The sequence below is a fragment of the Rhamphochromis longiceps genome, linkage group LG3 (assembly GCF_057381845.1).
Source record: "Rhamphochromis longiceps isolate RC_006_pf linkage group LG3, R_longiceps_female_GT1.1, whole genome shotgun sequence".
NCBI lineage: Eukaryota > Metazoa > Chordata > Actinopteri > Cichliformes > Cichlidae > Rhamphochromis > Rhamphochromis longiceps.
Window position 1 is genome coordinate 38,544,805 of NC_140559.1, and position 144,179 is coordinate 38,688,983.

At 41.0% G+C, this 144,179-nt stretch overlaps 7 protein-coding genes and 1 pseudogene across 7 annotated transcripts in view; all 8 read right to left on the minus strand.

Annotated features, from left to right (window-relative positions):
- Nucleotides 1–18,117: 18,117 nt before the first annotated feature.
- On the minus strand, nt 18,118–40,053 carry znf219 (zinc finger protein 219). The gene is made up of 5 exons (XM_085396404.1): nt 39,877–40,053; nt 30,351–30,435; nt 27,797–30,119; nt 27,489–27,635; nt 18,118–24,529 (listed from the first exon to the last, which is right to left on the minus strand). The coding sequence occupies exons 2-5, from the start codon at nt 30,354–30,356 to the stop codon at nt 23,355–23,357; spliced, it is 3,651 nt and encodes a 1,216-aa protein (XP_085252530.1). The 5' UTR covers nt 30,357–30,435; nt 39,877–40,053; the 3' UTR covers nt 18,118–23,354.
- Nucleotides 40,054–51,313: 11,260 nt separating this feature from the next.
- arhgef40 (Rho guanine nucleotide exchange factor (GEF) 40) lies at nt 51,314–98,299 on the minus strand. The gene is made up of 27 exons (XM_085396835.1): nt 98,035–98,299; nt 85,977–86,066; nt 83,615–83,722; nt 80,474–80,759; nt 79,038–80,178; nt 78,591–78,829; nt 78,325–78,498; nt 76,869–76,983; nt 76,146–76,239; nt 75,943–76,029; nt 74,788–74,904; nt 73,090–73,188; nt 72,810–72,961; nt 71,333–71,471; nt 71,058–71,177; nt 68,686–68,877; nt 68,037–68,558; nt 67,529–67,911; nt 66,894–67,143; nt 66,583–66,672; nt 64,128–64,334; nt 60,931–61,110; nt 60,192–60,372; nt 58,216–58,326; nt 55,288–55,397; nt 52,761–52,804; nt 51,314–52,582 (listed from the first exon to the last, which is right to left on the minus strand). The coding sequence occupies exons 1-26, from the start codon at nt 98,035–98,037 to the stop codon at nt 52,778–52,780; spliced, it is 5,217 nt and encodes a 1,738-aa protein (XP_085252961.1). The 5' UTR covers nt 98,038–98,299; the 3' UTR covers nt 51,314–52,582; nt 52,761–52,777.
- A 1,286-nt stretch (nt 98,300–99,585) lies between these two features.
- Nucleotides 99,586–101,206, minus strand: LOC146674534 (E3 SUMO-protein ligase KIAA1586-like; annotated as a pseudogene).
- A 7,036-nt stretch (nt 101,207–108,242) lies between these two features.
- On the minus strand, nt 108,243–113,799 carry LOC146674535 (uncharacterized). The gene is made up of 9 exons (XM_085396839.1): nt 113,486–113,799; nt 113,245–113,381; nt 112,757–113,051; nt 110,397–110,548; nt 110,012–110,309; nt 109,747–109,892; nt 109,280–109,535; nt 108,466–108,644; nt 108,243–108,386 (listed from the first exon to the last, which is right to left on the minus strand). The coding sequence occupies exons 1-9, from the start codon at nt 113,797–113,799 to the stop codon at nt 108,295–108,297; spliced, it is 1,869 nt and encodes a 622-aa protein (XP_085252965.1). The 3' UTR covers nt 108,243–108,294.
- Nucleotides 113,800–119,167: 5,368 nt separating this feature from the next.
- LOC146674536 (uncharacterized) lies at nt 119,168–124,252 on the minus strand. The gene is made up of 9 exons (XM_085401079.1): nt 123,927–124,252; nt 123,688–123,824; nt 122,496–122,790; nt 122,144–122,295; nt 121,759–122,056; nt 121,462–121,607; nt 120,930–121,185; nt 119,326–119,504; nt 119,168–119,247 (listed from the first exon to the last, which is right to left on the minus strand). Exons 1-9 carry the CDS (start codon nt 124,250–124,252, stop codon nt 119,168–119,170), a joined length of 1,869 nt encoding a protein of 622 aa, XP_085257205.1.
- Nucleotides 124,253–128,943: 4,691 nt separating this feature from the next.
- On the minus strand, nt 128,944–130,147 carry LOC146674537 (type-2 ice-structuring protein-like). The gene is made up of 3 exons (XM_085396860.1): nt 130,020–130,147; nt 129,085–129,263; nt 128,944–129,005 (listed from the first exon to the last, which is right to left on the minus strand). Exons 1-3 carry the CDS (start codon nt 130,145–130,147, stop codon nt 128,944–128,946), a joined length of 369 nt encoding a protein of 122 aa, XP_085252986.1.
- A 3,108-nt stretch (nt 130,148–133,255) lies between these two features.
- On the minus strand, nt 133,256–140,097 carry LOC146674538 (uncharacterized). The gene is made up of 5 exons (XM_085401080.1): nt 140,085–140,097; nt 135,845–136,136; nt 135,606–135,742; nt 133,782–134,076; nt 133,256–133,433 (listed from the first exon to the last, which is right to left on the minus strand). Exons 1-5 carry the CDS (start codon nt 140,095–140,097, stop codon nt 133,256–133,258), a joined length of 915 nt encoding a protein of 304 aa, XP_085257206.1.
- A 3,800-nt stretch (nt 140,098–143,897) lies between these two features.
- LOC146674539 (uncharacterized) overlaps nt 143,898–144,179 on the minus strand; it is a 5,553-nt gene continuing 5,271 nt past the window's right edge. Inside the window, exon 7 of the mRNA XM_085396849.1 lies at nt 143,898–144,179. This exon is cut by the window's right edge and continues 659 nt beyond it. The gene's annotated coding sequence lies outside the window, so the exon portion shown is untranslated.

Sequence of the window (144,179 nt, forward strand, 5' to 3'; positions counted from 1 at the left end):
CCAGTGAAGCTTCTCTGTGACAACAGATTAGTGTTACTGAGCAGAGCAGCTTCCTGTAGGAAAGTAAGTGAATTAATATGAAGAAAAGCAACTTTTTTTTTTCATTTTTTGGCTTCTGTTTCAGCACTTTCCTCTACACCATCAAGCTTCTGTTCCTAAGAGTGTCACAAATGAACTTTCTGAATGGGCTGAAACCAAATTAAAAGCAACCTTCCGACCTCGATACCCTCAGATAGTAACTCTCATGTCATCTGCTCGTCCCTTTATCCCACCCTTCTCCTCCTTCTTCTTCTCTTGTCCTTGTCTCCTACTCTCTCTAGATCACAAAAGAGTCGCTGGCTTTAATTCCCCCTTGAGATATGTCCTTATCACCCCCTCCACTTTCTGCTTTTAGTCAGGGATTTCCCTCTTTTACATGTAGTAGTTAGCGTTGTGATTCATGAGCACCGAGCCTCGGAGAACAGCCTGAGAGACAGAGAGGAAGGGAAAAGAGGGAGGGAGGGTAAGGATGGAAGACAGAGACAGATTGCAGCATTTAACAGGCTGCCCTGGGGAGCCACTGAAGGTGATAGAGAGAGAGAAAGACACATATGGAAGGAGAGGGACGCAAGAGAAAGGGAGAAAGAGACACGCACTGTAGCAGGAGGGAGGCTAGAAAAAAACTTGAAAATAACGGGCTCCATGACAACAATTGGAACATACAGTGTCTATTCAGAAAGGATTCGGCCGGCCTAAACAGTGCAGATGGATGCACAGACTCATACTGTACACACATATACAGAAGCAAGACACACACACACATTCACATTCACATACCCTCCTCTCCCAGATCTCTTCCTCTCACACAGTGCGATGCACTTCATTTACGGCACAGTTTTCCTTTGGGGAATACACCTCTCCAAGCTGTTTTCCTCACACTCCTGTCACATTTCTTTATCCGTTCCCAGCTGGTCCTTCTCTACCCTCTCCTGTTCTCAAAGACTAGTCTTCGTGGAATAAACACGATAAATATTAAATTACTTATATAAGGTCCTCGAGAGCTGCCTGCAATTGTCAGAGATGATAATAATCAAAAGCAGCCCACTGTTCCCATCTTCGTTCCAAGTGTTGTTTAATTTTGGGGGGGAGATTTGGGGCTTTGTGATTGCCTGTGTGTGTACATAGGATTTAGGGTTGTATCTAACAGTTACTTTTGATTGTTCACCCAATTAGCTGATTAATCATTTGTTCCATACAGGACTAGGTATCCAAGTCGGCAATGGTTAAGCTTGTTTTGGTCAGTGAACAGTCCTGTATTCAAAGCTGTTCTGCTGCTTTCATTAGAAGAAAAAAAAATAAGAGAAGCTGGAGCCAATTAATTCTGGACATTCTGAGAAATTTATTATCAAATGATGTGTTGGTTCATTTTGTGTTGATAGATTAATAAACTAAAACCTTTGTAGACCAAATGTTTTTTTGTTGGCAGCACTGAACAAAAAAAAAAATCCATGATGAGATTTCATTGCCGCCTTCAAAGTGATCCGAGGAGGAAGTCGGCTCCTGCAATGAGACCTTACTCCCAGGGAAAAATCCTGGGAGAGTTGGGTCTGAGTCATGAGTGAAGTCAGGATTATTTATTCTTAGCCCATATAAACAACAACTATATGCCTGTGCTTGTACGGTCAGAGGGATGCTTATTTCAAGTTCTGGCAATTTTGTTCTTTTCCCCCTTTGTTCTCATAGACTGTATGGCAAAGATGGACAGAGCTTTCGGGTCTAAAAAGTCAAGGCCATTAGTGCCTTAGACCTGTGTTCTTTCTAATGGGCAGCAGGGGGAGACTTCTGTGGTTACAGATTTAAGGGGAAACAGGCCTAGTTTTATATTTTGTACATGGCCGAGGGTTTGCTTGGGTTCCAGTGAAATACATTTTATCATCGGACAGTGACTGCGAGGATCTGTGTGTACATCCACGTGCCTGACTGTGTTTTGTGACTGCGCTGACTCATCCGCAGAGAATTTACATTACAATGCACCAACTATCCATGTGCCCAGGGAGCGGACTTTGAAGAAGCATAACAGGAATAACCACTCGGCCGTCTAGTCTCCAGCTGGATCCGCAGTATAATCCAGGCTTTTTTCTCTGACCTCATTAAACACATTCCTGTCGAGAATATGATCTCAAGTATTAGTTTTAAGTAATGCTTAATATAACACAATATTTTGCAAATTATTTTTCATGTAAATAAAAAAAGTGTCATTTCCTAGCAAACAATAATGAAACAAGCCCAGGCATGTTTGGATGTTTGAGAGTAGCTGTCTGCTGTTCTTGCTGTGATGAGCTCCTTCAATTGCCTCCAACAAAGCACAGTACTTTGTAAAATATGCAGGAAACTGAAGGTGGAAACAAACTTGTTTCACCACTTGACATATAGTAGAACCAGGCTACGATGAAAGAGATGCTAGTAAAAACGAATAAAGGACTCAACCGAGTATTTCCGGAACATTCGATAGCTGCACTAGCTGACAGAAGAGCAAAATGATGGATGGAAATTACTGATGTTAACATGGTGGTTAAGAAGCTCGACCTAAGATACGAAGTATTATTATTTCAAATTTCCTTTAAATATCATGATAGAATTTTGGGGGTATATCAGTCACCACTGCTTCCCAGTTGATCAGCTCTTTAACAAATCACAACTGTGTTCACTGCCTTCATACTCGGGCTTCCTCCCACAGCCCAAAGACTTGCTTGTTATGCTATCTGGCGATTCCAGATCATCCATATACAGTGGGGCAAAAAAGTATTTAGTCAGCCACCGATTGTGCAAGTTCCCCCACTTAAAATGATGACAGAGGTCAGTAATTTGCACCAGAGGTACACTTCAACTGTGAGAGACAGAATGTGAAAAAAAAATCCATGAATCCACATGGTAGGATTTGTAAAGAATTTATTCGTAAATTAGGGTGTTGGTTCATACTTCAGTTTTTGACTGTTTTATTTTGTTTCTATGGATAAGATTAGTTTTGCGTTTTATAGTATTTTAGTTCACAACTTGTCTACTATGTATAGTAGTGTCTGTAGTAATTGCCTTGCCTGTGTTTCTGCCTGTGCTTGACTTTGGCATTCAGGCCATATTATTTCAGAAATTAAGCAGTATATCAGCTTCTTAGGCTCTTCTGTTCAATTGAGTCAGAAATTTGGGTGTCAGTTTAATGTTGCTTGAGCATCACTCCAAACAACTACTTGAACTGTTTTTATCATCTAAGGCAGGAGTGGGGAACTCCAGGTCTCATGGGCCGGTGTCCTGCAGGTTTTAAATGTGTCCTTGATCCAACACAGCTGACTTAAATGGCTACATTACCTTCTCAACATGTCTTGAAGTTCTCCAGAGGCCTGGTAATGAACTAGTCATTTGATTTAGGTGTGTTGACACGAGGTGACATCTAACACGTATAGGACACTACCCCTTGAGGCCTGCAGTTCCACACCCCTGATCTAAGGAATATTTCTAAACTCAGATTATTATCATCTCAAGTTTAGACAAAGGCTAAACTTGAGATGATCATTCATGGTTTCATCTCTTCCTGTTTGGATTACTGTAACAGTCTATTTACTTGTTTCAACAAATCAGCTTTGGATCGCCTTCAGACTATACAGAATTCTTGAGCAACACTTTTACCTGGCACTAACAGGGGATCGCACATTACTCGAGTTTTGGCTTTTCTTCATTGTTGCCAGTAAATGTTTGGTTTCACATTCAAAATTTACTTTTTACTTTTAGGGGCCTACATGGTCAAGCTCCCCAGTTTATCTCTGACCTGTTGAAACTACATGATTCCTTTGGTCTTCAGGTCAGGGGTCACTGCTGGCCCCATGTACTGTTTAGGACGTGGTACCAAGGCCGCTGTCTTTAAGTCATACGTTGACTTTTAAAAAGCAGCTGAGGGCAATTTTATACAGACAAGCATTTAATTAATTTGTTGTTTTATATATGTTATTTTATTGTTTTACATTGTTATGGTATGTTATATTTTTATTTTTTATTTTATTGTGTTTTATTTACTTACATTGAGAGCTAGATTTCTGTTGTGTCTATTTTTGGTTTGAATTCCTGTGTTTTTCCATCCTTTGTTTGCTCCTCCATGGTTGTTTTTACCCTGTTCCCTGTTAATTAGTCCTCTGAGTACATCTACCCTTGTGTTTCCCTCTTTTGTTTGCTAGCTTGTCTGTTCTACTACCTCCTTTGTGTTCCTGTGACTCACCTTTGCTATTCAGCCTGTTCTTTGACTTATGTACTTCATTTCCTTTGAACTCAGTTTGTCCAAGTGAAATATTTGCCGTCATGCCCAAGATTTGTGTCCTCTCCTTGCCACTACCCAAGGCTGTTTAGCTAAAACTCTATATATCGTTGAGCTTGACATTAGCACTCGGCAAAGGATCACAACTACCAATCTAGGCTTACCAACATCCAACCAATGTTATTGAATCCAATAAATCCAAAAGATTAATCCAGTAAACAAACACGGCTCCCACCAATACCAACCAACAGCACTGAGCAGAATTATCATCACACATAAAATGATGAGAAAATCAGATTCAACTCTGACTTTAAGTCGACTCAAGACGGCCATTTGATTAAACGATCCAATATTTCTTTAGACAGTAGCGAGGATTTTAATTGCTGGGAGGAATACCTTCATGATGAACAAAAGGCTCCGCTCTTGCTCTAACGAAACACCAGCAGGACAATAAAGAGGTTATGAAGTGGCTCAGCCTCGTGCTGGAGAACATATTGGTTCTATGTCGACATAATCATAAAATTAAAACATTGTTGGAAAACCAGCTGAAAGGATAAATGAGCCCCATAAAAGTGGTAACTAGTCCAGGAGGGATGCAATAATTATGCGTCAAAATACTGGATTCATTACTACTCGGTCCAGAGGGAGGGTGCATCATCGGTAAGAGGCGACATTGTTAGTGACTTTTATTTCTTAATTGTGCCAAGAAAAAAAAGAAATAAAAGCGAAGCTGCATTTAAGCTGGGGCTTTCTTTGTCCAACTATCCATCTTTCGTTTTCCTGCCTCTTTTTTTTTTCTTTCCCTCTCCTCTTACATAACACATGCCATTTGGTGGGCTGTTTTTATCCATCTTATAGTTCTCCCATATGCTTACTTTAGCCTGGGTGAACTCATGCTCTCGCCTCCCTCTTTTTATCTCCTCTTCTGTCCTCTCCTGCACTCTACCCTTCAATTTTTACGCCCACCCGTTTGTTGTCTCCATCTCCTCTACCCTGTTGCCCCCTCAGTGTACTCCTCCTCCTCGTCCTCTCTCCATCCCTTCGCTGAGAACACTCGTCTAATGACCCGTGTTTTGGCCGGCTGGCCAGATGTGCGTTGGTGCTGAGTGTGTGATACTGTGCGAGCTCAACATCTGCTCAAAGCTGCTCTTACTGTACATTAAGTGGACGAAGCTGCTCATATCCCCAGATGCTTCAGCCTGTTCAAACCACTGCTTATAATTGCTGATCTTAATGGACTCTGATGGGCTTCAGGTTCTAATGAACTTTAGGCTCTAATACAATTACAGCTGGAGCTGAGCTTGGAGCTGTAACTGACTCTGACTTACAAATAGAACAGAGGTTTAATGGGTGCAACGATCACAAGATTATGTTCTTATTGTGGATGTACTGTTTATTAAATGTACAGGCCAGACATCATCAAGCTTAAGAGCTTAACCTGTCTGGAGTACATGTGCTTATAGTATGTATATGTAATCCGTCTGACCTGAGAGTAAACACTGTGCATCCAAGTAAACATAAACACGATTGTCAGGCTAATAAATAGTAATGCAACGTAAGCAATAAGAACATTTTAGACTTTTGGTGCATAAAACCGCTTAAATGTATTCAACCCTTTCTGTTGACTTTGTGACCACTTTTATTTTTAAAACCAGAGCCCAATCCTCCATCCATTAAATACTGCAGCTCAGCCACCCTCGGCCTCTGTTCTCGAGTCATAACAATCTCATGCTGTAACACATTGTACCTGCCCACTAAAAATAGCACAATGCCAGTTAATGGCTTTATATAAGTCAGTGGGTGGGGGTCTGTGCGGTGAGCAAGAGATTCAGAAATAGTTGGGATTCCTGGAGGCAGATGGGGATAGCAAGTGTGTGAGAGGACATACTTGTATCCTCTCACATCCTGGTAACAATGAACCAGAGAAAAACAACACTGTGAAGATTAAGGTATGTATCTTTTACTGATACATAGTTTTATCTGGCTTTTTAAAATGAGTTGAAATATTGAATAATAAACATTTTTGTGCTTATAACTAAAGCTAATAATATTAATGAAAAAAGCAAATATCTTTAACAATCTGACAAAAGGTATGGAGACTATCTGTAGAGTGACTTCTACAAGAGAATAACCAATAATCCTGGACTGTTGGACAATATAAAATCTTGTATAGTAAAAGATTTATAGCATTAGCTGTCGGTATATTTCTAGAGGGAAAGTTGTTAGGGCTTATCCCCTGAGAACCATGAGTGTATGTATAAAACTGCACAGCAATCAATCCTCAAGTTGTCGACATATTTCAGTCTGCACTAAGGAGGTGAACTTATAAACCTTTAACCATTAAGTTTGTTTCAAATCCTTTAAATAACAAACAGAGCAGCGAAATCAGAACCATTACCATTACGGGCCTATCATGGCGACACCACAGGGAAACAGTGATGTCACCACAGTGCAGTAACCATTTACACCAGCACTGAGGGCGCAGGTACCCACTGCAGTATTCTCATAAATAATAGGTGTCGTCACTCAGGCAAAACCTCTGCATCCGCAGTGCTGGTACATACAAGAGGAGGAGAAGTTGAACCTCCTCCAGACAGCTCATCTTTCGAAATGGTTGCAGTTCTCCCTTTGTATTATTTGAGAATCTCTGAACATCTGCACTGCTGCAAAATTGAAGTGGCAGTATAAACTGACACTATTGTGCAGATGTGTCTTCAACCCAACCCATGGCCCCCCGTGAGAGGTTACAGAAAGTGACAGGTGTGGTGTGCACCCGGCCAAAATGACAGCAAAGCAAAACTCGAGCCAGCAGCTGTGACATCAGTGTTGGTGCAAGCTGCTGTTTGCAGGACAACCACTTAAATGTCCACCCTTACAGGTGGACATTTAAGTGCTCCATAACATTACAGTACAGTAAAATGCCATCAAAAAACACCGGATCATCCAGATTTGTTTAACAGATCATCACTGTGCTAGCAACTGATTTAGATGTTACTAGTTGAGTACATATCACCAACAGGAGATCTCTAAGCATGTGGTTCTGGCTGGTTCAATGGGCTCATTTCAGTTAGTGATAAATAAGACTAGCATTCATATCAACAGAGATGCACTAAACTACCAACCCTGACCAGTGACCAGCCAGTCAGCCTCACAAAGCATATTTCATGCATGCGCAACATGTACACAACTGCAGGCACTGACAGCCACATGCTAACATGTTTTTAGCATGGCGCTCCTCAGAGTGATTGTAGACAAAAAGTCTACCGAAGTAAATTGCGAGGAGAAATTGCGTTTTGTAACAATAAACCTAATAAGACACTTAAATCATCCTCACCCAGCTGAACACGAACATTTTAAAGAAGCTAGCTAAGGCAAAGAGGCTAAAGCTAGCAAGAGTGCAGAGCCAACCACAAGCTAGCAGCCTCGGTTTGAGCAAATAATAAAAGCAGTTAGAAGGAAAACTACGGAAATTGTTTATCTCTACATATAAATAAGTGCATACACTCTAAAAGAGTGCATTGTAGCCCCACTGAGTACTGTTAGTTTCTACACCTAACACTACACAAACACTCAAACTCATGTCACAGCTGAGAAGCAGAATAGGTTAAGCTTTAATTTGAATTTGATTTCTCCACCCCCTCCAGCCTCCAAATATGGATTTTTATTGTTTATTGTTGCTTTTCATTTGAAAACATATGGCTTGTTGCTTCTATTTTACAATAAGGGCTTTCCACGAGGCTGGTAGCACTCTAAATGGGTGGTAGTGGAACCTTTCTAGGATCTCTGTGCACAGTAACTCTGCACTGTACCTCCGCCCTGATGGTGACAGTTTATATTACCGAAGAGAGGCCGTGATATATCACTGAAGAAGGTCGACCCTTTCACCGCCACTCAAGTTTCAAATACAGCAGTGGCATATCATAATCGTAGTAAACTCCAAATCAAATGATGGCATCCCCGGGCGTGTTCTCAGAGCGTGTTCTGGGGAGCTTGCAGGAGTGCTGACAGACATATTCAACCTGTCCTTGGCCCACGCCGTGGTACCGGCCTGCTTCAAATCCACCTCCATCGTCCCGATACCCAAAAACTCCAACCCATCTTGCCTCAATGACTACCGCCCAGTAGCACTCACCCCCATCATCACTAAGTGCTTAGAGCAGCTGGTCCTAGCACACTTCAAATCCTGTCTCCCCCCCACCCTGGACCCCCACCAATTCGCATACCGCCAGAACAGGAGCACAGAGGATGCAGTCTCCATCGCACTGCACTCTGTCCTCTCACACCTGGACAACAACAACACCTACGCCAGAATGCTGTTTATAGACTTCAGTTCAGGGTTCAATACAATCCACCCCTCACAACTCATCAGGGAACTGACAGACCTGGGCATCAGTTCCCTCATCTGCAAATGGTTACTGGACTTCCTGACCAACCGCCCCCAACATGTCCGGCTGGATAACCACTGCTCATCTACCATCACAATGAACACCGGTGTACCACAAGGCTGTGTGATGAGCCCTTTCCTCTACTCCCTCTTCACCCACGACTGCAGACCTGCTGATGGTTCCAACACCATCATTAAGTTTGCAGATGACTGGCCTCATCAGTGACAACGATGAGGCCGCCTAGAGGGAGGAGGTGGATCGTCTGGCTGAGTGGTGCGACACAAACAACCTGCTGCTTAACACCGAGAAGACCAAGGAGCTCATCGTCGACTACAGGAGGAATGCTGACCCACATACACCCATCCACATTAAGGGGACGCCTGTGGAGCGTGTGAGCAGCTTCAAGTTCCTGGGAGTCCACATCTCTGAGGATCTCACCTGGACGACCAACTGCTCCAAGCTGGTCAAGAAGGCTCACCAGTGCCTCTTCTTCTTGAGGACTCTGAGGAAGAACCACCTGTCCTCAGACATCCTGGTGAACTTCTATCGTTGCACCATCGAGAGCATCCTGACCAACTGTATAACAGTCTGGTACGGGAACTGCTCTGCCTCGGACCGGAAGGCGTTGCAGAGGGTCGTGAAAACTGCCCAGCGCATCGCCGGAGCACCACTTCCTGCCATAAAAGACATCTACAGGAAGTGGTGTCTGAAAAGGGCTGGGAAAATCATCAGAGACCCCAGTCACCCATCACATGGACTCTTCACCCTCCTGCCCTCTGGGAGGCACTACAGGAGCCTCCAGACTAAGACCACCAGGTACCGGAACAGCTTCTTCCCCACAGCTGTCAGACTCCTGAACTCTGCCTCCTGACAACTAACCCACGTTAACACACGGACTGAACATACACACACCCACAATGGACAACTGTACCCTCAAACACACAATAATAACATGGACTGAACCACCACTCACAACCACTACCACTTTATATAGCCTCTGTAGAAATTATCCACATATCTCACTTATCTTAACTGCACTACTGTATAGCTCTGTATAAATAATCATTCTGTACATACGATAATTTTTAACCCTACAACTGTTTACAACTTGCATAGTTCCTATTTCTGTATAACTGTATATCTCAGATTTCTGTAAAGTTATTTATTTCATATTCTGTATAGTTTTTCATATTTATATCCTGTTCATAGCCTGTACATAGCTTGTACTCACTACAGCCTGTACATACCTATAGTTATAGAATATTCACAACATACTTCATACCGTGTACATTATAACATACCATAATAGACCCATTTCTGTAATATACTCACATATCTATATTATTGCTAATATATATTGTAATATATCTATATCACTAAAGCACTTCTGGATGGATGCAAACTGCATTGCGTTGCCCTGTACCTGTGCATGTGCAATGACAATAAAGTTGAATTCTATTCTATTCTATTCTATTCTATCACGCCAGACATACTGACAGTCTTACTGCTTTTTTATTTTTTTTTCAAACTACAAACATTAGAACAATACCTTAAACACATCTGCGTGGCTAAAAACACCTTTGGCTTCCCAGTTTTTTAAAAAGTGTGAGAGTTTACGGCTTTTCTCTTGCAAGACACATCCTTCACCTCTGTAGACAAGGGCTCAAGACAGTTCACGAAAGGTAGATATTCCACACTATTCAACTATCCACGCATTCAAAGTAATTTGCCATTGAGCGTACGTATTTGCATTTCATCATTTGAGCCCGAGTCCCAGGAGAAATGGAGAAAGATGATTGGACAAGAAGAAGAAGAAAAAAAGATGGCTAAAAAGAAGGTACAACAGCCCAGAGACAGATGGCACATTTTTAGGTTTCCTTTAATAGAAGGACACATCTCTTACTGGTCCCTTCTCTCAGCCTGCGCTTGTCTCTGCTCAACTCTCAACAGTGTCTCCTTTGAAAAAAAAAACATAGAGTACATTTCTTAAGCCATACACACTGATGGGGCTTAGTGCTGCACTCCCTGTCAGAGAGGAGGGAAGGAGGCAGTGGAAAGCCTCTAAAAGCTCAGCAGAAATGTATTTATAGACAAAAATAAAAGGATTATACCTCCATGAAGGAGTAGGGGAAAGCCAGTGATTTCCAAACATGCCAGATGCAGCACAATCTGAGTTGAGGCGGGAGGGGGTGGTGGGGGGGGGGGGGGGGGGGGGGCAGGAAGAAGTGGAAGTGAGGAAAAGGGACTGACAGATGGAGAGAGACACACTGACAAAGAGAAACAAAGATTGGCGCTTTCTCAGATTTACTTGACTAGCTTGAGATTGGCCTTGGAGCCGCATCAGACCCCGATAATTATCCCCTGCCAGCTTGCTAGGAAGAGGGTGGCTTTTAGGGAGGGGAGGCGAGGGAGGGTGAGTGGGTGTGCTGCGTGCTCAAGTGTTAATTATCAGCATAATGAGAAAGCTATACCTTCCTCTTGCGAGCGTGCGCGCATGCTCTGCTGAGCCCCTTTGGATTACGGGATTTTGTTTTCAAAGTATTAAAAAATAAAAATCTTGTTTTCTCCTCTTAATGCCGACCTGGTTTCAAGAGGGAGCGAGGATAAAAGGGAAAAGCCAGCAAACAGCTGTCAAAACTGGAAACGGAGCCAAACACGAATTGCGTAATGTCCCCGAACTCGTTCCAATGGCCGCGTTTCCCATTCATATTCCCGCAAAATTTAAAACTGTCTGCCCCTCTTCACCCCCCCACCCCCATTTCCCGCCTCTCTCCCCCGCCGCTTCTTCTCATTCTGACTCCTTCAGCGCCTCCTGCTGTGCAGATGTTGGCTCCCGGATGTGTGCGCGCAAGTGTTAATACCCTGCCTGAGTCCTCTTGCTGTTGCTAAGGAGAATACGGCGAAGCCTTTAACGAGGGGAGGAAAAGGCGAAGAGAGAGGGGGAGATGAATAGAAGCTCATAAAAAAAGAGACAGAGAGAAAGGGAAAGAGGAGGAAATGAGGCAGCGGGCGACAGGATTTCAGCTGCAGGAGACAGTTTGTCAAAGCAGTGAGAAGGTGCGCTACGATAGCTCATCAGCATTACTTCAGTGAGGCTGAGCGTAGCTCACACACATCAGGCTGAACTCGCTGTAGAGTTAGCACACACGCCCTCATCTTCTTCCGCTACATTTAAAAAAAGGGGAAGTGCACATTAAGATAACGTATGTTCTTGTAGTCATTAACCAGTTGTTAAATGTGTGTTATGCATGTGTTCCTTACTCACACTTTTTTGTTATCAAGCTCAGTGTTTTGACGCTCAAACGTCAGAGAGGAAGTTTAAAGCTGAAATTTTAAAAATTCAATTTAAAAACAGAAAAGAGAGAGAGAGCAAGAGAGAGAGAAATGCCTTTTTACACCCCACTTAGCGCCTCATCCTCTGGGATTGCGCCATGACTGCAGCCTAATGCACAGGATCACGGGTTCAACTTGTATCAGTCCAAATGGGGTTAGAGGTGGGACGGCCGCCAGAGGTTATAGGCCGGTTACAAATAACACTGTGTCGGCTCATTTCAGGCAGCTGCATTCATGTAGTGTGAGAAATGTAACATTTAAGGCCAAACGTGCTTCTGAGATGTCAGTTTTAACTTGAAGGACTAGAATATAAGCAGGAAAGTGAGCGGGTATCGGCTATAGTCGAGCATCAGCCTCTTAAATTAAAAACAAAAAGAGGAAGTGCTAAAAACTCAATCGCCACAGAGCCCTGTGTTCAAGAGAATCAAGGATCAAGGAAATCACGAAAATCAAGGAAAGCAGAGGCTTTGTCCATTGTGGAGTTCACCAGGAATGGGAGAAGCAAGACAAGTGATCAAAGCTCAAAAGTATGCACAGTACAAACAGTGGTTACAGTGGACACTTGCCACTGTTTCAGTTCAGCTCTTTGTATGTTAGAACTTTGCTCGTCACTGCGGCTTGGCTAGCTGACGGACTGCCTCCATCTGATGCTCTCTGCAGGTAGACGGACAGTCCGTACCTCCCTACAGTCTGCCAACGAAAAACATGGAGCACCTTAAGCTGAGTCCACACTGGAAGCGATTCGCTTATCGCACATCGCTTTGATTAGTCTCTGGGTGGCTAAATAACTCCAGTGTATTTACTATCAGCAGTGTCCTGCACTCTTATTGGTAATCACTTCAGTGACTCACCTGGAAGTTAAGTTCTCGCCCACTGCAGTTACTTCACCTTTAGTCACTGAAGCTCGCTGACTTTCTCTCTGGTTTCCACATCACTGTGAACTGCTTCCAGTGTGGACACTTTACACTCGCTAATTCCAGTTACTAAAACTGGAACCTTCACCTGCTTCCGTAGCAATGTTGGCTTTGGGACTATTTTAATACGTTTTATGGAAAACAATGCGGTTTGTGGTGCTATGAATATATTAGTACCATCTTTTGGGATGGTATTAGCGGACCATCCAACAAATAGCAACAGGTATGTGGGTCTGTTATGAATGCATCTTGTTAATTAGCTAGTCAGCGTTAGCTGATAGCTTAGCATTCAACCTTTTTGTCAAAACATGTTCACTTGTTGTTAAAGACAACAACAGATATAATAATTTCAACTCTTTAAAATAGGAAGTCTTTATACCCAGTCTGACGTCAAGCACCATTTTTATGCCCATCTTTTATATACAGTCTATTGTTGTAATGCAACTCTGTACATCTGTAATAAGACTATTAACTATATCAATAAAAGTTATTGTTTTTTGTTTTTCTTACATTTTCTCTTGATTGGGATCATGACTGAAGCCCAGGTTCATTATCAGCTCAGGCCTTTTAGGCACTGTCTGTCTGTGCAGACAGATGGAAAAAAAGTGCATTTTTTCCATCAGCAGATGCACTTTTTAAAATCTAAATGGCTTCACAAAGGCAAACCTCCAGTTCTTCTTTCCTTTTTTCCCCATTTATGACGCCACTAGCTTCAGCCCACAACTTTGCACACATGCAGGAGACAGGCTTCGGAAATCTAGTGATTTGCAGAGGTAACCGGCAGATGCTCTATCCTTCACTGTGTGTGTTTACATTTCAAATCCCCCCATGTGCAGCAGTGGCATCATCTGCTACGTATCAAAAGACAGTGACACGTCCCATCTGCCCCGGGCTGAAGAGTGAAATACATTACACATACAGAAGGAACAGTCCCACTGGACCATTGCTCCACTTCTGTGACAGAAGAGAGGAAATAATCGCTCCACAGGGAGGCTATTTTTATCTACGCTTGAAGTGATCGATTCAGCGACAAATCTCAGCACCTCCTGACATGACACTCCACTGTACAAGCTGGTAAGTTACGTAACATGGCTATCTTTTAATCTGCCTGATTATCATTTCCATTCCACCGCCTATGGAAAGGGAAGTCACGATGACTCCACCTCAGATGAATATCTTAGAGATTATGCACAAGTAATTAATATGAGGTCTAAGGAGGGTGACTGTTCAAGACCCCTACAAGAGTAATACATCATTCCTTTCTACTTCTAAGTCAACTTGCAGCTTAAAGCTTTAAGGATTATTTCCCAGAAATAATGAAGAACCCGCTCCGACCATGAAAAACCACTGGGAGAGTGATGCATTTCAGTAATAAAGCTGGTGAGCTTATACCTACAGACAAGGTATGCATACTTTTAATGCTTCCATGGATTCTCCCCCAACACCACCACACACATTTCCACACCAGAAAACCACTTCATTACACAAAGGAGAAAAAGCAGCTTGAGAATGAATCACTGAGTGGTTCTGCAGTAAATATGGAACTTTATGTACTGCATGAATCCTTAAGATAAAGCCTGAAAGCCCTAGCTTTGGAAAGAACTGTACTGCAGAGAGGTTCATTTCACTCGCTAAATGAGAAATCATTCACATGCTGGAATTTCATCATTTGGATGTTATGAAATCCCTCCCTCCCTGCCTTCCACAAGCCCCGACATCCCGGTTTTGGGAAAACCCTTCTGCTCCATCACCATGTCCATAGTGCCCACTGGCGATGTGAGCTGGTGCCACTGCTGCTGCTCTCATTGCAGCACTTCTGTCAGTCTCGGGATCAAAGCCAAGCAGGAGCAAAAAGCGCTGCGCTAAGACACGTTGTTCCGATTCTTAACCGCACCTCGCCGTAGCGGGATTTGGTGAGGGGTGGGGGGGTCTGGACAAACGACAAAAATACCAGCAGTTTGATCTGATCGGATGTGATGCACCCGTGCGTGCTCGCGGGGACGAGAGATAACACGGTTAATTCCACACAGGTGCAGATGCGGACACGCGTGGAGGAAATTACGGCTCAGCACGGAGGTAGAATGCGCGGACTGCAGCGCGTAATAAAACCAAGTCCAGGAACTGCACTTGTAGACCGTGCGCCGCTAAAAACAGAAGAAAGTGATCGAGTCCCAAACACCGAGCACGAGCTGTAGTTTGTAACATACTCACCTCACTCATGTTGGGAAGATGCGCGGAGGGAGTTCTGCAACTGAAGAAGAAGAAGTGGACTTGGGTCTTTCTTGCTCTCCGTGCTCAGTCCTTCAGCCAGAAGCGCGCGAGAGAGTGCTGCAGTGTGTGCTTCACAGACTCTGGGAAAAAATAAAAAATTAAAAGATGAAAGAGTGATGGAGGGGAGGGGGTGGTGGGCTGAGTGGACTGTGGAGGCTCCGAGACCGAGTGAAGCAGGTAGGCTGACAGAGTGAGGAGATGCTCAGCTCTCCGGTGCAGATGATGGGAGGAAGCTTTAGTGACAGCAACGCTGCGGTTTATGGGCAACAGGAGCGCTCTCTCTCTCTCCCTCCCTCTCTCTCTTTCTGTCTCGCCCACTCAGTCTCAACCAGTCACCAGGGAGCACACTATTGCCCTGGTACAGACATGTAGGCTAATAGGCAGGTAATAAGAAGTATAACCCTGGAGCATTTAGATACGCCTTTTACATAAGCGTGGTAATTGATGTGTTATAGTTATGATTTTTTTTTCAGCTTTGAAATGACCATGAGCTGAAAACACGTGTAGCCTGCAAACACACGAATATACTGCAGTGACATCCTGTTCTAAACTTTTTATGTGGGGTGGGGGAGGCTTCACAATACAAGGATGCTATTTTCCACATCCCACTCAGAATAAATATCCGATTTCCTGTCCAGAGTTTCAAAATAAACCACGTTTGCAAAAGCAGAAAGTGTAAATTGTGTTTTTGCAGCATACTGCAAATATTGGTATCGATCTGAGACCAAGTTAAATGCAGGAGCATTATTGCTGATACCAATGCCAATACTATTCACTTATAAAGGCCGTGTATACATGATAGAGCAGTCTGTCATTCATTTATAGATGAATCATCATGCATTTGCAATTCTGAACACATTTTAATGACCAGTGAATCACTGTGATGTTTATTTTCCCACAATAATTAATTCTGACAACAACACACACCTTTAAGCTCTTGGTGTGTTTTGAAACTGTGGGTTTTTTCCCTGTCTCTTAACCACTTTGGGTCAACTTCTGTTGTTTAAATGTGCTATCTATAGCCTATAGGCTAACACAATTCAGTGGGCTACACACTGAGAGAACAGAAACAAAGTATCAATCCAATACCAGTACCTTTTGTGTCAATACCATTGGTATTTCTGTCGATCTGCCTGGGGGTGGGTGGCGGGGGTTCTATTTAAACAATCTTAAACTTACAGTTGTATGTGTTTAAATGTTAATTTGATGTAATGTCATGTCTGATCATGGTCACTTAACTTTAAAAAGGGTGTTTAGAATTTCTGAATCTATTTTAAGAGCTACCTATTTTTTTTCTAAGGCTTGGAAGTAAGCAGACATAACTGGTTAGTGTCAGGGATAAGGGAAGAGGAAACACAGAAGGACAGAAAACAGATTCCCTTCTGCTCAACCCTGCCAAGTGTCTCCACTTGATGGTGCTGTTGTCATTATGTATCTCATTTGATCCTAGCCTGCACCTGGCCTGGGGATTTCATAGCTGCTGTAAATAATAGAACCCTTTCCATGTTCAAATAATACTATTAGAACACATTAGGTACTCAAAGACATTGACATAACTGCAGTGGTCGTTGTTGTCCACATCCTCCTTCTGGAGGAAAATGTCAGCACCAGTTATGACCCACATGTGCAGTTCAAATGTGGGCCACACTCATCCTTGACTGACAGCACTGACTCACGGTGACTGCGGCTGTGTACACAATGTAGCTTACCATCACCAGTGTGTGAATGTGTGCGTGAATGGGTGGATGACTGGATATGTAAAGCGCTTTGGGGTCCTTAGGGACTAGAAAAGCGCTATATAAATACAGGCCATTTACCATTTACCATTTTACACTCAGCCACAGGTCAACCCTTATTGGCCCAGATGTCAGGGGTGCCTTGACATTTGGGTCGCATGCAACCCACGCAACATTTAGAGTGCTGTAAGTAGGCCTTAAATGCCAAATGGAGCCCAAATTAGAGGCTAACATGAAATCAAGGAAATCACGCAGCACAAGCACAGATGACAGAATATGCATGATGCAAAAAAATCTACCATAAATGCCAAAAACATCACAGTTTTGTAAAAGCTTCTTTCTGCCACTGGAAAAAATGTAAGAAAACAAAACAAAACAAAAAACCCCAACATAAATCAAAATGTCGACTTGGTAAGTCAAACTTATGAGAAAATAACCTGAAATTTCGAGTTAAGAAGTAAATATTTTGAGATCATAATCCAGATTTTTTTTATTTATAGATGGCAAAAAATGTTTTGTTTTTTTCAATAAGGGAAAAAACTTCCATAAAGATAAGCTTAATGAATAAAAAAAAACCCCAAAAACGAACAGATCCTATATGTTCAGATTACTTTGTATTGCTGTCCTTTTGTGAATATACAGTAACATTTCTCATTTCCCAGCAGGACATGCCAGTACAGCGCTAACTGTGCAGCTTACAGGTTAAATAAATTTAAATCTTCTTAGTCGGGAAATAGGGAAAATTCAGTCTTAGCTGCCCTTGCTACTCAGTTTAAACAGGCAGAATTTGATTAGGAACCACTGCTGTAAAACACAAATGAAATCATAATTAATGGATATACATTTACAGATCTCTAATATTAGATTTGCTAAGTTATCAGTCTTTAAAGCAAACATCTCTGTGACCTGTAAGCAGAAATGAATATCAAGACTGAGGGAAGCCTGTTTAAATCCCCTCAATATCGGCCAGGAGGCCACAGGAGGGCTCCCTTTGCAACAAGCTCAAGCTTTCTGTATTTCACCCACTTCAACCAGATGCAGCATCTCAACATCTCAAATTCTGAAGTCACAAACACGTTCTTATAGAATGCAGATAAACATGCAAAATAAAGCTGTCTCACTGAGCGTTTTCACACTTTAAAGAACAACTGCATCCTAAATGAACAGGTATAAAAAAGAGAGAGACAGGATTTGTTTTGTGTTTATTTATTTCTAATGTGTTTTATTTATTATTTTTTTTTTTATCTGTCCACAAAGTTATATTAGTCACTACTATGTTAGGTCAGTTTTCCCTCACTGCAATGGCAGTAAACTACACAAGAGCCCAAACCCAGCGTGGTCCCCTCACCTCACAAAAGATTTGTCATATTACAAAAAAAAAGAACAATACCCTTTGAAATGACAAATGTATCCTTTCTGGAGAATTTTCTGATTTACAATCAGGATATAAGGTGCCGTTTTCACATCTATTTGTAAATTACAAGCGAGCAAATTGAAAATTGTGCAAAAAATTCGCTGATTTTTTAACAATTGTTTGGCAAAAAAATTAACTGAAGTCAGACAAACACAAGCAATCTTCTTGGAAACATTTGAATACTTTGTTAAATTGTCAGCTGATTTTGTCTCTATTTCTAATTGTGAATTATTCTAAAAATTGGGAATGCACCTTAAAAATCTGACAATACTCTTAATAGCTATTACAAAATTACAGTTTACAACTATTTAATTAAAAACAGAATTTGTAGTTGCTGCTGATACACAAAACATGATGTAATCTTATTTCTTCAGGGCAATAATCAACTTTGAGAACATTTTTTAAGCAACTAATGAATAAATACCAGACAAGGGTAAATACCACAAGAAAAGAGGGCAGACTCTACTCGGTAACAAGCAGTTTGAACTTAACAGTAAAGTTTAACCGTAACAATATAGACGAGCTAGCTAACACAGGATGTTATACACTCTTTTTGCTTCAATAATCTTTTGGCAAATAAACTGTTACATATTAAACATGTCAATCTGCTCTGATGTCTTAGTATCTCAAGACAAAGGTAGGCCTGTTTGTAGTCTCCTATTTGGCTAAATGTACTTTTAAATTTAGACTAAACAAGTTTAATAGAAGGAAAACCTGTAGCTACCATTAGCATTGCTAGCATGAGTAGTTTTCTTTCCTTGTGTTTACTATGTGTGGTTGTTCAGCACTCTGACAGTGATTATATAAATGACAGAGGACATATACAACCATATTTTTTATTTTCTAGATCAAAACACTGCCCAACAAGATGCCATTGTTGGTTTAAAATATCAAGGCATTACCCAGGGTCAGTTAGTGGATAACGTCTTCCTCAATGCATTAATTATAACTGATTTCACTGAACAGCAGTACTATTTTTTACACAAACTAGGCACATATCTAATGACACAATAGCAGCTTAGCTTTTAGAAGTCTTTTTTTCTCTTTTACACCATATATAGCTTATTTATGTTTTGCAGTCATGTCATTGCTAATAACATGATGGCTAACATGATGTTAACTTGTGTGCTATTTCGGATGTGTGACACTGCAGGGTGACTAAGGCTCCAGACACACAGGTCTAGAGATGAGGCTGTGATCATCTGCCAACCACCAGTTGCTAGCAAAAAATGTTTATTCACTGACTAGTTGGTGAAAGCCTTTATTCCTAGAAAACTGCTACAGTTGCCCACGGTTTACAAGGAACATGTTGACTTATCTGCACACACTTGCCAGCTACTCTCAGAGCAGTAGTAAAACTTTTGCCTTCAAAGCAAAAGCCACATCGTTTAAAATTACTTGGCTTTTACTTTGAAGGTGAACATTCTCTGTTTGTGTTGCAATTTTTTTTCAAGGTTTAATGCCACTGAGGAAGCAGTTTGCGAGTGTTTGCAAATAATTCACCAACTTGTGTAGAAACTACAGGCAACCACAACAGTTTGTTAGTGGCCAAAGCAAGAACAACAAAATCTTCCTTATACCACTCTCTTTGAGACCACTTTCAACTCGCAACCTCCAGCAACCACTTGCCAAACAGTCTGGGAACAGTAGCTACCAGTGGTTGTATCACGTCCTATATGCAGACAACTTTCATGCAATGTGTGTATGACGCCATGTAAAAAACTGCTACACCTCAATGAAACAGTAGGAAGGTGTTCAAAGTATGAAAAAATAGAAATTGCTAAACATGTTAGGTACACCAATTGTGCATCCTTGGAATGTAATTGTGCATTCATCAGTTTTCAGGTAAGCACATCCTGGTTTCCCTGTTTTCAAGTCACTACAAAGCCGTGCGTGTGTTTGTCTTACTCCTACTAAACTACACCTTCAAAAGAGTAAAATGATTAGCTTAGGTACAAAGATGATTTTTGTTTCTTTGCAATCAATTTGGAAATAATGAGGCCTTGGCTTCATTTTTACATTCAAATCTTTTGTTTCTTTTGAAAACATGCCACAGCTCTGGGACTTTTTGTCATTAGACTTTTATGATGATTGGCAGTCCATTTTATTCCCATCTGCCAGCGGGAGGAGTTGGAGGGACCATTGCTCGGGTTTGTGCTCTCCTTAAAAAAACACAACATCTCTAATGCTATCTGTACAACATTCAACAACACATTTCTCTTGATTTTTTTTTAACCATAATGCTAAAACAATAATACTTATCATTATAAGAGCATTTTTCCATCTCAACGGCATTGAACAAACACCACACAAACTGAAATAAAAATCTAATAAAGGCCTCAATACCAGATAGTACACGTCACCTTCAAGTGGTGCTAGAGATAGACTGTTTACAGATGAGAGCAGGACATGGAGGGAGAGCAAGCATGACGAGGGGAAAAAGAGAGAGTAAAAGGAAAACGGTGAATTATTTTGTTTCCTCTAGTGTATTTGATTTAGTGTCACATCAGACATGTTTTGGCACCTCATGAGATTAAACACAACGTATATGTGTCTTAGACTTGGGCTTTGGTTTACCAAGGGTTAGTATTATGACCCGAAGTTCTCTAACCCTACTTCTACAACAATTTTTACTTGTCTAAGGGTAGGTAGTTCATTCTTTTAAGAGTCTAGCCATGCTAGAACATAAGGCCTAGTGACCTTGTTTAAGGCCCAATGGGCCTGAAAAAATGGCAAATAATAAAAACAAAAACACAAGAATAGAGGGATCAGGAGGTGAACACAGGAGAAGATGATCAAGAGAATGGGCTGATGTGTTGAAGGGGAATAGGAAAGAGGAAAGAGAGTGTGTCGATATAGGCTAAGTGCTTTTGGTGAGTTTTACAAAATATACCAGGAAGTGCTTGAAACAGAAGGCACGGTGGCATTGACAGTAGTTGTTAAAGGAGACACCACTAAGGGACTTTCACTACAAAACTCATAAGGTGCTCTAAAAAGGGAACTTAATCACAATAATGCACATTAAAGAGTGGTCACAATCATAAATTACCCCATCAATTTGAGTCTTAGCAGATAAATAGAGGCTGTTAACCAGTGTAAGAGAATATTAATGCCTCACATTCATAAATATACCTTCAAACTAGGATAAAGAAATGATTACTGGATGTTTCCACATAAAAAACAAAATGCACTTCATTTTTTTCCTAACCACCAGTTCAGTGGTCGAATATCTGATACACTGACAACCTAGCTGACTGATTTTGCTAATCGATGGGGTAAATCTACTGAAACCACACATTTACACACTTAAAAATGACAACCGAAAGTGACAACTGCCATTGAAAAAACGTTTGGTCTATTGATAAAGTCAAAATGAAAACAACTACTTTGGGAACTCAAAAAAAAACTTGCACAGTGCTCTGTATAGACATTCCAACTAGTCTTAGCTCACAAACATTATAATCAATATCACCTATATTGATAACCTTTTTCTGTAAGCATCTTGAAAGGAAAATAAACAAAAGTCTGCTTTTTTTTTTTTTCGTCTTTACAAAAGCTACACATATTCTACTGGGATGCCTATGCGTTTGTTAGTGTTTTAATAATTACTCCTACCATTGTCTTTTCTTTTCTTATTAAAACAAAAAAAAGAAGAAGAAGAGAGGGAAACTACTCATCTAAAACACACCGTAACCCAAGAGTACAGTTTGTTTCTTAGATTTAGTCTTGTCTGGCAGCTAGACTGCTTTCTTTGTCGTTCTCTACCTTGTAAAAAGTTAAAATTTTCCTTTTTTTTGACACAGTCGTAGTCTCTTCAAAACAATGTGTCAGTTGATTGTATTCAGGAGCTCAAGCGTCGCCCCTTCAGCCCTCACACAGACTCTCGCTCTGTGTTCAGTTGGTGCCTTTGCATCCCCAACCAACAACCGCTACCATTGTAAACACTGAATGTTGAACTCTGACCTCCTTTTTAAGCGCTCAGCTTTTGACCTTTCCTCACATTATATGACATACTTTTTTTTGTTCTTTTCAAGCTGAGCCACAAACAGCTACAGTCTGTGTCAAGGACATTACACTATGATGTAGCATTTCTTTTACAACTGAACTATTCACAACACCCTAGAACCACTTTTAACAAATATATTGTACTTAAATCGTTTAAACTGTATATTCAGATAAAATGAACGATCTATCAGAGCCTCGATGGGCAAGGATACCAGAGACTCTCTCGACGACATACATGAACAGGCACTAACTGAAAACAAATGAACAAAAATATTACAAACTTTCTGTTTTTCTTTAGCACAGTCATCAAGAAACACTTTTCTGACAAACAAGGCAGTGATACATACTTGAAGGAAAGCACATGGCCTGTAACGGTTGCCTCATGCCTTAAATTAATAAAGAATAGCTTAGCCGAGGTTTGCAGCTTGAAACTTTTAGACTAAACTTTCCTCCATGTCTGTTTGTTGTAGTTTGAGGAGGAACCTGAAGCTGTTCAGTGGTCAGTCCGTCAGGAGAGCATCTAGTCGCAGCTGGCTCCAGCATGGTCAGTGTTGTAGTCTGGGATTTACCAGTCCATTATAAGTGTGGGATAAACGCACGACTCTAGAATGATGCAGGACTTTGCCCTAGATCTTTCGATTATCAAATTGGAGATCATCGTAAAAATCACCCATCTTTCGGTGAAGTCTGAAAAACAAATAGAAAATGTGGCCGACAAAATCCTGAAAAGATGCGTCCATGCGCTTTCTTTTTACAGGAATTTTACCGTATTTTGTGGTGGACCACAAAGCCAAGGAGACAAATAATGACAGAGGAAATACCATAGCTTTGGCTCTCCTCTTTGTCAAGACTCCTCAGGACTGCCCAGAAATGAAGGTATGACAGGGCAAAACCATAAACAACTTCTCTCTATGTAATACTTTCTGCCCTTTCTTCAATTCTTTGTCAAAATTTGTTGGAAAACAATAAACCCAACATTCCAATTTAAGCGGTGTCATTGAAAACATTTTAATCTCCTCAGACTCTATCCTCCTCCCCTCCAACGTGGTTAGAGCTCAGGGCTGGTGAAAGAGCGAGGGACATCCTCAGGTCTTGGTCTTGTGAATCCTCCAGACTGCTATTCTCCAAATTCTCTTCAAATTCTTCATCTTGTTCATCTCTCTCTTCATCAATTTTGCCCTTGAGTTCAGGAACATCTGTTACATTCTTTGACACTGAGGACATGGAGTTTGGGTGTTCAAGAGCATTACCCAGATGTTCTGCTGTGTGCTCAGAGAGACCATTAAGAGTTTGGGACTGAGTTAAGGACCATTCTCCCATGGAGGCCTGGGACTCGGCCTCACTTACGTGCCTCCATATTGTCAGAGGGTCGAGGTCAGAGGGATCCATCCTTGGCCTTGTGGTCTTTGAGGTTCCATCATCATCCAAGATCACTGAAGAGCTTCTTTTGCGCCTGGACTTACTGGTGTGGTTGACCTGGAGATGCATGGCCATCAGCTCTGCTGATGATGTTCGAAAAGGACAAAACAAACACTCGCTCAGTTTGACCCCTGTTGAACTATCCTCTACGGCATCCTCACCACCTTCCCTTACACTCATGCCTCCATCCTCCTCCATCCCTCCAAGACCAGGAGAAGTGCGACGGGACAGATCCAGTGGTTCAAAACCACCCTCCTGAGTTGATGGCACGGGTACTTCCTTGTCACTTGATGCTTGAACCATTCGGCTTGTAGTAAGGGGCTTACGTCGTGACACCTTAGGTGCCTTTGGTGGAGGAGACTCCCTGATCCAGCTTCCTTCCATTCCACCTTGGTAAAGAGCGCCCATTACTCCAGACAGGTACCTGTACTGGGTCTCTAGGTCAACATCCCTTAGAGCTGCTAAGGCCTTTCGATGCTCCCGCTGGTCTGGAAGTCCCAGGAGCCAGGACTGCTGGCTGGGTCGAGAGGCGGGGTTGTCTGTTGGAGCCCGGTTGACCGGGCAGTGGTTGGGTTGAGATCGGCGCTGCTTGACCAATCCAGAGGTTCCAGAGGTCAGACTGTTGATAGTGGAGGTGAGACCAGAGGAGGAGGAATTTGAGGCAGCTGATAAGGCATTGCGTTGCTCCCTGTGGTGCCGCTGGAGATGGTACTTCAGAGAGCCAGATTGAGTACCCGCATAGTCACAGTGGGGGCATTTGTAGGGTCTCTCACCTAGAGAAAACACAATGAAGAAAGTTTATTTATAGAACAGTAAAAATAAAGCTAGAAAAATCTTTTAAAAAACAGTGGGACTCATTAGATGCTCCAAAATGAATGCCCCAAAATGGGTGTTCACTGGGTAAGAAGGAAAAAAAATATTCTGGTGATTTTAAGTATTTTTATATTACAGTTAGTGAAATACCTTTGTGTTAGTATTAATGATATCATATACCAGCTATTTTATGGCATACACAATGTTGATTTCACATACAGGATGTTTTTTTTTTCTTCAGTAGAAACCTGATGGTACTCACCTTTGACCCTGAAAAACAGTTGCCTCTTATACACACATATACAGTCATGCAAAAAAGAAAGCTTTCACAGGTCCTTGAAGCCACATGATAAACTATGAATACTCTTGAGACTTCCATTGGAATTAAATACTTAAGTAGTACCCAGGTGCTGCTAATCAAATATGCTTGATTAAATGATCATCAGCAAGTCTGAGCATTTCTATGAAAGCAGAATTTTTAGAAGTTTTCTGGTCTGGCAGGTTCAGGAGTGTGTTAATAAAAGGACACAATCTTCCCAGGAGTGGACGTCTCTGCAAAGTCCCCCCAATTCGACACTGTCCAACAAACCGCAAAGGACCTAAGAGCTGCATCTCTGACTCTACAGGCCTTAGTTAGCATGTTAAATATTAAAGTTCATGACAGTACAATTACAAAAAGATTGAACAAATATGGCTTATTTGGAAGAGTTACCAGGAGCAAGCCTCTTATTGCTAAGAAACACAAGCATACAAACTGTTGAGCACAGTTGTGAAACAGTGATCATTTGGGCTTGTTTTGCAATCACAGAACCTGGGCGCCTTACAGTCATTGTGTCGACCATTAACTCCTCTGTATACCAAAGTAATCTAGAGTCAAATGTGAGACCATCTGTTTAATAGTCAAAGCTTGTTTCAAACTGGGCCATGCAACATGAGAAAGATCCCAAGCACAGCAGCAAATCTACAACAGAATTGCTGAAAATAAAAATTCAAGGTGCTGCAGTGGCCTAATCAAAGTAAAGATCTCAACCTGACTGAAATGTTGTGGTGGGACCTTAAAAGAGCGGTTCATAAGCCAATAAACGAATCATGTTTTTTCACAGGAAAGCCAGTTTTGCAAATAAAACAAGGTCAGATTGATTTTTTCCAATATCAATATATACTTGTACTTTTTTTATGGCAGCTAAAATTAAATTTCCCTGCAAATAATTCTTATTTTTTTAATCAGTTTTACTCCTATTTACTGAGGACTATCTCATGGGTACACTCTGTGTGAAATGCAGACCTGAGGACAAATTTCAGCAGTCTAAATCGTTTCATGTGTAAAAGATACACAAAAAATGCAATCATTTTTAAAATAGGTTAAAAGTACTTTCACTATGCCACAGCACTTATTGCAAAATCGTAACATTGCAAATAAGTATGGCAAGCAAGTATTTTGCAAAATTGCAGCAAGTATAAGCTGCTCAAAGGTCATTTGAGCAATTCTGAGTAGGAGGTGCAGTTACATGTTTTAAAGAAAGATGGCAGTATTCCATTACTCATTAAAAATTACACAGCTGGGAAAGATAAAGGGGATGATGTTGAACATTAACATCAGGAAACGTTAAACATATGAAAAACGTAAATGATCTTATTCCCAAGAGTCAAAAAAGAAAAAACTGGTCACATAGGAGGAACGCAGGTGCACGTACAGATGCAGGGACAACTTGATTGTGTTGGTGAAACAAACACTAAAGACGGGATAAAACTCTCGATGGGAAACGAGATTCTGAAGAGAGCATTATCATAATTTGATGCATTTGCTTTAATTACTGACCATGTGATAATCACTTGATGGAACAGAGGCAGTAGTGTATGAGAAAATGAGCAGTGCATGATTGGGAAAAATATAAACGCATTGAGATAAGTCCTTTCAGCTATAAAATGAGTAATGATAATGGCAACTCTTAAAAAGACTTCACACTGTGCATTTTTTGGCTGCTGTCTTTATGGGAGGTTCTCCAGTTAGTAGTGATAGGTGGCATCGCAAAAAATGAGAGATGGGTTTTAATTTTGATCAAATACATCACCTGAAGGCAAATAATGAAAAGTGACGATGACTCATGCTGATAAAGGCTTATGAATATGGAACATTAATTAATAGTATGAGTGTGAGTGGTGTTTGAGATTCTAACTTTCATTAAAGTCCAACTAGTTGGTTGTCAGAAATCCTGTACTCAGTTTTTCCTCTTTTTTTTCTTTTTGTCCTAAAAAAGTTTATTAAAATGTTTTTTCTCTTTACAGTATTTAAGATGGATGTTAAAGATTTTTGTTACAGATTCTTGTTTCAAAGACAGCGAATTCTCTGCAATTTTTCATGCATTTAATATGTGCATTATTTAAGATAAGATAAGAAGATTTAGTATTTTTATGTAATTGACAAGAAATAAATGTGTCTATAAAAATAAATAGGTTATTAAAAAAAAACATCAAACCACACCAGTTTCATTTAGCTAAATTTTGCATTATACAAATCGAAATAGAGACATGAGGATTACTGTTTAATTAGTGGAGAAGACATGAAAAGGTTTTCTTTTGTACCGTTTACTGGTAGCGATGTTAGAGGCCAGTAAGAGAAGTGAGCAATTTCCCTTTTTAATCCCTGGAGTGGCTTGATTTTTTCCCCCCAGAAACTACTGTTAATATACGCTCAACCAAGGCACTTAAGCTGGAGTTGCTCCGGTGGAGCAGCTCAGTTGCCTGCAGTAGAGGGCTATGATTAGTGCTGGCCAGGCCTCTGGGGTAAAATCTTTTAAAAAAAGAAAAAGAAAAAAACTGTAGTTCTAGAAAAGCAACGATGCTCAATGCAACCTTTCCAGGGATTTATAAAGGTTAAAAAAGTAAACATGGTTTGTTAAACTCACAGCAGTATCTCACCTGTGTGAACTCTGAGGTGCACTTTGAGATGGTGTGAAGAGCGAAAGGCTTTGCCACAGTAGGGGCAGTCTTTTATCCCTCTGCCACGCACTCGCTCCCTGGTGGGAACTGAAGGTATGGAGGAGACTGTCGTCAGCCCATTTTCTCCTGCAAGTAGGGAAGAAGGGAAAAAAGTGGAAAATGTAAAGATAGCAGCTAAGATTCTAATGACAATAGAAAGTTGAAAGTTGAAGTTGAAAAACAATGTATTCTTATATGATAGCAAACAAACACAAACCAAAGAACTAGAAAAAACACTCATGTCACACCTTTGAAGCTTGAGATGACAGAGTGAAACCCTGCAGCCCCTCCAGCTTGTTGTGATCCACCACCCATCAATTTTGATTCCTGTCTCAGTTCTGCCATTTGTTGGGATCCACCGCTGTGTAGCTGGGATTCTTGTCTCACTTCACTGCTGCCTCCTCTTCCCAGCCCCACTCCTCTATGATGACTGCTCCCTTCCTCTTCGCTGCCACCTCCTTTCTGGGGCCTCTGAGTGTGAACTCGAGCATGAACTACCACCTGCTGTAGACTGCGGAACAGCTTTCCACAATCTGGGCATTCCCATGGCCCTCCTGGTCCTCCGGTCTCTTCTCTAGGATCCAGGCCTCCAAGGTAGGCTCTGACTTGGTCGACCTCTGTAATCACTGAACTCCGCCCCGGGCCTCGTTGCCCTTGCTGCTGGCCTCGCTGATGAGGCCTTTGTTGCTGAGCTACCGCCAAGCTGCGAGCCACCAGCTGCCACCAAGTTGCCTGATCTCCTCCTTCTGAAACTGCTGCTGGAGTTTCCCCGGTTCCCCCTGCTCTAGTCGTTCCCCCTCCTCTTCCCGAGTCTGCTCCCCCTGCAGTACCACTGCCACCACCGTTTCCCATCTCTGCTACTTGAGCCACTGCTTGAAGTCTCTCCATGCAGCTAGCCCCACTGCCATCACTAGGCAAACCGAGATAGCCCAGGATGGCTGACTTACTCAAACCCATCCCAATTCTGCCTCCAGTTTCTCTCTCTGGTCTTCCCTGACCTCCTCTGGCACCACCTCCTCGCTGAGTCAGAAGGAGACTGGAGTAGAGGGCGTTGAGGGAGCTTTTAGACTGCTGCTCAGCACTTCCTGGTCCCCCAGGGTTTCCCAGTCCAGCCTTGAGGCCAAGTTTGTTGAGATGAACTTTCATGTGATTTTTTAGGAACCAAGGCTCCTTGAAGCCACGGCCACATACCTGACACTTATGGTCCAATGAGTCCTTGTGCTTTCGCATGTGTCCCTTCAGAAACCATGACTGCGTAAATCGCTGTCCACAAGTGTCACAGCGAAATGCTGGCAGTGGAGAGGACCCGCCCACTGCAGCAACTGATGTCAGCTGTGGGTTGCTCGGGGTTGGGGCTGGCGTGTGGGTTGGCGTGGGTACTGGGGTGTCGGGGGTTGCGATGATGGGCCTCGAACTGTAAGCTGGTGGAAGAGCAGGTACATCGGGAGAAGGGTGGCACTCCTGTAAGTGGGACGCCAGGCTTTCTTCTTGGCTGGCAGAATAGGGACAAAGAGTGCATTTGTATGGATTGTGGAGAATGCGTACATGCCGCGCCAACTCTGAAGCTGTTCGGAATTTTCCTTTGCAGGCATGGCAGCGAAATGTAGGCGTGATGGAAGCAGATACGCCCTCCCCGGTGGCTGAAGAATAGGGAGAGGTCACGGACACAGGGTCCTCTGTCAGCGGAGGGGTCAAGGGTGTGCTGTCATCCAGTAAAAAACTGGGGTTCTGGTCTGTCTGTAGTCCATCATCAAGACCTTTGACCTCACCATTGACTTCATCGTCTTCTGTGAGATGCTGGATGAGAGCCCCAGGCAGTAAACGCTGGTTTGGGTGACTTCTGTGATTCGGAATTAGGTCTTTGTGGTTCTGCTGGATTTTGAGGTGCTGCTTTAGTGGAGCTGAAGGGAGCCCAGTCCTATACAGAGCTGAAGCTCGCCGGTCTCTGTCCAGACTGTGAGCTCGTGCATGAAGAGACAAAATACTTTGGAATCTGAATCTCTTTCCACATACATGACAGGGATACCTGAGTGCAGGCCCCGAGGAGGCCCCTCCAACTCCAGGTGTGGCCCTGGTAACAGTATCCTTCTGGAACAGCTGGAGGTCTAGTTCATCACTACAGTTCCCACTCTGTCCTGAAGACAGGGCCAGCTCCAGGGCACCACACCCGAGTAATGGTGCTGATGGTGTATCTGGCGGAGAGGAGTCCAAACAGGGGCTGCATCCAGCTTCTTGTCCCCCTCCTCCTGGGAACAAAGCCACTGCCGGCGTTGGGGATGGAGGTACTCCATCCAGCCCTTCCTCATCATCTTCTTCATCAACATCATGGTGATTGCTGTTATTACCCTCGTGGAGGGGGAACGGAGAGAGGGGGAAATAAGGCGCAGTGTCCGGGCTCTGGGGGGAAGGTTCGGAGCTGTGAATGGGCAAGACAACAGGGCTATCGGGGAGAGAGAGCTGAGTGTGAGGAGAGGAGGTCTGGGGGCTGTGGTCTAGAGACGGCAGCGTTGGGGGCGACTGGGTCTGCTCACAAGAAAGAGACAACACACACTCCGGTGGAGAATCCATCCTCTATCAGAAAAAACACAAAGAGAGGGAGAGAGACAGATAATGAGCGGCAACCAGCGACTTAAGAAGGAGTTAAAAGTTAAAAACCTCAAGAAAAGGTTAAATTTGCATGTTGTGCATAATTAGCTTTTATAGCACAACCTTGGCCAGATTTTAAAAACTGCACAAACTTCGAGGGTATGAGTCTTTATATGTTGATGCATGCGCATATAAGAAAATAGAAAAAAGTCCTACCAGCATTGTGTGTGATGTTATGCCATTCTTTAGTGTCTCTGCTGAGGGGGGACACAGTCCTGTGGCAGTCTCCTCTTGTAATTGTCTGAGGACAAAAACAAGCATAGAAAGCTCAGAAAATTATTTGCAACCAAAAATCTAACAATTACTGCACTTGAAGTTGTTCCCACCCTTTTTTTTAAAAGCATGTTAAGACAATTATCTAACTAAAGACTTTAGGTAAATTAGGAATAATAGTATCAGTGTAATGCTTTTGAAATATCCAGCGATGAACTGCAGGTAGCAGAGTTTTGCCGAACAGGATTAAAAGCTATTTACACTAAGACCCTTTGAACAGATTTCACCCTAAATTCTGATTGCAAAGCACCAAATGCACACTCAACAATACATTTTAATGCACGTGCATGTTTACTACGAAGAAAATCTGTATTTGATCGTCACTTGCTCCTCAGCCTGCGTTGGTGTGCGCATTGAATGTGTAACAGGTGTGCACCTGTTCTGCCTCCTGCATGTGTTCAGCGTACATGCTGGCATACTGTTAGCACATATGGGATGATTATCTGAAGTGTGAACGTGCATTGGTGTGTGTGTGTGTTTAGGAGTTAAGGGCACCACCACAGGACACGGACTGTCCCAAACAGGATGGGCGCGCAATGTTTTGACTTCCCCACACACCCTTCCTGAACAGTCATACAGTAGCAGCTTTTTTTGCTTAAATCAGGCCCGGACGCACTCACACTCACAAACAAACACACACACTCACATATGGTATGCATGCACCTAGCCAGAACAATAAATCTGCTGTTTGGGTGTGGTGGCATTCACCCATACATTGCTTAGTCATGCTTAATTGTTGAAGTCATTTATATATGTGAGCTTATTCTGCTGCTGCCGCCGCTGCTGCTGTTGTCTCGACTGTACTGCGACTGTCACCCCAGATAACAGAGTCAGCTGAAACGTGAAGTGTGATACTGCGCATTGAACACGCACAAGCATTTTGGCAGGGCACGCTCACACGCCCAAATATTTTGAGAGCGCAGCACTTCGCCTCACTTCCACCGAATTTGTGTGCGCCGTGGCTGGTTTTTGTCCATCATTTTTGCAGGAGTTGAGCACCCACAACACAACAAAAAGGTCATAAATCACTGTGGCAAAAACAATGGAACATCTGTGCTCGCAGGTGTGTCACCCACATTTTTGTTCACATGGCGGTATGGTCACATATGTGTTTATATGGATTTGAGTATTTGTGTGTGTGTGTGTGTGAGTTACTGAGGCTTGTAGCCAGTTGACATTTTAGCTCAGCTATGACTCACAGGGATATCACACCATATCAATCACATTAACACACACACTTACACACACACACTCTCTTACACAGACACAGACAGTCCTTTCTTAATCCACCATTATTGTTCTTTCTCTCACCATATTCCTCTCCCTTCTGTCTTTCTTTCTCTCCCTGATTCATACTTCTTCCCATCCCCCTCTCATTCTCTCGTTCCCTCCCTCCCTCCCTCCCTCCCTCCCTCCCTCCGTCTATTATTCACTAATTTTCTTTCATTCTCTCCCTCTCCCCTCTCTCTCTCTCCTCTCTTTTTTCTCTCCTGCAGTGTTGCCAGTTGGCAGAGTGCCAAGGAATGCTGATATCAGCTGGTAGATTGGGCCCTGCCAACATGGCGAAGAGCAAAGAAAAAAAAATGAGAAAGGAGGCAGACAGAGAGAAAGAAAGAGGGAGACACAGACAAATAGACAGAGCAGTTACAAACTGGGCAGCATTAAAAAAAAAAGAAACAGTCTCAGAAGCCATGTGAACGAAAATGATTTAATTTGATTGGCAACATGGTGTTGAGGGTAAAAGCAAAGAAACCAAAAAAAGAGAAAGCGACATGCTAGAACAGAGAATAGCAGAGAAATCAGAGTAGTGATAGTGGCAGGCTGGGGCATAACATGAAGAGAGAGCAACATTTAAAAACCATTTTGAAAGTCAACACGGAAATACACATGCAGACAGAGACGGGGGGGGGGGGTGCAGAAAGGGAGAAGGAATAAAAAGCAGGAAAAGGAGGGAGAGAGAGCGGCTATCTAAATGTATCTGCTGCAGTATTAAGTCTGATGGCATTATCATATGAATATCACCATCACAATGCATTGTTCCACCGTGACGGTGGCTGTCGCCAACCACCGGCCCTGTCATGCCAATAAAGAAAATTTGGATAGATTGAGAGAGGGAGATAAGGTGCAGCAGAGGATGCATGGGAAAAGGGGGCTGGGGGTGACTCGGGGAGAGGGTGGAGTGGGGAAGAAATCATGCTGGAATCAGGTGGGGGAGAAACACATAAAAAGCAGGTGTAAATTAAGCAAGAAGCGCACCGAAGACGACATTCTCACATCATCCACAAATGCTGCTCATTCCCAGTGTGTCCACACACACACACACACACACACGGCGAGCTATAAAATGGATTGGGGTAGGTACTCAAAGCAAGGGTGAGAGCAGCGTACAAAAATGTGACACCTACGTGTGTTTGTGGTGGGTGTTTTTAGTTTTGTGAGGGGAGGGGTAATAATCTGATTTTAAATGTGCGTCATGGCAATGAATATTTAATATTAGGTAATGTGATCCACGTAGGAGATTCACAATGATATTACAGACCAGCAAGTGGCCCACTTGCAAACCAGAAAATGGGGTCTCACCCAATCTTAAATCTTCACTCTTATCGTTATAGCAAGGCAGCCCAAAAGTCCAGTGACACTGTTTGCCTGCAATCCAAAGACAACACAACAATGGAGGTCGAGGCGATGGTACACCTGCTTCACACACTTTGGCTTTTTATCAGACTCAGGGTAAAAGAAAGAGCCAAGTAGGTGTGAGGCCATTGCCCAGCAGCCGTTGCCGGGTTTGAGTCTTGCGAAAGAGTTGCTCTCATGACTCCCTCAGTGACCTCATTTGTGGGCCAATCAGTGGCATGCGATCTTCTGACATCACTTTTTCAACTTGACTCAGGTCACTTGGAAAACAGTCAGAGTAAACGCTAATAAACTGCAGAGTACCCATAACTACCACCTAATGAAAAAACCCTAAAAACCAAGTTGAGTTTAGCTGAGCAGGTACTAGTGGAAAAGAGGCTTAATAGCCACTGTAGACATACATGCTAGCAGCTTGTCAATCACAGGATAGCCACACATTTAATCAGGCCCTGATTTATCGCCTAAATGTGATCACAATTTACAAAATAGACATCATGACATCATCATTAAAAAGCGAACCGCTGAGACCCTAAATTGCTCAGGAAAGCGTTTGCTGAGATCACAAATGGAGTGAAACGCAGGGTTTCTGAGCAACCTGGTTTCCTGTCGCAGCCACGGCCTGCGGGCCGTTACAAAGACTCCACGTAAAACGCACTTAAGCATTTGTTCCACTTCTCAGGCCCAGAGCTATAGTTGACTGCTGATATGCAACACATAATGGATTTTCCCATCCCTTTGATACAAACTGGATTTTCCTGCACTTTCACTGGCTTTTCCTGTTTTTTCCCTTTCTTTTTTCCCCTGATCCTGAAATTTGCAGTGCATGAGCAGGAGTGTAATGACACAGTAATTCGCAAGATGACACCAGCTTTAAAGCGTCCCAAAGTTGACATTCCAGCAATTGAAATGCAGCTTTGTGGGTCCTGAATTGCCTTGACTGGAAATGAGGTTTTTTTTATCATCAGGGTCACTATGTTTTGTTTTGTTTTTTTTAAACTGCACTGTTTAAATACTGATAACTACTCCTTGACTCAGATCACAAGGAGTGCATAACGATATGGCTGAATCATACGTTACATACCTGGTAAATACTAGCTGAGGGAAATTTGCACAATATGTTCAGACAAGTTTTTTGTTTTTTTTTCTTTTAGCTGGGGGTGGGGATCGGGGGTGTCACTGTGTAAATATCCACCGAAGTGGCAGAGTTTTATTGTGAAGGCAGTCAGTGCAGGTTTGCACATGCACATGAGAGATACATGTTGTAATTGTAAATATATATCAGGGTGTGAACACCTTTCACCTAGTGTTCATAATGGTAACCGTGTGTGTGGGATAGAAGTGTTATACAGCTTCATAATAAATAGTGTTAATGTATCATAGGTTGTATATAAGAAGGGTTTGTGTATTGTGATTTGTAGCCTCATGAAGCTAAACAGTACTTTGAATGCCTCGTCACAGTTTGTGTAATTAAGCCTGACTTACAATGATCCCTTCATTCATTTCCTATCAGTCTGTGGAGGTAAATGTCAAAAGATTTAGAATAAATCTGAGTGTATGCTCTGCTCTCCTTGACCCCTTGTGACCCCTTGGGGATCTCGCTCTCAGTTTGGGAACCAGTGATCTATAGCAACAGCGACCTTTGTGTTGTTTGAAAATTAAGTCCTCCTCCACGTACCTAAAAATAGGCATCTTCAAGGTCTCAGGCACCGGCCTTAAGGCATAAAGTAAGGACTGTGCTCGTAGTCTGTGTGTATTTCTGTGAATCCCTACAAGTGCATCTTTCTTCCCGCTGCATTACTTGCACTCTCATGTGATGAAGCCAGCGCGAGGTGAGGTGTCCTTTGGGGATAAGTGGGTGTATGAGAGACTGACCACAAGGAAGGGGGGAAAAAAACAAAGTGTGTGAAAAAGAGAAGATGAGAGCGAGAGGAAGTGAGGGGAGCCCGCTCCCTGTGCGGTACAGTATAATTTGGCCCTGTGGTTTTTATCGCGTGGTCACGTGGCGAACTTCCCCACAGCCGGTATTCATTTCCTTTACTTCACCTTTCCCTGAACCACCACTACCACCTCCTCCCTCCCCACCGCCGGCTTCGCTTCAACTTTGCCTGCCTCGCACTCTCGCTCTTCCCTCATCTTCAGCTTCAACAATGATAAGGGTGAACATCTCCCGCGCAGTCTCCGCCACCGACCGTTAAAGATGAGTGTTGCAGATTGCTTATACGGGGAAAAATGCTACTTCATGTGTATCGTTTTGATCGCAGAACGCAAGTGAAACGGCGATCTAATGGCTCGCATCTGTTACGCCGTTGACCTTATTCGAAAGGTACTTTAGCGGAGTTGAAGAAAAAGTTACATTAAAAGGAAGCGTCCCAACTTTTACCGTCTTTCATCTGCGCAAAGTCCAGCTTGAGCCAGCATTTCCTGCCTCACTGATGTGTTTTATGTTCCACTTCTCACAACCTTACTCCTTTTTGCTTCTTCCTGTCTAACCTCTCCTCCTCTAATGCACCATCCCCTCTCGAGCTCCTGCTTCTCCTCTTTTTGAATGAATTACTCCTCTAGCGAGAGAACACGAGCTGATGCTCGAACTTGGAGGCAACGCTGCAGTGCCAGACCCGAGCGGGCGAATCCCGAACACCGGAAAGCATCTCGGCAGAGAAAAAAAAGAGTCTCACTCCAACTCATACAGGCCGCGCCGTTCCTAAAACCAGTGAGTGGAGGGGGAAGGGGGGTGCTGAATGACTCGTCTGACTCGGGATTACGAGACTGATGCTTTAAAAGAAGAATTGGTTGGAGCATGTGTGTGGTTGTACGCATTCTTCCTAAAAGGCTTATGTGTGCACACCGAGGATCAGTTGCTAGGTTGGAGACAATCCTGCAGGTGAAACAAACATCCACCTGATCAATTTTCTCCCTACTGTCTGGGAAAAGGTTCAGAAACCTTTCTTCCATGAATGACGCCCCTTCCACTTTAGTGTCCTTAAGCAACACACTACTTTCGACCCCCTCAGGGATGCTCACCACTCACTGTGACCTCCCTGGGGTATTTATGTATATATATCAGATACCTAAAACAGCTTTAGTGTGGGGGGGAAAAGGGTAAGTGTATAATAGTAATGGCTTCATTCTTTCTTCACCCTGGGGAAATTTGCAGAGCATGTGTTCTCTTTCTTAGGAACATCTTGTTTGAAACACACTCTGTTGCACTATATTTTATAAAGACACATATAAATGGGAGGTGCCAGTACTTAAATCAACACATCCTGGTGTAATTCTGGGTGACTGATTGCACTCAAGGGCTCCCTGACTCTATGTATAGGCTGGAATGTAACATTTTATTTCTATTTTTTTTGCAGGGGATTTTGAGCTGAAGAGTGAGGATGCACTCCAACAATGACTTTATGTCTTCTTCCCCACAGTCGCCGAGTACTTGCTCACTGGGGACTGTGGGGTTCTCTCTCTATTGCACAGTCTTCAGGTTACAGTATAAAGTGCTTTGATGCGGTGTCCAGAATGTTTTCAGACTAAATTGAGGCCAAAATAGTTCACACTTTCAGTTTTTCATCTGGGAAGGCATCTGTTGTGCTGATCTCAGCAGGTCAAATGAAATGCAACCAAAAAACACAAAAAGAGTTGTATTGTAACTTTAAAAAAGATTTGAGGGAGAAATTCAAATACTGCTTGCTTTCATAACATCGCACACCTTGCTGAAAAGCGCAGTCACGGGACTGCCACTAATGGAAAGTTGGAAAAATGTTTTGCTTATCAAATTGTCGTGTTTGATTTTTTTGTTTTTTATTCAGACCGTCTACCTGTACGCCTCTGCTGCAAACGCTGATTTCAGAGCTGGTCTTCCAAACTAAATGCGAGCGACAAAAAGTGGCAGACTATTTAAGTAAGACCCTAATGCTCTAAATACACTCTAATCCCGAGCAGCCTAGCAGAACTCTCAACAGTCTCAAAATGTCACAATGCAGTAGATTCTCCCTAACTGAGGGCAAGCAGGTGCCTCTCCCGCAGCGCACTAATGACCCAATTATATCAATCAGAAGCCTTGATTGGTGCTACACTCCTTTCCCTTTTACTCTCTCTCCCTCTGTCTCATTCTCCCCTCACATACAATCTCTTTCCCAAGAGCCACCTGGATGGGGTGGATGTGCCCCTTCAAGTACAGTACAGTATGTACAAAGATGGGAAGTAGGCGGCATTGAGGGTGACAGAGGAGGTGGAGGAGGAGGTGGATACTATTTGAACACAACAAGCAGACAGAGGTTTGAATAAAGCAAAAACCATTAGAGCCTTTTTAACATGGGGCCAGTGTTTTATATTCATTAGTACAGCTGGTTGCAGATGAGTATCTGCCAAGGGTTTGACATGAAATCAACGCCTTATATCTAATGGCAAACAACCTGTAGAGAGGCAGGGGAGGCTTTTTTTTACTAACAGAGTAATAATTAAAAAAAACAATGCTTGCGTTATTAGTTTTTGATCAAGCCCGGATAAGGAAAAGTAGCGTCTTGTTGCCAAAAGTCACTCTTGCAGGCGATGATCCAAAGAAAAACAGGGATTTGGAGTGAAGTCATTTCTTTTCTAATTGTCTCAGCTTTCTTTTCTTTTTTTCTTTTTCGTAGAGGGATTATGAAAGTTAATGTGCATAAACCCGTCTTGAAAAATGCCAAACCCTCCAAAAACATGCCTCATTTTAGGACACGCAAGCAATGTCAACCTACTTCCACTGTGCACAGGCTCTCAAGAGTGTGACATTTTGGGTAGATATGAAAAAAAAAAAAAAATAGGGCATTTCAGGATCCCTAAACATATTCCATTGGATATAGAAAAAGGCGACGGGAGTGTCTTTGGTCAACCCAGATGACACGTCTGCGCCTTATCTCAAGAGGAATTTCCTCCTCGCCCCTGTGATGTGCGTCAATAACGTGCAACCATTTTCAGTACGCTCCTTTCCCCCCTCTCTCTTCTCTCTCGCGGCCATCTCAATTAGAGGCACATTAATGAAATAAATAACCATCAACAAACAATGCACTAATAAACACCCCCTCACACACACTAAAAATCAAATTAACCCTGCCCGCAGATGGTGTCCGCGCACAATCCCGCTTCCAAATAGAAACAAGAACAACAACCTAAAGAAAAAATGCGATTAAAAATCATGAACACGGGGGATGCAGGGTAGTCGGAGAAGTCGGAGGGTGGCGTGTGTGTGTCATGTCAGCCTATCTATCGCTCTCTCTCCCCTGCTCCATTTTGTTCCTAAATTTTCTATACAAAAGATTAAGGGAGGGGAAAAAGACGAGTGAGCGAGCAAGGAGAGGACGGGAGGGGGGAAAAGTGCCATCATGGATTTCATCTTGAATCCCTCTCTGCCAATCTACCACCGACATCAGTGCCCCCCTCACCCCCCTCAAAAAAAAGAGCCATCGTGTCCAAAAACGCACATTTTTGGACGAAAACCGGTAACTTATCTTTACTGAACACAATCTGGCAACACGCGTTTTGCACGCACACGGCCCCAACATTGCATGTATTGCCACACTTGCTATGCTACTTTCTGAGCGCTGAGGTAACGTTAGGACAACTAAACGGGTTGTAGTAAACATTGTAGTAAAAGGTGGCCGAAAGTATAAGGTTTATAAAGCACCGTTAAACAGTCTTTTCTCTTTTTTTGCGCGTATCCCACACGAAAAGTGGCGGTGCTTATCTCGGAAACAACGCACAACACAATGCCTAATGTGTGTCCAACAAAAGAATTAGTCAAGCTAATCGCATCTACCTACAAATTACGCTTTGTAAATCAACTTGCTAACATGCAAAAATCCACTTTTACGCTTGGACAATATGTCCGCGGCTTATCGAAATTCTCCGTTACGCACAGAGAACTTGGCTCTTCTTTAAAAAAAAAAATACACATATATAATAAATAATAAAAATATAACCTACTTAAAAAAGAAGAAGAAGAAGACGCCGTTCTTTTTCAGAGAGGTTAAAGAAGAGCTGCCAAATTACCAAACTGCTCGCGCGGATAAAAACAAAAATTAAGAGCTAGCTTGCACAACTACTTAGCTGAAGTTGTGTCCAATTTTTAAACAAAAATAAACCTCCGAGTGACTTTTCGTGCACTTGCGAGCATTTTTAAGTCGCATTTCATCTCGTGCTGACTGTTCGAGTCGACTTGGTTTAACTGTTACACCGAGTATTTCCTCAGTTATGAGGGAAAACAGTGCATTTCTCCGCTTTTTTTCTTTTCTTTTTTTTTTTGTCATGTCACGGCTTAGAAGCGGAGCTCCGACTGCTACATGCTTGTCGACCACGCGCGCACATACACCGGCTTACATACATGACACACACGTAAAGTGGTCCGGAGCGCGCGGTTACATGTATACATACATACATACATACATGCATGCCTCGTGCCAATCACTCACATGCGAGCACGCGCACACACACACACACAGCCAAAGCTGCCAATGAAATAAATAAATAAATAAATGTGAAAAAGCGGAGTGAAATAAAACACATCAACAACTATGTTGGCCATTATCCCGCGTGTTGCCCGTGACAGAAGAAGAAGAAGAAGAAGAGAGAAAAAAGAGGCAACAACAGTCGCAGTAAATTAAACAATTTTGGAAATGTTTCGTCGCCGGTGTTTCGTGCCAGCACGCATAAAAGTGCATATATGTAAACATAGTGGTAAATAAAATGTAAGAAGATAAATGAAGATATAGGATATATGTTGAAAGTAAAGACTCAGTGTACTTACGGGAGAGGCGGCGAGGAGATTAATGACACGACACGTCATGATTACGTTTCACTTGAATTAAATACATTACGAGTTGGGAAAAAAATGGAAATCAGGGTTGTATACAAGCATACGCCGTTTCCCCCTCCCTCCGTTTGGTCACCCTCTTCTCTCTCTCTCTCTCTCTCTCTCTCTCCCACACACACACACACACACACACACACACACACACACACACACACTATCTCTCTCCTCCTCCTTCTCCTCCTCCTCCTCCATCTCCCTTTTCTTTTCCTTCTCCCCTTCTCTCCTTTCTTCTTGCATTTTTGCCCATTTATTACACAGGAGTGAGTGAATGGGGGGGAGTGGTGGGGGGAGCATAGGAGAAGTGGGAGGGAGAGTGATGTAGGTTGGAAATGTTAATTATAATCTCAGCACGGGCACCATTTTACAACGCTGTCATCTCTTCACATTTGTATCCTAAATATGGCATCTGGGGTGGCGGGTAGCTGACAGTTAAGAGACATTTTTTTGGGGTGGCAGGAGAAGAAGGAGAAGAAGAAGAAAGTTTCACACCAACAGAAGTGAGATAAAAGTGATGACAGAGGCAAGAGGCAGCTAAAATGTTGTGGTGAGCCACCCCGGAAGCACATGGCCGCTATGAGGATGGGAAGAAACAAAGTGCACAAATTTCGATGTGTTGAGGAAGAGGAGGGGTTCCCAACATGAGGCTGGGTGACCAATAGGAGTCGCCCAGGGGTTTTCCAAAAGGTCCCAAACGAAAGTGTAGAGGTAAAGAGAAAGTGATGATAAAAGTACAGAATGAGTTTTAAAAAACTAAAAATGTTTCTGTCGAAACTGAACTTGAGGTCAGGCAGAGTTTCATTTCTAGAAAATGTAACAACAACATCAAAGGAAAAATAACAAGTCTGAGTCATTCTTTCTCTGTCTTTGAATGTTCTCCACATCTCCTAGCCAATGCACACTACTGTGTATTGCTGTACCCACTCTAATAGCTAAGCCGCAGCAGGTGCACCATGTCCACACCATGTACCAGCATCAATAGAGTTTGCATGAATAAGTCTCTGGAACACCCCATTTGTTTTGTCATAGACAGAAAGGAGTTTAGGAGTTTCTAATCATAGATCGCCTCTCCACCAAGTCACGCCAACTCCAGGCACGGTTTACATACACACATCAAAAGCACTGATGGCATGATAATTTGGGACCTTTAATGATTTATTTGAATTCTTTCCACTGTGAAATACGTGAACACATTTGAGTTCATTTCAGATTTTTTGGGATATAATCAAGATAGGCTCAAATAAATGTCTGTTAGCAATATACACCTTTTGGCATGAGTCTAGCTCAGCGGTCCCCAACCTCCGTGAGTCGTTTGGTACCGGGCCGCGAGAGTTGAGGCTCAGGTGTGAAATGTATGGTTTTCAGGGTTTTTATCGGTTTTCAGCGTTATTTTGTTATCGTTTTTATTGTTAACTCGGTTTTCCTTGGTCTTTTCACGTGTGTTATGAATAAATCTTCTTTTTTTCGGTACAGGTACTAGTTTTATTTTGTTGTATTTATCCGCGACACCTTAAAGGCCGGTCCGTGAAAATATTGTTGGGCATAAACCGGTCCGTGGTGCAAAAAAGGTTGGGGACCGCTGGTCTAGCTGACTTCTTTCATGGCAGAAATGGTAGATTTTAAAATGGTTTGTTTCCTGGGACGGACCCAGTCTTTAGGTTTTAGTCCACACATTTTCAGCAGGGTTGACATCTAAGCTTTGGGAAGGCCATTCCAGAAGCTTTAATGTGTATTTGCACACGATATCCAAGTTTCAGACATCTAGCTGTTGATTCGAGGTGAATTTGAATAATTTGAAGGTAGTCCTCCTTCTTCATCATTCCATGCAATGTACCAGAACAACTGGCAGCAAAACATCCCCCAAGCATGATGCCGCCACCACCATGCTTGGCAGCTGGTACAGCGTTTATAAGTTTTACAGTCTCACCTCTACTCCTCCATCCTTTCGTCATTGTAGCCAGTTAATGCAGTCTTTGTCTCGTTTGATCATAAAATGTTTCTCCAGAAGGCCAATTTAAGTTGAGTTTGAAGCTGTTGATTTTGGAGCAGGTGCTTCTTTCTTGGTCAGCACCCCGCTCCTTGGGTCTTCTTCTACACCTTGGCAACATGGTCACACATCAGAATAACTTGTACTTACAAACAGTCATTTGAACTGATAATCTTGGAATCTGCAGTTGTTAAGAAATGGCTCAAAGAGAGCTTCCAGACTCATGTAAATCTACAGTTCTTCTACCTAGATCTTCACTGGATTCCTTCGACTTTCCCATTATTCTAAGTATTGGTCAGTGCAAAGAATGCTATCAAACAAATCTGTTTTATCCTGCAAGGAGAAACTACCAGTTGAAGTAAATCATGATCACTAACAAGAAGTTAACATCCCTTGGCCTAGTCAGGTTAAAAGAGATTCTAGAGCATTCAGAACCCCTTAGTAAAAGATTTCAGTGAGTTTTCAGACTTTTGACCCTGTGTATATTACAGAAAATCCCAAATTAATACAAACTTGTGTACTCAGTTCTTTAGATTAAAGATATGTCCTGTATAATAATTCCCGGTGTTGTTGTCTGTGAGGTCTTAAGGGAACAGTGACATTGACACTGAGCTTATGGTAGCTACATTAGCAACAAGAGCATTTTGTGTGATTTTGACCTTGACTTTCATATCCGCCATCACACAAAATTTAAACACGATATCCTGAAAACAGTGGATTCCAGACTACTGACAAGCAAAAGCCTTTTTCATTAGTACCTAGTCAAATCGACTTGCCACAGTTTTGAGGGTTTTCCATTAGGCCATAGTACTCTGTACCAGGTACTAAAATAGTACCTGCTCGACCGTGGTTCCAAGTGATCCAAGCAGGTAGTAAAAAATGACGTCGTCAGACTCCATGCCACCGATTGCCTGGTCAGTGGCGTCACTCGATGAGCCATGCGAGCGCCCCATTCACGAAAATCAAAACTGTCATTTTTGAAACTAGACAACAAGGGAAATGGCTATAAAAATCAACCCCCTGGTCCCAGAGTCAACGAAAAGCCACAGATCAAGCAGCAGACATGCCTTCACTTTGACATTCACCTTTGTCACACGCTTGGCCGTGTTGCTATGACGATGACCAAGAACATTAGGTGGTACTCTATTGTAATGGAAAACCAGTCGATCCGAGTCGAGTTGTGGTGAATCGATCTTAGTAGGTACTAATGGAAAAGGGGCTAAACAGAACCGATTACATACTAGAATAAATAACTCAAGACAAAGAAGTGGTTAAACACAACAAAAGAAACTCACACAGATTTATTTAATTAGGTTTTTTATTTACTTCAGCCTACAACACTGACCTTTATGACTTTGTAGGAGTGTAGGGTCACCACTGGAGACACAGAAAGCTGTTTTGTGAGCTCTTTAAAGCTCAATTTCTATCATTTAATCATTAGTTATTATTAATCTCTGGCTCTCTTCCACAGCGTGTCTTTGTCCTGTTTTTGACCCCTCATCCCCAACCGGTTGCAGCAGATGGCTGCTCCACCCAGAGGCTGCTTCTGCCTGAGGTTTCTTCCTGTTAAAAGGAAGTTTTTCCTTCACACTGTCGCCAAAACGCTTGCTCAGTCATGTGGTTGCTGTAGTTTTCTCTGTATAATAGAATCTGGAGGCAACCGTTGCTGTGATTTGGTGCTATATAAATAAAATAGACTTGAATATCAAAAAGGTAATTGTTTGGATCCCTTTGAAACATTTAAAGAACGAGCACAACTATGCACAGCTTTTCATTTTGTCCAACAGAATCAAGGCTGATGATCTCTTGATGTACGCTGATACAGAGCAAGCGGGTTTTATTCAAGCTTCATTTAAACCCACAGTCCTCAAAGTGCAGCAGGCCAGCGGTGGCCTCTGTTAACAATTCATGCAGCCCCCTAACAACTCCAAAAGAATGCCCTTCTGTACATTTCATTCATCCGGTGCTGCTACATTATGTCACACTGCAAAGTAGTTGCACTGACTGTGACCAAAGGAGCTTTCTCTTTAGGTTTTAACTTTTCTCTGTCTTAAACCTACTTAACATTATCAAATAAAGCTGGGTTACTAAGCAGAAAAAATACAAACACTGAATATTTGCACACGTTTAAAAACCCCTGATTTAAAGCATGGTGCTGCCATTCCACTGAGACTGAAATAGTAAGTGCTGCTAGCTGGCACACAACCTCCAAAATAAGCCAGAAAGACAGGCATTTTTGGCATTCTGTTCCCTTATAAAGTTAGGTTGTACACATACAGCAGCTACACCTTCACAACCTACAACCAACCACCACGAACAACCACATGAATTTAAACCCTTGAGACTGTTTATTCATAACTTTGAAACCCTTGTGTTTCAGTCTTTGAATATAAAGAAACAGCAGTTAAAGATGATTTACAGCTCATCATCTGCTGAACAAAGCACGTCTCCTACTTCACAGGACGACATATGCAGTGTATCTTTACTGGAGGTTTCCGGTCTAAACATCACAGCACTGTAAGCTGCATTCGGTTTCCATTCTTGTGATGTCACCAAATCCTGTTTGTGTTGAACTGAACTGAAGCAAAGAGAAACTTTTTCCCCCTCAGCAGATAAATGTGTCATACTGTGCACAAAGCTCGACATCATTCCACACAGTCAAACATCAAAGGGAAGCAACAAAAAAGCGAGACATCATTTGGAATCGAGGGGACTTTAAAAGTAAGACAGCTTCTTTGTTTCTTGGTGGGTTTATCACAAATGGCCGGTTTTAAATTAGTTGCAGTCTCTGGAATCTATGCTTATATATATATATATATATATATATATATATATATATATATATATATATATATATATATATATATATATATATATATATATATTCATTACACTTTCAGCCACTGTATGCCATCAGTTTTAGAGCTATATCAACTTGCACTGAAAGTAAGATCCTATTATTGCTTGGCTGGAAATAAGAAGTTATTTGACAGGTCTTGATTTAGCTCAAATATTTTCAGGAGATCTTTGCCCTCAGCTTTATCTGCTCCGGCTGGGTCTGCATTTTAAGCTCCCAAATGCTGAGTTAAACACAGACTTTGTTTTTTTGTTTTCTTTCTGCAGTGTGCTCTCATGTTCACTTGCAAGCTGCACCGTGGCTTAGAGAGTGAACAGTTAAAGGGCAAATGACAACAACAACAACAACAACAACAAATAAGCCAGTCAAATCTACAGTATGTGGGCCAGGGTGCATGCGGAGTGACAAAGCCCACGCGCCTCATCCGCGAGCTCTCAAAGAGAGTTCCAGAGTGAAATTCAAAATATATGACATTAACAAAAAAGCCACTTTGGGAAGTATTTCTCTTTACATTTCAGGTGCGTTCATATTCTTTCTTTTCAGCAAACAAGAGCTGTAGTATAAAAAGCATTTAGGCGTAACCTCTGTTCCTACTTTTCCGCATGACGTGCAGAAGAAATCACAAGTGTGAATGTTTCTCAGCTCCAGTCCTTGGTTTTAACATTTTAAACGTGTTGTGCTCTGAAGGTAAATGTTGGCTGGGAAATTCAAATGTCTTTGCTGACGCAGAACATATCTCCTGGATCAGCCATTGTAAGCCCGCTATTGTGTATCTGAGAGTGACTGACTAAAGTCTGTGGCATATGTGCCGTGCATGCCTGCCTCAGTGTGTGCACATAGTAAATCACTTTGTGTATACGAGCGTGTGCATGAGCATGTTTTGCACGTCAGCAGGTTATATATGTGTATACAAGTGCATATAAGCTCCATCTGCTGATGTCCCCACAACTGTACTCCGTGCATTTTGGCCTTGCGCGTGCATGTATGCGTGTGTGTGTATGAGTGTGTGCTCGTCTCCCCCTTTTTTCTCTGTTTGTGTTTGTGTGTGTGTATGCACACTACATATGTGTATGTGTTTGCGGCTGCCACAATGGCATCATCACCCGCCCCTGACGCTTTGATTGTTTTCTCCGCCGCAGCAGAAATACACCAATTAATATGCAGAGAGTGAGTGAGACAGAGATGCACACACACACACACACACACACACACACACACACACACACACACACACACACACACACACACACACACACATACAAAAACAAAACAAAACCAAAAAAAAAGAGAAACAGCCGTAGGGAGGGAGATGAGGAGGGAGGTGCAATGGAAAGAAGAGTGAGGAGGGGAGGTGGGGGGTGGGCAGAAGAGATGGCACAGAGAAGGAGAGAGAGGTAAAGAATAGGGGAGATGAAATGAAAGATGAGGAAAGTATATGTGTGTGTGTGAGAGAGAGAGGGAAAGGGAGAGAAACAGAGAGCAAAAGGGGGAGAGAGATGGAGCGAGATAAGGTGGCGAGGGTGGAGGGGATGATGGGGAGGGGGCGCATAGATGGTGGGGATGAAATCTGATAGATGTTTGAGTAAAAACAAGAGAAGGAGAGAAAGAGAAAAGAGTGAGGGATGGGGCTGAGGTGATGGAGGAGGAGGGGATCAATATGTACATATTCAGTGAGATATGTTGGCAAATCAATTGAAAGGAGGGGAGGAGGAATTGATCTGGGGGCTGGTGGAGGAGGAGGAGGTAGAGGTGGGAGAAGGGTGGCGGGGGGGGGGGGGGGGGGGTCACAAGGAGGAAGGGAGGGAGGGAGAGAAGGAGGTGATGGAGGAGGAGTGCAGAGGTGGAGTGATATGTGGCTACGGCTGCTGTCCTTTTTGTCGCAGTGTCAGGGTATTGATACTGTAATACACCCCCCCACTTCACCCCAACACACACACACACCATCTCACCCCCCATCACAATGCTGCCGTGACAACGTCTGTCGCGGCGACGCCTACTGGCACAATGCAGCCACAATACTGAGGGCACTGAAGCATCTCTCACACACACACACACTCAGAGAGAGAGCAGAGCAGGCCACAGAGAAAGAGAAAAAAAGGAGGGAGGGAATAAAAAGAAAAAAGGGGGGGAGGGAGGGGTGAGATATAAGGAGGGAGAGGAGGAGATTAAGAGGGAGGAAGATGGATGGATAAAAAAGGAGAGAGAAAAGGATGGAGATGGAGAGGAAAAGGGGGTGGGGGTGTGGATTGATGGAGAGACAGGAGCGAAGGGAGGGACGGAAGGAATGAAGGAGGGAGGTGGAGGAGAGATATGGTGGGATAATATTACATGTGTAAAATGCCGGAGGGTGTGTGCCCATAGAAACATGTTTAATGGCTTTTATGATTGCGGGGAAGGTTGTGTGAGGTGTGTGTTTTTTTGGCAGAGTGATGTATGCGGCGTACGGGTGCGAACAACAAAGTGTTTTGTGACAAATGTGTGACGATGCCCACGTGTTTGCATGGACAGTGCACTGCGTACCTGTGTCTAGACGGCGTGGGTAAACACAACGCACAAAAGCCCGCACATGCATATGCGGTTGTTGTTTTAGGATTTTAGGGCAATTTGTATCAATTTTAGACCTCTTGCATCCTAAGTGCCTAAATGTTTCAGCAACATTTGAAAAAAGAAAAGAAAAAAGAAGCGTAATCTGTGAGACCAACTGGAAACATTTTCCAAAAAAACGGCACATTTGTCCTCTTTAGTTGGCACGAATGCAACATGTTGTTGACTGTCGTGACATGTTTTGCCCATTTTGGACATGGTTTTCTGAAGAAGTGAGGGTGAGAAAGGTTGAATTTCATGAGAAAATCCTAACAATAACAAAACCAAAACTGGCCGTTACACCTGAAATCATTTGTCAGGTTTTAAAGTTTCCTCCTCTGTGCTTGAAATCACTGGTGTCGAACTTCTACTCAGAGCAGAAAAATCAAAAGAAATAATTTATTTTTTAAAGAAAGAAAAAAAAACTGACTGCTTTGACCTCCCTTTGCCAAAATGTCTGCGCTGGCATATTACTGTATCTGCCCCCCCCCTCAACATGCACTCTCATTTACAAAAGAAACGCTTGGCTGGCTGCCTATAAGTCAGTTTATCCGCGTGAGATGACCAACGTCCTTTTTTTCCCCTTTTCCCCCCCTAACACTATCTCATACAGTGTGTGTGTGTGTGTATGATCTATAGTCCCCCCACCCTTCTCCTACTTCCATCACCCTCTCCCCTCCTCCCTCCTTCACCCTAACCCTTCTTAATATGATGTAAAAAGCTAATCGCATGCAAATGTCTGTTGTCCCGGTAACCGGGCCTGAAAAATCCCTTTGATGTTTCCCCCGACTCATTCTCTTCACGTTCTCTTTGTTCGCCACAGTCTCGCTGCTTTGTCAACATCCCCCCTTTTACCCCGCTCACTCTCTCTCCTTCATCCTTCCTGCAGCTCTCTCGGCCCTCGCTCTTGGTTCTCTACATTAGGAAAGAAAGAAGAAGAAGAAGGAGGAGGAGGAAAAAAGTTCTAACTCTACTTTGTGTCTCCCTCTTTCTATAAGCCCCCCTTTTCTATTCTTCCACTTCTTTTTTTCCCTCCCCCTGCCTGGTTACCCCCCCACCCACCCGCTCTCGTGCTCCTGCTCTCCCCTTGACTGTGCCTCTCTGTCTGTCTGCCCCTTCGCCCTCGCTCATTTCCCATCATTCCCACCTACTGTCTCCTGTCCTTCTCTTCTGTCGATCCCTTTCTCTCGCTCTCTCAGTTCTGCCCCTTCCTGTCCCCCCCTCCTGCTCCTCCTTCTTCTTTACCCAGCCTTTATCTCTCATTCCTCTCTCTGTGTCCCTCACATGCACAGATGGACACACACTCATGCTCTCAAAGTGCACTCCCCTCCTTTCGAGAATTTGATCCCTGGAACTATTTGATATGGCGCTGCACTGTAGTTATCTAATCATTCGGGGTTTTGTGAGGCAGCAGCACAGCTGGCTTCCACAGGAGACCCCGGCACTCATTACTGCAAGTTTTTTTGGTTTTTTTTGGAGGGGGGTTACAAGGTTACAGGCCTCATTTTGAGGTTTACACCCTGCTGCAAAAGGTTCAAGCGCAACAAACCACCCACCCACCCAGCTCTTCAGATCCCCCTCTGTTGAGGCTGGGAACTTTAATTCAGTTTTATTTAAAAAAAAAAAAAAAATCAAGTACGTACAACATGCATGTCAAACAATCCACATTGCTTCCAAAAAATGTAAACATCAGGCAAAGTGTTTCATACAAAAAAATAAAAAATAAAGAGAGAAGTTTCTATACATTAATACTGCCTTACAAAGTGCCATACAAAAGTGAGAGATTCTGCATATGACAATTTATGCTGCAGTAGGAATGAAAGATGGTGTTCATTACATTGCTTCCAATATAATGCAATGTACCAAACAGCTAAAGGCTATGAAGTTTACAGACTTCTCCGAGCCAACAAATTACATATTGATTCAGAAACGGCTCAATAGCCATTTGCAATTTGTGAATTTGGATGCAGATATGAAACGTGCTAAATCTGATAACAGCGAAAAACCGCTGCTGCTGCTGTCTGCAGACATGAGCTTGACCTCCTGTTGCTGCCGGCATTCGCTACCTGCCGGTCTCATATTGTACCTTAAGCATGGTATTGTCTGATACACATGCTACTCAATCAAAGCGGCGAGTGCATGTTTATTGGTTTTACTGCCTGAATGCTTGCCGTCATGAAATATGAATAACACAGTGAAATGCTGAAACCTTTCGGGGCCGTGTCATGAGATAAAATGGTATGTTTTGTGTATCTTGTGCATCTTTTTGCACATTTCCTTATAATTCATTTCAACTTCAGAGAATGAGGACATAACTTTTTGTGTATGGGCCCACCAACAACAAGTCTCCACAGAGTAGTACAGGAAGTGCAAGCTTGTCTAATCTTTTTCTTCTGTTAGTGTTGAGGTTTGATATCTCAAAGAAAAATGTGACATTCTAGAGAAAAAACAACAACTGTTTTGTTCATGGTATAAGTTAGATAAGAAAATTGACTTGAATCTCAATATTAAATATTAGGGATTTATGCAACTAGTCGACTAGACATAGCTGCCCTTTGACACTAACCTGATAGCTGAATCCTTCTGTGTCCAACTTTTAGGAAGCAAATGATCAATGTAAAATCACATTAAGATTTGATCCACTCTCTGTGACATCACAGAGGCCCGAGTAGTCAAAACTGTCTCAAACAGTGTTTATTGGCAGTCTGAAGCCTAAACCTTTGTGCCATGCATGTACTGTGACCCCATTATTTGGCCACTGGTATTTGAACGCCTGCCTGGAAAAAACAAGGCTACTGTTGCTAGCACCGCTTGGATTAGCTAAACTCTGCAAACTTATCTGACGTTGTGTGCGTTTGCAATATTATATACAGCGCACATTTCAGCAACATTTAAGACATGGTTTGATTAACGAGGAACATGATTAAGTATTTATTGTATCTCCTAAGATGTAAATGAAATATTTGTTTGGCTAATGTTTAGCATGAAACTTTAAAGTAAAGAGTTTTAAATTATTTCTGAGGTTTTCTGTCTTTTATGCTAGTCGACTAGTTTCTATTTTCTTTCATTTAAAGAACTTGTAAAGTAGTTGCCTGGAAGATTCCTACTGAATACAAACTAGCAGTAGGTTAGCGGACATTAGCCTAAGCCTGCTGACAAAACTATGCTAGCTACTTTGTTTCCAATCTTTATGCTAAAGTAATCACCTGACAGTCATTATCAGTAAGTGTTATAAGACAAAATCAAATAAAGCAATATTTTTTTATCATATTTTAACAGCATTAGCAAGAAAAAACACCATGTCTTCTTTAAAACTTCCACATTCCCCCTCAGAAGTATATGAAAACCATGATTTTGGAACTATGACTTCCAGATTTAAGAATTCTTTAGAAAAATGCATGAACGTATATTTAAAAAAAAAAAAAAAAAAAAAAAAGCTTTAGCTGCACTGTCAGCATTTTAGGTATCTGTATTGAGTCTAGCTTTCCTTCCATTTCTCATTTCTGTATACAGACAACATACCTTTAAAATTCAGGATAACGAAATCAGGGTCATACCATGTTCCCAGAGTCCTTTGTTCCCCAGCTTATAATAGGATCCCAAATTCGCTTAATATGATGTGGGTCTAACCCAAACACAACAGGAGGATTGATGTGCGTTAAAAGAGTATAGAATTGCCAAACATAGGACCCTGGGAACATAAATACAGTTCTGAGGAATCCCATGTCAACCAATCTGAACTAGACTTTCCAAACTGTAATTTTCTACCGGGGGGGGAGAAACATGAAAATAATAGTTTTGGGATATTTTAGGAAAATGTCTTCCTTTAAGCAAGAAGCTAAGAGATTAGATTTAATTAATTCTCTGAAAAGAATTAGATGTAGTTCATGTCTTCTAGCCACAAGAATAAAAGCAGTAAAACCACAAATTAGCACAACAAACAGACCCACCTTTCTCCATTTTATGGAGACAGCATTCCAATGAGGAATGCCCGTACTAAATGTACAGAAATCATCATTGCACAGTCACCCATTTTATACCTTTGGCATATAGAATATGGCATTTTACACAGCAATGTTCTTCAGTACTCCGAAGAACATTTTTAAGGCACCAATATGTTGCTGATGTAAGTTACACTTTAAAGAAGACTAAATACCATTTTGCCTTTAAATTGTGGCCACTGTTAATAAAGAAAAACAACACGTTAGCTTAAATGAAACACTCTAACACAATGTATAACAGTCTGATATGATGCTGTAAATCCTTCCTGGTCTTCATCAAGGCAAAGCTCACGGCATGCGTTTCAAATGTAACCTTGCCTGTCGTTGATGTGGTCACTGTACCAGGCTCGAAACTGGTCACAGTGAGTGTGCGGGCATGAGAATGTGAACAGTGCTCCACTGTCTTGTAACAATAAGAGTGACTGCATGTGTTGAGGGACATTGTGTGTTGTGTGTGTGAATGTGAGCGTGTGTATATGCTCACACCACCCTTGCTTAATTTACATAGATGCAATCGCACCTAGGCTATGCCACGCATTTTTACACAGGTAGGGAAAACGAAAAAAAGCGTACAGTACTCCATTCTGCGTTATGAAAATGATAAAGAACATAACACATTCTAAATCTGCAATCCAACGGTGGATTTACGCCCTGCATATTACTTCCCGTTTATTATCAGATGCTGGAGCATGTGATGCGTACAGTCAGCCAGCCGAGGCAGTCAGTGGTTCAGACCAAGTGGTTTGGCCTAGTGGGGAGTCGTGGGGCAGACAATGGCCGCACTGTGTGGCTGAAGTGCCTTTGGTGTCAATGACTCTGCCAGCAACTGAGACTGGCAGATCCAAAATGGCGGAGCGCAGAGAGTCCCGCTGGTGCTTGTCATGATTTAAACAGGACAGTTTTGATCCTTTTTGGATGCAGATTTTCTTTGGTGGGGGGTCATATCAGAGCTGGGAGGTTTTAAAAGTGGAGAAAAGCAGTGCTGCGCCGCTTAATCTGCTGGCACTTTATTTATTTTAAAGAGACGGACGGGGAAAGGGGAAGGAGAGAAAGCATGTGGGAGAAGTTCAAAAGGGTGATGGGGGGGGGGATGAGGAGGGCTCTCTCTCTCTCATTTTGTCTTCTTCCTCTTCAAAGTCCAGTTTGGCTCGCCCAGAGGTGGAACTGAGATGTTTAAAAACTTCAAAAAAAAAAAAAAAATCTGAGGTCCAGTTTCTGGTTGAAGCGACAGAAAGAGAAGAAAAATATTAATAGTGACACATGCAGAAATCCCCAGAATAAAGAATGACTAAAATAAATGCGATCAGCGTGGGAATGCAGCGACATGAGCAGCGCATGTAAAGTGGCAGAGTGCAGAAAAAAAAGAAACGTGTGATAAACAGAGTAAACTTACGCTTATTGAGATGACAGTCACACAGCTGTAGAGGGAGACTGGCTCTGAGGAGGAAGAAACAGTCGCATTTTTACATTCGGCGCTTAAGTGTGCGTACACACCAAAAATGTGCGTGCACCCGTGCGCAAGCGGCAAATCCTCCCTCTGTTGTCGAATATGTGCATATCGCTGTCTGCGTGTTTGCCCTATCTGTTTGGGCTGCGTGTGTCCGTCTGTCTGTCAATCTGTTCCCAGCGCTGTCTGTTTGCTAATCTGTCATATTCTGTTTGCTAGATAAGGAGATTGTGAGAATGTGTGTGTGTTTGTGTGTGTGCACACTGAGCAAATTCATTTAAACTCTACCATGGCGATGGCAGGCAGGTATTGCTGTTTGCTTACAGCCAGATTCATGCAGTGTTTTCACTTTACAAACATACAGAAATGCTTTGACTGGTTTAAAGGATGCCTTTTTAACACAGATCAGCTCAGTGTGAATGAATGACTTTCTTCACCATATCACCACTATGTTACATACAAATGATTCAAAGTACATAGTGCTGTGCAAAAGTCTTGAACCATGAAATAAGTGCGATGATTTACTGAAACGTGTAATCGTGCATGGAAATGCAGCATGTAAGGGTTTATGGAATCTAATGAGCTTGAAAGCCAAAATTTGGTACGACCACCTTTAGTCTTTAGCACAGTCTGAGCACTCTTAGGCAGCTTTCTTGTCGTTTCTTTAAGTAGTCTTCAGGAATAGTTCTGCAGACATTCAAAGGTTTTATTCAGATGTTGGCTGTGTTTTGTTTCATTCTCGGTCAGTCTTTAATCCCACACTGCTTCTGTAATGTTGAGGTCTGGGCTCTGTCATGGCTGGTAGAAAAATACACAGTGATGCACTATCGAGGTATTGGAAGTGTGTTTGGGATCACTGTCATGCTGAAAAGTGAAGCTGTTGCCAGTCAGATGTTGTTCAGATGACATTGCATGGCAGATCAAAATCTGATGGAATTATAAACACAGGAAAGTACCATCTATTTTGTCACCACTCGCTGGAATGTGGCCTCAAGCCACGATCGAGCGTCCCCCTCATATATTTACACAAGAACTGGACTGGAAATCAGTCCAGTTCTTGTGTAATTTGACATTTCTGTGAGGCTTCATTGAGCCCATCTCTCAGGTGCTGTGTCAGGTCTTTAGTGCACATGACTCTCAAATAACTTTACTATTCATCTATTATAGATAGTTTATAGGTCTTTTTGTCTTTCATCCTCGACTTGTCCAGTTACTTCAAATTTCTAAGCACATGCTGCACAAAAACAAGCTGAGATATGTCAGGGTTTCAGCTAATAGCTCTGTGGGAATCACCTTGTTGGTGCAAAGATTTTATATCCCTGGCATTTTTCATAGATTTGACTAAAGAAATTGGAATTTTTGTTTGTAACAGGCCACCAGTAAAAGGTCCCAAAAGATTTAAAATTGGCTCATTGCTTATTTATCTGTTATGTGTAGACACAAAACTGATTAGGTGCCTTTTTTTTTTTTTTAAACGCTCGAATAAGTTATAGGTCAGTGTCCGGCTTCAAGATCACTTTAAAAGTTACAAGATAAGCGAGAAAATGGGAAGTAAAGTAAAGAGATGAAAGGTGGCTTAAGATTGTTGCAAAATCAATGTTTGTAGACTAATGTTTTAAAGCACTTAGAAAACATTAAAAAAAAAACAAAAGCAGGTGTCACAAGCAAAGAGTAGTTTAGTGACCTGTCAATCACAAGAAGCCATACTCTGGTTTATCATCTTATAATCTAGAACTAATTTAGATAGTGAACATCATGGTTTATTAAATAAGACGGGAAACTAGCCATTCAGGCCACAAACCCATCAGAATAATGTTGACATAAGGTCATAAAACAAATGACAAGATGGGTCATTTTCTCATGTTCTTCCACAGTCAGAGTTATTTCAGCTACCAGGAGTCGTCCATGCTTACCATTAGAAAGAAGGCAAATCTGCTGGCTATGTTCATCTTTTAAATACAGTCTCTTCTTCTATAGTGTCCTTTAAACACACCTCTTTGCTCTTCGCTAAATAATTTTAAAAAATGCTTAGAAATAAAAATGTTTGCTCTGGAGTAATCTGTATGTCTTCAGCCGGCAGTAGCCCACAGATTAAAGGAAATAAGGCAAAGAGAAACAGAACTCTGTGGGCGTTCATGGCTAACATCTTGATACTAATGACAAAGTCATGTTTGTAGGAGTTTAGAAGGGTTGCCTACAACCATATTTAGCTCTGCAAACTAAAGCCTGGGCTTTTAAAAAGGGACTTTTTCAGCAAAGCTCCCCTTCCTAAAAGGCTCTAGAAAACCTAAGAAGATCAAAAAAGACGCTTTCGTTTCCAGCGAGCAGAAAAGCACATTTCTCACTTCACGTCTATATTAAAACACTGGTGAAGTGTTGAGTAATTACAGGATATAAAAATAGCTTTTATTCACCTCGGCGATCACATGTTATCTTTTGGGCTTGTTACACGTGTATACTTTTTTTAGCCCACCTGTGAGCAGCTTGTTGATCCAGAGCTTCTCCTGGGGTCCCTCCCAGACGCTGGAGATCCCCCCTCCTTCTGACTCCCGACAGAAGAAGTGTCTGAACAGCTACTGTGGACTGAAGGGGACAGGCAGAGAGAGTGGGGCTGTGTGACAGAGGTCTGTGCCAGACACAGTTAAAACAATCACATTTTGCCGGTGGAGGCACAAATAATAACGCCTTCCTGCGTTTTGAGTAAAATGCACATGCATGGAACAGCTGCGTTTTTAACCTTGTGCACGTTTGCGGTTTAACGGCGCTCGTGTTATAACACTTTCCTGAAAGGAAAAAAGAGATGGAGCGCACGAACGCCAGAAACAAAGAGAGAGGAGTCAGAGTGAGATGGCATTTTTCCCATCCTGTTCAATGAATTTCTAACGCTGTGTTCTGTCCCACAGGACAATTCATGCATTGAAATTCTGAACTGCTGCACTCAATGAGACACCTGGTGAGCAGTATGGGCATTACACTGGGCCATGAATGAGAAATCACTTTGGCTCTGAGACAACAACGGCTGATGGAGGCTGAATGATGGCCCTGGAATCTAAAGGACTGTACTTTAGATTAGGTACTGTGATTTTATTTATTTTTTATTGTTTTATGGAACTATGTGCCTACACCCTTTTTGAAAAATGCAGTTTGACATGTGATACAATTACTAGTATCAGATTGCGTTGTTCATTCAGCAGCATGCTGTGAACCTGTTACTAACCACCCCATATGTATCCATTGTCTCTAAGGCTTTGTCCTCCATGCACTCGGGAGTCTCTAAATTTCTCTTACTGCTTAAACACTGAACAGCTTTTTTAAAGACCGATTAAAATCCACTGGAGTTCTTCCTCTGCTTGTGTTCTACCTCTCCGGCAAGTTTTCTGAAATTAAACCAGGTAACTTTTACACAGTCTTGCAGACCAATAAACACTCAATGTGGAGAGAGTTCATATTGGCCCTACAAGCAGGAAGATGGCACGCTGTCATAAAGGGATGGACATGGACAGCGACAATACTCAGGTGGGCTGTGGAGTATTAATGATGCTCAGTTGGTACCAAGAGGCTCAAAGTGTGGCGACAAATCATGCTCCACAGCGTTGAACCGTTGACATGCTTTCATGTTGTTTAAGCCAAACTCTGACCCTACCATCTGAATACAGAAACGGAGACTCGGACAGCAGGCAACATTTTTATAGTCTTCTGTTGTACAGACAGGAGTGGCACCTGGTGTGGTCTTCTACTGTTGTAGCCCATCTGCTTCAAGGTTTGATGTGTTTTGCATTCACAGATGCTCTTCTGCCTCTATTGTAATGAGTGTTTGTTTGTTTTTTGAGTTACTGCTGCCTTCCTATCAGCTCAAAGGAGTCTGGCCATTCTTCTCTGACCTTTGACATCAACAAAGAACTTTCACCCAGAGAACTGCTGCTCAATGTATATTCTCTCTTTTTTGGACCATTTTCTGTGAACCCTAGAGATGACTGTGTGGGAAAATCAGCAGTTTCTAAAACACTCAGAGCAGCCTGTGCAGCACCAACAACCATGCTATGTTCACAGTCACCTTTCTTTCTCATTCTCATGCTCATTTTGACCTTCAGCAGGTTGTCTTGACCACGTCTACTCGCCTAAATTGAGCTGCTACCATCTGATCAGCCGATTAGATATTTATGTGTAACTAAACAGTGTAGTACTTAATGAAATGTTCAGTGAGTATATATGATAATATCACAGTATTGCTGAAAACTGGATGTATTATTGTAGTGCTGATTAATTCGCAGGTAGTTTTAACTTGTTCTCAAAGTGGGATAGGATTACAAGGGGGCTCCTTTGGAAATAGTTCTTCCCTGTAAAGGATCCCTTCAATTAACAAAACAATATGCAGTTGTAGAAAAAGTACAATGACAAAATGTTTTTTATTAAATTCTTTACTTTTTAACACTCTAAGTGGAACTTTTACCTGAAGGAAAAACTGAATCTGGGACTTATATTATTATTTATAACTTGTTGTTTTGTTACTAGGCCTCAGCCGCACAATGACTTGAAATCCAGATCATTAAAGGATAATGTTGGAATTTTGCCCAGCTCAGTTAGTGATCAGGACAAATTGGCTACATGAACCTAGCCTAGCAGTTTCAATAACGCACCCATGCGAGCGCCAGGCTGCACATTTTGTTTATGGAAGTGAGACAGTTTGTGTCACTGCTTTGAAAACAGTTTAAGGCAGACACACAGTAGCGAGGGCTGTGATGGGATTTGATCATGGCACAAGTAAAACGTGTTTCCACAGTTGAGCTTTTTGACTGCGCCGTATATTCTCCGCAGGCATGTCACAGCTCTTCAAAATTTCTCAGTGTGAGACAAATATCAAAAATTCATAGAGAAGCCCAGGGGTGCACGATTGGAAAGAAAAAAGAAAAAAAGAAAAAGAAAGAAAGAAAATAAGAACAAAATAAAATGTGTACCATATTATTACCTTGTCACATGGGGAGATACACCCAGGACCCGTTTTCTTTCCTATCTGTAATCTCAGGGCCACATCACTTGCAGCTCGGAGAGCAAATTCGAACAATCCAGTAATCCAATCTGGTCACATAAAACTGGGCGAATTCCCGAGGACACAGGTTGTACTGAAAAATGGTTTCAGCTTCCTTTATCTGCGAGCCGAGATGTGGAACAGCGCGCCTCAAACTAAGGAGTGCACCTAACTCAAACATAACGTCCTCCGCCAGATCACATGCTCACTTTTTAACGCTCGAGATAAGCTTAGTTTCCACAACAACGATTTAACACAGCCGGGAAATCAAAACATGAGATCATATTACATTATCATTCCCAATTCTACATGCACCTTTTTTTGTTAAGTCCAAGGCGCCTCAACATCTACAGGTTTGTTCCTTTTTAAACTTACTTCTGTCGCTGAGACTGTAGATGGAGTCCAACTCTGAGCCTGGAGTTCCTGTTGCATCCAACAGAAGCCTACTGGAAACTCCCATGCACAGTGACTCCTTCAAACACAACTCTGTGAGAGCAAAGGCACAAAAATAACTTCATGTTTACCTCATATATTGCAAGCTCGTAGAATATTACCAGTTTTATTTTATTATTAGCTCAGAATATTGTGTTTGTTAGAACAATGCCATCTGAACAGAAGGTAACCACGCCTAAAAACGTGCCGAGCAACTTATTCAGCGTGATACTGCAATCTAAGCCGATGGCAGGAAGCAATGCTGAGGCGCAAGGCTTCATGGATAAAGGAAGGTAGAACGCCTTCATTCACGGCCAACACTTCCTTGTTTTTTGGAAAAATCAAAACAACAAACTGGGCCAGAGGGGATATTTTTACATGATTTCTACTTAAACATCCGCCACCAGATAGCTTATACACATAACAAAGGTGATGACTCAGTCTGAAGGACTTTAACCAAGTGTCCAGAAAATGAAAGGAGATTGGAACAGTGTTATAGTCTGCTTATGATCTGACAACTTGGCACAATGTCCTGTTTAAGGATCCAAATCAATACAGGAGACCTAGAGATCAACAGTGCCGTTTGTCTTCAGAGCAGCAAACTATGTTTGAAGTTGGACAAAGATAACCAGAGTAAATGAAAAATGCAAGTTTTAATAATGATTTCGTTGATTAAGGAGAAAAAAGTTATCCAAACCTGTACGGCTATAAGTAAGTGCCCTCTAAACCTAATAACTGGTTGCTCCACCCTTGGTATCAAGAACTGCATTCAAGTCTTGGTGAACTGGCAGCGAGACTTTCACATCACTGTGGAGGAGCTTTGGCACCTCTTCTTTGCAGGATTGTTGTAATACAGATACATTGGAGGACTTTTGAGCATTAACGGGCAGTTTGAGATGCTTTGACATGACCTTAATCACTCCAAAAAAATTACTTGAGCTTAGATGGTCACACGTTCTTGTTCAGGATTTTCTGGTAGAGAGCAGAATTCATGGTTCCATCAGTTACAACAAGTCGTCCTGAAGCAGCAAAGCAGCCCCGACCATCACACTACCACCACCATGTCTGAGTGCTGGTATGATGGGATTTTTAGGAATTGCTGTGTTAGTTTTTTGCAAATGTAACGGGACTCAAGCATCAAAATGTTTTCTGTGTTCTTCTTGGTCTGCTGTGGTTTTCTCCTTGAACTCTCCCATGGACGCCATTTTCATCCAGTCTCTTTCTTATTGTCGAATCAAGAACTCTGACCTTATCTGAGGCAAGTGAAGCCTGTAGTTCTTTAATGTTCTTCTGGGGTTGTTTGTGACCTCCTGGATGAGTTTTTGATGTGATGTTGGAGTTACTTTGCTATACCATTTGTGAATAATGGCTCATATCGCGGTTCATAGAGTTCCAAAACCTTAAAAATGCTTTGTACCAGTTTCCAGACGGACATAATCAATGACTTTGTTTATCAGCCGTATCTTTTCGATCAGGACATGACGTGTTGCTTTTTGAGACCTTTTAGCCTGCTTCACTTCTATTGAAGTCATTTCTCGATTCATCAGGCCTGGCTGTGGTTTTTGAAACTGAACTCAGCTTTCTAAGAAATGTGATTAAATACAGTTAATTCAAGACTTAACAAAGGAGGGCAATTATTTTTGCACAACAGGGCCAAGATGGATTTTGACAGCTTTTGCCTCCCTTAAGAAATAAAATCATCATTCAAAAAATACATATTACATCTACTCAGCTTATCTTTGTTGATTATTAAAAACTGTTTGATGATCTGAAACGGTGCAAAACAGCAAACAAAAAAAATGAAAATTAGGAAAGAGGAAAATGTTTTCAGTTTTTGTAACAGCACTGTTAAAATATACATTGCTCCTAAGCTGCTGAAGGAATACTGAGCTGTTGCTTATCGAGTTAAAGGTCTTTACCTGTATTGTTGATGGCATGTGTCCACAGCAGATGGGCTATGTCGTGAGTCCAGGCCTCTCGGTCTTCCCTGTCGCGTGCTTGCAGGGTGATGCAGTCTCTGGTCCTCGGGGCCTGTCGGACCCACACCTCGAACTTCACTCCCTCCTCGCCGACGCTCTGAGTCAGACCCATCTCATTCGTCTGCATGGAGAAGTGTTAAAATCACACACAAACTCTATGACAGGAAGTCTGCTTCTGACACAATCCCACTGCTGGAAATGCTTCATGTGGTTTAGGTGAGGGGAAAGGCAGGACACATGACTGGGAATTCACCAGAGATTTGCCTGCTCTATTTTCACACGAGCACATCTGGACGTCACATTGCCTTTGTGCAAGGAATACGAGAGGTAAAAGGTTTCATGCCCCATCGGTATGCACTGGTCATCTGTGCTTGCACATCTCTATCAGGTGATGTTGTGATTCAAAAGAAAAATACAGAGTTAAAAAGAGTTTATAGAGGAAAGAGGGGGGGAGATAAAGCAGCGCCCAAAAAAACTTTAGAAACCTCAAATTTAGTTTGCTTTCAACAGAATCTAGACAGAAAGCAGATTTTACAGATAAGACAAAGTGCTGGAGATGGTGTGAAGGAGAAGTGTGTGTGTGTGTGTGTGTGTGTGTGTGTGTGTGTGTGTGTGTGTGTGTGTGTGTGTGTGTGTGTGTGTGTGTGTGTGTGTGTGTGTGTGTGAGAGAGCTGTTCACCTTGATGCTGTGTTTGTAACTGTAGGCGGTGCGTCCCGGGCTGGGATTCTTGTGTTTAGTGAAGATTACGACGTGTTGATAAAGGAAAACGTTCCTCACGCCCGCCCGCTTCCTCCGAGTTCCCCCGCTCACCGTCAGCTCACCCTGCCGCACCAGCTCGCCGCGCTCCGTCACAGGGATCTGAAAACACACACAAACACACACACGTTAGGACACACTTATATTGGCCTTAGGCCCAGGACCAACCCTCAGCAAAAGATACCATCTTCATTTCAATCTTAAGAGGAAATTCAGGCCTGAGCTTTAAAATCCTGTCTCTTTGCCAGGTTCCAATCTTGATTGAATTGGTTCATTAATTATCTTGAAAACAGAAATAAAAATAAATAAGCATCATTATATCTGAGAATCCATAAAACGCTAACAAAGCGAAATATTCTCACTTTTACAGATTCAATTTTTTCCCCCACTCGCTCAGAGGAGAAAAACTCTGTTGATTCTGCTCATCTGTAGAACAAAAACTAGGAGTTAAAAATTAAACGGTCGTCGTATTATAAAGTCTCAAATCCTCCCTCCTGCACCTACTCTAATTTTCTGTTTGGAGTTGCGAGACACTTTGACTACAAAGACTGAAAAGCTTTATTCTCTATTCAACTGCGAAGGACAAAGGAGCATTATTATTACAGTGCCTTGCATGGTGACATATTCTTCACATGGATGCTTCGTTCTGCTGGATCTTTGCTCTAATTGGCCAGCTGAATCACATCTTTTGTAATAATAAAAAAAAAGAAAAAAAAAGTGACTTTTTTGTTCATGTCAATTACAGGGTTGCGACTTTGAGATGCTGTTGGAAGTCAAAGGCACACAGACACTCATAATAGGCGAAAAAGAAATTACATAATTGTCAATGCTAGATATGCAAAAGCACAAAAGAGCAACAAACAAGGCAAATGCAAACGAAACAAAAGCGTGCGGACAATGAATTTAAAAAGGTCTGGAATTTTACAAGCGGCCACTGACATACAGTAGATTCTTATTTTTAAACCTCTAGAAATGAGTGGGTCATGATATAAGTGATGCTTCACACACTTTATGAACACCCACATCTACACCCACCCAAACACACACACAGCTGTACTTAAAATCATTTTTACTTGGAGAGGTGTTGCAGCGCAATTTTGAAGTAGCTCAGCGCAAGTGTTTGTGCTGCTGTAATCTTTCCCCTCGTTCAGAATGCAGAGAGATGAGAGGTGTGTGTGTGTGTGTGTGTGTGTGTCAAACATTTGTCACGACTACCACTGAATATTACAGCTGTGTCAGAGTACAGTGGTGTAGGGCGCAGGGATGTTAGTGTTTTTGGACTTTTGATAAGTCTTTCGGTTTTTGTTTATTCCCAGTGGGAGAACACAGTCTTTCCTCCCACTTGCCACGTCCTTGTTGCAGCTCTCAGGACTAGGAAATAAGAAAGATTCAGCTTCATAATTCAGGTTAAACTCAGTCTGGATTGAGATCAGATGATGACAACTGATCTCAGTGGAAAACCACATCAGCTGATAAGCTTCTAGGTTTACTAGACCCCGACTCACAAAGGATTTTTAAGACAGATAATGTTGCCAATATCCGATGACTCAAAAATCTGATATTCTGATACATCGGCTAATATTTTTTTCTTTCATATTTCTAAACTTAAACAGATTTCCCTGACATGTGTTATTTGTAGCTCAATATTTAATATTAAAACTCTGTTTTTAGTTCTCCAAACTTGTTGCCAACAGGAAACATGCAGAGTGCCCCCTGGTGGACACACTATGAAACATCAGCCCTCAGAAAAAGATTGAGTGTTTTTCCCGTCTCTTTCTTACTTTTTTAAAAATTTGAAATCTTATTTGTCTTTATAATGCCGATACTGATACATTTAAAAATAGCTACCATCGCACTGAAGAAAAACGTCCGACTCTGCTCACATCAGCAGCTTGTTGTGTTTTTGGTGTTTCAAACATGTGCTCCTAACGGGAAAGTTGCACAGTGCCATCTAGTGGACAAACTATGCAAAATCAATACTCCTAAAAGCATGTACCCTCTATATTGGTAAATGGCTAATATAAAAAAAAAAATGATCAGGCAAAAAAAACAAAACACAAAAAACAATGAGGCGGTTCTGCTCGAATCAGCTACTTGTTCCTTTTTTGGTATTCCCAAAAGCTCCAGATCGGCTTCTGGGTGGAGCAGATGGCTGCCCCTCTCTGATCCTGCTTCTGCCAGAGGTTTCTTCCTGAGAAAAAGGAGTTTTTCCTTCTTACTGTTGCCAAGTGCTTGTTCTTTACCTTAGAACATCTTCTGGCAACTGTTATATAAATAAAATTGAATTGAACAGATGGAAAAACTGCAACACAAACACTCATAACACATTTGTAGGCTCTTTCTCCGATTTCTTCTTCACTTTTTAAAATGTCATTTATCAACCATTGCAGACCAATATCAATGTATTAGCAAATAAATATCATCGGCTTGAAGGAAAAAGTGGTCAGGCCCCTAACACTGACAAATCTCATACATAATGCAATGTTTGACTTGCTTTAGCCTGCCTGGAGTTGCAGCTGCCTCTGCAAGCTGCAGCCCACCTCTACCCCAATTCCTCCTCCTCATGCTGTGTTTGACTTCATCAGTGTCATGTCTGTTGTTACTGATGCCCGCTCCGCTCTGTACCAGATATGCTGCTGCTGCTCCCACACCTTATGATCTCTGCATATCCAGATAGAAGATCTCCATTTAGCCAAAGTAATGCTGACGGATTCAGTCATAGTATGCGAGTTTAGATGCTCACACATTCACGCACATTGTCCTGATTCTTTCTATAAATAGACGCCGCAGACTGTAGTTCACAATAAATGGGCTTTTCCTTTTATGAGCAACACCTCTTAACATCTTGTAGTAGTAAGAAAATGCAAATGAGCTTCTATTTATGTGCCTCCATGAATTCTTTAATGTGTTCTTCTTGAAACATGGCTAATGTAAGCCGTGTTTCTAGTGTTTGTGTGGAAAATAAACACCAATACATTTATTTGATTTATTTGGGGGTAAAAGAGAAATAAGTCACTTCCACTGGCCTGACCTCAACAAGATTTTAGTTTCTTTCTCTCTAAGAAAAGAAAGTGGGACTTGACAGTTGCAGAGACATAAACTGGGACAAGCATTCTCACCGGGCATCCGACGATGAGGTCACTGGCCCTGAGGTCCTCGCCGTGCCGCTGGGCGTGTCTCAGGATGGAGAGGGCGGAGTCTGAGGCGGGGTTTATGCCTCCCAGCTCCTCCAGCGCCTCGCAGTACTGCTCCAGCCTCTGAATGGGAGCCTGCAGACAGTGAGGGAAGGCCAGAGGGGAGACGGGGGAGGCTTGGGGAAGTTTTGACTGAAACAGGGGAGGGAAGGACAAATAAAAAGGTAACGTTAGCAAGTCTGCTGGTGTTCCCCCATCATGTTCAGCTGGGCTGTGTTCACTGTATTTTATTACACACTTCACTATAAGTTGTGTTCACCTTAAAACACAGTCAGAAGCTTCGCCCATGGATGTCACATGTCCTACCTTGTGCCCTCTGCCGGGACCCCCACCTCCTCCAACCAGAGCATTTTCGGAACTCATCTAAAGCAACCGATTCCTGTTATGTCCTATATCTTAGAAAGGGCAGCTTCAGACAATGTCCTGACCTAAATGGCCCGAAAGGTGTCTGCGTTTTTTTACTTTGACTTTACTTAGTGGAAAATCAGTGACATTTTTTTGTTTTCTGACACTGAACAAGTTTTCTTTTTTAGAACATGTGAATTTTCCCACCCAAAAATAAGGACAACAACAGTGATTTTTGGTCTTTGTCAAAACAGATGATATAAAGAGACAGTAAAAGAGGCCAGCTCGTGTCTTACACCTCTAATTCTAACAGATACGCCTATAAACCGGAACGTCAATGACACAGCAGCTCATCCGGCTTGTGGCCCATCACACTTCACAAGATTCACCTGAGAAAAAAAATCGTCAAAGGTGACATTGAGCTCAAGCACATTTTCGGCGAAGACCCATTAGGTGATCGTTGTGTCCACTGTGTGATTAAATTGTGAGCGATGCTGCAGGATGAGCGGCGATTCTTGTGAACCGTGGATGTAAGCACACTTTTAGCTCATCGCCCTTCAGCCCAATAAGCTTAATAATATATAAATCACATGCAACTAGTGAAGATTTGCCAGTTCGCTGGTCTAGAGATGGCAATTGATATGATTTTAGTGATCTCTCTATGATTATTAAACATCCAGTTCTTTATTGATTTCCTCATTGATTCCTAATTCTGATTTTTGGTTGAAAAAAAATAAAAGCTTACACAAGTTTTCAGCACCACTGCAACTATTTTATCATCTCCAAGTCTAAACAGCGCATAGAAAAGTATTTGATAACCTTTTCTCTAACAGGCAGCTGACAGAAAAACATAATAAATCTGAGCTGCTGAGCTTGGAGGCATGAGGCTCTGATGGATTGGACAAGTTGTAACCAGTTCTCAGCAGGAATCACTTTTTGATTTGGATCCCTTATAAAGACACGCGCCCTCGCATCTCGCTGCTTTAAAGAAAACGCTCAGGGTCTAAATAAAAAAGTGTATGGGCTCTCCTTTGGTCCACGCTCAGCCTGCCCACCACATGCCATGAAGTCTTTGCTAGCATCAGCTCTCAAACATGCTACATCAGGCTGAGCCGCTCCTCTGAGATAGTTACAGTCACAGTTAACACAACTCTCTGTGGATGATTGTGACATCATTTGGCATGTTTTGGCAAACGGTTCTTTTTTTTTTAGACACGTGTAATCAAGGTAACTATGGCTTTGCTCAGCAAGTATGAAAGTTCCAACTCGTAGCTGCTGCTTTAATGTTTCTTCCATTTTCTTTTCATCCGCTGATCCCAGTAACCCTGAAGAAGCAGCTACGCAGCAGTAACAATCATCAGCACCATCATCATTCAAAATGAACACCAGTTTAATGTCCCCTGCCATCATGATAGCCATATCCCTGTTATCAAGCTGCTTTACAGCTGCTGCTGCTGCTCAGTGTGGCCTGAGCACGTGCTGCCTCCTGGTGGCGACTCGTTAGAAATGCTGGGTTTGAGCGTCGCCTCAGAGGTTTTGAGCTCTTTGATCTGTCTGTATATAGCCCTCATAATAATCTCACGATGCTGTCGATGTATTAGTTTTTGTTAATTGTAGCTCGGGAGCTCCAATGACTTTCTCTGTAATCCGCCTTTAATTGGCTTTTCTAGTGTGCATTAAACTTGTAATTAACTTTACTGTATACAGCTCGTTCATAATTGCCGCCACCAACAAATAAAGCAGCTTTAATTGGCTTGAGCCTGTGATGTGTTCAAAAAAAAAAAAAAAAAAAAAAAAGACTCATAGCAACGCTCTTACATTGTGTAACCAGTTTTCTAAAAAAAGAAAATAACCAAATAAAAAAAAAAAAAAAAAAAAAGGGTTTATTGTTAAGAGACACTTTTATCGCTTTGAAATCATGTTTACTGAGATGAACTGGTTGAATAAGAGTTAAGACCGCAACTCTCTCAGTAAAATCTCTGCAGGAACAAGACTGGTTTTTACTTCTTTTTTTAAGAGGCACGATGAATCCTACCTTGAAAAAGTCGGCTGCTTGTGTGACCAGTGGAGAATCCAGGTCTGGTTTGGTCCTGATGTACTGGGAATACTGCAGAAACTGGTCCCGCTGTGTGGTGACAGGCGAGAAAGTTGTTTTTAATTGATTTTAATCAGATTAATTACACAGAGAGGGATTTAATGGATATTTTTAAGCAAATTATGCTGACTTCTAACTAATCTGTGACATTTTCTATATGCAAACATATAAAACAACCCCTCAGAGGTTTATGTAAAACTGAAGAGCAGTGCATGCAGTCATACAGCTTCACTTGGCATTTTGCAACTTACAAATTTACTGAAGCAGTCCTGTTGCAACAGGCTTTGCACAAGAGCGCCCTCCATGGCTGGGAGTAGGTCCTGCGAGTGAAAGGTGGTGAGGCTGGCCCAGTTGGGAAACAGCGAGTCTGCCTTCCCCCTGATGGAAGCTGGGGTGTCTGAGAGCTCCAGTAAGGGCAGGTACGTCTCTTCTACCCCCTTTAGCACAGTCACGTACTGCCTCTCTGAACTTAGCATCCTACACCAGAGCAGGTACAGCTTACTGCGGTGGAGATGGCAAAGGGTGGGGAGGGGAGGAAAGAAACAGTGCATGAATACACTTAAAGGAGAAACAAACATGGAAGCAAGTGGACAAGTGGGAGGTAAGGGGAAGCGAGAGCGAAGATAGCAACGGATTGAGATCAAAGACTCAGTAATGAAAAAATTATCTAAGATTGCATCCTGACTGATAAAATCAATGCGAAAGAGCCTTCAGTTGTACTTAAATTATCCCTAAAACTATGCATCGCTTTTTCTTTCATCTCAGCCTGTTCCATTCTTGCTGCGACTTATTATGTCTATCTCTGACTGATTTTCTTACGAGGAAAGTGGAGTACATGGAAAAAGGACAAAAAAAAAAAAAAAAAGCAAAGAAAGCCAACACACACCTCTGTGCGGTTGAACCGGCCCTATCCGTCCCCGTCTCCCTGTCTGTCCTCCCCAGCAGTACATGCTGGCGCGGTGACCCCGTGTGATCCACCACCTCCTTGCTGCTGACCTCCACTCCTCGGATCAACACTCCTCCGCCACTACTACCACCACCACCACCGCTCCATCCTGGAATAGCTGCAGCCATGCTAGTAGTAATGACTGGGTCGGCCAAAGCCCGTCGTCCCAGCCAGGACATGGGGGAGTTACGGCTCGCCCCAGCCACCGGCGACTCAGCGGGTTTGGGGGTGGCTGTACCTCGACGGGGGGCCAGGAGAGCCTGGAGGTCAAAGCTTGGGTGACGCTTCCGAGGTGGCTTGAAGGGAAGTGGAGCCTCTGTGGGCTGTAAGGGAATTGAACTGGTCATTGGTGTGACTGTGACACACTTCAGTTACAACAGTACAGTCCTGTAACACACCTCAGATCATAGAACAGAAAACATTACCATAAAATAGAAATCAAACTCACGCTCTTCTTTGTAGGATTCAGAAGGTTCGATAGAAACTTCCCTCCCCCGGCCCCACCTCCTCCCGCACCACTTCCTCCTGCCGTTCCCTCTTTCTTATTCCCTTTCTCCTCTCCTATCTTCAGTGTGGAGCAGGTCTGCGGTCTGAACAGTGATGCCAGGGATCCCCAGGACTGCAATCCGCCTTCCCCTCCGCCAGCTCCCAGCCCCCAGGAGTCACCCTCTCCCTCGGGGCCCATCAGGTCCCAGAGGCTGCTGGCAGAGGGAGTTTTGGTTTTCCCCTGTCCCTGATTTTGCGTCCGGTCAGACTGGAGGAATCGGGGCTTGACCTGTGCTACTGTTCGCTGGTATCGCTCAACTGTCTGAGTCCAGAGATCCAGCAGTGCCCCGCCACCCAGCTCTATTGCTAAAGAGCGTGCGTCCTGGAAACGGGACGGGGGTATTGGAGGGAGGGAGGCGAGAGGGCAGGTGGAAGAAGAGGAAGAGGAGGAGGTGGAGGAGACTGCATCGCACCACTGGGTGGCCTGCACAAGAGACAGGAAAGTCAGGGAAGTCATTAGGACTTCCGCTCGGCATTAAAACACTTTGGAACCATGACTGTATGTTTATAACTTCCTGTGTGTGTGCTGCAGAGGTCTTCCTGTGCCGTACCTCGGTCAGAGTGGACAACAACCTCTGCGTGTTGTCCAGAGTGGTCCAGCAGTCAGACAGACAGTGGGACATGTCCCTGAGCTTCTCCCTGACCGGAGGGAGTCGGATCTGGACGTTGCTCAGGCCTGCCCAGTCCAGTTCACACCAGCCCTCCAAATCACTGAGCAGTGACAGAGTCTCACTGTGCAGCTCCTGAAAGATGCCAGAAAATGGGCTGTCAAGAAGTATTTACTGTAGAAGACTGACAGGACACACTTGGGAAATCATGGATGGAAAAATATTGACTGCATCTCTTGGGAATATGCTGGGAAAACTTTTCATTAGCTCGTTTCCATGAGAATGACACAAATATGCCACTGAAAGGCACAGTGGGCTTAAAGCACATCTATTCACAGTTTATCGTTTCAGTTATTGACTTCTCAAACCCTACAGTGGGTGATTCACAGTAACACATGTGTCTTAAGTACGACTAATAAGATTTCTTATCCCAGAGTTGACGTGACAGAAAGGATTTTTTTTGTGGGCGATGTTAAGATGCTTACATGTACTGTAGAAACAAAGTGAAAGCAAAAGCTCTGAGGGCGGACGCTTTAACTGTATGTGAATATTCTCCATGTTGTTATCATGATGTGTGCTTACTTACCAAAAGTCATTTACATGCAGATAAAACTGGACACTCCCTTTGTACTTGAAGAAGGTCAGTCGGACCAAAACGCTGTGATGTAATAAGTGTATTAGCGGTACATGAGACGGTGTGTGGCAGTCATATTTCACCGTTTTGTGAATATCATGAATGAAATCTAAATGACCTTTAGAAGACCAATTAAATCAAAGTCTATATGAGTCACAGCTGCCAACACATAAGTACTGTCAAGAGATCAGGGCTAGACATCGCTGTAAGCATTAGAGAAAAGAGACAGCCTGTTACCAAAACCATTTTAAAGCCACAATGTTTGCAGGAACTCTGTGTTTACAACTCCTTTGATTTTACACCTGATCTCCATCCATTCTCTACTGTTTATCTTTTTCAGGGTCGCGGGTGGGCTAGAGCCTATCCCAGCTGTCTTAAGCTCTGTCCACACTAGCAAGGATAAATTTGAAAACGCTCCACGTCCACACTAGCGTTTTCAGTCGTTTTCACAGAGTTGCGTGTCAAAAACGGACGAAAACGCTTACGTTCCAGTACTGCGCATGCGTGAAGCGCAAGACAATTCCACCTGCCTCATTTCTGTCTGCCGTTTCTTTACTTTCCGGCTCTCTGAAACGTCGCAGCAAAATGTTGAGGAAAAGCACCGAGTTTTTAAATGGACTAACAATGAGGTGGAGTTGTTGCTGTGAGTAACACAAAAGTACAAAGTTGCAAAAGCGAGTGAGAATTAAAGAATTTGAAGAAAAGCTATCTGAAGCGTGTACAGACTGATATTAATCTTTAATAGGGCTGTCAAAATTGAGCGCAAACAAAACAACTGCTGTATAATGCCCTCCGCTATCTTAGTTTAATTGGTCACATGACTGCATCACATGACTAAAATGTGTCATCGTTTTAGAAAGTCTCCGTTTTTGTTGTCTACACTGCGACACGAAAGAGCATTTCCAAAACGCTGCGTTTTCCTTGAGCAAAAACGGCGTCTCAGTGTGGACTGGAGGCCAACATGGAGAGAACACGGTGCTTTTTCAAATGAAAACCTATGGGCGATTTAGAGTTTCCAATTAACCTATCCACACTAACTTACTAACACTAATATAAACTTGTATTTATATGTAATTTCAAAGAATTTCATTCAGATCACACACACAGAGTCAATCCTTCTGAGTCTCAGTCATCGCCATCAGTGACTGACGCCGTTATGCAAATGAATGAATTACTCAGCCACAGCAACAGTGTTGCTACTGTAAGATGATGTGAAAGAGGGAAATTTTCTAATCTACGTTGCATAGTTGTTTTTTATTTAGCGTCAACCCTTTAACGCCTAGTGTTTTACATTTGATACACACAGTTTTGGTGAGTTTTAGAGACTTCTACAGCATCCATGTGATCTCCCCCCCCCCCCCACCGAAAAATGTTATTAGTAAATTACAAAGCGGATTTTTAATCAATAAATCGCCAAAAATGCCAGATGTGGTAAATACGATGCAATTAAGACTCATATATGCAATTTCATATTTTTGTTTTTTAGCTGTCAGAAGATTCAAAAAACACTTCATCCTTTATCCCCCCCCCCCCCAAAAAAAATAAATTGGCAATTATTTAATCAGGAATTTAAAGGGTTAAGACTGGCTCCATAACACTGAGCCCAGTGAACCTGCATATTTTAACATGACATGTGAAAATGTTTTCACACAAAAAGCACATTCATCTTTGCATTACTCACATTGGCCGTTTCTTTGAACGTCTTGAACCTCTGCTGTTTGAGCGAGAGTCTGCTGAGGGAGAGAGGAGGATCCTTGTAGTCCTCCAGCTGCGACTGAACCTGCTCAATCTCTTTATCGCACTGTGGATTAAAGGCGGAGGTTTGGGTGAGTGGAGGACATGAGGCGCTCTGTTACGCATAAGATGTGGAAAAACTGAAGATGATGAAGCAAAAAAGAAATACGCAGATTACAGAGTGTAGGTTATTTTAAAGTAAAGCAAATCTTCCTCAGATACCTTTTCCAGTTTGTCCACCAACCCCGCCAGACGCCCCAACGCCTCCAGGTCACGACCTCTTTGGTTGGATACTCGGACAAGCCGATGGAGTGCATCGTCCACGCTGTCATAAAGTTTAGAAGTTACGGCAAGAGCAGCTCTGAGAGGAGAAGAAAGAAATTTTGGTTTTCATTTAAATTCTTCGAAATCATGCTGACAGAAATGATCTAATTATAAAACAACGTCTCATGTACAGCACAGAAAAAACCCATCTTGTATTATTGCACAGCTTAAGCCAAAACTCATTACACAGTAAGAACAGAAGAGCTACAACAGGCTTCAGATCATCTCTAAGCTGCAGTCATGCACAAACAAGCTGCATCGCTCTGTCCTTTATTTGATGTGTTTTCTTCTCCAGCTGGTTTTCATTTTATGGCCAAAAACAAACAACTCTGTTTTTGTCAGGAAGATTATTTTTAACCTAAAGCTCATCCTGACAAAATAACCCTTCAATCAAAATTTTAAAAAGCATGGGAAAGGAAAACAGAAGAAAGTTTAAAATATAGTCTTCAAGTCCTGTGCTTAATGTATATTAAAGCATCTTTTCAGAATCATAACATTGTGGGTTGTTAGGTTGTATTAAAAAATAACTCAGGAATGCATAAAATGCCCACAGTACAGCTACTGGATGTTAGAAGGAAATAGCTTTCAGTTCATTGTTGGTAAAGTGTGGCAATAGGCTCCAAGCACAACTTTGGGGTGGCACGACACTCGGGTGGAAGGTCACCAGCTACTTTGTTACATATGTGTGCTCAGCTACCCATTAAAACGATAATTTAATCAGCCAATCACATGGCAGGAACCCAACGAAGTTCAAACTTAGGAAAAAGGCTGATTTTAGTGAACATGGCATGGTTGTTAATGCCAGACGGACTGGTCTGAGAGTGTCAGAAACTAATGATATACTGGGATTTCCCCCACACAAACAGCTCTAAGATTTTATAGAGAATTAAACTCTGCAAGAAAACGTCTTGTTGATGTCAGAGGTCAGTGGAAAGTAGCCAGACTACTAATGAGCTGATAGGAAGGCGGAAGGCTTGGGTGTTTGTCCTGTCAGCAAAGAATAGGAAAATGAGGCTTCAGTTTATATGCAAATCCAATAGTTTCTGTAAGATGACAAGACATTGAACTAACACTGCTGGCAGAGCTCAGAGAAGGTGTGGCCAATCAATGGTGGAGCCAAATCATGTTCAGCATGATGGTGCTAACACTGACAGATGGCTAAAAATCACTATAAAATCGTGGTTTAGCGTGTTAGCATATGCTGATTAGCACTAAATAACCGGGAGTGTTCGTTTTCCAGGGTTTTTGGCCCCAATATTTTCATTGGATTTTGTTACTTGATTTAAAAAAAAAAAAAAAAGAAAGAAAAAAGTATAATCCATAAAATAAAAATTCAGTAGTCCTACAAATACTGGATGAATTAGGTGTCTGGTACCTGCAGTCTGGTGACTTTTGTGCCAGTCCAGATGCTCTGTTTGTCAATCCAGCAAGCCAGGCCCCGCCCTTCTGCTGCAGCTCAGTTAACCGTTGGTCGGCCAGGACGCTGGCCATGAGCTGCCTGTGTTTGTCAATGCTCAGAGGAACAGCCTGAAAAAGATAAGCATGTGTATTGTACCTTTTGTGTGTGTTTTTATAGAGACTGGTAAGTTACTAAAACACAAATATATCTGAGCGCACACAACGAGTAGAATGAGCATCATGTTAAAGTTATGGACCTTTATGTTGTCTGGCATTGGCTCAGCGTCCATAGACTGCAGTGCTTCTCCAAGCAGTGAGAGGGCGCTCTCACAGCGCTCTGTCAGACTCTCCAGACTCTAAACAGGACAAAAAGAAGTAGAAATCCACACAAACACATGAAATCTCTCTTTCATTCCACCTTTTTTGTAATCCACAGGAGAGGTCAGAAAAAGTCCAGAGGATAGGAAAATGTTTTCAACTGTTTAGATAAAGCAACATAAACTGTGGGGGGAAAGCCATTAAGGGTCCTTGAGATTCTTACGGGCTGTGTTTTTTCTTCACCTAGTTCATCATGCCTGTCTGGAATAATCGACCACCAGCAGACGACCACTCTTTCCCAGCCAACATCCTTTTATTTCGCCTCCCTCCCTCCTAGATGTTCTTTCTCCCACAATACTCCCTCAACTGTCAGAGGTCATATTTTACACTGGAGGTACCCAAAACTCGAAACAAGTTACGAGCTACAAGAACTCCGGACTTTGAGTGGGTTACTTGAGCTTGTTCATTCCAAGCTGTCTGTAAGAAGTTTAAAAATAATAACAATAAAAATACACTAAGGACTTTTTGCTTTAGAAAATTCCTCAGCTACATACAAAAATGGCATTTCCTGTGAATTAACAGAAACTTTCCGTTTTATAATTACAGAACAAAACCTCAAACAGTCGTGCCGACACATTTTTTTCATTTACTAAGGCAGCATGTTTTAATAATGTGAAAAAAAAACGAGACATGCTATCGAAATTTCATTATTTCCTGACAGAAAGGGTTAGGTCAGTGGTCCGACAGCTTAAGATCAAAGTGAGCTGTATGTGAAAAATGACTTTGACATCCCTGATGTACACATGCTGATGCACACGGGAGTAAAAATAGGACAGCAACCCTCTTGTGACTAGAGAAAATCTGTGGCTGCCCAGTGATAGCTTAAATGTTTTGGATTTTAAGTCATTGTGGCAACTAACTAGTCTCCAGGAGGCTGAGCATACAACACCCACAATCTCTGGGCGACAGCTTTTGATTACAAGGAGATGGCATGGGTCACATATAGGAGGAAACATGTCTCCAAACAACCACTATCAGATGGATCGGTGAAGGTTTTGCAATCAAGGTGCAAGTTTTCTGTGACGTGTCTCTTTGCAAAATGGATTTGGTTAGCTGTATTCTGGTTATATTCCTGTTTAAAAGAAAGGTTTTCCAGCTCTTATGTCAAGTAGCTGTTAAATTGCCACTCTGCAGCAACTACATCATGATTTGTGGAGGAATTTATGAATTTCTGTTTCAGATCTCTGAGTTTCTGGATAGACTCTGAATACAAGCCGTTAGTGTGAATTTCTGTTCATCGAGATGGCGACAGGTTTGAAATTTTCACTGATTCATGAGTTAATGACCGTATTATCACAAACAAATTGCATTCAATTGCCATTTTGACCTGATTCAATCACAAACTAATAGCAGACTCTAATTGTTTTTATTGCTGCCCTGATACACCAAAGTCACTTTGAAGACTGCAGCTGACTGATTAATGTTCCTGTTTACACTGAAGTCTAAACTTCGTCATACCTCCACTCTGTGGATGAACCACTGAAAACACAAATGCTATAGTGGAGAATCAAATGTGAAAAGTTCAAGGATGCTTTTTCATGTTTGCATAATCGAACAGACAAAACAGAGCTCCTCACCAGTCTGAAGGCCAGCCAGTCCGCGTGGCAGTGGATAAAGTCCCCGTCTACTTCTTTGGGCAGCTGTTGTTTGTCTACATACTGCTGAAGGACACTCGTTCCTCGCACTGTGTGGACCTGCACAGGAGAGGAGAAACAGTAAGGGGCAGAGGAAGTGACTTTCTTATTGTATGTTTGAGAAGAATAAAAGCTTTTAAGGAAATTAGACCAAAAAAGAAATAAATTAAATCACACTGAAGCCTGGAACATATAAACTCTTATCTGAATGTGTTAGTGTTGGCAATGTTTACTGAGTACACACCAAGTGAAAAGCTCCAAGAGTTTAAAAACATCAACAAACCTGCTGTGCCAATCATAAGTTTTCAAAAATCACCTGTTTAAACCATATTATCAGGGCATGTGGTCACTTTGAGTGAGAGAATAATGCTGACCTCTTTGTTATTTGCGATTCTATTAAATGGCAATTATGGCTAGAGGTTCTGAGAATGGGAGAGAATAAAAAAAAAACTAACTTGTATTATGATTTATTTTTTACTTTCTGAGCAGGTACACAACTGGTTACTGAAATTCAACATGGTGCTGACGTTGTAATTTAACTACAGCGTTCACATCTTCTTGGAAGTGTTTGTCGTCGACATCCAAAGTTTGAACACTGCCTGCTTGAAACACAAACCACGTGGCATGACCGATCCTCCCGTGCCTGTGCGCAAGAAAGATTTCTGCTGATCGGTGCAAAGCAATATGCTGAATTAGCGGTAAAACCGAGTTATCTGAAAGCAGTAGATGTTCCAAACGTATGGAAATTGGGTTTAATAGATTCAAGCTCAATGTGAATGTGCACTCCAGCTTAAGCACTTCTGACACTGATCGCATTGCAACAAGGAACAGGGACAATTTATGGAACGTTATTTCCTCTCGCGCAATTTGCATTTCCTATATGAACACTTTTTCCTGTTGACATTATAATAGGCAATAGAATTACAGGAACTTGCTTTCTGCTAATGTTTTCTCGTGCTATTTATCACTGAGCTTTTGACATGCTTTCATAACTTCACATTTATTCATTTTACGGATCTGCAAGTAAAAGAAGTATAACCGACTTAACCATGAGGAGCTTAGTAATACAGTCTAAACATGTGATGTGCATGAGGTCACCTCTGCTCCTTCCAGGGAATGAGAAGGGGACTCCTGCTGCTCTTCCACCAACACCAGAAGGGATCCAAGACCACCGGGGACCGATCCCTGGCACGAACACAAAAACACATGTGCTCGAGCTACTATCACATCTGCAGCCTAATTAAAGCGTGCATGCAAACATTTAGCACTTCCAGTTAACCAGCGTCCTTGTGCTGTCTCACCTGGAACAATTTAAGAGCAGAGAACAAGAGAGCGGAGGGTGGGGCGCGCCTGCTGTCCATTAACACTGTTAAACCCTTTTCTTTGGCTGCAGGCCTGTTGAGGGTGGATGAAGAGAGAGATGTTAAAAATAAGTGTTTAGCTTTAAACCAGTGTAATAGCCATTTTTATTTAGGTATTTTCACCAAACGATGAAGTTGAAACAAACATTTGTTCTTAAACAAGAGTTTTTTGGTCATTTGCATAGAATCACATCATTTCTACCCAAAGCCGTTGAGAAGCTTTGGTTCTGACTTGCCACAAGTAGTAGCAGTTATTGTGCCAGGTAAACTGGCAAGCTCAGATGTGTTTGTGAAGCTGACATTGAGTCAGTTTGTTATGTTTGTCCTCCGTTTTCTGGCACACTCTGTGTTTCCCTCACACCACCTTATGTTGTATTTGGAAAAGTCAAGAAGCGAGTCGAGTCGAACATAATTATGAGGCGCTTTTCGTTAAACAGGCTCGGTCTCGGTGGTATAACAGGAAACAAACCACACAAGCCTAAATATAAAAATGTGAACAAAAAAAGCCAGTTAAAGATTTTTAAACATACATTCAGAGAATCGGGGGAATCAGAGAGCCGAAGGCTACATTTATTGGCAATATCCCCCTGTATTTAAAAGCCATAAATCTCTGGTGACAACGGACGACTAAAATAAACAATCAAAGGAGGAACACGCACTTACCGCGTGATTGTGTGGTAACAGGCCAAGACGCGGGCCATCTCCTCCCCAGAGAAACCCACTTCTGATGCGTCGGCCTCTGTGAAAACCAGAACACGCCCCAGCCTGTCCACTGTACCTGTGGTCAATATGCATCAGGTTAAGCATCGAGTGGGGAAGCCAAGAGGACAAACTAATTCACCGAGGCTACAAGCATACAAATCCATTTGGTTTTTCTCTGTGCTGTAAGCTTGTTGGTGTTATTGATATCTACTAAAGACACTATCTCTACTTTTAAGATTAGACCTCAAACTTTCCTTTTTGCTAAAGCATATAGTTAGGGCTGGATCAGGTGACCCTGAATCCTCCCTTAGTTATGCTGCAATAGGTATAGTAGGTATATGTTGGGGGATTCCCATGATCCATTGAGTATTTCTTTTTCACCTTTCTCACTCACTATGTGTTAAAAGACCTCTCTGCACTGAATCATACTTGTTATTAATCTCTGTCTCTCTTCCACAGCATGTCTTTATCCTGTCTTCCTTCTCTCACCCCAACCGGTCGCAGCAGATGGCCGCCCCTCCCTGAGCCTGGTTCTGCCGGAGGTTTCTTCCTGTTAAAAGGGAGTTTTTACCTCCCACTGTCACCAAAGTGCTTGCTCAATCACATGATTGTTGGCTTTTTCTCTGTATCTATTATTGTACGATCTACTGTACAATATAAAGCGCCTTGATGCAACTGTTGTTGTGATTTGGCGCTGTATAAATAAAACTGAATTGAATTGAATTACTTAGGATCACCATGATGTGAACTTTGGAAATAAAGCAGGTTTTGTTTCAGTACCATAAAAAAATAAAATATTTCTTTTGATACTTGGTAAAGATACAAGCCAGCTATGCAGACTAGAAAGGCAACAAAAAAGAAAAAAGTTACTACTTTACAAAAGTAATTAGAAAGGCTTCACTGAAGCAATTTCACAAATAACACCCAGATAATGTGGGAAAACCCAGGAAGGACATGGTCCAAAGCTGACTTTTCTGATAAGTGTAAAAGTAGATTTTTAGCTCAGGAATCATCTGATTACTGGAAATACTTCTGGTTTTGGGGGCTGCCTGGGTGGAGTGTACAGACAGCTAACAGCAGACCATTTACTGGGAATACACCAGCCTGCAGTGTTCTCACATTGGCACTAATCAGTGCCATTGGACATAAATATTCTAACAGACATGCATCAAAACTGTCAAATAGTCCTTTTTGTTTTTCCCCAAAACTTAGAGTTGATGTTGTGGTAATCACCAATGATGACTTAGACATCTGTGTGTTAAAGGCTGTTGGTTATATGTTCTTGCTTAAATTGCCATTTGCATTTATATATGCAGCTCTGTCAAATAAGCCCTAGAAATGTCCAGTGCACATATCTAAACAGGCCCTTGTTAAAATGTTCTGAGCTGATTATGCAGAAGGCCCTAAAGAAGCTTGCCTGTCAACTTGAGCTTCCCTGACTGGAGAAGGTCTGCGTCCAGTTCCCTCAGCAGGGCGGGCTCTTTTGAAGCATCACCATTCTGTTTGTCAGGTGACGCAGCCTCCTCATTAGAGTGGTTAAAAAAAGATGTGCCCGACTGTCCGTTACACACAGGCAGAGATGATTCAGCTTCTGTGAAGGGACAGAAAAATATACAAAACAGTCTGAGGACAGTTAAGCACACATGACCAAATGTTCGTGCACAAACACGGTTTTCTTCAGACCTGCGCTGCTTTTCACTGTGTTGTCTGTTGCCTCGCTATCTGCAGCAGAAGCACCTTCAGTTTGGTCAGCCTGCTCTGCTTCCTCTGTTTGGCTCTCCTTGGCAGTCGGCAGTTTTGTTGAAGCAGTGCAGGTGGCTGGGCTTGGTTGAGGAGTTTTAACCTGCATTTTCAAGGCCTTCTCCTTTACACGACCCCCAGATTTAGCTTTCCCTTTGGCCCCCTTTCCCTTCCTTTTCCTCCTAAACACAAAGCAGAGGAAAATCTTAATGAGGCACACCATAAAATTAATAGCTGCACTTACAGGCATGTGTCACGGTCATGCCACATTGCGTTTTTGAGGCCTTTCTGTGTCCATAAGGTTGCAGCTAAGTGTTATCAAGTTGTGTTTTAATAAAGAAGTGTCAAAAAAGAACACAAATAAGATGAAAGAGTACGATATTTCAGTACCTTGGTGCTCTGAATCCTGCCGTTTTAACCTCTTTTCCTCTGGGGCATACTCTGTCCTCCACTTTTCCTTCATCCTTTTCATCCATGGATTTTTGGTTTGACAAACTCTTCTTTTTAGACCCAGTGTTTGTAATTTCACCACTTTTTGAAACAGCAGCGAATGGTCTCTGTGGTGCATCTGATGTTGGGGTATTAGCCTCACTGTCTCCGCTCAGTGGTTTATCAGCATCCTCAAAAACAGAGTCCGAATGTGATCCGTGATCAGAGTGGCCCTCTACAACGTGTCCATCTTTGTGGTTTGTTAACTCATGGATTTCACCTGTGTCCAAGCTGTTGTTGCTCTTGGATTCTTTACTTTTGTGGTCATCTTTACATAGCTGTGTGTGACCATTGCTATCTCTCTCCTTGCCCACTCCAGGTCTCCTTTCCTTGAATGGGCCATCAAAACAAAGGCGGCGGCTTTCCAGGCCTTCAGAGTCTCTGTTTGTTTTATCTCCTTCATCAGAGTCATGGACTGAGGAGGAGAAAGACCTCCTCCCTCGGCCAGGCTCGGCAACTCCTGGCACAGGCAGTGGCGGTAATGCTTCACCCTTGGCAGCCACAGCGTCTCCTTTGATGCCAAGAATAGCCCGAAAGCTTCCTGACCTTTCCGTTCGCCCATATCCCCATGCTTTTCCTCTGCGAACCTTGATAGCCTTTCCTCTCCTGCAAAGAGGTAGAGTCTTGGTCTTACAGATTCCATGCATCTCTTGGTACCGCTGCCTTGGATCGACTCCTCCATCAGGACCCCCCCTGGGTTCCAAAAGCTCGACATAATCCCCATCGAGCTGAGGTTGTCTCGATGTCCGCCCAAGGCCGTCTTCACTGCGCCTTCGTCGAGGAAGCACACAGTCAGAGTCCAAGCCATCCGGTTGCAAATCCTCATCTTCTTCTTCATCCCAGGACCAGGAGTCTAATTCCCCAGAGGATGAGCCACCCCAGCCTCCGAGGCTGCTACCCCCCTCGCTAGGCAGACGGTTGGACATTAGGCCCAACTCTTCAGAGGGGTCGTGGATAAATTTTGGGTAGACTACCTCCTTCCATGGAAGTCTAACCACACCATCGCATGTACTGACCAGACAGGTGTCAAGTCCTCCTCCAACTTTGTAAAGAAGAGAAAGGAATGCATTTATGAAGAAAAAGTACAGGGTAATTTAAAAAATAAGAAAACACCAACATCAGCTTGACTTGACTAAAATGAGCTTTGTTACATTTCTTTAGCTCTGCTGTTACGTTCTCCCCATCTGCCATCATCACCCTTATATACATAGCCCCCGTCTTTCTGTCCTTCCACCTGGTAAAAAATATGATTCTTCAAGCAACCCACCTGTATTACCCAATCTTCAGTTCCCCAATGATCTTTTCTAACGGTCAGATAAGAGGAATCTGTTCCTTACCTTCTCTCTTGTGACCTCGCTCTTTGTTGATGATGTGAAGCCACTCAGTGGTGAACACAAGGGGATGCTGTGACTCGGGCACCAAGATTTCCTGAACAGTCCGTCCCCCAGGAGCCAGGCATTTTAGTGCCAGCCTTGGGCAACGTGTAGAGAAGGGAACCACCTGTAGGTAGAAGTCATTACTGCGCAGAAGCCTCCAGTCCAAAGTGGAAAGTTGGACAACCACTTTTTCGCCCAGGCAGAGAGGCCAGCCAGAGTGAAGGAACAAGCAACCCAGGTACTGAGACTGACACAAGAAAACAAAGAGAGAGTGTTAAATGTACGAACAGAAAATTAAACCTTCATTCAGATAATGTTAGATTTTGCTGAACAAGTCATCTTTCTGAACCCCTTCCGACTGTGTGATGCACTGACCTCCTTTTAGAACCATTAGAGTCCCCTCAGTGTGCACAATTGTGCTCTCCCATTCACCCACACCCACACTGGTGTCCGCCTGCATGGTTGTATCTGGCTTAGTTATTTAAATGAGCAGAAATTCTAGAACTGATACCACACGAGTCAACGGTTTTCACAAGCTGAACTGGCCAAAAGCCAGTGCCACATACAAATGTCAGACATGACGTGTGTCCTAAGTGTAAAACTGCTTAGTTAGCAGAGAGTCAATGAGTCAGACAGAAACTTGCAGATGACCAGCTCCTCGCAACAGGCAGCCACTACTAAAACAGTTGGAAAACACATCAGGTGGCTCTGTAAGAACGACAGAATCAATTTCAATCAGTCCTAAATACAGAAAACCCTCCAGTGAATAGTAAAAGAATTTAACTGCAAATTCTGTGATTTCGGGCACAGCAGTGTGGGCCTCTTGTGGGACCCTCTGCACGATTAATCAACTGATCTATTTAGGTAATACACCTTAATCCAAGCACTATTCCCACCTTAATCAGTGGTGTGTCCAATCTATATCCCCTTTCTTAAAGCCTTGAAGCCTAAAACTCATCCAGAGCCTCTCTCTGCTGTTCCCAGTCACGTCTAATCGACTGACACAGGGCTGCTCGCTCCTCTCTCTGTGCCCTCCAGACTCACGAGACGTGATCAAATTAAATTCCTTCCTCAGCCTCTCCTCCATCTCCCCTTATTCTACCTCTGTCCTTTATTCAATTTCTTCCTCTTAAGCCTCCCTTCTGTCTCATTTCGTGCCTGTTCTGTCACTGTGGCAAGCTTTGGGGAAGCAAGTATCTGATATCTGTCAGGGTGAATATTAGCATTAAAAAGCATGTGCAGCTTTTCCTCTCTTAAAAAGTTTGCCTATTTCGAGCCAGTCCACAATCTGTAACTCTCTGTGTCCTCTGGCCCACCCCCTCCTTCTCCCTCAATATGCCCCAGTGTTTGCTCCTTCTTCCCCACCTCCCATTACTCAAAAATTCCTCAATCAGTCTGCTATTGCCTGCTAAACTCCAGCATCGTCTCTGTTTTCGCACAGGCACAGTGAATGGGAGTCATGTTCATTCTCTCCTTCCACTCCCACCGCTTCTCTGTTACTCACTCTTTCTCTCGCAGCAAGTAACACACTCACATATGGAAGGCATTATTGTCATGACTCACAGTCTAACTCCCATCCCAGGCAGCTCCACTCAGCGACAATGAAAACATAGTTTGCTCACAAACGCTGTACGGGGGTGTGTATATGTGTGTGTATAAGTCTAGGAAAACTGTGGAGGGAAATATGAGAACGTTCTTAGCTACCAATCTTGCACTAAACACTGCGACTTGTTTACCTTTGCGTGTCTCAGAAAGTTCAATATAAAGAATGCTGTTCAATTAAACATCAGGGATTCGAGTTAAATAGACATCGCGCCTTATTTCTTTGTCTCGGTTTGGCTAAGTGTGGCAGAAACAGCAAGAGAGTGACACAAAGTGGAAGTTGCATGTTTGCACAAGGTTTGGACAGTGTATCCTGTATCATATTATTTATATGCGTTTGTGTTTATGTATGTGGGATCCTAAAGACATCACAACATAAACTATTTATTTACACAAGACTGCACTGCATGTCATTCACTCCTGGAGCTTCCGAGGCAGGAAAACCACCTCATTTGTTTGCGAATCTCAAATGTCACCAGAGACTTTCACAAATTTTACCGAGCAGCTAAAGTTTAGGGGCAGACTCGAGCCTCCATAACGTAGTGAACAACTGGTATTGGGTTACGTGTATCAAACTCTACATGTTTTAAGTTCTGGAGTCTTCCTGTCACCAGCTACAGAGACACTACAGGACCCCCGGCATAAAACTTGGACTTGACTGTTGAGAATACAACCCCAGTTTATATTGGAAATCACAGACTTTTAAGCCAGAATCTGTAGAAACCCCAAATAATAAAAAACAATCAGACAGGTTTTCCACTGTTCTGAAATGATTTAGTGAGAAATGTTAAAGACTAGACTGAGGCTTAATTTGTGCTGCATTCTGCCAACAAGATCAATACCAGCAGTTCTTTGTCTCCATCAAACTGCAAATAAATTTAGTCTTATTGGTTCCTTTAGTCGTTTGCTGTCTTTTAAAGTACTTTTTAATAACTTGTCTGTCAATTTTAAATGAATGTTAAAATTGACTTAGCTTAATTTGACCTTTATAACTTGGACTTTACTAAACTTCATGTTGAAATGAAATCAAGACAGTAAGCATCTCCTCATGCATCTGTGGCTAAAACTTCCACGGATGCCACACAGTTACAGTGCTGATAACAGAAGAGATCAAATAATTTGGTTTCTTATCATGGGTATGCTACATAATTGTAAATAGAAGTTATTGACTTACATTTATTTATCTGCACTTTAGAACTTCTGTTTAAGAGATTTGGCGATGTCGCATCTTTTACTCACCTAACAGGTTTGGGTTTATTCTGCATAGCTGAATTTGACAAGGCATTGCTCAGATTATGAACTACGGCTTGACTGCCTTAAATTGTCAGTTCCAATAAGTAAGTTACCTGAGAAATGACCCAAGGACCATTTTAAAGGAATCAAGAAGCTAGCTGGTAAATTTCTCAGACTATACTTCTTGTGTGTGATGGCTGATTCTGTTTCTAAGTATTCAGCTTTGTGTGTGTTCCATTCAAACAGTGTTTGCAGTTTAGAACTCACACAGGCATGCTGCTGGAGTTTGTGCAGGAGGTGCTTTGCAGGTACGAAGTAGTCCAGGAGATAGCGAAGACTGTCGTGTTGATAGGTCGACTCCAGGACTGAGAAGACCTGGACAATGGATGCAAGACTCAGTAAAAACACTTTGGAGTGAATAGAAAATTAAGCTATTCTCTGAATATCAGATTCTTAGGCACTAAACAGCATTTACTTTAGCAACATTTTTTTTGTGTGCGTGTGTGTATTTTTTGTCTATCAGTGGATTTGTAGAGGGTTTAATTTCCCCTTGAGTGGAAGAATTTGCTCAACCCAGACAGCATATGATCAGTAGTTAAAGCAAGCAAATCACCAAGGCTGTTTAATTTGATCCCTCTTGTTGTATCAAACAGCTTTTTCCATGGCAAGAAAGAAAACTGATTGGAAGCTATGTGACAACTTGGAAAAAAAAAACAATTACAAAGTAAGTAGAGTAACTCTCAATGGTTCAAGCCGTTGCTAAAAAATCTGTTTGTATCCAGAATTTTAAGGAAACAAAGCACCGAAAGCTAAATTAATGCTAGATATAGTTAGGGGTGCTATAATCTAAGAATATTTGGTTATAACTGACTAGATTTGCTTGTGTTATCGAAAAGTCAAGGTGTTCTTGTTGTAGGGTTTCAAATAGGGTTTCTGGTAGAGCAAAGATATGGATAACATGTGCTTAATGGCAATACTGGAGTAGCAGCATTGAATAAATCACAAGCTTGTGTTTTCAGTTAAACTCAGGTTTAAGGTTTAACTTCGCACTTGGTTAGGTTTGGAAACTGCAAACCTCGTTGGATAGTTAGTTAAGATTTTTTTGTTAGATTTAGGCATCAAAGTCTCTTCTGTAAGACTTGAACACCAAAGACTATTTGGTTAGGTTTAGGTACTAAATACTTCTTGGTTAGACTTCTTGGATAGATTTAGGAACTAAAACCTTCTCTGTGAAGTTTAGGTAACAAAGACTACTTGGTCCAATTTGAAAAAAGAAAAAAAGAAATATCTAAGCTGGTTACTAAAAATACTAAAAACTAAAAATTTGAAAACTAGATGGAAAGTCTGTGCTATCCATACAAACCCAACTGCAAAAACAACTCAAAATTTGGCAAATTTCATTTTATTCCTAGAATATATAAAAACATTTTAAATGTTTAAAATGAGCAAAACATATTAGCTCATTTTGAATTCGATTACAGCAACACGTCTCAAAAAAGCTGGGACACCGCCATGTGTACCACAATGTAAACCGAGCTGCTGGAATCGTGGGAGAGGAACATTGTCCTATACTTGTCTACTGGAGGATTCTAGCTGCTCAACAATCCTCGGGTTTCTTTGTTGTGTTTTTCATTTCATGATGCTCCAAATGTTTTCAGTTGGTGAAACGTCTGGACTGCAGGCAAGGCTCTTCAGTACCCTTGTACTACAGTGGCACACTATCTTTATAGATGCAGTTTGCTGCGCTATGCAAGGCCATCCCTGAAAAAGAAGTAGTCCGGATAGGAGCATGTGTTGTTCTGAAACCTGTACACAAAGGCTTTTTTCCCCGCTAATACTGACTATAGACATTTCTGTGCATTTACAGAAGCTGTCTGTTTTGTAATTACATGACAGTACAGGCAATGGCCTACACATTTTACACTGTTATTTCCTACAATTTAAGAAACAGATGTCTTTCATTTACTACAACAGCATGTGGACAGAGATAAACTGTTGAAACTGCACTTCTTTTACTTGTATTAAGAAGAAGAATATGTAGTTAAACCCGATTAAACTTCTTTTGCTGGCAAAAGGGAACGCGTTTGACATCCCCGCCATAGAAGATGGCAGCCTTTCTGGATCATGTTCACATATGGCTTCTTCTTTTGATAAAAGCGCTTTAACGTACATTTGCAGACGGTGATTTCCATGACAGGCCAGAAGATGACAGCCATTCAATATGGATTTTTTATATTCTGACTCTCTAAAAGGCTCTTTTTATATCCAATCGTGTGACTGACCAGTAGGTAATCAACCTAATTAGTTGTAAATGTTCTGCCAGCTGTTTCTTTTCAGAACCAATTACTTTTACTTTTTGTTGACCCTGTCTCTGTGACCCTTTTTGAGGTGCTGCTGCAATCAAATTCAAAATGATGTCATATTTTCATGAAATAGTAAAATTTCTGTGTTCTACTGTGAATAAAATAAAGCTTTAGGAGGTCATAGCATTCTGTTTTTATTTACGTTTTACACAGCCAACATTTTCAGAATTGGGTTTGTACATCACACTGTCTTTGTCTACACAACCCTTGTATATTTCCCTGAAGACGTGCACTGGGATGAAGTTGTGCGCACTAGAGAAATCTACCTGGGAGAGGAGGGGTGGGGCTGTGCTCTCAAAAGGAGGATAAAGCGATGAGAGCGCCCCCTGCACGCAGTCCTCCATTGCCTCTGAACCCTGCGAGAGATAAAGAAAGGGTTAAAAAAGGGGTTTAATTCATCACCGGACACTGAATCAACTGTAATATCCGTTTGTGTTGAACAGCCGGCTCGTGTCTGTTTTTGCTGACGCCCACACGTACACATAAATATACACACATGGTCGGCTCTGAGCTTCCTGCTGTACGGCCTCCAGAGTGTCAAGCATTTCCTCCGAGGCCCAGTAAATGTAGAAACCCCCCAAAACAAAGGTGACTTCACTTCAGTGTGTTAACTCCCTAATACTTAGCTGCACACACACACACATCATAGCACCGGGCAGGTCAGTGAGTTGGAGCATGGAGCACATAACACACTTGGTGTTTATTTTTGTTGGCATGGTAACCTGTAAACCGCCCCCCTCTCCAACTTCTCTTTTTCGCTCTCTACTTTAACATTTCCTCACTGATCCTCCAGCAGCTTCTCTTTCTATTTTATTTAATTTTTTACATCATCTCTATTTTTTTAACCCAACTTTCTTTCTTTCACCTCCCGCCGATTCTCTGAATGTCATCTGACAACAATTACATTGAGATTCTCTGCAACAGCCTGCATAGCGTGTTGAATATCTGCAAAAACCAAAGCAATAGACAGAAAGCAATAAGTTAAAAAAAAGGCTGAGGAGGGGAGAACAGAGTGTGTGGAAAAAAGTGGAGAACGAGAGAGAGAGCCAGGAATGAATGAGCTGGTGGTGTTGTGGGGGCTTTTATGGAAGAAGACCTAGGTTGAACTGTATTTCAGTATTATTTTTTGGGCTTGTTTTTGTGTGCAGAGGAGAGCTGAGGTTTAGCCACAAAGGAGGACAGAATGAGTCGTACAAGAAGGATACCATTTGAAATGTACCTCTTACACAACTTTTTGACTGAAATGCTCTCACAAAATGAAGCAATCAGTTTAAGAAAGATTAAAATATAAAGTCATATCTTATTTGCAACTGTTTTCGATCCAGATCTTGGGAAAAATAGTTGTGCTATTAACTAAAAGCAACAAGGAAAAGAAATGGTGTGGAAAGCGATTACTGTATCCTGCTTTTCAAATGCTGAAAATGAAAAACAAAGTGCATGTGAGATGGTCACAACAAGTCAACAGTATAACTGGGTGGAGTGCTGTTCTGCTGAGGTTATTCAGGGCTGCTCTGGACAGATGTTCGGTTCTGTTTCCTAACTAGTCTTTTGGCTAGAAAGATCATTTCAGTCTGTTTAGTTGAACCCCTGTACAGAGTGGGTGAAAAACTCGACTCTGAAAACCAGAGAGAAGTCAGACACAGACTGCATACGAACATGGCTGTAGTCACCGCGATGTCATGCATGTTGGTGTTTTGAAACTGGATATGACAATCGAGGGGTACACGTGACTGTTAAAATTAGGAATGCTGCAAGTTTATATAATAGCGTGTGGTACTTTGGGCTGCTCCTACTCCATTTCCCTGGGGGTCGCCACAGCGGATGGATAGCATGTTTGACTTGGCACAGATTTTGCACCAGATGCCCTTCCTGACACAATCTTCCCATTTATCTGGGCTTGGGACCAGCACTAGGAGTACACCAACTCGTGACTCCCTCAGTTTGTGTCTCCTAATGGTCTCAAACCAAGGAACAAATGTTAACCACTACACCACGGAGCCCTGTCAGCTGGGAGGTACACCCATCCTCAATTGTACAATTGAACAATATAATGTTCACTTTATAAAATGAACATTTATTGCTGTAAAAAGACTTAGAATTGGCACAGAAGCCCCCCCACCGTAGGGTCTTCACCTATGGACCGGTCTTTAAGATGTCGCGGATAAATACAACAAAATAAAATGATACGACCAAGACAAAAACTGTGGCATTTGGTAAATATAATGATCAACGTGAATTCTCTGTGAAATTGTGTAACTTTATTAGCAGCGCCCTCCTGAAATGCGCCAACAACACTGAGAGTAACATCCTCCTCTCTGCCCCTTAATGCTCTCTGGTCGCTATAGTAATGCATAAATATTTCTTTTAAAATAACACACAACTACAACACGGGAAAAGACACAGGGAAACAGAGTTAACGATAAAAGAAAAAAGAAACCCTGAAAACCATAAATTTTACACCCGAGCCTCAACTCTCGTGGTCCGGTACCAAACGATGGATTGGTACCGGGCCGTTGCTTGGCGGTTGGGGGCCGCTGATATAAAGCACCTTGAGGTGACTGCAGTTGTGATTCTGCACAATTTAAGTAAAAAGGAGTTAAAAATGGGGGGGAAAAGTAAAAAGTGCTGTTTTGCTGTAGATGTATTTATAGTGAAACCTCTTTATGCAACCAGAGGCCAGTAGAAAAAAGAAAAGCAGGTTTAAGGCACAGCTGTGCTGGCTTTACTTTTTCAAAACACAGCTTAGATTTCCATGGGCAGAGCGCTCAGAGGACATGTTTGTTCACTGGTTTTCTTTGAATGAAGCCACTAAATCACCAACAGACTGTCATTTTATTATTTAGTTTCCAGAAAAGAAAATCTTAGTAGACTCAAGTGATATTTTCAGTCTTATTTGACTCAAAAAATGGAAAAGTGTCAGGTTATTAGAATTTCAAACTTTTTAGGCAAATTAATGCAAGTCAAATAGTCTGTTTTATTACCTTAAACAACACTGAAGAATACACTGAATATTGGGTGTAATTAAATGCATTTAGACATGTAGACAAGGTTCGGGATGGCCTGCTTAAGCTCAAACCAAATGTAAGAATAGTGGCTTTAAATGTGGTCTGAGTATTTCAGAAACTGGACAATTTTCCCACACAACCATGTCTCTGGTTTACAGAGAATGATTTGAAAAAAGAGAAAATATCCAGTGTGCAGCAGTTCTCTGGTTGAAGAATACCTTATTAATGCCAGAGGTCAGAGGGGAATAGCCTGGCAGATAGGAATGCAACAGTAACTCAAATAACTATTTGTTTCAACAAAGTATGCGGAAGAGCATCTCTGAACACAGTAACAGAAGACCACGCCGGGTGCCATTTCTATCAGCAAAGAACAAGAAACTGAAGCTACAGATCACACAAGCTCACCAAAAATGGTCTGACGAGGCTACACATGCTACTTCAACATTCAGGTGGTAGGCACAGTGGTGTATAATAGTGTGTGGCACATTTTGGGCCACTTTGAAACAACATTTAAAAGTAGTGCTGTCATCGTTAAAATGATGTTAACGCCATAACCGTATTAACGTGGCAAATCTCCGAGTTACCGCAGATCACCACACTAACATGTTGACGCCGTGCAGCCGCACGCACGGGGTGATCTGCGGTAACTCGGAGATTTGCCACGTTAATACGGTTATGGCGTAAACATCCTTTTAACGGGATTAATGATGACAGCACTATTTAAAAGCCACATCGTGCATCGCCGTTCATGACCTCAGTGGACCCATCTTCTGACGGCTGCTTCCAGCAGAATTACACAGCGTGTCACAAACCTCAAATCTTCTCGAACAGGTTTCTTGAGCTTGTTGATGTGACCACTTTACCTGCACTTTTTCAATGTTAAAATAAATAAATTATAAAAAAATAATTTATTAATTGCAAAAAACACGGTACGACCAATTGTGTGCAGGATTTGTGCTGCCAAAACTGTCTTTGTATAACACAGGGTGTGTATTTGTTTATTCACGATGGTCAACTGTGGACTGTACTATTTTACAGAGCATGCTATAGTAGGTGTAACAGTAGTAAAAAAAATAAAGGCTCAGACAGCCTTCTGGCTCACTGACAGAACATATTGAGTCTAGTAAAAGCACAGCAGGTGGTTCTGAGGATTGCAAGGCAACCCAGCAGTAACTTCCTCTTAACTGAAGCCCTTTTCAAACATCCCCACTAGACAATTCAACAAAACACTAAATTAAAGCAAAAACTAAAAGATGTCAGCTGAAAATCTTGAATGTTTTAATTCTTTTTTGTGTGCTTCCTGTAAGACACAAACATTTCAGTATCATTAGACTCACTGTAAATATTAGCCAGTAAGTGTGCTTAGTCTTTTCTTTGCAAAGCTTTTGTGCTTTGAAGACTCTAAAAGACGCAAATAGGAACAACTTAGCTATTTCAGTCCATCTGGTGCAATAGTGGCCTTTGGGGGACTTCTGCCAGATGAATCATTCACAGTGTGCATGCACCACTCATACTCTTTATTTAAATGTTGCTAAAAAAAAAAAAAGACATATGAGCATCATATTACCTATTTGGGCATTAACTGATATTTAGTGGACAACGTGAATTCACTAGCTGACTTTGTGGCCGACTAGCTAGCCTACAATAATATTTAGTTTGAATGTGCCATGTGCAATTGTATACCACCAGCAACTTTTTTATTTATTTATTTATTTTTTTAAACAGGCTTGAATCTCTTTGTGTTCACAGGCCTGTGCAGACAGCCTTCAACAGGATATACCACTGTTAACATCCACAGAATGGAATTTCTGTCTGGAAGCACAATTATTAAAAATGCACAGTGGAAATGATGTCTAACAGAGGCAGGAAAAGAGCAGCGCTGCTTTTCCACTAAACTGAAAAAGTCCTCGTTAAAAAAAAAAATCAATACTGCTTATTTTCCAGTAGAATCACTGAAATGATGAGTGTTTCTGGGTAAAAGGTGAACACTCTTCTTTTTAACTTTAACTCTTTTGGTACACACAAAGCAAAGCAACAAGGATACATTCGGTAAATCTGATTTGTTGCTGGAATCCAAGACAGTAGAAGACATTCATGTTAAACCTGCTGCCTCTGCTTTGAGGGACTTTAGCTATAATCCAATTACTCTTCAATTGGACAGACACTGACCTTGAAATACAGGTCTTATTTTATAAAATGCTACGTTTTCAACAAATGCAGTCAACTTGCTGATAACTGTGCCCATGGCAAGTTATTACCAAACAAAGGAAACCAAAAATTGATGGAAAACAGAAAATGAAAATAGCTTTCATTTCAGAAGAGCATGAATGGTCGTGCATATATTCGAACATGTACTGTATGTGCAGAAGGATTTTTGTGAGTCAGTTTTTTGAGGCTATATCGAATAATGACTGCACTGTAAAGCCTGATGAATGCTATATATCCACCAATACTTGTGTTCATAAAGCACTACACTCACCAGCCATTTGGTACATGTTGCCAGTAGTGGGTTGGATCGTTTCCGCCTTCCTCTGAAGCCACATCTTTGTGGCAAACATTCCCCAGAGTATCCCAGAAAATATCCCCCACACTATTACCCCATGACATTGTGTGAATTTTAGAATTAGTTTCCTTTTTGTAGCTAATTTAAGTGATAACTAATGCGGTCTACTGCTGCTGTTCAGAGATGCTCTTCTGCATGCTGCATTTTTAACAAGCGGGTATTTGAGTTACTGTTGCTTTTCTATCAGCCTGGCTATTCTCCACTGACCTCTGGCATCAACAAGTCCATTTCACCCAAAGAACTGCCCTCAGTGGATATTTTCTCTTTTTGGACCATCCTGTGTAAACCCCAGAGAGGGTTGTGTGGAAATCTGCAGTTTCTGAAATACTCAGACCAAGTCACTTTCAAAGTCATTTAAACCACCTTTCTTCGTCATTCTGATACTTGGATTGTCTGATACTTGGATTCAGTAGATTGTCATGCTCATGTCTCCAAAATGCTGCCATTTGATTGGCTGATCCAAGTTAACGAGCAGTTGAACAGCTGTACCTAATAAAGTGGCTGTGGAAATAGGAAATAGGAAATATGTAAGAGTACTAAAAAAAACTGAGGTTTGATAAATTACGAATGGCAATGTAGCGTATGCAGATGGGGGAAAAAGCACTACAAAAATGGTCGTGACCAGTCAGTGAATTTCTCTTTTTTTGTCAAAAACCAGCTTGTTTTGTGTTATTTCAAAATGCTTTCACTTGATGAACAGCAACCAGAAACACAAATACCCCGTCTTCTAACTACAACTTACAAAATGATGGGTGACATATTGCTCACTTTGTTTTGGTATTTTAGAGTCTGACATGGTTGAGTCATCTATAAAATCGTGTGCTTTTTCAAGGCAGGACAGTCTGTTTAGTGTGCATCTGTATCCTCATGTTTGTACGGTAAAAAGTGGACACTGTGCGAAATTGGGGTCTGTCATTCTTGAGTCAGACTTCCTGTCTTTCTCTCCCGTACGGCAACTTGTCTTCCACCGATGACTGGCAAAGAGAGAACAATGGAGATATGCAGGAAGGGGTGTAGAAAAACGAGTGAGAACTCAAAAAAATAAGCCTGAGAGAGAAAAATAAGAGCCTGAGAAGTGGTTTCGGAGCTTATGACTGAGCGAGTTGAGAAACAGACTGAAAGAGAGACATTGAGAAGACCAGACAGATTTGCAGTGAGTGGGGGTTCAGACAGAAAGTGAGGGAAAAAAAGAGAACAAAAAAAGGAGGCTGACCAGTGGGAGAGATCGATGGCAAACAAGAGCAGCAGCAACCATGATAGAAACCAGATGTACATGAAGGACAGAGAAAGAGAGGAAGACGATAGAACAGGGAGGGGGCTTCGGTGAATGGAGGAGAGATAGAAAGTGACATGATTAGGAAGAAAACAGGAGAAAGATGCTGACAGGGAAAGAATGAGGAAAAAGAAAAAGTGAAGCGAAGCCAGCAAGGGAAAAAAGGCAGACAGACAAAAGGAGGATGAAGGGGGAAAGGGGGGAGGCCCAACATTGATTTGCTTTCTTAAATAAGCCTGTACAGCCAGATCTGATCTGACCTACTGTAGGTCAATCGGCTTCCAGGGATTTCTTATGGTTTGTTCTAGACTATTTAAGTGCTGAAGGAGTGAGGGCTGTTCTGAATTCATTAACTGCAACATAAAAAAAATCACAAATATAAATGATTAGAATGGGAGTTTCATACATTTTTTTTAAATCATTAGACTTCCAGGAATGTAGAGAATCCCAGAGTTAACAGCTTATGAGCATAGTAATACTCCTGTGGAAAAAACCCTGCTTTTCATGCCTCTCCTCATTTTTGTATATGTTTGAGAAGTCTGCGCAGATGTCTGCTGAGCGAGGGGCAGGGGTTAGCACAAAGTTTGTTGAACTATGACTCTAGCCATCTCTGCAGGCACATGGGGTCACAGCTGACCAGTCTTTGAACTGAAAGATGGACAGAAAACTAATTGGCTGTCTTTTGTTTCTGAATTAACAAATTATATTTCACAAATTAGCCAACATTTCAGGGATATACGCATGTATCAGTCAAACAAATGTCCATCCATTTTCTGCTGCTTATCTGGGTTCGAGCTACTGGGCAGCAGTATGAGCAGATAAGCCCAGACTTCCATCACTCTAGCCATCTCTTCTAGGTCATCCAGGCGGACACCCAGTCCTTCCAAAACCCGTCGAGACACATTTTCCAGTGAGTCCTGGGTCTGCCCCAGGACCTGCCCTGGTAGGAATCGCTGTAATACCTTACCTAGGAGGCATACAGGTGTCCTGATCAGATGCCTGAAGGAAGGAAATTTTGAAGGAAACTAATTTCCGCTTGTATCTGTGATCCCATTCTGTCAGTCACTATCCAGAGCCTGTGACTTTAGGTGACAGTAGGAACAAAGCCTGGCTGGTAAACTTTCATGCTCAGCTCTTTCTTCACCAGGGTCTCCCATGACAAAGTGGAGGGGCCAGACAAGAAAGACTCAGACAACCCTATCACTTCACTATATCTCTAATAACTAAGAGATCTTAATGATCTAATCAATTACAGATCTAATAAACTAGAGATCTAGCGAACCCTTGCGGGGCAGGGTTACTGGGCCCTCACCCTGTGGTAGAGCATCAGGGGAGAGTATTTGGTGGCTTCGCTTTATCCGTAAGAAGCAACATTGATCCATCCCTCTGTGCACCCACCATCCACTGGAGGGCTGTAGGGGTTCGGCTCTTTGGGGATTGGCCTAATTTGTGAATGATTGTAGGCTCTGCCATTTGAACTACAGCCACCCAAAAGCAAATTCATTGATATCAACAATGACTATCATCATTTAAAAATCACATGCTAAATGATTCATAGCTGCATGGACTGTGAATTTTCTCGAGCATAGTCATTTACTCTGAACAAGTTCAGCACTGTTGTTAAGGTGGAAGCAGCACAGCAGTGCCAGCAGAGTGGGAGTGGTAAATACTATGTTGTCTAATGGTGAATGCTCTACACATAAGTGATCAGAATAATGCCACCTTGAAATGAAACCGAAATGGGGGGTTTTTCGGTTTCATTTTGTCACACAGTGGAAATTTGTATTTATCTTGTATATTGTTTTTATTCTGATTTTTAGTGTTTATTTATGAGTGTTTTATTTGCATGGTTTTTAGTGTTTTATGTGACATGGTTTTTATCCACTGTGGACTGGCTGCACATGGGACAAATTAGCTGATAGGGACCACCTGCTGAGGCAGGGGTGTGTCCAGAGGTGGCCTATCAGGACCATTGTTCTGGCCCCTATTTGTTATGTTGCAGGACACCGACGCAAGGGGAGCTGTGGCGGTGGTCGCATCATGGATTCGGGTGCAGAACGCAAGCCGGGCTGGGAAGTGATGGGCCAGCGGAAGGACAAGAAGATGGGTGGCTCTTTCTTGTCTGCTGAAGACAGGGCTGGCGTGGACTCTGCTCTAAAGGAGGAATTCCTGGCCTGCTGATGGACCCATACTGAACATGTGGCCTAATTATAGCAGGGGGGGTTTTAGTGAATGTAGAAAATGGTAGTTTTATGGGTTTTAGAATTGTTTTTAGTAGAGAGCAAACATTTTATTATGTACATTTTAAGGGTGTTTTATTTGTGCTCCCTGGCCTAGTAATAAACTGTTTCTGATCAGACCTGCTCCCTCTCTGTGCCCGTGGTATCTGACTCGCTTGCTCCCCCTTGTATTTTAAAGAATCTTTCTTTTTAGCGTGACATTCTGGCGCGACCGCTTTAGTGTCCGCAGCGCGTTACAATTTCAAGGTGGCATCATTCTGATCCCATATACACAAGGGTCCTTTTTTACCCAGTGCAACAGAATGGCAGCTCACCAGCTTAACTGCCCCTCCACTGATGTACAAACAGTGCTTTGTTATCATTTATTAACACTTAGTATAAGAGTGAAAATGAAAGGATGTCAAATGATTTGGCAACTACTTTGTTTTAAATTCAGACTAAGAGCAAAATTAGATTAAAAAATGTGACACAAACTCTTATTAAGTTAAAAATAGCTAGCTAGATATTATAGTAACAGCAATTTTCTGTTATTGGGAAAGTCTATAAATATATCGGCACTATTCTAATCCTTGGTAAACTGTGATGTCAGCCATGAACACTTTGGGGGATAATAAATGTTCAAAAAAAGAAACCTGTTAACATAAACACCCGTTTACCTCTTTTTTTTTTTTCTTTCCACGTCCACATCAAAAATGCAAATCTGAGTTTCATTAGCAGCTAAACACCATTTGGTTACCACTTAGTTAACATTTTGTCTGCCATTTGGTGCAGAAAGCATGCAGTGGGTTTTATTGGAGCATTCTGGTGTGGCTCTGGGTCCAAAAACAGAAACAGTGAGCTGGACGTTTCTAAAATGCTCACTACAAGAAAACTGCAGACTTTTTAAGCCTTCTGCTCTATGTTCTTTGGTCTAATATTAATACATATTTAAGCAAAAGACCACAATTTTTATCATTTATATTATCGCGGAAAAAGCTAGATTGGTGATTATGAAGTTGGATAAAATGTCCAATAAAAATGGCCCAAACAGCAAGCTGCTGAGCTGAAAAGTAGCCATCCTCGGTCTGTATGCACTCTACGTGTCAGAAACTCTGAACAATCACAGGAAACTTTGTTTGCTGTGATTGACAACATGATTCTGTCCTGTCTGGCTCTTTCTAGTGCAGTTATCTCCACTGAACTGGCACTGCAAGCATGTTTAAACAAACACAGAAAATGGTTTGCTATAGCTTTCATAATACTGTACATATTTTTCTTTTTTTCCTTTTTTTTGATGGATTGCCTTGCCAAACTCAAGGACTGGTACATCCCATTAGTTTCAAAATCAGAGATTTCTGGGCAGAGGGAATGGAATTTTCACAAGGGAGCCCTGCTGTATGTGTTTGAGTGTGTGTCACTTTGTGTTTGCTGATTTATGTTAGCGCCTATGTACATGTGTTTGTTAGCAGCCTTGTTTGCCCCTGAATGGGAATGCACCCTCATTGTCCACCTTGTTAGGTATTCAACTGTTGGTCAGCGTAAATATTTTTAATCAGCCAAGCAAATGGTAGAAACTGACTTTGACAAGATGGAGTTTTAAAGTTTAGACTGAGCATCAGAATTGGGGAGAAAGGTGATTTAAGTATTTGAATGTTGATGTCAGACAGGCTGGTCAGAGTATTTTAGAAACTGCTGATGTACTGTTATTTTCCCACACAGCCTCTACAGAGAACAGTCTGAAAAAGAGAAAATATCCAGTCAGTTCTCTGGGTGAAAATGTTTATGTCAGAAGTCAGATGAAAATGGCCAGAATTCTTCAAACTGTAACAGTAACTCAAATAACTACTCATTACAACCACAGTATGCAGAAGAGCATCTCTTCAGCAGCAGAAGATTACGCCAGAAGCTACACCATGTCGAAAAGCTCAAAGCATCTCAAACTGGTTTCATGAACATGAAAGTAAGTTCACTGTACTCAAATGGACTCCAGTCAGACACACACAGTCAGACAGATCGCAATCCAGTAGAGCATCTTTGCGATGTGGTGGAATGGCAGCCACATCATGGAAGTGCAGCCAGCAAATCTGCAGCAACCATGTGATGCCGTCATGTCAACACGGACCAAACTCTGTAAGGAATGTTTCCAGCAACTTGTTGCACCAATTTAGAATTAAGGCAATTCTGGAAGCAAAAACGGCTCCAACCCAGTGCTACAAAGATGCAGCTGATAGAGTATCCAGTGAGTGTCCATGCGCAATCACGTTTTTGGTGGGCTTTTTGTTACATAAACTCTTATGAGCACAGTACTGTGGGAAAAGTTTGATTTCTCTCCACGTAACGCTTTACTGTGACTCTGTGTTTTCGTGTGTACATCTGTTACTGTTTTCCATTCTAAACTGTCCCAACTGGGGATCGAGGAGAACAAAACTGCACAGCACATGTTCGTCCTTCCCCGAGGTCCATGCCATCCCTTGTTCCTCCTTTCTCTGCTCCCTCCCCCTTTTCCCCTCTCTCCAGCTTTTTCTCCCAGGTCCAGTGTGGAAAATGCAGCATCACTGAAACCACCACCGCTGCTCTCCAAGTCTCCTAAAAAAAAAAAAAAAGTAACCCTACCCTTCTCTTTTATTCTCTTCCTTCCCTGCACAGCTCTCCCTTTTTTTTCTGCTCTCTCTCTTCCTCTCCCTGCCAAACTGCTCCACCCAACTCGCAGAAGTTGAAATACAGTCACAGACTTTCTTTGTTAACTTGGCATCCTCTTGATTTAACTTCTCATCAGACACATTTGCATGTGTTTGCCATCTCCCAGTCTGTCTGCCTCTGTATGTCACTGATCAGACCATAAGTGGGAGGAGATGGTTAGTCAAACTCCCAAGAGATGCAACAGAGGACTCTTTTCACTTTAGAGGCAGTCCCTTACTCCCTCCGCAAGTCGGCCACAAAAATCACCAACGTCACACATTTTAAATCGTATCATTATGATTTAGAGCCATTGGGATCTAAGCTGAGCGTTGTAACTGCTGACTAAACATCTTCTCAAATCAAGAGCAAGCCTTTGTCAGAGATGAATGAGGGATCCTTCTTCTTGTTCAGTTTAAAATGCACATGTGTGATCATCTATGCACTAGTCATGCATTCAAGAAGTAAAACAAGATCATTTATATCCATGGGCATAAAAGTTACACAAAAACATTGTGACAATGACGACTGGTCAATACCAGTAAAGATTTCTACACACAAAAACAAAAAACAAAACAGGGGACTTACCATGACTTCAGTCAGGAATTCCTACGTAGTCTTCGGGTCCTTTCCTGAATTCATTTCCTCTGCGCATTCTCCGCAAAACTTTCTCTTTGTCTCAGTTACAATAATCAAGCTGCAACTCCTTTACTTTATAGGTTCGTGTCCCCTTCAAAGCTCGCCTTCTGTAAGATTTCGGCACTTGAGGAGCAGCTCTCCTCCCCTCTCTTTCCCTTCCACTTCCACACTGTCTCGCTGTATTTCCCAGCCTGGGAATGTCCGAGCTGCACTGCTTCCCCCACCCCTCCTCTCTCCTGCCCGGCAGTCCCACGCACCCCACACCTCCCTCTCCTCTTCCTCCTCTCACCTAACAAGAGAACTACAGTCCCTCTCTCTCCTCTCAAACTTTCCATTTCCCCCAGTGGTAACTTAAATGAATGCACAATGAAAAACCGTTACCCCACCCAGCCACCAGCCACTAGAAACCTCTGATGTTTTATTGTGAGCTTCTATTCTAAGGGCAGATAAGCTAAGTGAGTCTGTGTGCAATCAAATGTAGCACACTGGCAGCTGAACCAGTGGGCTCAGTTTAGGGCCCATCCTATGTACAGTTCAAACTTTTAGGGGGGCTCAGCTCCCAGTCAATGTAGGTGTTTCACATTTGCAAACCTCAATTCATTTGGATAAACTTTACAATGCTACCTTCAGAAGCAAACTAATTTGTCAGATGGCCTATTGCAATGTCCAAGAATAATTCAGAGTGAATAATCAGGGATTTCAATACAATCCACCCGTTTTAAGGTGGAGCCTTTAATTATCAAACCCGAGGCAAAGGCTCAGAAGTTAAAGAAGTATTTGTGGAAAAGTGGATACGATGAGAAACATGCACAACATTATTTCAGTCTCTTAACCACAAACCCCATGATATACAACAGCATTATTCAAGTACTGACACTGGAAAATCTCCCTGCCACTTCACAGACTTGCACACGAAGTAAAGTGGCAATAGAGTTGTTTTTAAATGAATAAAAAACCCTCCGTCTATGCACACTCAGCACAGAGCATCATGTAGCACATTTTCACGAGTGGAGAATACATTTGTAGCTCCTCTTCCTCTGTCTCTTCCTCACATCCCCCGTGAGCAGTGCTTTAAGTGGCCCAAAAGAGGTGCCGGTACTCTATTCTTTTTCCGCCTCCCCTGAGGTAACAACAACTATATTGAATGGGTTTTATATACAACAGTCAACAGACAACCTTATACAAAATAATAAATCATTTTATTAGTTTGTGGATTTGCTTGAGCTAGAAAGAGCTACTGAACATAAATAAAATGTGCAAAAAGGTATTGAAATTTTTTTTTAACAAAATGTATATAAAATAAATTATAAAATAATTTGTATTTTGCTCTCTCTCTTGAGTCCCTGCTGGTATCAGCAGCAGCACTTGTAAAGTGTACCTGCAGAGCTTGGTAGTTCTCCCATACTGCTTTCACTGTTCTCTCACTTGAAGCAACCCAACGCACTGATAAAACACGGCCTATCACAAGGAGACGTTGTCCAACATTGTGAGCACTCTCGGTTAACTCCCTTTGGTTTTTTGGTGATGCGAGAGGGAGTAAAGCTGATCTAAGAATATTTTAAAGTGGTTGATTCCTCCTACCTCCTTCAAAACATCACAAACTGCCAGTTCCAGTCTGTGATTGGAACAATGCCAGACAAACAGGTAAGGGAATTTGGAACAAAGCTGCGCAGCAACTCCTGCTTTCCTCCCAAGCATCACTGAGGCTCCATCACAAGCAAATGCCAACAAATGTTCCTGTAGGTAGTGAGGGTCAAAGCCATTATTATGAAGACATCCTAACAGTGCTTCAGTGATGTCCTTTGCTGTGGTCCCCTGCAGCTCAATCAGTTCAAAAAATATTGTGTCTGGATTTTCAGTGGAAATAGCTGACCGCAGGCACACGACAAGCACAGACTTTCCACTTATTGTAGTGGATTCATCAGTGAGCACACACAATTTTCTTTCATTCATCACTATGTCATTGACTACCTTCTTTTTCATTTCAGCTGCAATGTGATCCAGTATATTTGCACATGAGTTATTAGAGTGCAGAACTCTGCCCATCTTGACACCATTTAAGACTTGCAACTGGACATCTATTGGCATGTCTGTAAAGGGACGCCCATGCTTGCCAATCTTATAAGCTGCTCTAAACACATTGAAGTTGAAGCGTAGTCAGCCTTTCTCACATCTTCAATGTGTTTTTGCATTGTATTTTGTGTTGCCTTCTCTTTTATTTCAACTGCTTTCTTGTGATAAATTGAGTCTCTGTGCTCTTTTATTTTCTTTCGTAGTGAGTTTTGTTGTGCAGCCTTGTCCCTTCCAAAAGACGAGATTAAGCACCCACTCCACTCCTGCGACACTCTCTGCCCTTGCTGCATGTCCACGCGAGCACAAACTTGACTACACACACTACAACCCAACTTTTGATTTCTGCTGATCAGCCACTTGTAATTTGTGGAGAAATACCGGACTTGTGCTTGGGACCAACATTCTGGCCACTCATGCTCGCTAACGCGGCTGTTGTCATCGGTAGAAATGGTGTCATTCTCGTCCTCGTCGTCGCAAAAAGTGCCGTCGTCCGCGGCTGCGGCACTGGTGCAGCTTTCATTAGCTTGCGTCTGACCTGCAGCGATATCATTCTGGCTCGGTGGGGTGTCAGCCAGCGAGTCCTCTGATTCTGACCTTGTTCTTTTACTACTCAGAGTCTGAAGCCAGGAGAGCATATTAAGTGTTCATTGTTTTTGTATTTTAACCGAGCAGCTGTTTGCGCGTTTTACACACCCTCTCCGGACCACGTTGAGTTGTTGACATGACAACGGCAAAAGCGACGCATGCGCTTTTCACTTTAAAACACATTGGTGTATGGGTAATGTAGTCTCTGCTCTCGGTGGGACGAATTAGGAAGCGTGCTTGTGAAGGGCGCTCTGAAAAGCGGCAGCGCAGCCAAACGATTATAACAGATGTGCAAATGAGAGTACCGGTACGCTAAAAGCACGTTCTGGGCGCATGGAGAGGTGGCGGTACTCTCAAGAGCTATATTTAGAAGTGGCGGTACTGAGTACCGGCGCATACCGGCCCACTTAAAGCACTGCCCGTGAGGCCTTGTTTGTTGTTGGTACTTCTGTTCAGCTAACATGTCGTTAATTTCAGACACTTTGCAGCATCTATTTTTTAGTCTTTATTCTTTTCTCTCAGCTTTCTACCTCCAGCTTTTCACTACTTCCACCTAACTTTTTCTACAAGCTGAGAAGGTGTGGGAGGAACCGGTTTGCATTAAGAGATTTGATTGGGCAATCCAGTGTCAGTAATGAAAATGAACCAATAGGCTGTTGTACAGCGGGTGCACATTGGCCCACAGGGAAAGGCCCTGTATGGCAGATAAGCAGCCCTGCTGTAGACCAAACATTACCCACGTGGGCCCAGCCTACAGTACTTTGATAACCGAATAAGAGTTTAATTCAAATCATGCTGCATCTAAATTTAAAGTTCTCCCTAATACGAATCTCTCTATATAAACTTCTTGACTCAGAGTCATCCAGAACAAATAATGCTGGATATATAAACCACTATAGACCTGCCGGTGATTAATTAAGCCTATAAATCATAATGGAGGTTATTTCTCCCCCGAAGTTTATTCACTTTGAGGATGAGCAGAATGAGCTAAATTAAAAGTCAGCTTTGTTTAAGGTTTGGATCACATTTTAGCTTTGAGATGACTCACAGTTTCTCATATGTTTTTACTGGATCTTTTCACTGAAAAAAGCACCGCACTGGTGGTTTTACTGTGCTTAATTTAACCGTAAGGGTTTGTGTTATGGATCGAGGAGGAACGATCTCAACCACTGCATCAGCGCCCCCCTGTGTTGTGTGTATGATATTGCAATTATGGAAAACCAGACAACGATGAGGAGCAAAGCGACACTGTACTGCCAAAGTATTCTCTCATGTGCCTTCACATGCACATGAACTTGAGTGACATCCCATTTTTAATCCATATTGTTTAATGTGAACATTTAATATTTGCAGCTAAAACAGCACCAACTCTTCTGGAGAGGCTTTCCACCAGGTTACAAGTGTGTTTATGGGAATTTTAGATCATTCGAGCACGTTTGTGAGGTCAGACATGGATGTCGGAATGAAAAGTCCTGGCTGTGCTCTGACTAATCCCAAAGTTTGTTTCTTTTTTTCTTTTTTTAAGGCTTTCAAGTGTTCCACACCAAACTCACTCATCCATGTCTTTATGGACCGTTTCTTGCCCACTGCTGTGCAGTCATGTTGGAACAGCAGGGAGCCATCCTCAAACTGTTCTCACAAAGTTGGCTGGATGAAATTGTCCAAAATTGTCTTGGGATGCTGAATCATTAAGAGTTCCTTTCAAACTAAAGGGCCGAGCCCAACTCCTTAAAAACAACCCCAAACGTTGGTGACCTCTGTGTTCTATGCCTCAGCAACTGCTGACTCCGCTCTGTGATTTTACGTGTCCTACCACTTCACGGCTGAGTTGCTGTTGTTCCCAGTTGCTTCCTCATTGTTATAATACCAATAACAGCTGACTGTGGAATAATTAGTAGCAAGAAAATTTCACATCTGAGCTTCTAAGAGCGATGCCGTTCTTTCACAGACGTTTGTAGAAACAGTCTGCATTTTGTACACCTGTGACCATTAAAGCAATTGGAACACCTGAATTCAATAATTTAGTAATTCTTCAAACTAAAACTAAACTGAAATCTAAAACTTGATGTGAAAAAACTTGTTAGCTTATGAAAATAAATATAAATGAAACTAGACATTAAAAAGAGAAAAGAAAAACTAACTGGACTAGAAAACTAAAATAAAAACAGTGAGGAGATATTTTTAGTCTTTTTAATAACACACGTAATTGTGTTATGTGTGCAGGCCAGAAAGACTTTAATGATCTAGAGATGAAATAATATTAATACTAATTATAATACTAATAACGATAATGATAATGATAACAATAGTAGCAATAATATAATGCACTACAAATTAGAGGAGTGTCATTTCAAAGGAGTGACTGAGCTTACACCTGGCAGAGACACCAGGCAAGCAGGACAGGCAGAACCAGTTCAGGCCATTTTCAAACGTTGGGTGTGTTCGTCGTCACTCATTTTATGTTACACACTTGTCAACACATATTACTCACCTGTTCCTTTTAAGCTACATGGCTGTGCCACACCTAAAGTAATGCTAGATACAATTGAAAGAATTTGACCTTTTGATTTGCGTTTACATTTCTTTCTATGTGCAACTGTTTCAAAGCATGCCTTTTAGAACTGGATCATATAAAACAACAACAGCAGAAATATTTAGACCATGACATTTTGCCTTATTCTGCCTCTGTGCATCACTACAAAAACATTTCAGAACAGACAGTTGGGATGTAACTGACCTGCACGCTTTCAGTTCAAATTCAACAAAAATCCTGATTTAACTGTTTGGGAATCACAGCCAGATTCCATTTGGTGCAGAAACATCCTACAGAACCTTCCACGGAATAATTTACATCATTACAGCAATGAAAGGCATCAAATTAAAACCTTGTTTAGTCTTAAAAACATGCATTTCAGTATACACAATACACACAATAATTCATTGAAAACCACTCGCTTCCTCTTAGGGATCCTAGGACGGAGCAAAATATATAAACACAATGCTTATCATAGCCTATGAAGTTTAACCTGTTGTACTCAAGGAGTTATTTATCATCTATGGGATGAGTTGTGTTTGCAACTTAAAGCATGTATTAACTTTGTCATTACACTAACTTACACTAACTTTGTCATTGGTAGATGTATATTTTTTAGCTAAGAGGACAAAAAAAATCTATTTATTCATGAAGGACATAGCAGTACACAGAAAATCCTGGTTTTCCCCCAGGATATAAATGCAGCACGAGTTTGTGGATGTGTGGTTTGAAAGTCTCAAACGTCGCTCATACCACAGTGAAGAAAAAACCACCAGCACAGTGCAATTTAAGCATTTAACATAAGATAGCCTTTTATTTCACTATTTACAAAGACTTTATAATGTAGAACTCAGTTCGTCGTAGGGTGAAGAGGAGACAAGCAGAGGGCCGAGGTGGCATCCGGCTGGAGGTTAAGATCCGATCCAATCCCCGCACAACAACTTCTTTAAACAAGTCAATAAGCCCTCTTCACCTGTCTCAAGAGCCAACACACACACACACACACACACACACACACACACACACACACACACACACACACACACACACACACACACGCACACACACACACACACACACACGCACGCACGCACCAAATGTGCACCAGGAATTAACTGTAATTAACCACATTTTTAAAAAAGCTAAGCCAATAGCCACACCCACGTCTGGTTACTGTCATATCTGCTGAATCAGGACTTTATTTAGAGTCTGTCTGACAAAGTGAAGCAGGCTAAAGTAGAACATCATGACACAATCTAAAGAAACAGGTGAAAAACAAAGTTATTGACAGCTATCAGTCTCAAAACGGTTACAAAACCTTTCTCAAATTGTGGGACTGTTTAAACCACAGTGAGCGCTTTTATCCACAAACAAAGAAAACCTGGAACAGTGGTGAAGCTTCCCAGGAATGACCGAACTACCAAATGAGTCATCCAGGAGGTCACAAAAGACCCCAGAACCACATCTAAAAAATTGCAGGCCTCACTTGCCTCGGTTTAGGTCAAAGTTCATGATTCAACAATAAGAACGAGACTCGACAAAAATGCTGTCTATAGGAGAGCTCAGGGACAAAACCACAGCTGAGCCAGAAAAACACAAAGGCTCGTCTCACATTTGACAAAAAACATCTTAATGAAGCGCTTGGATTTTGGATAAAGTTCTGTGGACTGATGAGACATGGAATGATTGCTCTTGTCAGATTACCTAGCCCGAATACTACAGAAACTGCTGATCTACTGATTTTCCACAGAAAAATCTCAAAGGTTTACAGAGAATAGTCGGAAAAAGATCAAATATCCAGTGAACATCAGTTCTTTAATGAGAATGCCTGGTTGATGTGCTACTTTGAGCTGACAGGAAGGCAACAGGAACTCAAATAACCATTTTTTTGGGTTTGGTTTTATAACAAATGTATGCAGAAGAGCATCTCTGAACCACTAACATGTCAAAACTTTGAAGCAGATTGACTACAGCAGCAGAAGACCGCAGTGAGCGCTGCTCCTGTCAGCTATGAGAAAACCATTACTTACAATGACGTCAGTCAGGAATTCCTACAAAATCTTCCTCTCCTTTCCTGGATTTGCTGCCTCTACACAATCTCCACAAAACTTTCTCGACCTACATCTAATCAAGCTGCAAATCCTTTATTTATTTAGTAAGATTTCAGCGCTCCTCTCTTCCACACTCTCCTGCTGGATTTCTTAGCCTGGAAACGTCTGAGCTGAACATTTTCCCTCCTCTGCCCAGCAGCCCCCCTCCCCCCTTCTCACCTAACAAAAACACCAGAGTCCCCTCACAAACTTTCCCCCAAGTGCTGTGAGGTTCTTTAACCTCAGTGGCAGATGCACTAACAGAAAATTGTTGTGAATACTCCCTTAAATATTAACTGCAGCAATGCCTGCACATGTTCGGTGCACTACAGACATGATTCATGTCGTATGCCATGTAACAGACCTGTAGGAGAAAAATAAGATAATGATTTATAAGCCTATAAATCATGCTAACATTAATTAAAGAGTTTTACTGTAACGTTTTGTAAGTATATTCAGTCAGAATGGGGTAAATCAAAAGTCAGCCTTGCCTAAAGTTTTGGATCACTTTTTAGTTTTGAGATGACTCACAGTTTCTTATATTTTTTATTGGTTCATTTCACTGAAAATAGCACCGCAATAGTGGCTTTGCAGCTGCTAAATTTAACTTTAAGTTTTGATGTTTAAAACCGAGTGAGGAGAAACGCTTTGATCTGAAACACTACAACAGCGCCCCCCATGTGCTTGCAATTATTATAATACAAAGGATGGAAGGCAGACGATGCCAAGGAGCGGGGTTACTAAAACTAGCTGTGAACCCTCCCCCCAGACACAGACACAAAAAACCCCAAACTTAAAAACATTAAAAACATCTCTGGCTGCATCAGCGCCAGAGATGCTGGCAGGATCAGCACAGGGCTGGATCATCACTGGCCAGAATCTATCCTCCCATAGACTCTTCTATGGGACTCTTCTGCCATATTATTGCTCTATATAAACAGTTTAGACATTAAATAAGAATTAATTTAACAGCAGAAATAAAACAATGCACAGTTTGATACACAAGTATAGTTTCAAACGAGTGACTCAGCCTGCACCAGACACAGACACGAGACAAGAAGGACAAGTTAGACCAGGTGAATCATTACTCAACTTTACACTGATTCAACCTGTCCTAATTTTTTGGGTGTATCTGTCCTTACTTGGTTTATATTAGAACTTGTCAACGTGCTTCAGTTAACACATTACTCAGATATGGGAGTTGCACGCTCCCTGAAACTACAGGATTGTACCACACCTAAAGAAATGTAACAGAAACACGTGCCCTGTTGATCTACAATCACAATGTTCCCTTTGTGTAATTGTGTCCTTTTAGAACTGGGTCATTTCATTCCCAAGTCAACGCGTCACACAAGAACCAGTCATCAGAAAACAGATCCATCATCCAGGGTACCACAGCTCATTGCTGTTTCTCTGCAGAATGGATATTTTGCTTTTAAACATCGATATGTCCCATAATGCTGTTCTCACAGTTGGCTGCAGAAAAAAATATTGTGCTGGGAAAAAACAAGGTTGCAGGTTTAGATTGTGAAAAACTGCTTTACTTAGAATTTAAATATGTTTTCCAACCCTGAAAATTTAACGTGTCTTGCTCCTGTTCATATAAAATTCTGACGCTCAAACAGGCAAGAAAATACTTTGATTTAAAAAAACAAAAAACAAAGCTTTGGCTTGCCCCTTTTCACTTTGAGGCTTGTAACGCTGAACATATTCACTGTACAAAGACAAAACTTCCCATGACTTCATTTAAAGCACTAAAACTGTTATAGAAAATATTCTAATGTGAGCAAGTGGAAGTCACTGATTTATTTACCCAGATGTTCCCTTAATGAGTATGAATATGAGTATTAAACCAAGCACTCACAAGAGAAAGCGTGTGTCCTACATGTGTGCTATTTTAATATTTTAGCATATTAAGAGTCTCAATATTTTTTCCTCAAGGTCAATTTTAAAATACGCAAACGTGTCTGTTGGTTTAATGAGAATTTTATTGCTTTGATGAATTTGTACATCAGTTCTGAATTGTTGAAGCGTGATCTGCATTTCATTGCTTTGGTCTTGACATAATACAGAACAAAGTTTAGCTTCCAACACATTTGTGTCCATAAATGCTTACACAATGAGACAATTCCTGTAAGTCTGCCTCTGAATTTAAATCAGACAATCAAGATGTACCAGAGTTGATGCCTGTCAGCTCACATTCAGGGGTTCTAACAGAAGTACTGCATTAACAGCTTTAGTCATGTTTTTAAAGTCAAATTCCCTTTCGTGCACACATTTCTTATGGAGCCTCAGCAAAGGATAGATTAAGAAATAAAGTTTCTAATTAAATCTATCTTTAAAATATACATTTCAGCATACATGACGATATTCACCTTTACTGTGAACGTGTGGCAATCGCGGTGCTGTCGAAGTAAACTCTTTGCACACCGTCCTGAGCACCTAAAGGGTTATGAGTTACAGTTAAATTAAGGCAATGCCCAGTAAATGCACGCACGCAACATTGTGGTGTGGCTGGGGAGAGGGAGGTCTGGGCTTCTCTGCTTAGGCTGCTGCCTCCGCGACCCGGCCCCGGATAAAGCGGATGAAGATGGATGGATGGATGTTTTAATCCAAACTTTATTACCACATTTCATCATTACAGTCTTTGCCATAACTTTAGAGACATTATTATAGTCATTTATTGCTTTATATAATGCAGAGGAACAACCTCACGTGTTTTGTAGAAATACAATTGCTATGATTGCTATGAGCATTACTACAAACTAGACAGGAAAGATTTTAAAGACAAATCATTTATTCATGACTGTAACTTATGAAAAAGAAAACGTAATGTTTTATGCGATTACTGAATTTTTCTAAGAATGGTTTAAAGGAGTGTAAAACAAATTCAAATGAAAACTATTTCTAACAAAAAAAAATCATGCATCACAGTTTATACAGTGTCATCGATTTTCCTATGGACTTGTTGGATCCTTGGAAGCTGGAGAAATAAACTCTCTGCACGCCATCGTCAGCACCTGAAAGAACATGAGGAAAAGTTCAACTAAAGCAATGCACAATAAAAGCACACAAGCCTTAACGTGGTGTAAGTAAAACCTGATTGGCAGATGAAGTTGAGGCTCTCCTCACAGGGCTGGTCTTGCCACAGGAGGTGCTCTGTGCTAGTCATGCCCCCACAGGTGCTGGAGTAACAGTCTGGAACAAAATCCTGTGGCCAATTCAAGAAATTCATGGACTGTCCAGACATCCAGAACCACTCGTCTCCTCTGAGGGATCTGTTGGACAGAACAGATGAACAGATCTGAACAGATTTACATTTATCGAGATGTTGCTCTTTATGGAGCATATGGGCGTTTAAAAGCTGCTTGTTGAATTTCACATAAGCTGGATGATCCATATTTATCTTCTTGATGTTGTGTAGGCCTAAAAGAACAATGACAATCATTAAAAAAACAGAAAAAAACCTTGGTACAGCAGGTTTGTTGTGTTTACAGTGAAAGCTGTTTGCAAAGTGGCCTATTATTGCAGCAATGGCAGAAATGCAAATGCGAAAATGGAAGGACGCGCAATGCAAAGATCTGCATCTGCATAATTTGATTTGCAAAGTTTGCAAATTGTCACAGACATCATGCATCATAAGAGTACAGGGTAGTGCATCTGGCCTCTTAGTATTGTGCAGGAACCTTGAACATCACAAACGTTATTCATTAATTATGAAAAAAAAAACACAACAAAATTGGTAGTTTTTGTGCAATTATACAGCACTTTTCCATTTGTTTGTTATTTTGTTTGTTTTAGAAGACATTTGCATCTTATCGCATCCAAACATACTTATGTTGTAGACCATCAGGACCAATTTGGGGGAACTGAATAGTTTGCGGACTACTGCAATAACTATAGCTATCAGTACCTGCACAGTCCCATCCAGACGTGGTCTGTGAGGGAGAAAGGAACGAGGCCCAGCAGCTGCTCCAACTCGCTTTGCTCCTGTTGGCTGTGAAGGCTGAGCAGGTCCCAGTAATAACGTCTACAGTGCATCAGAGCATCAGACCAGCAGAGCCTCTCTCCCACCACCGTCACGTTCCTGCCACCAAGCTGCAGGCTCACAGGTGGAGGAGGGGTGGGAGGAGGTGGAGGAGTTGGTAAAGGAGTGACAGCTTCTGGAACTACAGGGAAGTACTTTGCTTTAGGATTCTGTTTGTTTAAGCCAGTTTGGTTGTTATTGTTTTCCTTTCATTTTAACATGTTCCATTCAAATATTCTGTAGTTTAATGGTAAATACAAGAAAAACAAATCAAAACAGTAAAAATCTTACAATAATAATTTAAGCACACAAAACCACAACAATTTCTAAAAAATAGCACAACAAGACCCTACCAGAGAGAGAAGCAAACACTTCCACTTCACACAGGGTTGTGTAAGTCCTTTTTCCTGGTATGATCACAATGATGTAGCGACCTTCCATTTCATTACACTGGAATGTGTATGTTGGTGTACCATCTAATGATGTGATCATGCCACAACTGATGGATGTAGAGAAAATTTTAAAAAGTTTCAGTGTAACTCTTTTAAATATAATGTTCAGTTTTTTAATAAGGAAAAAAATGTTTATGGAGCATATTTATCAGAAATCAGATCTCACCTGGGGTTCATGTTACCATTTTGATCCAGCGAGTTCCCGATCAGGATCTGTGCCCCAAGAATCCTTGGAATAAAACCATCCTGTCTGTTGATGATGGTGACAGCACTGACTTTATAGACAGCCAACAAGTCTACTCTCCACCAGGGACCCAGATCTTGATCATTGTGTGTACAGCATCCTGAGTTCAAGTTTCCATTTTTGCACCCATCGACACCCTTTGAGGGCCCAAACACTGGCCCATACCAAGTTGATGACTGTACTGTTTGTTTGTTCAAGGCCACATTTGGAAGCGGTTCCACTAAATTGTTGAAAAGAAGAAACAAGTATGAATCAGTATCAGGCAGATGTGTTTCAGTAGATCAGATCCAGTCACTTAAAGCTCTACCTGCTGGGGCAGCATACACCTCCACTTCACACAGGGTGAGAGTCTTCTTCTGTCCAGGAAGAAACACATTCACAAAGCGACCCTCCATGCTGCCTCCATCACACCGGTATGTGTAGGTTTTACCCGCTTTGATATGTGAGATGGAAGCACACCTGACAGCAGAAATTGTGTTATACCTCTCTGACCTGTCTTCCCCCTGTGCAATGTATGTACGGTCGGAAGGGTAAGATGGCGCTGGCAAAAGGTCGGCAGCCTTAACCCAATTTCCTTCGGGGTCAACCTTCAGTATCAACATTGACAAGCAGAGAGAGGAATGTGTTGCGAGACTTGTGTGCAGTTTACGCTGTAAAGGTGGGCGTGTTACCTGCTTGTCTATGGAGCAGTGATGAAAATGATATTAGATAAGTGTCACAGTGTGTTAATACAGGTGGCTACGGACCTTGATCAACCTTCCACCATGAGCACAGCAGCCGGAGCAAATTGATAGATAAACATAATGGGAACCACACCCAGCAACAATCAGCAGCTGTGAAATGTACAGCAGCAAGGACGGAAATGAAGGTTTTAAGAGCACATAAAATTGTGTTGAAATTTGGGGCCAACTGACTTGTGGAGGTTGGGAAAGTGTCTGGAACATCGCAACAAACAAAAACACGCACAGAGGGTTTGCTGGATCTGCAGCTCCACTGAACACACATAGAATTAACCCACCTACTAATGCACACATGCAATGAAAATCAGCTTACACTCATTAACACGTGAATTTCAGCAAGGTTAACTTAAAAAAAAGAAAGACTGGTATGTCCAACCAGTGATGAAACAACACATTTAGATAAGATAGTCAAATTGTGAGATGGTTTCTGCTTATTGAACAACACAAATGACCTACTGAAGGAAGGAAATTCTCTTTTGTGAGTTTAAACGCGATCTTAAGAATTTAAATATGTACATGTACATGTGAGTTAATTATATCATTAAGGGGGGGCTGACACAGGGCCTGGCAAACGTGCTCATGAGAGTTGGAACTCAGTCTTCTGAAGGTCATAAGCTTTGTTTGGCGTGACTGATATATTGTGGGAAATGACTTAGAGTGCAGAGGGGTCATTGCAAACATGCTTACACACCTAGGTTATGTTTAGAATAAGTCTGTGGGTCATAAAGTAACGAACATGTTATACTAAACCAACTTTGAAACACTAGATTCTAGTGAAAAATGAAATGAAAAAATAATGTTCTTCTAGTGACTAGAAGAACATTATTTTTCTTGCATCTAAATTTCCCAAACACAGCAGTTATCCCACATATGGTCCACCTATTAAAGGGGGACAGAGGGTTGAGAGAGAGAAAAGAAGCATGACAACTAAGAGAACTGACACCTAGTGGGTAACAAGAGAGTGTGTGTGTGTGTGTGTAATGTTTGGAGAGATGTGCTGCACTTTCATTCCCAACAATATAGCCCCAGATGGTTCTGTAACTAGAGCCCTAGAGCATCTTGTCCACGGACACAACGACCAGGACAGAGAGCGCGGGGATCGAACCGGCGACATTCTGGTTACAGATGCGCTTCCCAACCCCAGCGCCACGGTCGCCCCGCATGTGACCTGTGTTTAAGAAGAGCTCAAAGGGGGAATTGTGAGATTATTACACTGTCTTATGTTACATTATACCTCTGATTTAAGCTTATGAAATCATTCTATAGTTTTAGGTTGCATTATACTCCTGAGTTAGAAGGTGAAATTATTATATTGATTAGACTGATTTGTATTACATTAGACTGCTGATTTACTGTGAATGAATTACACTGTTCTATGGTACTTCATACTGCTGATTTATAAAGAAAATACTGTTTGCGGAGAATCATGGCCTTGCTTTTCTGATTGTAGGAAGAGCAAAACATACTGCACAGGAAGCCAAGGTCGTAACTTAGGCTCACTGAGAGAGAAAGAATGTGGATGCTTAGTTTGGAAGTAAGAATGTGAGAAATGGTCAGACACTTTGAGATTTTGCCGGACACCCTCCAGTGCACATCTCCTGTTCGGACGTTTGAAATGCTCAAAGTGTTGTATGGAATAAAGAGAATTGTGCTGATTAAAGTAATTGTTGATTGAGCATTTATGCATTGAGTGTTATTCTTCCTTCAGCCCAAAGATCAAAGAGTTGGGATATTTAACAGGGCAGTATTATGTTAATGTTGTGGAGTTCCAGTTCAGGAGGAAGTAACATGAAGTCCTGAACTAGTCATGTGGTGGATAATATATAAATATTGCAATCTCTGAAATATTGCTGTTGAAATTATTTTAAGATGAAACAAACAAAGAAAAAATCACAATGAACATTGACTGGTATGAAGTCATCATTACCTGGGATTATTGTTTCCATTGTTCTCCAGTGAGTTTCCTATTCTGATCTCAGCTCCATCCAGTCTTTCAGCACAGCAGTCTCCTCTGTTGGTGACTTTTACAGCAGTGATTGTAAAGCTTCGCTGCAGGTCCACCCTCCACCAGGGGTTGGTCTCGTCTTCAGCCGTGTGGCTACAGAACCCATTGCTATAGAACGAGTTCCGTCTGCCATCGATGGCTTTGGACGCAGTGGCAAAAGAGAGTGTAGATGACTGGGCAGCTTCTCCTTTGAGTGCCACATTGGGTAATGGGTATCCTTGAAGGAAAACCAAGAGGACAATAATTTCTTTTGGTTGGCCTGTCACAATCTCTATTGACATAAATTAAAAAAAAAAGAATCATAATAATATTTTTAGAAATTAAAAACACCCTGACATGAAAGCTTTCATTGTCCTTTGACTCAGTAAATTACAGTCTTATGTATCAACATAATAATTAAAGGTGTTTACCGTAGTACACTTCAACCTCACAGAGACTCAGGACCTTTGCACTTCCTGGTAGAAACACAGTGACGTAGCGTCCCTTCACAGAGTTACATGGAAAATAAAACGCTTGTCCGCTGGGAATGTGAGAGATGACAGCACACCTGTATATAACAGATTCAAAAAGAAAAAGTATAAAAATTAAAAATAAATAAGTCCCACTGATATAATGATAACTGACTTATGGGTATATATCGCATTCTTTCACCTGTTACTTTCAGGGTCACTGATTTTTGTTGAATTTCCGATCCAGATTTCAGCACCATCCAGCCTGTTTCCCAATTCATCTCTATTAGTTATCATTACAGTCCCAATTGTATACACATTTACCAGGTCTACTCTCCACCAGGGATCAGATTGTTCACTGGTAAGTGTGCAAGACCCTCTTTGATAGCTTGCATCTCTGTTTCCATCAACTGCCTTACCACCAGTACCCACAGTGCCACTGGTTGAAGATTGGACAGCTGTTTTTTTCAGTGCCAGGTTGTAAAGAAGTTGACCTAAATATTTTAAAAAATGCATTATTAATCAAAACAGCTAGTACTGAGCAGAACCAAACCTTTGAATATATGTTGCAACTCTTCACTGATTGCTCACCTTGAATGTTTAGAGTCAAACATAATATACAGTGCTCTGAAAGGCATTTGTCCCCTTCTTGATTTCTTTTTTTCTGTATACTTAACACAGTTACATGTTTCATGTCATCAAACAAATTTGAATAATAGACAAAATAACGAGTAAATACAAAAAAAAAAGTTTATTTAGGTAAGAGTTCATTTATAAGAGAAAAAAACTATCCAATCTGCCAAATGGAGACAACTTGGAAAAGTCGGGAACCTTCCCGGGATTTTCAACCAAAATCACTGCAAGAGTGCATTGATGACTCAACCAGAGGTCACACAAGAACCCAGAACAGCATCCAAAGAACTACAAGATTCACTTGCTTCAGTTAATGTCAGAGTTCATGATACAAAAATAAGAAAGAGATTAAGTAAAAATGTCATCCATAAGAGAGATCCAAGGAAAAAGACACTGCTGACCAAAATCCCCCCTCACAAAACATGTTGATGATCCCCAAGACACAGCCCATTGTTTGCCAGCGATGCCAGTTTAAGTCATTATGCAAATGTAGTGTTTTTAAGGTTGAGGAAACCTGCAGTCAACTGAGACTGAAGAAGTCACTTGAATGAGTGACAAAACATTTCTTCCACTGAAAACACTACATCCAGATTTGAAGGATTTGATTTAAGCATTGATTCTGTTCTATACCATAAAATCCTGAAGAAAAAACAAATCAAAACTAAACAAAACAAAAAAAACCCCAAACCAAATAACAGTTCTGGAGTGGCCTAATCAAAGGTCAAACTTTTAATCACATTGAGATGCTTTGGCATAACCTGCACTTCGGTGAAAGATCAATTGTTTGCTGAACATGACACTTCCATGCTCAAAAATCCTCCAATGTAGCTTAATTAACACAATTCTGCTGAGAAGATTGGGCCAACATTACTCCACAGTGATGTCAAAGACTTATTGCCAGTTATCACTAATGCTTGAGTGCAGTTTGTCCTGCCAAAAAGTGGCACGACCAGTTATCAGGTTCAGGAGATTAATTAATAATAATGTATACTTTATTGATCCCCGTGGGGAAATTACTTGTTTTTCCTCTACATTTGACCCGTTCATTCAGTGAAGCAGTGGGCAGCCACTAAGCAGGCGCCCGGGGAGCAGTGTGTGGGGACGGTACCTTGCTCAGGTGTACTTCAGGGTGGCCGTTCAGTGAATTCGAACCCCCGACCTTCCGATCATGGGGCAACCAGTCTACCTACTGAGCTATCCCTGCCCCACAAGAAATGTTGCCATGAGCAGGATTAGAACCTGGCCCTCCTGGTGGCTACTTACTAATTTCTTACTGTAAGGGAGTGAGCTGGTTAGACAGGAGGAAACAGAGGTTAAATGAATATAACTTAACTTAAGCAGATTTTGCAACTTAGCATAGCTCCAAACTAACTTCTACCTCCTTTTGGGAAAAAAAAAATCTAAAGTAGCACACTACAAATAAAAATAATGTATTTCAAGAATCTCAGTTACCAACTTCACAGTTGTTTGAATGCTCAGTTACATAGTTTTGGATAGCATTTTTCCCTTTATGAATTAAATCAATTAAAATTGCAATTTGTACTTATTGTGGCTATCTTTGTCTAATAATAGAATTAGTTTGAGGATTTGAAAAATGCAAGTGTGACAAATGTGCAAAAAAAAAAATGAAAGAAGAGTCAAACACTTTTTCACACACACATATTTCTATCTATCTATCTATCTATCTATCTATCTATCTATATATATATATATATATATATATATATATATATATATATATATATATATATATATATATATATATATACACTGTGCAGCTTATTGATCTCGGCTATCACCTGCACTAAGGCTGTTTCAGTTTAGTTTGAAGATAATTTGCTTCAATATCGGCTGTGATTTTTCTTTATTTGACTTTTTTACATTTTCTTTGTTCCATCACCATCATGTGCTATTCTGCACAAGATTGCACTTTGTGGACCAGAATATGTTTGTTCGTAGAAGAAAAGTTTACCTGCCAGTGTTCCAGATGTTAATGTTAACATGATGGAAATGCCTGTTAACATGCAGACATTTAAAAGATTTTTTTTTTTAAAAAGGAGTTATTTTTTTCAATGATCTCACTGATGTGTACATTAAATTCCATCATCTTCATTTTAACTTTATTTTTTCTTAAAGAAAGTTTAAGATACTTTAACTTACCAATGAAGCTCCAACTATGAGTCCCACTCATGGCTTAAGAAAGTATCCAAGTCAAATGTATTATGGCATTAATAAAATGCAGTAATTGGCAGGTAGACTGACTTACTGTCTCTGTAGTTTTCTTCTAAGCACTACCAATCTCATACTATTCTCCCCTGTTTGTTTTGATATCCAAGAATATGCAAATTTTTAGTCAGTAATGTTTGCATGAATGACAACACACCCAAACTCATATCTGGATCTTCAGACCAAACCTTTCCAATGCATGTTTCTACAATTTAATGTTTAAATATTCTATTTTATTTTTTTTACATTTTTCACTTGCCGTATTACACATTTTTATTCATTTCACTGATCATTACTTTCAAAGGCACATGCTTACCTCAAAGTCTATCAGCCAGATTCACACACAACTATATGTGCCGTTTTATTGAAAACTTTATTACTTTGATGAAGATGATGGCACTTGCATTTCTCAAGTGTAATATTTAATTTCAATGCTAATGTCTCTGACACAAACAGAGATACCTGTGCAGTTACAGTTTTCCACAGCATCGTTTACATCAGGGGTGTGAAATAAAAGCCCTGGGGCCAGCATTGACCCGACAGAGACTCCAATCTGGTCTGCTGAATGGTTTTGGAAAATGTGCATGGCATGCATTTATGGACTTCTTATAGGTGTACAACTTTTCCTGCTGATAAAAAGCTCCCCAAAAACTATTTATACTACACCAAAGTAGTTAGGTATTAGATAAACAGTTAAATGAGATAAAAAACATTTTTAATGTGTACAACAGAAATTCGAGTAAAAAAAATGAAAGTTTTCATCAGTCAAATAAAAATATAAGGTTTTATAAGTACATGACATCTGGGCAGTGAGCTACCAGAGATTTATCTGTAGTTTTACACACTTTTCATGTAGAAAAACTGAAATGTGCTGTTGAAATTGCACTTTTACAATATTTGCATACATGTGTTTAACATGATATAAGCCCAGCCAGATCAGCAGATGATGTTTAGGTTCACCCCACAATGGGCAACATCCAATTTAAGAATTTAAAATAAAACATCAAAACAGATTTAAACGGAATGAAAATGTTGCCATTGATGTAGTACTGGCACCACCTGTTGATACTGAGTTTCATATATGCTACATGGTTAATAATTAGCTTTAAAATAATAATATGTATTACTATTTTTTTAATAATTTGTTTAGAAAAACACTGAAAAGACATCTTTCTAACTCTGAATGAAATTTCTTTCACGTTCATCTTTGTGGATTAAATGATGTAGATAAAATACCTGCCCCGCTAATGTCACAGCAAGTTTGTGTTTTCTGTCAAAACTAAAAAACAAACACGCCTGTCTGGAGAAGGCAGCAATGCAAATGAGAAAACACAACAACACCTGACTTAAGATCTGCATCTTCTGAGAATATTTGCTAAATTCAAATCATTAAGAGGCATCTGACCTCTCAGTATTTTGCATCTGTTCAAAATTACATCAAAAGCAGTTTGCCTTTTACACTGACTTTAAATTAATAATATTTGGAAAATAATATTTGTTAAACTTTTTTTTAGTTCATGTAGTGAAATGGGTTCATATAAAAATGTTTTTGTTTTTATTAAATATTTTGCAAGATTTCACAGTTTAGCCCCGGAGTCACCTCAGTATACATAAGGAAAACTTTTTGCATCACGTCTAGTCATGCCTGTCTGGAAACGCTAGCAATGCAAATGAAAGAAAAAACAAGGACACAGCCTGTGACTTAAAGGCTATATCTTTGGAGAAATTTTCATTTGCAAAATTCAAATCGTCATTCAAATTGTGAATGAAATGAGAGCAGAGAAAGGCCTCTTAGTATTTTGAAAAGCAAGAATGGTGTCATATATGAAGTGGTGCATATATAGTACATGAGAACACAAACTTTATTTCAGCCTAAATTTTAATTCTAATGAATATGTTTGGCTTGAAACACGATCATAGGAAAAGAAGGAGGCTTTAAAAAACAACAACAAGATAACAAAACAGGAAAATTAGTATGGAAGAGTCTATAGTGGGATTCAGCAGGTGAGGGAATCTTAAAATCAGTTGTAGTGGCTCAGCATGCGGAAAAGTATCATAACTCATAATCATTTCTATTATGAGTTCCAGTAGATTTTTTTTATTGTACAGGCTGTGATCAGGTGACCTGTGCTGTGCTCTGAGGTTTAATGCTCTTTGTTGATTTACAAAACTGGATTCAACAAGATGCAACCCGAATCTTGGCTAATATCCATCCTGTATACTCACAGTACATTTATACTAGACTGTTTAAAGCTGATGCAAAGCTGGAATTCAGTTAATTCAGTGAGTCAGAATAATCATACTGATTATTCTGCTTTATTTTAAATTGTATCTTAAATTGTTACTTTGCGACTGATTTTGGTACATTTTAAATTGTTGCAGGACTGAATATGAAAATGCCACCAAATCCCTGGAAATCTTTCTGACAATCTTTCTAATTAATTTGTTTAGAGACAAAACTTATTTATACTGTCAGACAGCAGGTCTGCAATGATTTTTTTTAATATAGTGTCAGAGAGAATTTAGTAATTACAGACGTGTGTTGTATGCTATATTGTCCACAAATGAAAAATAACATTTTCGCACTTTGCTGTGCGTGTAGTGTGAAGTGCTTAAGAACTTGTGTTCTTCTGCACAAATAAAAACCAAACTGTTTGATATTGTTATATTTTATAATATACGACTGTCTTTGTTTATTAATCCAAACTTTATTACCACATTTCATCATTACAGTCTTTGCCATAACTTTAGAGGCACTATTATAGGCACTTATTGCTTTATATAATGCAGAGGAACAACCTCACGTGTTTTGTAGAAATACAATTGCTATGATTGCTATGAGCATTACTACAAACTAGACAGGAAATTATTTAAAGATAAATCATTTATTCATGACTGTAACTTATGAAAAAGATAAACGTAATGTTTTATGCAATTACTGAATTTTTCTAAGAATGGTTTAAAGGAGTGTAAAACATATTCAGATAGAAACTATTTCTAACAAAATAACTATGCATCACAGTTTCTACTGTGTCATCTCCTTTATGGACTTGTTGGATCCTTGAGTGCTGGAGAAATAAACTCTCTGCACGCCATCGTCAGCACCTGAAAGAACATGAGGAAAAGTTCAATAAGGCAATACACAATAAAAGCACACAAGCCTTAATGTGGTGTAAGTAAAACCTGATTGGCAGATGAAGTTGAGGCTCTCCTCACAGGGCTGGTCCTGCCAGAGGAAGTGGTCTGTGCTGGCCACGCCTCCACAGGTGCTGGAGTAACAGTCTGGAACAAAATCTTGTGGCCAATTTAAGAAATTCATGGAATATCCAGACATCCAGAACCACTCGTCTGCTCTGAGGGATCTGTTGTAGAGAAAGTATAACGAACAGATGTAAACTGATTGGAAAATGCAGCTATTGACATTTAACATAAGCTATATGATTGATATTTATCTTCAAAATAACAAAATATGTTAAATATACTGGAAAAAATTTCACTGGAAAACAATTTGAATTTTATCATTTTAAGCATAATTTTGCTTAAGTGAATAGAAAATCCAAATGTAAGTTTGACACAGCAATGCAAATAAGAAAACACAACAACACAAAGCATCTAACTTAAAGATCTGTGTTGGGTCTGCGTTTCTGTGTGACTACCTGTTAATGAAATTCAGATTAACAAAGCACAGTAGGTGGGAAGATGCAAATATGCCTGGAATGAGTTCAGAAAATTCCAGTTTTCGTTCTTTTTTCTTTTGAAACAAGCATTAAACAAGAAGGGTCATCTCCATCAACCTGTATATGGCGTAACCCCTCTAATCGTCTCACCATACACAAGCACAGGTAAGGTCATAAATGCAGGAAGTAAATATCCTCGCTAAATAAGAGAACAGAACCCTCACATAGGATGTGCCTTCAGTTACACTGTAGCCCCCCTCACCATTCAACAGGCTGGGGAAGACAACAGAAACAAAGGAATGTCTTTGATGATTCAGTTTGAACTGAGACTTACAAATTTAAGTACACAATGACAACATTTAAGATAAGATGAGAATCTTTATTAGTACCACATCTGGAAAATTTGTTTTGTCACAACAGTGCAAAGTTATATAGCAAAAATTAAAGAACACAGGAAAACAATAAGAATAATACACTGTACACAACTGTACAGAATAGAATAGAATAAAAAAATACTATATATAGAATGGAATAAAATAAAATAAAATGTACAATAGGATAAAAATTTAATACATATACAACTGAGTAAAAATACAACTTTGGCAGAATATTTAACATTTTGACTCTAACAATCTGCCTCTTCTGAGAATATTTCCTCAGAAGAGGCGGGGCATCTGACCTCTTAGTATGTTGCAGCAGTTTAAATTTACATAATATGCCTTCTTTATTAACTGTGAAAAATGTATTCCCTATGACACACAATTGGATAAATAATCAGAAAACAAGTAAATATTTTCTTGACTGGGTTTTTTTGTTTTTGGGGTCATTGTGTTGTCAGAAGTTATTTCTTCTTTGAACCATTGGTAGTTATTTTCATTCACTTTGTACATTGTTTGCATTTCTTTCTGGCTTTTCCTGTTGTGTCTTTCTCCATTTATTTGGTTGTTTCTTCTGTTTCTTTGTTCTCATTTGATATTTATGTCTAGTTCTTTAACAGATTTTTCCATTTCACTTGTGATTGGAGAGCTCCACCATCTCATTTATGTTATGTCCTGCTCATTATTTAATCTGTGATGTACATCAGCTAAATGTATCTATAGCTATCAGTACCTGCGCAGTCCCATCCAGATGTGGTCTGTGAGGGAGAAAGGAACGAGGCCCAGCAGCTGCTCCAACTCGCTTTGCTCCTGTTGGCTGTGAAGGCTGAGCAGGTCCCAGTAATAACGTCTACAGTGCATCAGAGCATCAGACCAGCAGAGCCTCTCTCCCACCACCGTCACGTTCCTGCCACCAAGCTGCAGGCTCACAGGTGGAGGAGGGGTGGGAGGAGGCGGAGGAGTTGGTAAAGGAGTGACAGCTTCTGGAACTACAGGGAAGTACTTTGCTTTAGGATTCTGTTTGTTTAAGCCAGTTTGGTTGTTATTGTTTTCCTTTCATTTTAACATGTTCCATTCAAATATTCTGCAGTTTAACTGGACACTGAAAGCTAAAAGTTCAGTAAAGTGCATGATGTTCATTTGGTCCTATGAACAATGGTAAATACAAGAAAAAGAAAAAAACAACAACAGTAAAAATCTTACAATAATAATTTAAGCACACAAAACCACAACAATTTCTAAAAAATAGCACAACAAGACCCTACCAGATAGAGAAGCAAACACTTCCACTTCACACAGGGTTGCGTAAGTCCTTTTTCCTGGTATGATCACAATGATGTAGCGACCTTCCATTTCATTACACTGGAATGTGTATGTTGGTGTACCATCTAATGATGTGATCATGCCACAACTGATGGATGTAGAGAAACAACAAAGAAAATGATAGATTAGAACTTAAAACTATGTTCAGACATTAGTTTTTCTTTGTTTTAAAAAAACAAAAAAATATTGAATTTAATGTTGAAGGAGAAAAGTTACATTTATCAGAAATCAGATCTCACCTGGGGTTTTGGTTACCATTTTGATCCAGCGAGTTCCCGATCAGGATCTGTGCCCCAAGAATCCTTTCAGGACAACAGTCCTGTCTGTTGATGATGGTGACAGCACTGACTTTATAGACAGCCAGTAAGTCTACTCTCCACCAGGGACCCAGCTGTTCTACAGTACAAGAACAGCATCTTATGTTGAAGTTTCCATTCCTGCACCCATCGACACCCTTTGAGGGCCCAAACACTGGCCCATACCAAGTTGATGACTGTACTGTTTGTTTGTTTAAGGCCACATTTGGAAGCGGTTCCACTAAATTGTGGAAAAGAAGAAACAAGTATGAATCAGTATCAGGCAGATGTGTTTCAGTAGATCAGATCCAGTCACTTAAAGCTCTACCTGCTGGGGCAGCATACACCTCCACTTCACACAGGGTGAGAGTCTTCTTCTGTCCAGGAAGAAACACATTCACAAAGCGACCCTCCATGCTGCCTCCATCACACCGGTATGTGTAGGTTTTACCCGCGTTGATATGTGAGATGGAAGCACACCTGACAGCAGAGAGTGTGGGGGCAGCATTATGTTAGTATTATGGACTTCATGTTAAGGAGAAGGTAACATCAAGTAATTAACTAGTCCTGTGGTCGATAATATGTATATTCTAATTGCTGAAACATTGCTGTTCAAGTTATTCTAAAGTAAAACAAACAAAGAAAAAAATCACAATGAACGTTGACTGATATAAAATTACCTGGGATTATTGTTTCCATTGTTCTCCAGTGAGTTTCCTATTCTGATCTCAGCTCCATCCATTCTTTCAGCACAGCAGTCTCCTCTGTTGGTGACTTTTACAGCAGTGATTGTAAAGCTTCGCTGCAGGTCCACCCTCCACCAGGGGTTGGTCTCGTCTTCAGCCGTGTGGCTACAGAACCCATTGCTATAGAACGAGTTCCGTCTGCCATCGATGGCTTTGGACGCAGTGGCAACAGAGAGTGTAGATGACTGGGTAGCTTCTCCTTTGAGTGCCACATTGGGTAATGGGTATCCTTGAAGGAAAACCAAGAGGACAATAATTTATGTTGTTTGGGCTCTGACAACTCTTATTGATTTATATAATAAAAACACAAAGAATAATTGCATGTCACAGTCCTGGGTCAATTTGACCCAGCGTTCTTAGGTTTCTTGTGTTTTTCTACTTTTTTAGTTCATGATTTATTCCATGGTTCCTAGGTTGTTTATTTTATTTTACTGGATTCCGCCTTGTGTCTCTGCCCTCTGTCTCCCCATGTGTCTGTGTTATATTGTTGTGTGAGTTCTCGTGCCGTGGTTTGTGTTTCATTCTGTTATGTTTTCCATGTTTATCCAGCGTGTCATGTTTGCACTCTTCCTTGTGTTTCTCAGTGTTCCCTCCAGTCTGCATCTCTGTATATTTCCTGTTTTACTCTGAAGGTCTGTGTCTCATGTTAGTCTATTCTGTTTTGCTTCCTTGTCTCGTTGTGCCCAATCAGTTCCACCGGGCTTGCCACCTGTTCCTTGTTCCCTCATGTTCCTGTCTGTGTATTTATATTGTGTGTCATCTCGTCCTCGTTGTTGGTTCGTCTGTGTTTCTTCCCTGCCTCATTCTGTGTCATCTTCCCGCGTCTCCCTGCATCCCGGTTTCAGTTCAGTGTTTTGTTTGTTTCTCCCAGTATAAATTTCTTTGCTTCTGTTTCTCGCCTGCTAAGTTTTTGTTTGTTTCACTTACCAGTTTAATAAAGCTCACCTGCATCTGAAGCTGCCTGCATCTTGCGTCCTAACTTTCAACCTCCACTCATCTGCCATGGCAGACGTGACATTGTAATGTTGTTAGAAATTAAAAACACCCTGACATGAAAGCTGTCATTTGTTCTTTGACTCAGTAAATTGCAGTTTTATGTATCTGCATCAGAATTGAAAGTATTTACCGTAATACACTTCAACCTCACAGAGACTTAGGACCTTTGCACTTCCTGGTAAAAACACAGTGACGTAGCGTCCCTTCACAGAGTTACATGGAAAATAAAACGCTTGTCCGCTGGGAATGTGGGAGATGACAGCACACCTGTGTATGAAACATTCAAAAAGAAAAAGTAAAGAATAAATATAAATAAGTCCTATTGATATGATAAATAATGACTTACGGTTATAAATCAAGCTCTTTCACCTGATGCTTTCAGGGTCACTGATTGTTATTGAATTTCCGATCCAGATTTCGGCACCATCCAGCCCATTTTCCAATTCCTGTCTATTGGTTACCATTACAGTCCCAATTGTATACACATTTACCAGGTCTACTCTCCACCAGGGATCAGATTCTACATTGGTAAGTGTGCAAGACCCACTTTGATAGTTTGCATCTCTGTTTCCATCAACTGCCTTACCAGCAATACCCACAGTGCCACTGGTTGAAGATTGGACAGCTGTTTGTTTCAGTGCCACGTTGTAAAGGAGTTGACCTAAGTGATTAAAAAAAAATATTAATGAAAACATAGAGGGCTATTTTTACATTTTTGCTCGGAATAAGCAATATACATATAAATATACAGATAAATCAAGGTCCAGTGTCAAATTAGTAGTTATTATATTTGTATTTGCCTGAACTGAGACGGATTCATTTTATTAAGAATGAAACTTTGCTCAATTATTGGCTGTGCTTTCTAAATAAAAATCTTTATTTTTTTAATTTTTGCAAACTTGTGATAGTTTGCACTTAACAAATGTGGACGAGAATGTTTTGATTGCAGAAGAAAAATTTACCTGCCAGTGTTCCAGATGTTAATGTTAACATGATGGAAATGCCTGTTAACATACCGACATTTGAAAGATATTTAAAAAAAAGGAGTTATTTTTTTGAATGATCTCACTGATGTGTACATTAAATTCCATCATCTTCATTTTAACTTTATTTTTTCTTAAAGAAAGTTTAAGATACTTTAACTTACCAATGAAGCTCCAACTATGAGTCCCACTCATGGCTTAAGAAAGTATCCAAGTCAAATGTATTGTGGCATTAATAAAACGCAGTAATTGGCAGGTAGACTGACTTACTGTCTCTGTAGTTTTCTTCTAATCACTACCAGTCTCATACTTTACTCCTGCATTTGTTTCAGTATCCAAGAATATGCAAATTTTTAGTCACTGATGTTTGCATGAATGACCACACACTCAAAATCTTCAGACCAAACCTTTCCACTGCATGTTTCTACAATTTAATGTTTAAACATTTTATTTTTCTACATTTTCACTTGCCTTATTAGACATTTTTATTCATTTCACTGATCATTACATTCAAAGGCACATAAGCTTACCTCAAAGTCTATCAGCCAGATTGAAGATGATGACACTTACATTTCTCAAGAGTAATATTTAATTTCAACACTAAGGGCTCTTACACAAACAGAGATACCTTTTATACATTTAATATATTGCTGAATTTACAAAAAAAAAAAAAAATGTGGAGGGATATATTCTAAAGTAATAAGCACACATAGTGTATAAAACTTAAGTTACTATGACCATGAGTAATGAACCAATCAGCAGCATTTTAAACAGGGATCAGAAGCACAGCTGTATATGAGTCCAACTCAGTGTATCATCAGAACAAGGGTTTTAAAAAGAGACAATCTGTTTTTTTCTGCAGCTACAGTTTTCCACAGCATCGTTTACATCAGGGGTGTCAAACATAAGTCCTGGGGGCCAGAACTGACCCGACAGAGACTCCAATCTGGTCTGCTGGATGGTTTTGGAAAATGTGCATGGCATGCATTTATGGACTTCTTATAGGTGTACAACTTTTTCTGCTCCTCAAGAGCCATTTGTACTACACCAAAGTAGTTAGGTATTAGATAAACAGTTAAATGACAGAAAAAACCTTTTACTGTGTACAACAGAAATTCCAGTAAAAAAATGAATGTTTTCATCAGTCAAATAAAGATATAAGGTTTCATACATACAGGAGATCTGGGCAGTGAGCTACAAGAGATTTTTCTGTACTTTTACACACTTGTCATGTAGAAAAACTGAAATGTGTTGTTGAAATTGCATTTTTACAATATTTAAATATGTATAATAATAATATACATACGTTTAACGTTATATAAGCCCAGTCAGATCACAAGAGGATGTTTAGGTTCACTTCACAGGGAACAAAATCTTGTGGCCAATTTAAGAATTTAAAATAAAAACATCAAAACAGATTTAAACTGAATGAAAATGTTGCCATTGATGTAGTACTGGCACCACCTGTTTATACTGAGTTTCATATATGCTACATGGTTAATAATTAGCTTTAAAATAATAATATTTATTACTATTTTTTTAATAATTTGGTCAGAAAGACACTGAAAAGACATCTTTCTAACTCTGAAAGCTGAAGGTTGGCTTTTCCACATGAATCGTTCAGTCCAAATTGAGTTAAAGAAAAAAGAAGAGAAAAGAAAAATTTCACTACAAAAAATGGGATTTTATCATTTTTGCTTATCTGAACAAAAGTCTGAATGAAATTTCTTTCACGTTCATCTTTGTGGATTAAATGATGTAGATAAAATACCTGCCCCGCTAATGTCACAGCAAGTTTGTTGTGTTTTCAGTCAAAACTAAAAAACAAACACGCCTGTCTGGAGAAGGCAGCAATGCAAATGAGAAAACACAACAACACCTGACTTAAGATCTGCATCTTCTGAGAATATTTGCTAAATTCAAATCATTAAGAGGCATCTGACCTCTCAGTATTTTGCATCTGTTCAAAATTACATCAAAAGCAGTTTGCCTTTTACACTGACTTTAAATTAATAATATTTGAAAAATAATATTTGTTGAACTTGTTTAGTGCATGCAGTGAAATGGGTTCATATAAAAATGTTTTTGTAAAAACTATACTTTAAAATACTTGAATAAAATCAACATTTAGCAATAAATCAAAACTAAAAATTGGAAGTTTTATTTAAATATTTTGCAAGATTTTACAGTTTTACCTCAGTATACATAAGAAAAACTGTTTGCAACACGTCTAGTCATGCCTGTCTGGAAATGCTAGCAATGCAAATGAAAGAAAAAACAAGGACACAGCCTTTGACTTAAAGACTATATCTTTTGAAAAAATTTTCATTTGCAAAATTCAAATCATCACTGTGTATGAAATGAGAGCAGGGAAGGGCCTCTTTCTATTTTGCATAAACATAAACTGAGTAAATGAGCCTTCTTTATGAAGTAGTACATGAGAACACAAACTTTATTTCAGTCTAAATTATAATTCTAATGAATATGTTTGGCTTGAAACACGATCATAGAAAAAGAAGGAGTCTTTAAAAAACAACAGCAAAAAAATATATATTATAAATTCCAGTAGATTTTCTTAGTGTACAGGCTGTGATCAAATGACCTGTCCTGTGCTCTGAGGTTTAATGCTCTTTGTTAATTTATAAAACTAAATTCAACAAGATGCAACCTGATGTCTTGGCTAATATCCATCCTGTATACTCACAGTACATTCATACTAGACTGTTTAAAGTTGATGTAAAGGTGGAATTCAGTGAATGAGTCTAATCATTGTCAGCTAAAATTCATATTAAATCCATCACAGGCTTGGAATTGGCTAATTTGTCAATTGTTTGTTACAAATGTTTGTATTTTAATATTAAAAAAAATGTTTTTGCCCAAAACATATGTGCACTAAATTGGTATGGTCTGGATCTGGCCCACACAATGTGCTCACACATGGCCCACATACCGCAAAGAATGACGGCCCTTTGGTGGCCCAGATCTGGTTTGCCAGAGGTGCACAAGCACAAGGCCAGTTGCAGACACACTGGTGGTCCTGTGCTGGCCCATGTGTGGACCTCTGGCAAACCAGATCTGGGCCATCAAAGGGCCGTCATTCTTTGTGGTATGTGGGCCATGTGCAAGTTGTGTGCAGCCACGGGCCAGTTGCTGACACACTGCTGGACGAGAACAGTTTCAGCTTTTGCCCAGATGTCAGCCTAATGTGTACCTTAATCAAGCTATGTAATAGAAACATGTGCCAGAACATAATAGTGCAAACGTAACAAGATGATACTCTGTCCAGACAGCGAATGGCCTGATTACTGTAAATGCTCTACACAAGATGGCACATACTCCTAATCGCACACTTTTTCTAGACTGAGTGCTTCTTAACTACATTCACACACATTGACACTAATGACATGCAGACTGGAGAAGCCAGGAATCAAACCACTAACCTTCCCATCACTAGGTGACCTGCTCTACCTCCTGAGCTACAGCTACCCAGTGGTAAAAATGAGTAAACCATCACTAGGTTTTGGATAAAGTGTAAACTCACAAACCTGTCAAACCTTCATTTGAAACATTGGCTACCATAGCAGTATAGTATTGCAACATGGCATTTGGGTTTTCTAACTAAAATAGGAAAACAGGAACATAAACAGTGCCTCATTGCCAGACCTGGCCCACATCTGGTTGACATGCACTCTGCAATGACACCAGTCAGTCAGAAGTGCCAGCTTGATGCGAGATCCCGGCCAGGCCTGCTTTGTATGGGGCTGGGCCACATAAACCAAACAATAATTGGGCCAGATATGACATGCCATCATGCATAGACAGTGCCATCTATGCCAGGCCTGGCCCATATCTGGATGACATACGTCTTATCATGCCAGAAGTCAGCCAGCAGTGCCGGCTTGATACCAGATCCGGGTCAGACCTGCTTGTTATGTGGGAATGTGTGTGTAGTGTTAAAAAGTGCTTAAAAATGTGTGCTCTTTTCTACACGTAAACTGTTTGATATTAGAATATTTCATAATTCAGAGAATTTGTACTTCAGTTCTGGCTTTATCAAGACATTTCATCACTACAGTCATAACTTTAGAGCTAGTTATTATAGGCACATATTTCCATATAAAATGTAAAGGAGTAAACTCACTTGCTTTGCATAGATACAATTACTACAAATGCTATGAGCATTACTATGAATCAGAAAGGAAAAATCTACAAAGAAATTATTTATATATGACTTCAACTTAGTGTTTCATCAGGATTGGCGATATGAAAAAGAAAACATGGTGTGTTGTGCACTTACTGAAATTTTGGCAAAATAGTTTTAAAGGAGTGCAAAACAGGTTTTAAGTAATAACTATTTCTAACAAAAACTATGCATCACAGTTTATACTGTGTCATCTTGGTTCCTATGGACTTGTTGGATCCTTGGTGCTGTAGAAATGAACTCTCTGCACAGCATTGTCAGCACCTGAAAGGACATGAGTTAGAGTTAAATCAAAGTAATGCACAATAATTGCATACAAGCCTTAACATGGTGCAAGTAAAACCTGATTGGCAGATGAAGTTGAGGCTCTCCTCACAGGGCTGGTCCTGCCAGAGGAAGTTATCCATGCTGGCCATGCCTCCACAGGTGCTGGAGTAGCTGTCAGGAACAAAATCTTGTGGCCAATTTAAGAAATTCATGGAATATCCAGACATCCAGAACCACTCATCTGCTCTGAGGGATCTGTTGTAGAGAAAGTAATGGACAGATGTAAACTGATTGGAAATGCTTCTGTAGAATAGGGAGCACTTGTTTACAATGAGTTTGACAAAAGCTACAGGATTGATATTTATCTTTAAAATAACAATTTATATTAATATTTTTTAAATAATCTAGAAAGACCCAAAGACACAAAACTTTTTTTAAGCTGAATGTTGGCCTTTCCAGTGTAATTTTCAAAATTTTCAAAAGTCTTGTTTGTGGATTAAATAATACAGAATTAATAAACTGCCCTTCTTGTGTTACAGCAGCTGTGTTGGTGTCTGGGACAGGCAGCAATGTAAATGAGAAAACACAAGAACACAAAGCATTTGACTTAAAGATCTTCATTTTCTAAAAATATTTCCTAAATTCAAATCATTAAGGTGGGCCATCTCACCTCTTGGTATTTTGCAGCAGTGTAAAATTAAGTCATATGCCAGCTTTACTGACAGTAAAAAGATAGCCTCTATGATCATCAATTAAAAAAATGATCACAAAATGGGTAAATATTTTTCTTTTTTGCAGGCATTTTGTGGTAGAGCAGGGCATCTACTTATCGTACAGTCGGTGGTTTGATCCCTGGCTCCCTCTGGTCTGCATGCCAAATATCCTTGGGCAAGATATTAATCCTAAATTGCCCTTTAATTGGAGAGCTCCACCATCTCATTTATATTTTGTCATGCTGATTCACTGATCTGTAGATGTACATCAGCTAAATGTATCTATAGCTATCAGTACCTGCGCAGTCCCATCCAGACGTGGTCTGTGAGGGAGAAAGGAACGAGGCCCAGCAGCTGCTCCAACTCGCTTTGCTCCTGTTGGCTGTGAAGGCTGAGCAGGTCCCAGTAATAACGTCTACAGTACATCAGAGCATCGGACCAGCAGAGCCTCTCTCCCACCACCATCACGTTCCTGCCACCAAGCTGCAGGCTCACAGGTGGAGGAGGGGTGGGAGGAGGTGGAGGAGTCGTAATAACGTCTGGCAATAGTGAAGAAATTTTTTCTTAGAATTCGGTTTGTTTAAGCCATATTTGGTGGTTATTGTTTTCCTTTTATTTTAATATGTTAAATTACAATAGTCTGTAGTGAAATTAGACACTGAAAGCTAAAGAGCAAAGTGCATTAAATTAATCTGGTCCTATTTACAATAGCAAATATGAGAAAAAGGCAAAACAATAGAAAATTTTACAATGATAATTTTAGCACACACTACTAACTAAGAACTAAGAACCTCTAGAACTAACACCCCAAACCCTACCAGATAGAGAAGCAAACACCTCCACTTCACACAGGGTTGCGTAAGTGTTTTTTCCTGGTATGATCACAATGATGTAGCGACCTTCCATTTCATTACACTGGAATGTGTATGTTGGTGTACCATCTAATGATGTGATCATGCCACAACTGATGGATTGAGAGAAAAAAAAAGATGAAAAATGGTGGCTTTCTTTAATTAATGAATTTGTATATATATACACACACACACAATATGTCACACCATGTGTATGCTGTTTCTATTTATTGAACCTTTCAAGTACAAAAACATAAAGAAAATTAAAGCCATAAAGCCACGGCACCACTTTGCTGTCATTCCAGACCTCAAAAAAGTCTGGAATGACAGGTAAGCGGTGCAATGGTTAGCACTGCTACCTCACAGCAAGAAGGTCCAGAGTTGAAATCCACAATATGACAGAGTTTGCAGTGGGTTTTGTTTGGATACTCTGCTTTCCACCCACAAATAAAAGTCATGCAGTTATTGGAGTTAGGTTAATTGGTGATTCCAAATTATCCATAAATAAATCTGTTTGTATTAGCAATGTGATAGACTGGCCACCTGTCCAGGGTGTACCTCTGGCCCTATCTCATCTGGGATAGGCCCCAGCCCACCACAACCATGATTAAAATAAATGGATGTATGGAGTGGAAATTCTTATAAAGCCATACAATTTATGTGTTGTATGACTCTAGACTTTTTGAACAAGCCAAAAAAATGACTTTTAGAATAAACTTAAAATAATTATGGAAAGGATTTCAACATTAAAACATGATTTTCTTTTAGTAATGAGTTGCTTTGTCAGGTTAACATAATTTGCATGGGTTGGATCAGTTCGGGTGAATTAAGTTGGACTCAACTGCTGTAAGTAAGTTGATTCATCATTATTATTTAAGTTGGTCCAACCCAAGTATATTAAGTTGGAACAACAGAGTTAAAACAATTTAATCACTTGGAAATTCTTTCCATTATTTTTATTATGTCATTAAAAGAGTTATTTTTTTCCTCCTCCATGGAGGAGAATTTTTGTTTTATTAGTTTTAATCTTTTAACTTTATGCATCAAGCAAAAATTTAATTAAATGCAACATTCTCTGACTGGAAGAAATGTGTTTAACATTTAAACCTATTTTCTGCACATTCCTGCACAAAAAGTAAAATGTTTTTTTTTTGTTTACACTCAGTTTCAAAAAAGATGCAAGTGAAACACAGCAGAAAATAAATAAAATCAAAGACTCGGCGGTCCTGTTGCTCTATTTTCACCTGTATAGCAGGCGGATGTTTGCCCTGGTGCAGGTGTGCCGCAGCGGTCAGTGGAAGAATCGGCAAGTTTGTCTGTGAATTTCCCATTACGTGGTAGCGCTTGGTGCTTGCTCGGAAGTTTGAGGTTTTTTTCGCTGTAAAAATAAGTTTTCTTTCCACTTAGTGAACAACGGACGCTAATGTTTTTGTCACTTTTTACGGTATCAAACTCAAGGTCAAGGTACTGACCAGGTACTGACCTGACCTTCCTGTCAAGGTAAGCTCAGTACTTCCACGCTGCACGGTCATACTCTCTCCCGCACTCGATATATTATCCTTTGTTGATCTGCACACATCTGCATCTGAGACTTGCTTGCTAAAACCACTATTAACCTTTGCTTGACGCTGTTGTCCTGTGAGCTGCCCTTCACGCGAGCTGTTTACTGTCAGAAACTTGTCCTCTGTGGGTCTGCCAGACATCTCCTGTCAGAGTTTGCCCCGGCTTCTGAGTGTCTTTTGATAGTGAAGGAAACTGTACTCAATGCCACCTTGACATTCTCTGTAGGTAAGACCTACATTATTAAATATTATGATGGTTTGTCTCTCTTTTATTGTTAAGTGTCTTTTTCTCACCATTTTTGTAGCCACACACTACTTTCTGCACAATAATACTGTTTAACTGATCCTCACAAGGTACCACAGCATGTTCCAACACTGCTTTTATGCAGACAAAGAGAGTTGTAAGTAATCCAGAAAAGTTGGAAAACCTGTAGGAATTAGCATCACCAGTCAAGGCTTGATCAACCTCCATTTCTGCAGAACAGTTTTAAATTGGTAGCATATTGTGTGTTCCCTGAAAAAGGCCTTTTTGTATGATTCTGTATGATTATTTTTCAGTTTTGCGTTTCCATAACTTTTTTTAACCTCTGGCAGTTCATCACTTACCTTCGTACAATTTCAAGGTATTTATTGGACTTAAACAACTTGAATTGAAACAAATAACTAGAAATGTTTGTAGCATATATATGTTTCTTAATTAGGAAAAAGAATTAACTTGATGTTTATGGAGAAATGTTGTATTACTCGGAAATCAGATCTCACCTGGGGTTTTGGTTTCCATTTTGTTCCAGCGAGTTCCCGATCAGGATCTGTGCCCCAAGAATCCTTGGAATATAACCATCCTGTCTGTTGATGATGGTGACAGCACTGACTTTATAGACAGCCTGTAAGTCTACTCTCCACCAGGGACCCAGATCTTGATCATTGTGTGTACAGCATCCTGAGTCCAAGTTTCCATTTTTGCACCCATCAACACCTTTTGAGGGCCCAAACACTGGCCCATACCAAGTTGATTACTGTACTGTTTGTTTGTTTAAGGCCATGTTTGGAAGAGGTTCAACTAAATTGTGGAAAAGAAGAAACAAGTATGAATGAGTACTTGGGAGGTGTGTTTCAGTAGATCAGATCCAGTCACTTAAAGCTCTACCTGCTGGGGCAGCATACACCTCCACTTCACACAGGGTGAGAGTCTTCTTCTGTCCAGGAAGAAACACGTTCACAAAGCGACCCTCCATGCTGCCTCCATCACACCGGTATGTGTAGGTTTTACCCACTTTGATATGTGAGATGGAAGCACACCTGACAGCAGAGAGTGTGGGGGCAGCATTATGTTAGTATTATGGACTTCATGTTAAGGAGGTAGCATGGAGTCCTGAACTAGAAGAGCAATAATCAGCATGTGGTGGATAATATGTAGACTCTAATCTCTGAAACATTTGCTTGTTTGTTTTATTTTTGATTCAGAAAAAGGAATAGATGTTACAATCCCTGATCATGAATTGCATGGAGTCCTGAACTAGAGCATCATGTGGTGGATAATATTTATGTTGTAATCTCTGAAATATTTCTGTTCAAATTAATGTAAAATAAAACAAATAAATAAACAAAAATCATAATGACCATTGACTGATATAAATTCATCATTACCTGGGATTACTGTTTCCATTGTTCTCCAGTGAGTTTCCTATTCTGATCTCAGCTCCATCCAGTCTTTCAGCACAGCAGTCTCCTCTGTTGGTGACTTTTACAGCAGTGATTGTAAAGCTTCGCTGCAGGTCCACCCTCCACCAGGGGTTGGTCTCGTCTTCAGCCGTGTGGCTACAGAACCCATTGCTAGAGAACGAGTTCCGTCTGCCATCGATGGCTTTGGACGCAGTGGCAACAGAGAGTGTAGATGACTGGGCAGCTTCTCCTTTGAGTGCCACATTGGGTAATGGGTATCCTTGAAGGAAAACCAAGAAAACAATAATTTCTTTTGGTTGGGCTCTCACACCCAGTGGCAGTTTTTGAAATGGACAACATGGGCGGTTGTCAAGGGCAAAAATTAATAATCCGACATATTTAGTACAAGTAATATTACTATGACCAACTGTTATGAACCAGCCAGCAGTATTTTAAACAGAAATCAGAGGTACAGTTGTATATGAGTCCAAGTCAGTGCATTATCAGAACGGAGTTTTTAAAAAAGACAAACATGTTTTTTGTGCAGTTTCAGAGTTTTCCACCTGTGGCAGTTATTGATATGGGCGACATCGGTGGGAGCCCAGAGCAGTATTGTGGTGGGGGTGGCATCATGGCATCAACAACAAAAAAAAGTTGCTCGTACGCATGCTTCCCCGATATCATACCATTGCATTTTGGCGTGGTGAGCCTGGTGCGCCTGCTGCTTGCTGCACATGGAGGAGAGGGGCGGAGCGACGGGGATTCTCTGGCTGGCCCGAGCACCATCTCTTTCACCATCTTACAATGCTGTGATTGCAGCGATTCCCCAACTCTCTCTGAATGGTACTCATGGCCATTGATCAGTGGTCTTTGATCAATGAGCTTTGATCATTGGAATACAAGCATGCTGATCCACACAGGTGTACACACGGGTGTACACACGGGTGTTCACAGACACGGACTACACCTTTCTTGGCTGCTGCCTCAAAGCACATTGTGCACTGTCTATCTTGCATGCTGCACAATATCGTTTAATATTTAGTATCTACTGTTATCTACTGCTAGCTAGTTTATTGTGATGGTGCTGTATTTATTATGTTGCGCTTTTTTTGTTTGCTTTCTCTTCTGTTTTTTTTTTCTCCATGCAGGTGATCCAGGTGTTTTGTTTGTTTTTCTTTCTTCCCCCCTTTCTCACCGTCCCTTCTCCCCTTTGGTTTTCTTTCTCTCCCTCTCTTTCTTTCATTCTTTCTCCCTGTCCTATCCCCCAGTCATGTCTGTCCCGTTTTTATCAACCGAAAATAAAATAAATACATAATTATAATAAAGGTCAATCAAATGGACCAATATGGCAAGGCCATGATGATCCACTTGGTAAAATAAATCCGCTTGGCATCTTTCTTGGCCTTAAGACAACAAGTCTGATGGCTAAAGATCCAAACGGGACACAAAAAAAAAACAAGTTACTTGGATGAGTGACGAGATGTTTCTCCCACTGAAAATGTTATGTCCAGATGAACAGAATCAACTTCTGGGGGGGTTCGTTTGTTAGCAATTTGGCTATGATAGTAAACAGTAGACAGACAGTAGACACAGATGTGGTTTATTGAATCTTTTGGACTGTTTTCAATATAATATTAATTACATATTAATTGGAAAAGGTGTATTGTTGATTTGTCTGCTTTTCTCAAAGGGGGGCGGTAGAGGGAGGGTTCGCCAATGGCACAAAATGGGTCAGGACCGCCCCAGGTCACACCCCTTACTGATATAAATAAAAAATAAAGAATTAAGTAAAGAATTGAAGGTATTTACCGTAGTACACTTCAACCTCACAGAGACTTAGGACCTTTGCACTTCCTGGTAAAAACACAGTGACGTAGCGTCCCTTCACAGAGTTACATGGAAAATAAAACGCTTGTCCGCTGGGAATGTGGGAGATGACGGCACACCTGTGTATGAAACATTCAAAATGAAAAAGTAAAGAATAAATATAAATAAGTCCTATTGATATGATAAATAATGACTTACGGTTATAAATCAAGCTCTGTCACCTGTTACTTTCAGGGTCACTGATTGTTATTGAATTTCCGATCCAGATTTCGGCACCATCCAGCCCATTTTCCAATTCCTGTCTATTGGTTATCATTACAGTCCCAATTGTATACACATTTACCAGGTCTACCCTCCACCAGGGATCAGATTCTACATTGGTAAGTGTACAAGACCCACTTTGATAGTTTGCATCTCTGTTTCCATCAACTGCCTTACCAGCAATACCCACAGTGCCACTGGTTGAAGATTGGACAGCTTTTTGTTTCAGTGCCAGGTTGTAAAGAAGTTGACCTAAATGATTTTTAAAAAGTGGTTATTAATAAAAACAAACAAATGCATATAAATCCAGGTCAAGTGTCAAATTAGGAGTTCCTATATTTGTATTTGTGGAGGTTTGCAACAGGCAATTTACTACATATTGCACTGAATGTAGAGTCACAATAGCAGCACCTAGTTCACCCCTGAAGTGTTTGCAAAAGTTTCTTCTAGGAGTGTTAATTTATTTTTAAATGAAAAGTGGAGAGGTTATTAGAACAATTGACTAATTAATATGAGTTAATGGCTCAAATATGCATGTACAGTGTAGACCTTGCATGTCCGCCTTATGTCAGCCCGAAAAGTATTTCTGCCCTTTCTGATTTCAGTTACATGTTTTGTGCCATCAAATAAAATGTAACAATAGACAAAAATAATGAGTAAATACAAGAAACTGTTTATTTAGCTAAGAATTATTTCATTAGGAGAAAAGAAGCTAACTAAATCTACCTGGCCTTGTGCCTAAAAGTCATGGCTCTTCCTTGTTCAGTCATGAGTTAACTTCGATCAACTATAAACTGTACTAAGCTGAGTTTAATGTCAATGGCATGGTTCTTATATAAAGCTTTTCTACTCTTCAGAGCAGTTTCTGTTGGCTAGCCAACAGAAAATACTCCAAGAGTACATATGTATTCATCTGCATGTCAAAAAAGAACCCAGAACGACATACAAAGAACTGCAGGTTTCACTTGTTTCAGTTAAGGTCAGATTTTGTGATTCATCAATAAGAAAAAGACTGAAAGAAAATACCATCTATGTGCGACTGCAAGGAGAAAACCACTGCTGACCAAAAATAACACAAAGTCTCCTCTCACATTTGCCAGTAAACAGGCCACTTCAGTTTTGCTCTTTCATGTGATAATGTGCCTTCTCCTTGCCTCCAGTTGACTCAGCAGCCTGTGAGTCTGTCACCCATGTTACTTGTAACTGCTAACTCCGATGAAAAGAAAAAAAAACAAACTTAAATAGTACAGTAGAAATCAAAATAATGTATTTGAAGAACAGTTGTTATCAATCTCACCGTTGTGTGAATGGTCAATCACATATTTTCAGGAAGTTTTGGATAGCTTTCTTTTCTTCATAAATTTAAAATGTTCAAAACTGCAATTCATGTTTACTATGTTTATTTTTGCCTAATATAAAAATTTGTTTGAGGATTTAAAAAATGTGTGAATATGTGCAAAGATATAAGAAAAGCTAATGAAACATTTGTGTTTCTCAGTTACAACTAAAATCAGTGTCCAGTGAGTAGGGACAGGTAGTGTCACAGTATAAGACACAATTTCAAATTTTATGTATTATAAGCAGTGTTGGGCAAGTTACTTAAAAGTAATTAATTATAGTTACTAGTTACTTCTTCAAAAAAGTAACTGACTAAGTAACTGAGTTACAAGATTCTAAAAGTAATTATTAACTTGAAAAGTAACTATTGCATTACTTTAAAAAAAATGTTTACCCTCTGGGGTCCAGGGTATAATTGTTCATTTTTTACTACTTTTGATTTTTTCTCTAAATTTCACATTTACATATTATTTACTTTGTCTTGTTTGGTATCATCCTTTTCAGCACAACCTCATGTGTCTGAAATTACAGTTATGTTTCCATTTTGACATACTGTATTAACACAATTGATCTAAAATCAGACAAAAAACATAAAATTCAAGTAGAAAGTTAGATTTTTTACTGTAACAAGCACAAACATGTTTACTGAATTATATTTCATAACTTTAAATGCAAATATAAATGGTCAATTTTACAATAATATGGACAACTTTTGCAAACAACAAAGTTATTTGCAGCCATTTACCTTTTACCTCTGTTTTTATAACCATTTCAAACTATTTACAGAACAATCGGGTGTTCTGCATTCAATAAGATGCCACAAATTATTTGTGCCATTGGGGGAAAAATAATTTCTGTCCATTATAAAGGAGAACATCACAGCCTGATACCTGCAGGTCTGACAGCAGCAGGTGTATCATTCCTGTTTCTACCTGGAGACAGCACACAACACAAAACTATCCACAACACTACACACTAACTACACAAGACAACACATTAAATACACACTCCAAACACACATCTCAAAACTCTCTCTCTCTCTCTTTTTCTGCTCTCTCTCTCACACTCTCTCTCGCCGTCACTCCTAAAACTTCCCCCTCTTCCTAAACAACCAAATGTCATGTTGCCATATACTTTTTTGATTGGTCAACATGGTGCATTTTTCCACCAACACGAAAGGCCTGATTTTTGTTTTGTGTTTTTATTTTTTGGTCATAAGCAGTGAGATCTTGCTAGCACGGTCCTTAGACATTAAACGTGATGAAACTATTCAGGAAAAAACGCTGCGTATATATTGTTTATCATGACTCTGGTTTTACGTGGCCAATCAACACAATTTAAAAACTGGTATATATCACCTTGTTGGTTTGTCATCTTAAAGTGGTCATGCGACTGGCTTACCACGACTACTTTATTCTTCTTCCGTCAAACAGCAGCACGATTGCGATTGTTTTCCCCGATTGTTTGTTGTGCCAAAAAGCTGATCGTCTGCCAGAAATCAGTGCTTTAAGCTACTACATACCATAATAAAAGTTTGTATTAAAGAGTGACTCCTCCAATAGGTCATATTGACTTTAATAAATCCCTGTAGCATTGTAAAGCGTGAAAAAAGTAATGCACACAGTTACATATGTGACAGAGTAACTTATGTGTTTTGGCCATGATCTGATTGTAAAATCATTTTTTATTTTATTTAATTTTATTAGGCCTTATATGAATGAAGCATGCATTTCTTCTGAGCTGTCAAATGTCCTGTCAGTCAACAGGAACTCAAAGAGTCTCCAGCAATTTCCAACAGATTAAAAAATATAGATTTTTATTCAGCTGCATCTTATTCATCCCTGTCAGTGAGACGGCTTCATTTTATTACGAGTGTAACTTTGCTCCATGCTGTGCTTTTCAAAATCAAATTTATTTATTTATTTTTATTTTCTTTGTTCAGTCATTGACATGTGGTAGTTTGAACTTAGTAAATATGTACCAGAATGTTTTGATCGTAGAAGAAAAGTTTACCTGCCAGTGTTCCAGATGTTAATGCCTGTTGACATACAGACATTAAAAACATTTAAATAACTGAATTATTTTTAAATGATCTCACTGATGTGTACATAAATGCCATCATCTTTATTTTAACTTTGTTTCTTTTTTTTAAGAAAGTTTAAGATATTTTAACTTACCAATGAAGCTCCAAATATGAGTCCCACTCATGGCTTTAGAAAATATCCGAGTCAAATGTATTATGGCATTAATTACAACACAGTAATTACTGATACACCAACTGGCAGGTAAACTGGCTTACTACCAGTCTCATATTACTTGTTTTGATCACCAAGAATATGCAAATTTTTAGTCAGTAATGTTTGCATGAATGACAACACACCCAAACTGACATCTTCTTCTTCAGACCAAATCCTCCCATTGCATGTTTCTACGATTTAATGTTTAAATATTTTATTTTATTTGTTATATTTTTCCACTCGCCTTATTTAACATTTTAATTGCATTCATTGATCACTACTTTCAAAGACACATAAGCTAAAAATCTACTGGACCTGGCTTCTCTCCTATTGAATTATACATGCACAGGAGAGATAAGAAAGTTGATGGCCAAGGTGTGCTCATTCTCTTCCTAACCCCTCTCTTAATTATTAGAACAAAACTACCATCAGCTCAGACTACTCCTGTAATTAAAGGTTAAATTGTGGACATTCTCTTCTCAACCGTTTGTTGACATTAAAGGTAAAACCATGACGAAAAATCCATCTGACATGGTCCCAGTTTCCCCAGTAGGTACTCTTCTTTTTATCTGTGAATAAACCCTCTAATTCTTAGATGCGAGTCCCACTTCTGACTCCTGCTCACCTGCTCTAGACATGACACCATTTTAGTTTGAATAAGCCCCTAACCCAACTGGTTCCATCTAGTGATGTGCAGATTGATACTGAAATATCTATTCCTCCGATACCAGTCATTTATGTTCTAGAATCGATTCTCATATTAAAATATCAATATTTTAGTAATTTGGGGTAAATTTGTAGTTTATCATTAACAGGAACAGAGTGGAAAGAAACTATAACATTCGGATTGTCTACATTGGAAGGAAATACTTCCTCTTCCGCCTTTCATAGTCATGTGTGAAATAGGGCTGTATAAATGGAGTCATGTGCAGACGTATTTTACATCCACAAACACCAAGACACGGTTTGCGATACATGTGGCAAGACAGTGAGGTGTTGTGGCAACACCACTAACCTCGTCAAACACCTCACATTAAATCATGTAACAGAATATGATGAGCTTATGTTGAGGTGAACTGAAGAAGAGGAGAGGAGAGGGGTAGGTGCTGCTAGGGCGATACAGATGTCTCTCACAGTCTAGCAGCCAGGCAACATGCTCAAATGGCTTCAGTTTTTTTTTTCTATATGATAATTCTGCATTATTAAGTGATAAGAACAAGTAATCTGATGTCCTGTAATCATTATGAAAATATAATTTGAGATACAATAAAAGATACAGTAAAAAAAAAAGTTTTTGTACAAAGTATATAGGATCAGTATATAAGTAGGAGAACCTTCACAGACATAGGATCAGTATTGTCGATACCACCCTGAATTTTACTTGGTATCAGATTGGAAAGGAAATCAGTGGTATCGCACATCACTAGTTCCATCTGAACTTTGTATTGCCTGCTGGGTAACACTCATAGGATCAGGGATTAGGACTTTTTAAACAGAGAGCTGATCCAGACTTACTGTATTGGGGCCCAGTTCCCACCCCATGGACAGTACCTTCTAATGATTCAATAATGGCACACCAGATGGATTTAGAGAAACATCAAAGAAAATTATGCAATTCTGGTTTTTCTCATTCATATTCAAAACTCAAATTAAAAAAAAAAAAATCAAAACTATTTGTTTCTGTTTAAATAAGTGATAAATATTTAGGCCAATGTTTATAAAATATACAGTGGGGCAAAAAAGTATTTAGTCAGCCACCGATTGTGCAAGTTCCCCCACCTAAAATGATGACAGAGGTCCGTAATTTGCACCAGAGGTACACTTCAACTGTGAGAGACAGAATGTGAAAAAAAAATCCATGAATCCACATGGTAGGATTTGTAAAGAATTTATTCGTAAATTAGGGTGGAAAATAAGTATTTGGTCAATAACAAAAATACAACTCAATACTTTGTAACATAACCTTTGTTGGCAATAACAGAGGTCAAACGTTTACTATAGGTCTTTACCAGGTTTGCACACACAGTAGCTGGTATTTTGGCCCATTCCTCCATGCAGATCTTCTCGAGAGCAGTGATGTTTTGGGGCTGTCGCCGAGCAACACGGACTTTCAACTCCCGCCACAGATTTTCTATGGGGTTGAGGTCTGGAGACTGGCTAGGCCACTCCAGGACTTTCAAATGCTTCTTACGGAGCCACTCCTTTGTTGCCCGGATGGTGTGTTTCGGATCATTGTCATGTTGGAAGACCCAGCCTCGTTTCATCTTCAAAGTTCTCACTGATGGAAGGAGGTTTTGGCTCAAAATCTCACGATACATGGCCCCATTCATTCTGTCCTTAACACGGATCAGTCGTCCTGTCCCCTTGGCAGAAAAACAGCCCCATAGCATGATGTTTCCACCCCCATGCTTCACAGTAGGTATGGTGTTCTTGGGATGCAACTCAGTATTCTTCTTCCTCCAAACACGACGAGTTGAGTTTATACCAAAAAGTTCTACTTTGGTTTCATCTGACCACATGACATTCTCCCAATCCTCTGCTGTATCATCCATGTGCTCTCTGGCAAACTTCAGACGGGCCTGGACATGCACTGGCTTCAGCAGCGGAACACGTCTGGCACTGCGGGATTTGATTCCCTGCCGTTGTAGTGTGTTACTGATGGTGACCTTTGTTACTTTGGTCCCAGCTCTCTGCAGGTCATTCACCAGGTCCCCCCGTGTGGTTCTGGGATCTTTGCTCACCGTTCTCATGATCATTTTGACCCCACGGGATGAGATCTTGCGTGGAGCCCCAGATCGTGGGAGATTATCAGTGGTCTTGTATGTCTTCCATTTTCTGATGATTGCTCCCACAGTTGATTTTTTCACACCAAGCTGCTTGCCTATTGTAGATTCACTCTTCCCAGTCTGGTGCAGGTCTAAAATATTTTTCCTGGTGTCCTTCGAAAGCTCTTTGGTCTTGGCCATGGCGGAGTTTGGAGTCTGACTGTTTGAGGCTGTGGACAGGTGTCTTTTATACAGATGATGAGTTCAAACAGGTGCCATTCATACAGGTAACGAGTGGGGGACAGAAAAGCTTCTTACAGAAGATGTTACAGGTCTGTGAGAGCCAGAGATTTTCCTTGTTTGAGGTGACCAAATACTTATTTTCCACCCTAATTTACGAATAAATTCTTTACAAATCCTACCATGTGAATTCATGGATTTTTTTTTCACATTCTGTCTCTCACAGTTGAAGTGTACCTCTGGTGCAAATTACTGACCTCTGTCATCATTTTAAGTGGGGGAACTTGCACAATCGGTGGCTGACTAAATACTTTTTTGCCCCACTGTATATTCTATCCATAAATGTCAGAAATTATATCTCACAGTGGGTTTTGGTTGCCATTTTGGTCAAGTGCGTTCCTGATTAGGATCTGTGACCCCAAAATAATTTCCATTAAACCATCTGGTATGTTGATGACGGTGACAACACTGACTTTATAGACAGCTAACAAGTCTGTTCTCCACCAGGGAGACAGATCTTCGGCAGTATGAGTATAGTGTCCTCTCTGTGGAGAGCCCGTAGAATGGCCTATAGCACTGTTTAAAGGCACATTCTAAAGCAGTTCCACAAGATTGTAGAAAGGTTTGATAAGGCACGAATCAGTATTTGGCACGTGTGCTACAGTAAATAAAAAGATCTCATGATTTTCTTCTTTACTTTCAGTATCACTTATCACTGGTGAATTTCCAGCTGAGATTCCAACAACATCGGGCCTGGTGTAGAATTCACTCTGTTCTGCATCAATTTTATTATTCCTTTATTTTGCATTTATTTAATGAGGGAGTGAACTCTTTAGATTGAGATTCTCCTTGGTAATAGTGTGCTAGGCTGACATAGGCAGCAATCAAGCATGTTTTCAGCACCAGGAGAAACTGGAACACCTGAAAGAAAACTGTGAAAGAACGGGCGAATAAAGAACATGCAAACTCCACAAAGAAGGGCTCCACCAAGGTTTACAACCCAGAAATCTCATCAGTGCTATCAACAGACATAGAAAGGATTCTTGGGGCACAGATCGTGATCGGGATCAGTGCTAGCACTACTGCTGTGATCCAGCAGTGCTATCCACTGAGCCATACTATTACTAGGATGACATTTATTCATATTATTGCTATAAAAATTACATCATTAAATACATTTTAAGATATTTTTCACATACCAGTGAAGTGCCCCATACTCATATTTGCCTCCAAACATTGCCTCCAATCATATGACCCCCACAGGTTACACAAGCTGTTTGTTCTCGTGTCTGTGCCCTTCGATGCCTTCCCCAAACCACAGCTCAGTCCATGTTTAAGCCATTTGCCTTTATCTACTAAAAAACGCTGTCAAAGCTAAAATGAGGACATGGGCCAAGCTAGTGTAATATTTATTATATTAAATTAAACAGCGATTAGTGATACACTTTAAATGACAGGCAGACTTTCTTGTTACTTCTGTAGTGTTCTTATGAGGATTACCAATCACATACTGGACTCCTTTATTTGCTTTGGTTCATGAGCACACTCACATTCATGACACATGTATGTTTATGCAGATTGCTTCCACAAACAAACAAAAAGGTTCAGATCAATAGTTTTAAAACCTTTTTACCACCAGCATACATCATATCCTGTATCTGTTGGACTCACCCAGAAGTCTATACACCTTTAGGCCTGGAAGGTTCTTTACCTTC

Coding starts and splice junctions, on each gene's coding strand:
- LOC146674537 (XM_085396860.1), bottom strand. CDS start 130,147: ATGTACTGTAGACGTTATTACTGGGACCTGCTCAGCCTTCACAGCCAA. Junction 129,264..130,019: donor GTCTGGATGGGACTGCGCAG/GTACTGATAGCT, acceptor TCTCTACAACAG/ATCCCTCAGAGCAGATGAGT. Junction 129,006..129,084: donor CAACTTCATCTGCCAATCAG/GTTTTACTTGCA, acceptor ATGTCCTTTCAG/GTGCTGACAATGCTGTGCAG.
- LOC146674536 (XM_085401079.1), bottom strand. CDS start 124,252: ATGTTTTCATTAATATTTTTTTTTAATCACTTAGGTCAACTCCTTTAC. Junction 121,186..121,461: donor AGTGTTTGCTTCTCTATCTG/GTAGGGTCTTGT, acceptor ACTTCCCTGTAG/TTCCAGAAGCTGTCACTCCT. Junction 119,248..119,325: donor CAACTTCATCTGCCAATCAG/GTTTTACTTACA, acceptor ATGTTCTTTCAG/GTGCTGACGATGGCGTGCAG.
- LOC146674535 (XM_085396839.1), bottom strand. CDS start 113,799: ATGCATTTTTTAAAATATTTAGGTCAACTTCTTTACAACCTGGCACTG. Junction 110,549..112,756: donor AATGGAAACAATAATCCCAG/GTAATGATGACT, acceptor TTCTGCTGTCAG/GTGTGCTTCCATCTCACATA. Junction 108,387..108,465: donor CAACTTCATCTGCCAATCAG/GTTTTACTTACA, acceptor ATGTTCTTTCAG/GTGCTGACGATGGCGTGCAG.
- LOC146674538 (XM_085401080.1), bottom strand. Junction 135,743..135,844: donor AGTGACCCTGAAAGTAACAG/GTGACAGAGCTT, acceptor TTTCATACACAG/GTGTGCCGTCATCTCCCACA. Junction 134,077..135,605: donor TGAGGTTGAAGTGTACTACG/GTAAATACCTTC, acceptor TTTTCCTTCAAG/GATACCCATTACCCAATGTG.
- arhgef40 (XM_085396835.1), bottom strand. Junction 72,962..73,089: donor CAATGCCAGACAACATAAAG/GTCCATAACTTT, acceptor TATCTTTTTCAG/GCTGTTCCTCTGAGCATTGA. Junction 52,805..55,287: donor GATCAACAAGCTGCTCACAG/GTGGGCTAAAAA, acceptor CTTCCTCCTCAG/AGCCAGTCTCCCTCTACAGC.
- znf219 (XM_085396404.1), bottom strand. Junction 27,636..27,796: donor TGTCATCTCAAGCTTCAAAG/GTGTGACATGAG, acceptor CCCTACTTGCAG/GAGAAAATGGGCTGACGACA. Junction 24,530..27,488: donor GCACCTCAGAGTTCACACAG/GTGAGATACTGC, acceptor TGTTTTCTCTAG/GTGAGAGACCCTACAAATGC.